General features: G+C 38.4%; 1 protein-coding gene across 3 annotated transcripts; it reads right to left on the bottom strand.

The window, feature by feature from the left end:
* Positions 1–46376: 46376 nt before the first annotated feature.
* Positions 46377–140213, bottom strand: LOC139731555 (pleckstrin homology domain-containing family A member 1-like). 3 transcript variants are annotated; one of them, XM_071642442.1, is made up of 13 exons: positions 140116–140213; positions 123991–124223; positions 108365–108424; positions 100604–100649; positions 97003–97100; positions 93424–93546; positions 65147–65317; positions 63092–63160; positions 61879–61943; positions 60188–60251; positions 56649–56732; positions 50720–50762; positions 46377–48942 (listed from the first exon to the last, which is right to left on the bottom strand). In XM_071642442.1, the coding sequence occupies exons 2-12, from the start codon at positions 124129–124131 to the stop codon at positions 50760–50762; spliced, it is 924 nt and encodes a 307-aa protein (XP_071498543.1). In that variant the 5' UTR covers positions 124132–124223; positions 140116–140213; the 3' UTR covers positions 46377–48942; positions 50720–50759. The 3 variants fall into 3 exon arrangements, with proteins under 3 accessions (XP_071498543.1, XP_071498542.1, XP_071498544.1); XM_071642441.1 differs by lacking the exon at positions 50720–50762; XM_071642443.1 differs by lacking the exon at positions 46377–48942 and having other exon boundaries at positions 50592–50762.
* Between the last annotated feature and the right edge of the window lie 3966 nt (positions 140214–144179).

The raw sequence follows: 144179 nt of genomic DNA, 5'->3' as shown, positions 1-144179 counted from the left end.
TTCCCATCATAATTGCTTCCGTGTTAAGTAGCTCTTGACCTAGCAACCCGATTACACCTCTCGATGCGCGTGATTTGTGAAGGAAACCAAACTAACAAAAATAATGAGGCTAGATGAAACAGGAGGGGAGGAGAAAAGATGAAAATGAATGGGTGAGTCAAGCAATTTCTTTTTTCGGGGGGGGGGGGGGCTCTTTTTATGTGTTTCGGACGACGTGAAATATGAGAAAGATAAATTTGGCAAACTGCAAATGATGATAAAGAGACTCAACGTTGAGTAAAAAACCTGCAATATGTAAAAATAGGGAAAAACAAATAAGGAGGATATTCAAAATAAGAAATGATTCAATTTCATCTGAACCTCTTTGTAAACAAAGAGGCGAGAAGGAGACAGGGAAAAGCATATGAATAGAACATAATGACGCTGATGTGATATTAGTAATGATAGTGGTACAGCAATGATTAGCCACATAATTGCTGTGATCGTAATCATGTTAACAAGGCCAATCATATATGGTTAGTGTGAATGCACTAATGGTAGCACTAAAAGTGGAAACCAATAAGGATAACTCTGACTTTCAAGGCAGTTTCGAGCACACACTGATATCATTCCATTGAAAGTGATGGTACATACACAGCAGGCAATTTTGCACACACATGCTGACAGAACATTCACATATCTCTCTCTTATCACATTCCGCATTTCATGAAGAATATACCGATCGTGTGTCCACAGATCTGACAACATTGCTAACACACCTCGTCTCCCAGAGTCTTCCAAAATTTCGCCAAACGACTGTCATTCAATAAATTAGGCCCCAAATTGCTGCTTTTTAACGTCCAATCAATGTCCCGCGCTCTCGATTTTGTTGTCATGGCAACATCACTGTGTAGACATAATGTGAGCGACACAAAGAGTATCGTCAAACACTTTTTTGGACATTAAAATGAAGCTCAAAAATTAAACGCTGATGGACTCCTTGTATATGGGATTGGCACCTGTAATCACTAAGCATTTACTGTAGTATCAAAGGAAAACAGACGAGTTTTTTTTTTCTCTCTCTTTCAAAGAAAATGATGAGTTAATGACCCATGTAAAGGTCATTCAAACTGAAGAGATGTTGATGGTAAGTGAGAACCATGGTAATAATCCGTGCTGTCATGAAACAACGGAGTTTTCTAGGTGATGTGCCCATGTTTTCGTTTTCAGTGTCTTTCTTCTTCTTCTCCTGCTATTTTACCAAATTTCATTTTTGTTGACCATGATCCTTCTGATTAAAAAAACAGATATTGATACAAATTGTTACTAATATTAGTTAACAATCAGTGCGTATACTCTGTAGTGATTCATCAAAGGTTTTGGGGAAAGAAGTGCAAATCATGAGCTGTTAAGAGGACTTCTGTTCAAGTACATTATCTTGTCAGTTATAAAAAGATTGAAAAAGTGGCTAATTTCATTAAAGTTAAGAGTAAGAGGATAAGAAGGTAAGTTTCGATTTGTCAGTCTTGAGGATTTCCGTTGTTTGCACGTTGGTGCCTGGCATTGTTCTGCCGCCAATATAGGCTGGCTAAATCACCGGCTGGATTACCGAACAGCGATGGTGACGAAACAAACTGCATATACCTAACAGAATATCTACATACTTTCAAAACACCTGAAATAAAATTCAGTTCAATGATTCTCTGTCCATATAAACAACAATAATTACACCGATCAACAGGCAAAGAGACTACTAATCAGCAGAATAATGATCATATGTTATGGATTTCCTCGTGTCCGGCCTATTCACGTCATTTTCAAATCTTACGTCAAAATGCATGCAGTACCTTTGGCTTTGCCACAGCGGTTGCGCCAGATGGCTATAAAATAACGCCCGCCCTAGGCTTGCTTGACATAGCAACAAGCAGTATGTAAATTGGGTTCCTTGCAAGTTGGAAAAGGTCATGATATAGAAAAATCCTCTGGATAAGAGTTTCGTAGCGCATTTCACAGATGGATATTCCAGGTGATATGGGTAATTCTCTTACCTGATCAGTAACGGCTGTAAATGTTTTGTTGTTGTCGTTGTTGTTGTTGTTTTTTTCCTGAACTTACGTCCTCAGGTTGTACAGCTACAATAATTATGACTGCCTACAGTCCCTTATTCTACCAAAGGGCATGCAAGCATATCAATGTGCAAGCTTAGTCAGCTACGGAACTTTCGCCGCGTGTAATTTACATGCTCGCCAGACGCTGTGTACAACATTCATCCACAGACAAACATTCGTACTGGGAAAAGAATCGATTGTCCCGTTATTTCAGTGCGTGCGTGGAATGCTGACTTTAGCGTATCTAGTCATTACAAGCCACTCAGACAGTTGAATTTGTTTGCTTTGTTTAGTTTTTTTTTTCTTTCTTTCTTATTTTTTGAAGGTCACGTGGCAGCCAGTGGAATGCGATAATGTACCGTTTGGCACGTTAGAGGAATATGCCATAAAACGTGCAAACCCGTGTAACAAACGTGCTGGTAGTTTTATTTGGATGGATAATCGACCGTAGCCAAGCAGCTTCAAGGCTCCCACAACTCATCAAGTCTTGTGATTGAGGGGTTCAAAATATCAAAGCCATATTGCCGAATGTTTTCTTAAAACAGTTCTCCTTGCCTAAAATGAATGCAAACCAAATTTCTGTTCCACGTGCAATTCAAAGATTATGTGTGCAGATAAACAGTCCTGTCAGACTAATTTCATGTCACCCATTTAATTTGATTTAGTAAATACATCAATACTAAACACATCAATACTAAACACAATGGTATGTTTTCACATGCATATTTACGTACGTCGTTTATTCAGATCCAACTTAAAGACCCAATCATTTTTTCCCTTTTTAATCAAGCCGCAAAAGTGCATCATAAGATACACAGAGGTTATCACACATCACTCGCTTTCTCCAAATTCGAGTGGAGTTTTATCATTTTTGTTTTTGTTTTGTTGTTTTGTTTTGTTTTGTTAATTTATTTTTGTTTTGTTTTGTTTTGTTGTGTTTAGTTTAGTTTTGTTTAGTTTTGTTGTTGTTTTTTGCTTTGCTTTGCTTTGCTTTCTCAGTGTGGACCACAGTGGATGTTCTCACTATATAGTCTTTTCTTTCCTTCCAGAACTCTCAACATGTGCATTATTTCTCATGAAGATGGCACTTCTCGTACGGGAACCATTCCACGTTATCTTCATTTTATATTCATCGTAATAATCATTATGTCTTATATTGATAGTCGTATCCATAAAACATATATTTCCTCATTTTCATTTGTTCTCTATATCAAGACTCTCTTATACCCCGAAGACGCAACAAAAAATCAAATAATGATAGAAAGAGTGTAGTTGTTTGGGTTGTTTTCTGGAGTAACATTAGTGAAATTCTTATCGATTCGTGAAATTTCCAGCGTTTATTTGAGAAAAAAAAAAAGGTTAGGAAGAGTCATTATTTTTTTTTTCTGGTGCAACATAAGTGAACTGCCTATAGATTCGTGAAATTTCCAACAAAAGAGATTGGACAAATTAGAAAGATAGCAGAGGTCGAACGACCCGTTCCAGTGGTAAATATAATGTTACATACATTTCGACTGTTTTAAGGGGATATTACAAAATTTACCAACAGTTACCATGGCGTTTCATTCATGTGTACTCGAATGACTACTTTTGAACATTTGAACATTACCCAAATTTTTACTTGTAAATTGTTGTCACGTCTTTTTACCATTGACCTCCCCCCCTCTTGCACTCGATAACATGGGGTCCTCTATACCCACCCCTCCCCTCCCCCCCCCCCAAAAAAAAGGATCGTATCACCGACTTCCAAGCAACAGGCTGATGAGCAGAGAAGAAGGCAGGAAACATCGATGAAAATGGCCTGGAAGCAGATTCTAAGATAACCCCTATTTTCTGCCATAGTCTTCCGTCGTCCGACGCGCAGAGGAATTTTCAGACTTATCATAAAACATGACTGTCATTATTTTGTCATCACATCGATACAAGTGTGTATAACTTTGCATTGACTAACAATGAAACGGCCATTGGAATATACTCTTCAAAGTGCGTATTTTGTTCTTTATACATGACACTATGTCAACAGAAAAAAAAACAGCAATACTTTTTTCTTTCTACTTAATTTAACTTAGCTATCCTGCTCTTTCAAAAGATGGGGGAAAGGCATCTATGCGACTTGTTTGGTATTTGAAGACATAACGATAGGTGTAAGATGTTCAACCCCTGTCTACCGACAATGCGTCTACGATATTTTGATCTACCAGTTATCGTACGCCTTATCCAGACAACATCATGTTAAGTTATGTATCACCAGATCCTAGAAGAACTCATCGCGCTAAATCCTCCGTCAAGGTCATATACACCAAAGAAGAGTCTATGCATCTCTTGAAAAAAGATCCAGAATCCGAATGACGATCCGGATTACCACCATAAACTAAACGACTGTTCCTTTTACAACAGCTGCCCATCCTAAAAGTTTGAATTCGTTCAAACATTTTCGAGTAGTAAGAAAGAAACACGAACGCCGGTAAAAAAAAAAAAGACATCTCATTGCATTGGTGGAGATGATGAGCGAAGCAGGACCGGTTTACCGTTTTGAAATGAATACGAAGGCGTAACCCAATTGTGTGTCGGAACAGACTGTACTGCCTCCTCGACTTTGGTTATAGATCATAGGAGCTACAAATGCTCCATGGCTAGATGGATGATCTTCACACTCTAAAAGGTGTTAAAAGGCACACTACGGTGATTTCACAGCTGGGTGGAGGTAAAAGATCTCTTTGTCTCTCATGGGGTACGAAATGACACACTGTTTAGCCCTCTCCCGGTCTTCGGGGAGTTAGAGTGTCACAGATACCTAACTGCATTGTTTCGCTCGCCCTACCATGTTTCCATCATTTTGGATGCAAAAATGACACTTGCTATAAATTAGAACAGCTCGTCTTGTTGGAAAACGAACTGTTGACATGTCTTTTTTTATAACCTCTTCGATTCTTCTTCGATTTCGTCAATTACAAGATGAAATACTAAGAAACTGATGCCATACACTATTTCCTGTTACAATGGACCAACTACTGTTCTAAATCATCTATATGTGATGACCATGTTTTTAACTTTCCCCTTTTCGTCAATCACTCACAAATCATTGCTTTGCCATAACGGACGTTTTGCTCTTGAATACTTGGATGTACGACCAGTGTATTAATAGAAATTGTGTTAAGTAATTGTTATGATTATTATTGATATAAACTTAATTTTACTTAAAGGCTAATGAGAGCTAAAGAGATGCGTACTTAAAGGACAAGTTCACCTTCACAGACATGTGGGTTGAGTGAATGCAGCAATATTAGTAGAACACGTCAGTGAGAGTTTGAGCAAAATCGGACAATCCGTTAAAAAGTTATGAATTTTTGAAGTTTCTGTAAAGTCACGGCTGGATGAAAAGACTACTATACCTTGTGATGTCACATAAGTACAACGATATAAAGAAATAACAAAGAAAATTCAACATATTTCCATTTTTCTCGCATAACAAAAGAACACTCGACTTCTCTCTTTCAGAAGGCAGGGGGAATAATATTACCCTTAACATACGTCAGTAGCAAGTCGAAGAAATGTGCACTTTATTCAAATAGTAAAGTTTTGTGAAATTCTCTTTTTATTTTCCTTATATAGTTGTACGCATGTGACATCATACACTGTAGAAGTCTTCTCTTCCAGCAGTGACTGCGCAGATACTTAAAATATTTGTAACTTTTGAACGGATTGTCAAATTTTCCTCAAACTTTCACTGATGTGTTCTACTAATGTTGCTGCATTCTCTCAATCCTTATGTACCTGGTATGAAGGTGGACTTGTCCTTTAAGAAGTTAAATAGAATGGACAATCGTATGATGGAGTATGATCTCTCCACTTCATTCACACTGCTCCGTATCTTTTAGTTTTCTGCCATTTTGTATATCCTAGATCAACCTGTTGTGTTTTTGGCGTCTATTATGCTTTATGCATTTACGTGTCCCTTGTGTGTGTGTGTGTGTGTGTGCCTAGGTAATTACACATGTAGATATATGAATACTTATTGATGTACTAATTTGTGCGTGGAGATGATTTTTGTAATGTATTTATGATAAAATCCGCACACACAGCCAGCCCTTGGTTTATTCTGTATGACATAATGTTTTACTTGTTGTACCAGTTCAATCTAGGGGCATAGCGTTTGCTTCCATCGAGCAATATTGTGTTATGTAGGCTTAAAGTTATGGTAAATGATCCACAAAGAAAATATAGATGTGTGTATGCTTCTGTGTGAAGTCTACGAATGACAAGTTCCGACAGGACATTTTCGGAAAGTAAACGGAAACTATATCAATCATCACAATCTTGTTTTGGTGACGGCTGATCCAATCTGGGCTGATCCAGTTCAAACGGGAACGAAAATTCCAAGAAAAATGATAGTTTGTGCTATTTTACTGGCTTTATGAATCTTTGCATTTTCCGAGACTTTGAAGTCAGCACGTGACCTTGATAAGGATTATAATTGCGGTGATTACAGCTGCAGTAATGTTACCCTCATTAAACAATCAAGGCCCTAAGCACACATATCCGACGCGACAGAGAGAGGTATAACATAAAACGGCATCCAACACACCTCCACTTTCAAAGAAAATAAAAACATAGAAATATGGAATCGAAAAGATATTCCCGCATCACTTACTGTGTGTCCACGAAACTTGATCACCATCCCAGAGGTTGCATTGAGCATCACAATTGATTATCCCACGTGTTTAATTGATCCCGTGTTAGCTGAATCTGTGACGTGTGCTTCACCACAAAAATCATCGACAAGTGTTGCTTGTCTTTCGAGCTGGCGCGCGCCTTTCTCACCCGAAGAGTTTCCTCAGCGCGTATCGGTGCAGTCAACACTCTTCATAACCTTGGCTGAATTACGCGACACTGAATATCTATTCATAGGTCATTTTCTACAATGTTTCTGTTTCTAAATCAATAGAGTGGCAAGGCCTTTTCAAATGTCAATATTCTGGCAGCTCAACAAGCAGCGAATGAAAAATTCCTCAAGATCCAAAGAGTGCGTGCAGTCCAGCAAGACGACATTCCAACGGAGAAAGACTCCGTCGACGCCGCCGCCCGAAGCTCCGCGTCCGATAATTGGCGGGAAAGTGAAAGCACGGAGCGGCGTGCTGCGTACCAGCATGGATCGCCCCGCGTGGCTCATAGAGGAAAGGCTCAAATAACGTCACTTCGGAGGCCACTGCAGATGCCTGGAGACGGAGGGAGAGAGAGAAGAAGAGGGGGAGAGACAAGAGGAGAGGGAGAGAAGAGAGAGTGGGAGAGAGCAAGTCGCTATGAGTTACCTCGGTGTATTTACGTGCGTGTCAACATCGTCGGCGATGAAGTAACGCACGATAGTGCGACACGCTCGAGAGCGCACGCCATCTCTCGTCCTTTTCAAAGCCGTCTTTCTTTCCTTCATTCTTTCCTCTCTCCAATTTCTCTGTATCAGTATCTCTGCATTTTTTCGCTGCTTTTCTGCCTATCCCTCCATCTCCCTCTCACTTTCCCCTTCCTCCGTTTCTGTATTTCGCTCTATCTTTCTGTCACTCATTATGACTGAGTGCGAGACGCGCAATTCATCAACGAATCGTTGCTTTCGGCGAGTGCCACGACAAATTGGCCATGTTTGTGTGGTCCATTCCAGTCAGAACCCGTTATGTCTCATCGCCGTTTCGATGATCGCTCGCTCATCACTAATCGCGGTGGTCGAACTCGTGTACCCGAACTCTCTCCCCACCCCCCCCCCATCCCCTGCTTGTTGGAGTCGGCAATTATCACATTCTTTGTTGGTTTGTAAGATTAATTCAGCATTGTGAATCATTGCCCCATATTTCACGAGAAACGTGCAATTTTCCAGGAACAACTTTCGAGAACAATAATAGGCGGTAAAACTGGAAGTAGAATCGATGATTATCAATGTTTCACTATGCTATCATGTCTTCTCACAGTCAATGCAAAACTTCAATTGGCCAGCTTCTTTTCCTTTTCCTTATTTTGCCCATGTTTTCTGTGAGACAGTTTGTGTGTGTGTGTGTGGGGGGGGGGGGGGGGTGGGATGCCGACAGCGTTGATGTCAATAGTTCGAATGAGCTCTTTGATATAATTGGACGTAAATGGGGGATATCAATATACATAAATTAACACAGATATTTGAATACATTACTTTTAGAACATAAAGAAATTTGCTCACGTTAAAAAATGAAGCTACAGATTTTTTTATAAAATGTCCTCAATTCTTGCAGTGAAGCAAAAAACGATCACAGAAATACATGAGAAACAGCCATAAGGTTATCACAACAACATACACAGTACAGACACACAATACAGAGATTCAACCAGATTTGACTATCATTCCCAATTCTTGTAACCAATGTGGCTTACTCTATAAAACACTGCTGCTGAGCGTGTGGCTATCGTTGTAACATTGACACTGAGCATTTACATATTGTTTGTTTCCTTCCTGCGGCTATATATGGAAAGGAATAGGAATGAAAGCAGTCGTGGATGCCAAACAAAGCGAACGGTCACTCCCGATCTACGGTAGCGAGCGTTGAGCGATCGTACCAGGTGAGGGTTATACGCGCCCGTCTTGACTCAATAAATGTCTCTGATCTCCCACGAGAGGGCTCTCTCGACTTTTGTCAAGTGTGGAGTGCTATCGTTTGGTGCGTCTCTCCCTCTCTCAACCAATCGTCTTTGCATACCTCATACCTCCGTCTCATCTCTCTCTCTCTCTCTTCCACTTTCTCTCTCTCTCTCTTTCTCTTCCCCTTTCTCTCCCACTGTCTCTCCACTATTTTTTGGCTTCCCTTTTCTCTATATTTATCGCTTTTTGTGTAATATCTTTCTTTGTTTCTCACACACACACATACACACACACACACTATAAGTTTTGTTCTTGATAAACTTTTTTATCTTCCTATTTCTATCAAACCCATCTATCTGCTTTTTCCTTGTTCATTAACTGATTTTCACTGACAGTCCTTGTTCTCTCTCTCTCCCTCTGTTTGTCTTTCACAACATAATATCTCTCCATCTTCCCAAGACTGATTGAATCTTGATAATAAACTCACTTGGAATTTACATATTTATTCCATTTGTAGCAGTATCTCTCAAAACATAAAGGCATTATAAATAAAGTCGAATTTGTTATCCTACAAAAGATCTTTTGATGTTATAGTCAACTCTGTAGTCAACTTTACTAAAACTTTTTCATACTCTCCTTGGAAACACATCATTCTCATATCAAGAAAGTCTATTTCCAAGACAGAAAAGCAGTATTTCGTGCTATGTGCAATGAATCATGTGGATGCCATTCTGATGTTTTATTTCACGAATATAACATAAGATAAAATATCTTAAACTTTAATGATTTTGCACCGTTTGCACTTAGTACAATTTATCTATAAACAATCCAAGCATTCCCTTCTTTTGTTTGATTCCATTCTCCTTAAAAACAACACTATTCACTCATATTTTTGCCAAATCTATTTTATCCTTTTCTGGCCCAGAATTTTGGAATTCACTTTATAACATTATGAAAGAAGCTTTAAGTTAAAATACGTCCACTTGCCTGAAGAATTTTCGTTGAAGTTCTTAAATAGCAGATTAAGTTATACCTTTGAAAGCCTTATAATTCTTTTTTTTTTCTGAACAAACTTGTTTATCGCCTCAAAAATCAACATTCTTTCTAAACATCTCGATGAGTCCGTATACACTGCAAAAAGTCGGGTGTTGAATATGAAACACCGAGCTGGTGTTACATTTTCGTTGCTCAATTGTGGTGCTAAATTAACACCTCCGGGTGTCACTTCAAAAAAAAAATAAAACTTATTTTTCAGATAGGTAATTAGTTACTGTTCTTCTTGTTGATATTGAACTTCAACAAGACGAACAAGAACTTTCCTATAAAGTACTTGATTTTAAAAAAAAAAAGTTGTAACACATTTACACCCCAGTAACACCAGTTGGTGTGATCTCCTATTGACCCTGGGTTAATGTTATACCATTGACATTAATGCACAAGCAATATCAATTCAACACCATGAAGTGTCATTGCTGAATTAACACCAGCGCAGTGTCAAAAATATCACCAGCTATCAGACAGTGTCAAATTAACACCACAATGTGCCAGGTGAACATTTTTCAACACCATCACAACATACTTTCTACACCTGTCGGTGTGGTTCTCAATTGACACTTGATCGGTGTTAGATTTGACACCCGTGGTGAACACCGATCTCTTTGCAGTGTAGATCGTGCTCCTCGCGTGTGTTGGTTTAGTCCATTCAACTCATCTTCCTTCACCATTTATATCCCGGTCCTCTTCAACCTATAATTTTCTGTTGCTCCTTTCTCTTTACCTGAGTTTGTTTGTTTGTTTGTTTGCTTGCTTGCTTGCTTGCTTGCTGAGTGTTGAATAAAAGAGCTGTCTCGTGTTCCTTTGTGCGCTTGTGTGTTGTATGTGTGTAATTAGTTGCTTTTGGTCTCTTCCTTTTTTAGGCAGTTTGTCTCGTTTGTTAGTTCAGTAATAGTTATTGTTCATGAGGTGTATACAAAATACAAGCTCTGCTTTTAGCAGCCTCCTCCATTTCCGATAGTTTTAACTGTATTGTATAATAAAAGTTATATTTATGACTGAGTTGAGTTGAGTTGAATTCATTAACAACATATTTTTACGTAAATACATAAAATATGATAACATGATTTGTATAGGATACAATGACATGCAATATAGTTACAGCTATGCATGCATTTTTTTCATTATCATATTCAGCTTATGTAAGAATAGCAATATTAATTGCCGTGTAATCTAATTCAATTTCATAATGAAATGCTGATAATATCGGGAAAAAAATGAAACGTGAATAAGTATTATAAAGATATATAAATGGAAAAAATGTTTTGAAAGACAGAAGAGAATGTTGATAAAAGGAGAAACCAAAAGTTAGCACAAGTGCTGGTCGAGAATGGTTCTCCCATCATACCTACATTCCTATTATGCTCATTGCAAGGTCTAATACCCTTCTAAAGTAACTATTTTTTAAATGTGGATTAAATACACTAAACATAAGTATTCTTCATCAATAAACATTATGTAACCAGTAATTTTGTAGATTTCTTCGAAATGGAAATCTTGTTCGTTCTCTTCGAATGTTTGGGGGCAAACTATTCCAGAACTTTGTACCAACGAAAGGAATAGAAAATGTTCCATGTGTCGTTTTACATTTCGGGAGTCTAATCATGGAATGTTCTTTGCCTCTAGTCCTGTATGCATAATTTATCATCTCATAATACTGCGTTAGAAAATGTGGTAAATGTCCCTTGTGTTAATCATATACATACCAAAGGTTGATACTGCAAGTTCTGGACTAAAATATACAATTTAGGTTTCTTTTGTAGCTACTTCCCCAAACTTCAATTCTTTGAAGTACATATGCATGTATAAAGAACATGTAATTTATATAAAAGCTTGAGAACATGCCTTGGAACATAATATCTTAAATTAAAAAGCAAGCCAATTTTTATGCCTAATGCATTTATTAATACATTGAAGTTGGTCCTTCCACATCACGGTTTCATCAATGCAAAATCCTACAAAAGATGCCACATGTACTCTTTCTATAACCCTTTCAGAGACTGTTAAGACACCTTCAATTGCAGTGGGCTGTTTTGGTCCTTTAATGATTTGTTTTCTTCAAATTTAGAGTTGATTTATTTAGAATACACCATTTTTGTACCGCCTTCAATTTTCCGTTTACCTCTTTCATATCAATTTCTCTTGTATCTTGGGGGAAAGTATGAAAATCGTCAGCGAATAGTCTAATCTGAAAATAGTCACTTGAGCTATGTCAATCATTACCATGGTAATGTATAATAGAAACAGTGTGGTACTCAGTACTGATCCTTGTGCGACACCACATGGAATCATTCACTAGTACTGAATATTTCATTCTTGATTGTGATCGGTTTTAAAGGTAATTTTTGAACAAATGCAACACAATGCCTCTTACGCCATAATACTCTAATTCCACTCAAAAGGATGCGATGATTGATTGTGTCAAGCGACTTTTTGAAATCTATGAAATATACTAAGGGCTATTTTACCATGACTGTGATGGCGAATTAACTAAATTGATTAATGACAATTGCACTTCAGCTCATTGTATTTTCTATCATTACAATGTAAAATTGATTAATGACAATTGCACTTCAGCTCATTGTATTTTCTATCATTACAATGTAAAATTGATTTTGTGTAATTATGTATTTGAATGACTTGCTGTAATTGTGTTTTGTTTGTTGGAAATGAAACAAATGAAATGAAATGAAATGCACGGTGAATTATTTAGACATGCATGCATCATGGATGCGCTGTACGCTGCTCGTAATGTACGCTGGCGTATATTCGAGCACATTCAGTAGGGAAGGGTTGCTGTATCATCACCACAATATTAGCATTAATCACGCCAACACGGATGCATTTTCAGAATGAAATCACAAGCTATATTGTTGTAAAATTCTGTTTTATTGTGTATTTTGGTCTGTTTATACTCGAAGAACAACATTTTCATTGTGAAAAAAGAAGAAAAATAACATTATTTTTCTCCTTTAACTATAAAGAACTGAGGGAAAGAAAGCGAAATAAAATACTTTTTACGTAGGGTATGCAGGAGCATGATGTAAGCTTGATCTCTTTAAAACATGATTCCATGACATTTGCTCCTGTGACAATTGCTCCCATGAAATATCTGCACGCTAAGCCACACATAAAGTCTATACCCACAAACATAAACCCTAACTCATTCTAATGCCATTGAATGTTCACATCAAACTAAACCTGAAAACCCTATTACATCCCTAACCCTTTAAAATCCTTTGAAAAATAAAACCAGAGCAATAATGTTGTTGAAGAAGCAAATGTCGTGTCACCTCAAAACATTCACAAACATCCACGCATATATACACGCATTATATTATACAAATATTTAATGTTCATGAGCGCGATGGGTCCGAATAATTCATTGCATTAGCGTGCAAGTCTAACCGTTCTATTCAACGACGCGAAACGGAGTTGTAGAACGTTTAAACTTGCACCGAATGTATTCGAACTTCGCATGCACAAACGATAAAGCATTGACTATTTGTTTTATACAAGACACGATTGGTCTAGACCAAAATTGATCTATCTGGGAGTAGGACTAACAGTAAGGCCTAGATCTACATCAGGATCTAGGTCTTGAAACGGGTGCGCGTATGCATCAATGCTTTAAGATACACAAGTTTAGTGTGTCCTATAGGATCTATTGCACTGCTGGCTCGCTTGATTTACCGTTCAATAGACGTCTATTGTACTGCCATTAAGAGTGAGCGTGAGATAACTGATTCTTCTAAATGTCATGTGACCCGCATTCATCCAAACAGATGGTAAGGATCTACTAGTATACATGTGTTGTATAAATTGTGATTTATATTTGTATATATATCAACTGCCTATGTGTTTTTTGTAGAAGGCCCTGATAGAAGTTGGAGAGGGAAATTCGTTGCAAAGTGAAATTCTAAAGACTTGAACTCAAATATTCATTTATTTTTTGATATTACATAGACTTAAAGCAGCAACAATTATATCGGCTATAAAAGAAACGATGTAACCTTCACATAATCAGAAGTGTAACGTATTTTCAAGACGATGAAAAATTAAAGTAAAGTAAACTACAAAAAAAAAACCACACATGCAAGTTCATCATTTCACCTGCGCAAGCCACTGAAGATAATCATGTATTCTGCTTCTATTTATAGTTGAAGCTTCCACTTTATCCGTTTTAATCACTTTGATAGTACTGTTTTCGGCTTTAAAAAAAATGGAAATGAACGATGCTTTCCGGGTTGCGCTGAGAGCGAAAGAAATCGAGTTATGATCCTATCTTTTTTATCTCCTATTCTGTTTTAAATATACGTTTGTACCCTCATAAGACCATTGAGAAAGACGCTGGTGTTCCGAAATACAAATGTTATTAACTTTCTTTCTTCTTTTTTTCACCAAACAGTATGATTTCTTGATAAAACCGAATATTATCATGCTGTTTTTTTCATTTAAACTATTCATTATATATGTATACTTATCAATGATACATTTCACGGAATTATAGAGATTTTGCTAAGAACTCATAGAATAGAAATATGATCTCATGAAGTTTTCATAGATAACCAAACATCAACCAGTAAATTCAAGCTTTGAGGCCGATGGCATCATTAGAACAGATTACAGTATGTCTTCTGTGGTTTGGACCTCCTGAAAACTTAGAAGTTCCACATGACGCATACCTCTCTTAGGACATGTCCGATCAACACTAGTGTTGTTCTGTTGGTTCATCCTTATTATCAGTTCATCGAATTCGATTTAAACTTGGCGTGGTACTATTTTGTAAGAACCTGTGAGCTGGAAAGAGACGGGCCTTCTGATGTTTGCACGCGACACGTGATATGCAAATATATAGGAATCGTGTTTTCGTCTCTGTCGTGAGCTGCTTGGTCTTGCGTGGGTGTGACTGTCCAATTAGTTCTATCATGTATGCACCCTGCATGTTATCTGAATTACATGGGCTGGCAAGCACATTGTATTTACTATCATGACTTTAAAAAAAAAGAAATTAATGGTCCATATGTACTTATATAATATTATGTATACTTCGTATCACTTCATTGTTTTATTCCACACTATATAGGATACATTGAAGTGCATAACATGATAATGGCATTACCAGATGATACTGCTCAGATATAAACCATCCCTCTTCCGCTATAGCCACTTTTTTTTTCTCTTCTTCTTCTTTTCTTCTTTCTGGTTCCGTGAATCCGCATATTTTGTCCCTAGGGAAAGCAATAAAAACCCGAATCCCCCTTCAATCTATCTAATGGGTATAGATTTTTACAGCGAGCTAGGATTCTCAGATTAGTTGTTTTCTCAGTAAAGTAACTAAAGAATACGAGAAAGTGTATAATCACTCACATGTGTATGGATCAGTGCATTTTTGTGTGTGTGTGTGTTTGTGTGTGTGTGTGTGTGTGTGTGTGTGCACTTGGTTTAAGTATGTCCTGGGAAATGTAATATCTCGTTGCCACCTTTTCAGGTAAGAATCTCGTGTTTCTCCATCGTCAACGCCACGTGACGGGAAATCTCGATGGAGTTATTGAATGAATAAGAATCACACTTGAGGAGCCGTATGAGTGTCCTCGAAATTTATATTTATGTGTGTAGATGTGTGTGTGTGTGTGTGTGTGTGTTCGTTTGTATTGAAATCTACACATACACACACGCACACACATTATATGTATATATATATATATATATATATATATATATATATATATATATACATATGTGTGAAGAGTTTGTTCGCAAAAACCAATAAGTCCATTTTTGCCAAATGGAGATATTTGCGATTAAAGAGAACAAAAGAATTTTTTTTTTGCTTCTTTTGACCATAACTTCAAAACTGTACCTTTATATGTAGTGACCAATATATCATTTAAAAGGTATTGTTTTTGTACTTTATGACAGAGACCGTACTTCAAAATCTTCAAAAATGGACTTATCGGTTTTTGCGAACAAACTCTTCATATATATATGTATATATATATATATATGTGTGTGTGTGTGTGTGTGTGTGTGCGTGCGTGTGTGTTGGTGTATTTGTGTGGGTGTGTGTGTGTGTGTACATATACACATAACATATGACTGTATATATATATATATATATATATATATATATATATACGTGTATGTATGTATATAGATATATAGTATAGATATAGATATATATAAACATACAACGCTTCACTTGTTTGAAGTTTAACTCTCAAAGGAGAAATTGACATCCTGTAAGATGTTTAGCTTCGCGTCTTGTCAAAAGCTGATTAATAGTGCATATTATGTCAGAGATTAAGCAATGTGGTATATGATAATATACAGAAAGTCTTAGAGTTCTGAACTGAATCATCCATTTCATTTCGTTTATTTGTCACTTTTATGAAATACATTACTGAAAAAAAACAAAAACAAACAAAGACTAAGTACAAACAAATAAGCCTACATTAAGATATCAGAAATCATGCAATGTATGATAGGTGTGCAACATAAATGTTTTAATGAAAGTGGTGTCGATAGAAAGGCAACCGTGATCAACTAATGAAACGAATCAAACCACCACAATCACTCATATGCTTACTCAATCTGAGTGCGTTTGTGTTTGTTTAATGATGCACTGTTCCTGCGATATCATGACAAATGGGCACCTGACCACGCTGCTCGTATAGGGGTCTTAATGGCTGCAGGACTCCGGGGAAGAGTGGTAATGATGCTGACAAGGCTATTATATACTGTGGAATACATCACGAGTATCATTATTGAAATCACATCTTCATCATTATTCTTTCATTAGGAGTATCGCTATGATGGTTTTTGTAAAGTGAGTTTCCTGTGCATATCGTTTACTGTTTAAAGATATCGATACGGATAAAAAATGTTTCGTTTCTGTCGGGATTGAATTTATTGCATGAAACAACGAGAAATATACATTTTCTCTTTCAAATCAAACACATTAATGGCTATTAAGTATCAATCAATTTAACTCAATGATTGGAACAAAGCGTTTTATTTCAGTGGACTTTCTGTTGTTGTTGTTGTTTTTTCGTATTTTTTCGAAGTTATCTCTTAAATTAGTATGAATTTAAGTTTAAACGTAGAATATTCATGAATGCAATTATTGACACCAAAGCTACTGAGGTGAAATCGTAAGTAAAAATATAGTCGACGCATAAAAAACCCCAGACAGATCTGTTATAAACACAATTACAATGTGTCAAAAAAATGCATCAACTAAGCGCAAACTAATGCACATATGCAAAAAATCAACTAAATAAGAATTTAAAAAGAAATCACCACACGCTTACACATCCAGTCCAGAGCTCACTTTCATGAATATCAGAACATTTTAAGCGGCGCAATTGGTAGACATGTTTTATCAGAAGTAAGGCAAGAAGATAATGGAAAACTAAAAAGTTACTGCTTTCCATAACAATATGTCCCAGCAGCCTGACATCACCAATTAGAACCAGCCCTCGGAGTATGGGTCCCACTTCTATAATCACCGACCTCGTCATGCTCCGTCTCGGGCTTTAGTTAAAGGTATTATTTACCTTTCGCAGATTTAAAAAACCCCAGCTGTAGTGCTTCAAAACAGTTCCAAAATGTGAGTTAGGAATAGAAACAACCAATGCAAAAATGTTAAGCAGTATAATCAATGTTAAGTATTGTTAAGTATGCAAAATGTGAACAGTAGTTAAAATGAAATTGTTTCTAGAATAAACCGTCTACAGTTATGGTTTATTGAGAAAAACAGTGATATCTCCTTATATTTTAGGCTTTATTGTGAAATCTTTATATCGCAGATGTTTGTAGATTACAAATCTAAATTGCAAAATTTTTATATGGTAGATGTTTTGTGATACAACTGACCCACACATATGCATCAAATGTGATATACCTCAAACATTTTTGAGATCACAGCTCCCAATGGTAAACAGTACCTTTATTCGGTTCTCAGTGTTTAAATCTAAATTTTTCACTATTTGGATGAGCAAAAAAAAGAAAGAAAAAAAAGTCAAGTTTGCAAAATCACGTTGACGATCGTGCACGCGCGCCAAAGTCGGATTTACACTTGAATGTGTATGATAATCATTAATGACTTATTGACTAGAACTACGTTCGGGTGTAAAGAGTACATTTTCGTCAAACGGGTATTAATACTGCCCGTGTAACTCTGCACTCAATATTGTGATTGTGACGATCAAGTTTTTATTGACTGTGGCATGTTCTAAAGAAGGTCCCCGGATTCAGTTAAACTCACAATAAAACAGTGAGTCTGACAATTTCACGCAGACATGCAGATCATTAGCAGACTTTTGTTTTTTGGTTCTGTTTTCATGAATTGTGAAATATTTACAGGTTTCCTCTCTTTTGTAGTATACCGACTGCCCGTTGATGAAGTTTACTTACTCATATACTTGCGTTAACATGCATGTAAATAATGTGTTGATACTTGTATGAGTTTCTGTGTGTGCTTGTTGATCTATATAGGGTCTGTCCCATGCCATGTTGCGCTGAAGAGTAAATTCGATTTAATACAATCAATCAATGCAATATGGAGAGACGCGTTTGTCTGCAAAAATATATATGCGTATGGCTATGTATGCAGTATGTTCTCTATTTAGTGTCATGAGGCGATATATCATTATTTTCTACCACCACTGAACGTCTCGTTCGAGGGATAGAAGAGTCTTACATTTTGCGAATTAGCTGTCCATTCTTGAAAACGTCAAATTAGGGGCACTAGAGGTGCACCACGGGAGATCGCAGAGAGCGGACTCGCACATATATAGATATACCCGTTATCGTCGACAAAACAACGACGTTGCTTTCAGTTCGTCACCTTCTCACTATCATACAGCCAAATGATTCGACGGGTCGATGCGTGGGCAACTCTTTACCCTCATTCGTGTCAAAATCTTCACTCGGAACACCAACTACTCGCCAAGAGTATCCAGGTTTCCTATTTCTCTCGAGAAGTTTCTTCACATCCCAAGGGCAATTAAGAAAATTATCATCCACGGTACCATCTACGGGTTTTTATATGTCAAAAACATCCCTGCATTTGACTGTGCTGCTATTGCTGCAATTTCGTCGAGCGTCAGCTATTATATGTTCTAAAAATAGGCGGGAGACGTAAAATAATTGCGTGTCTATTCTAAAGGGAATTTCTACTTTGATATTAAGTTCCTTCGTTTGAAAAAAAAAAGATCACAGAATGCAAGCAGTGGAATTTTGGGGAAGAAAATCGGACAATGAATTGTTACAAATTTATATAAGATGTAAGACAAATTGGCAACTCCGTGTGATAAAGGTACTGAACAGCTCTCCGTTTGTTTGTACGCAAATTTTCACACACTTAAATTTTTAATAAAATATTTGACACATATGGAACTTGGTCGTTGAGGACGAAATGCAAAAACATATTACCCTTCCCCTGCATCAAGAAAAGGTCTGAAGAATTTTTCTCAGGAGAAATATAAAAATGTGTGAATTTTTGTGTACAAACCGAACATTTACAGATCATAATTTGTATTCCTCCCCCCCAAAGTTTTCACTGACCAACTTCTTTCTGATTATCTGTTTTGATATGAATAAACATAATGTCAGGAAGGAATTTTACCTTTAAGTCCTCACTGTGAGACACGTGCAAGAAAATCCATTTTGTTGTTGTTGTTTTTTAACGCATCCTTTCCATACAAAACTTTTTGGACCTGTTCCACCGCTTTAATGCGTATGTTATCAGCGATGAAACATAAACGATGACACATTAATGGATATGAACTGACTGTAAGCAAAAGGGCATTTTCTCCTCGGGAAAGATTTATAATTGCAGCCCCCAACCCCACCCTCGTCCCTCAAACTCAAACACAGACAATGCTATAGCATGCACACACGCACACACATCCACACACAATACTTGCCGTACTCGTTTATATCTTTAATTTAAGACCAAAAAAAAAAAAATGGCATTAAGCCTTACACTTCCCTCAAATTTACTTCGCTCTATTTTCAACGGTTCTTCTTAGTTTATCCTTCCATTCCAAACTCTTCCCTCAGGATTAATCATTGACAACAAAAACACCTGACTGCTCGAAATCATTTTGCCGCCAAACCAGGGCAAAGGAAAGGCGCAAAACCACGCTGAACTAAATAGGGCGAGCTATATGACGAGTTTCGTCCCCATCGCTACTTGTCACATCCCGACGGGGCGCTGGCCGGGGAGACTATTGGCAGCCACGTGCTTCCCCACCGCAGGGGCTTTTTTGGAAGGTGCATTAACTAAATAGACACGTCTATATCTAATTTCTCCTTCACAGCCTGCAAGAGTTTAAAATTACGCGGTAAACTTTACCCCGGATAACTTGTGAAAACAAAATCCGAAAATTGCAATTACCGCCGATCGCTACAACTCATCGCTACGTGGCCCAAGGGCAGAGCTGGGCTCACAATCAGAGCGAGATGGATATTGTTGGCAAATAAAAAGATGAGCGAAAGCGAGTTGCGCGGGAGGAGAGGAGAGATATGAAATTGTACCGAATAATCTGTTTCACCCGCAAACCCACCGAGAGTTTATACGTAGGCATGTTTGTTTTCATCATAACTCCCTGCGTTTGTCTGGCAGCTAATAATATGAGGTGGTTGTAGTTTTTGGAGCTCCAGTGCGGTATGTGACACGGGCCGTAATGAAGCGAAAATAGCGAGGCGCCATTTTGTTTCGCTCCTGTTCAACTCGCGATTGCACGAAGAGAGTGTGGGACAGGAGCGTGGGAGGATTCCGCGTTATGAAGCAGTCTAATGTACAGAAATGCGATTTATACGTGATGAGTTTGATATTCATTTGATAAAACTCTAGATCAATCAGTCAGCCATTGTATTATGTCTTCCTTAAAATATACTTATACACATAAGAATCATGATGTTATCTTGCCATACAGAGTAGTTGAAATAGTAATGCACTTATGTATACTATTAGGTACAGAAACTGGGGGTGGTATTCAGCCCACCTTATGTTTTCAAAGTCGTCAAATCAATGATGTTAGAGAAAAGATGGTACAATCATTGCCGCAAGGAATGCAACAATAATCCTTTAACATGTTTGGGGTAATACTGTGATCATTCTCATTATACTAAGAACTCTTGCACAACCTGCCATTTCTATAGAATGTATGTGAGTCACTCATGTGAACTCATGTACGAAGTTCCCCTTCGTCACTCTGATATAGGCATACCTTTACACATCCAAGTCGGTATTTCCTGTAAGATTTGTTATGGTGTATGATGTAGTATGCAATGCGGATTCGTACGTGTGTGTGTGTGTATCTTGTCGATGATTTTTTTTTATCACTCCAAAAGAATAACAATCAAGTTCCGTCATTATTATCACGCAGTCACAATATAATAGCTGATTATTTCAGGGTATCTTCAAACTTTCCAAATTTTAAACCCTCAAATTCTGTAAATAAAACGCACACAAAATAAAACGCACACAAAACAAAACGAACATTTCTTAAAACAGTCAAAGCAAAAATGTGCTATAGGCAAAATTTCTTCTTTTTTTATACTTTTTTTCCACCAGTCTTCCTTTCAAATCTGGCGAAGCAGGTAATAGTGACTGGATGCTAAGGGAATGAAATGTGTGGAGGTATCCTTTAACGGACGAGATGGTGAAGTTTGTTTACACTTTAGGGGAATTACAACGGTTGGAATGCCTATTTATATCACCGAGCGCACGTATTACGTTCAGCTGCATGTAGGCTTTTGACGGTATCGGAACGCCAAATCTGGTCAACCTGCTGAACTTCGAACGGGCGCCGCTTGCAGCTATATTATCATGTTTGCCCCGCGGGTCGACGAGTATCGATGACAGCCGAGAGTGGTATCGATCCCGCGCAGTTGGCGAGAAACGATACATCATCGGATCGTCTGTTTTTTACACGTTGGTAGGTGGAAGATAGAGAAAGAGAGAAAGAGAGGGAGAGAGAAGAGGCTCGAAACAATACAGCTATACAGAGCCCGGTTCACAGCGGGGTGGGACACAGCAAAGAAGAATACTATCAGGGAATCGATACAGTGTTTGCCTCTTATTTCATCGCGGAAGAACAGTAGAATGAAAAAAGAAGAAGAAAAAGCGGAATGATTCTATAAAAGCAGTGGACGATTACGGTCTACCATTATTTGCGTGTATTCTATTGATGAGTTTTAAGGACAAATTCTTGTTGTTGCTGTTGTTGTTGTTGTTGCTTTTTTAAGTAGGCCTACGCACGAGCACGATATAGTGCACGGACAAATTACGTCTGTGTAAGTGTATGTGTAAATCAATGGCTATTCATTTTTGAAATTCTTCATAAGCAAATAATAATACATGTATATATATATATATATATATGTATATATATCGAGGAAATACAAATGATAGTTACTTTGACTCTGCCAATGTAAAACGATAATTATGGCTGCATGACCGTGCTTCTGTCCTCATATAAATGCCACCCAATCAAATTATATTATTCTATCAATTTTATACCAGAAATAAATGAGATATTGTACATTGGGTACAGAATTTGACATGCAAAGAGGAGACTTTACACAAATACACACGACCCTTTACAACCGCACACATACACACACCCTTACACACAACCACACGCACACACACACACACACACACACACACACACAGACAAATAAAAAGGGTCAAAAGTTGAGTACTTGCTTGGGTAGACTCAGGTAGCATCTTAAAGATCTTTATCCCTTTGTTTTCCAGTTGTTTTCTTCCGTAGGTCATCGTCGGAATCTTTCTTGGAAACAAAAAACACGACGTAATTGGTCAAGAAGAAAAATAGAAACAAACAAACTACAAGTTCGTTTGTGCACGAGCAGTACGTAAACGAGTTGCCGTGATATCCCGGTCTTCTATTTTTGTCTTCATTTCAGCTGGATAGATACGCGCCTCTTTTCTAGACCGAAGTCAAGATGTTTACTGTGAATTTGTACGATTGAATTGTTCAAAAGGTTGCGTGTGCTCGCATGTTTACTCGTTGAACTGCGATTGCCTGATTCAGTCTCACTCCTTGGGCAAATTTGGAGTAATGATGCAAAAACCATAATCCCCAAGTGTTTACTGTGAGCACGGACAAACATGATTATTAGTAGACAAAAAAAGAACAAAGAATCTTAGCACAAGGAATTTATTGTGTGTATCAGATCTTATGCAAGCCCTGGACATGCTGGAAGGAGGATTAAGCGGATAAGCAAAGGTGATTTTATAAGATTGACTTATGTAGTCAAAACAGATCCTTTTGCTTGCTGTTGTTATCTTTGCTGATTTGCGTTAATATAATTACGTCAGATGGTTTTTGGACAAAGAGGAGAATACTGAACTATCCAAAGGATTAGAAAGTTTGCGACAAATGTACAATATTCAATTCAATTCAATTCAATTCAATTTATTTTCAATCAATTTTAATATAAGCATGTAAAACATATAGCGGTCAATCATCGTACGTTTGGTTCTATGTATAACGCTAAAGAAATATGATGGAACCTACTTAAAAGCGAGCTTGTTAAGCACAGGTCCCAAATTCTGAACAGAGTGTAAAGATGAGGAGCACCGATGCAACGTAGGACCAAAATAAAGAGAAACAAAAATGAAAGGCAAAATACCTGGGGCACTAACAGAATCTTCTCAATACATTAATAGTGATATACAGACAACCACATTCTGCAGATGTAAGAACAGTTGATTTAACAATGTTGACAATAATGTAATAATGTGATTTGAATAATGGGGAAAAGTTAACAACTCGACATGCGAGTCCTCGGAGGAAATACGGGAAACCTAAAGATTGATCTGACCACCGCACGAACTGTGTCGTGATGCGTGTTACTGATCTGGTTGCCATAGTGAGGGTGATGTTTATATTGCTGGTAAGGATAGACGTAAATGTAAACGTACTTCAGGCAGTATTCCTAAATGAAGATAAAATTATCCTTTTGTAGATTATAAAAATGACTGCTTCTCCCGTAGCTGTTACACAAGATGTACTCCTTGCCGCTCATTTGACACCTTTTTTTTTTCACAAGCAGCATCGCTTAAAAGTTGTAAAATTTCTTGAGACATAGTGCTGATATACGGGTGTAATTACAGCAAAGAGAGTGAAAATGGTAACATATAAACAACAACGACTAGAATAAAACTCTGAAGACAGAAGACGAACAAGCTAGGGGTAGTAGTAATAATGATGTTGATGGCATTAACGATTTGATCATCACGGTAATTAGACGTGATCTCTTTTGTCAGTTCCAGTTTTGCCCTTTTTAATGTGTAACGTAGAATAATTATTATCGGCACACGAGACGCCCACCTGTACCATAATTCTTAGTGTGTGCCCAAAGATATGCCATTAGGAACTTCTATACCCCTAATGAAGATGATATTTAATAGTCAGTGATACGTTCCCTCCTTTCTCATCTTCTCGGTAATCACGCAAGCCATTCCCGCCAAAATGTCGATACAAAATTATTAACTGGGGGCGCAGACGATAGGTACACCACGCTCCTCGCCCTGGGACACACAAGCGGTATCAACTCGTGTCGACATCAAGAAACTAGTAATTCATTTACACATAGACTGCTCTCCTTGCGCGCGTGACCACTCCGATGCGGTAATCATACAATGACCGTGGGGCATATAAATGGCTGGTTCTTCATATTTTATCTTATCCTTTTTTAACGTTGCTATCTTTGAAGTCGTTTGCTGAATTAGTTTCTGGCAATCGCAAAGGAGGACGAACCAGTTCTCACTCTATTTTTCTTTTTCTTTTCTTTTTTAGTTGTCATTGGTAGTTTCCTGGTTGGACCCCCCCCCCCAAAAAAAAAAAAAAAAAAAAAAAAAAAAAAACTGTTCCCGGGAAGTTTACAACCGAGTAAGTACACGCTCGGGAGATATTTTGAGACAAAAGTTGGTCACAGAAAATTAAGAATGTCATTACTAGTACTGAACAATTAGAAAGATTGTCTCAAATATCCAGGCCATCGTTTCTATTGAATCAGTGAATATGACTTGAAAAAGGTAATCCGTTAGGTGACGGATTTAATTGACCGTGTTGAAGGTTTCGTGATTCCGAAAATAAAATGAGTTTCGTAATTCCGAAGATTTGTTGATAAGTTCCGTTCTTTAATTTTTTGATTAACGAACTTTTTTTAAAAATTTCATTCATATATCTATTTTCAACAAATTGAATCAGTGTACAAATATAAAGTATAAAAAAAGCAATATGCATATTCTACATATATAGCGAAATATGACATAAGCGCAATAATATATTGAGAAGGCTACATAGATACATGTTACTTATTTAATGATGTTAAAAATGTCGAAAAAAAATCATTTCCGGACTGTCGAACCTTTGGAATAACGAGCCTGATTTTATTTCCGGATAAACGAACCTTTGGAATAACGAATCTTATTTCACTCTCGGACTATCGAACCTTTGGGGGTGACGAACCTTCTTAGTAACGCCACAAAAAGTTAGGATTAGCGAATCTTATATCTTGCTTAACTCCACACACACACAAAACAAAACAAAAACAAAACAAAACAAAACTGAGTTCTACAGATCTAACACCCGACGTGGAGGGATCTTTCATCAAAGTATGTCTTGAGGGCTTCCATACTATGTCACATTTCGAGGCATCAATATACCATCAAAATATTTTACATGTTTCGTCTACTTAAATTGAAATAGATTTTGTATTATACTTTAGAACTTATTACAAATTGCTAAACAATACATTGTCATATCTATACTTTGTATTATGTATTACATTTTGTTTGATGGAAATAAAGTGTAAGTGAATTGAAAAATAGACAAAGAGTATATATCTCACAGTCTTGGAGAGGTGCAAGGGTTTAACACATTGGTTACGGCACCCTATTTGCTTCTTTTCAGAGAATAAGGATTTACATCTCTCTCAGAGAGAAAGCATGGTTTAACTGGGGTCAGCTCACAAGACCGACACCCACGAGTCATACAACCCAAGAGTCATACAGCCCATGAGTAATTCGACAATATATAGGTTAAAAAATCCAGCCTGTACGAGTTCGACATTACAACACGAGGGCTTAATGTGTCTGTCTCATGGGCTGTATAACTCGTGGGCTGTACAACTCGTGGGCTGTATGACTCGTTGGCTGTATAAAATTATTCGTGGGTGTCGAATTCGTGATATGTACCCGATTTAGCTCATGTTTGTTAGACTGAGAGGGTTGTTTGAAATGGGATCCAGGTACGTAAACACACCAAACTGCGTGGAATTGAACATACTTTTGTGGAGTACGTGTTGTGCTGTGGTTATTGCAACTTCCAGGACTGTAACTTTTTCTCTCTTTTCCATTTTACTGCCAAAATAGACTTTAATAAACCATTCATTCATTCATTCATTCATTCATTCATTCATTCATTCATTCATTCATTCATTCATTCATTCATTCATTCATTCATTTACTCACTCACTCATTTCTTTTTCCATTTTCTCTTGGAAAGTCTTAAAACTCAGTTTCCATGAACCTAGAGCTCCATAATTCTTATCTGTTGTACCAGTCTACCTCTCGTTAGGGAAAGCCCGTCGTCTCTTAAGCTCTCTTCCAGATTAGGATCGCTTAAACCTGTTCTGAATCTTTCTTTAATTCTTCACATGAATTATCTCCTCTTTTTTCTCTTTCTTGCTACTCTCCTCTCGCCGTCTATTTGTTTTGTCTCTTCTCACGCCTACAAAAGACAAGTCTAATTCTGGAATTACATTTCTGTGTATACATCGAATTAGATTCGTTTTTGGCTTGATTCGCTGGCTTCGATTTATCAAAAAGTGTCACCCCTGCTGTTTCTTGTTAGCTTCGTACTCGGAAGACACCTGAGTGGGCATTTCTTTATTTTATTTCCGTCGGTTACTTACCCCAGATAAAATTCGAAGCCTGTTTACTGCATGGACTTGGTTGTAAACATACTTTCTTTTTTTCAGCTACCGAAAGGCGAGAAGCTCTCCCGAGTCTCAAACCGTTAGAAATCTGCTTCCCTGTGTGCGCACTCCTCATCAAAAAACGCGTCGGAATCTTCAGATTAGTGGAATCACAGACGATGAAATTCTTTCTAATAACCCGTTGCCAAGGCAACCGCTCTACGCGCAATCATTGAAAATTGGATTATGATCTTGTCAAGTCGGTGATGCCATTATCGTCGCCCATGCGCGGGAAATCACTCCTTTCACAATCAGGTATTGACTTTTCGATGTGTGCCATATGCTTCTGACTTGCTATCCTTTCTCCCAACTCTGGAGAGTTCGTTCGAGATACATTTCATAAAATGATCAAGCAAAATATATAAGCGAATATAAGCTTATCAGTTACCCTACCTAGCGAACAGGAATGTGTTTGTAGGAAACTCCAACGCTCTGATTCGATAATGATATATTTATTTTGCAATTTGAACAAAAAAGTAAGTAAGGGCGAGGCTGGCCAAGAAGACCACAAGGGCTTCGTGGAAGATGGTAATTACAGTTGTATTACGACGGTCATGACTTTGCATGTCTTTTCATGTCGTCTTATTTTTCTCTTTCGCCCACCTGTTGATCGTTTGTCTCCAACTCTCCACACCAAACACATTTCCAACGATCTTGAATTCTCCCTTTATCAGTGATAAACGTTTGTGTCGTACTGCATCAACTGTATGGAAAATAACGGTATCTCTAAGTTGAAGGAGTAAGAGGTGTATATGATAGGCCGAAATAAATCAGAATGTAACACGGATGATGGGGAGACGTGCTGGGGGAAGTGAGGATGAACATTATGCATCCTTTGATGCTGGAACGGTATGTGAGCTCTCGTGGAGGGGGGGGGGGGGGAGGACGGGGCACCTAGGATAGGAATTGAATAGCAGGGATTACGGAGAGAACGTGTGAGACATGAGGTTAGAAGGGAATCCAGCAAGAGTTAATTGTGGGGGACAACGAGGGTGGGACAGATAGAAAGAAATCCAAGAGAAATAGAAAGGGAGATGGAAGAACTGCAGTGAGGAAGATGGGGGAAAAGATGTCTGGTATAGCGACGGTCGGAGCAAGGGGGTGAGAAGTATCACGAGAAGAAACAGCTTTTAACCGAGCGAGTCCGAAGGCAACCTCGAACACGTCGAAGAACAGAGCGAAAGATTCACATCCCTTGTAAGTATTTCTTGCTGTCATGAAAAGTTTGGTTTTATGTCACTGGGAAACAAAACCAGAATGTTGTGACGTCAAATCCTTCTGAATGGGAGTTTTATTCGGTTGCTTGCCTGTCTCCTTTATGGCCGAGATCACCAGGTTTTGCACGACGCATCGCAAGTCCAGTCAAGTCGCTTAAATAATCCCTGCCCATTAAGTTCTTGGCTGTCTTAGACAAAACAATAGGAAAACACGAGTTTTAACAGTGAAACAAGACGTAAAGTTCCATGCTGGTCACACTTATTTAATACATGCGACCAGACACTTTAATGTCAGTCATGTCTAACCTCGAACTTAGAGCTGGTCGTCCATTTGCGATATAAAGTAGAGAGCAGCTCCATTTCTCCTTCTGGAGATTCCCTTTATGATATAGACCGGATGCAGGTGACCACTTTACCTGTTGTCGTCCACTTTTTACCTAATTTCTTTCTTTCTTTTTTCGGCCGACCTTAAATCCGCGGCGATTGTCTGGCATGTCTACATACGAAAGTAGGGCACAAGACAGCGTCGCGTGCAGTAAACTTGCCTCCTTGCATTATACTTTTCTGGAGAAAGTCGTTTAAATGTAAATTCGGCACAATTTCCCACTGGCGGCACAGATTGGGAAGGCTCGTAACGCGTTTAGGTATCCACGAAACTACTCTCATGTACAGGTTTCAAAGATCAATCATATATCTGATTACTTGCAGTCTATTTCTTCTTCAGTTTAGCGTTAACTAACCCTTCTATATTGGGGCAAGCCAGATGAATGTCTTTAAAGTCATTCTAATGAGGGTTTCGCAAACTTTGGAATCTCGGTCACTATTAAAGCGTCAGCCTGCTTGTTCTGTTAAGCACCTGCCGACAGTAAATCTTAAGCATGCAAGAGAAAATGACGTGTATTTGAGAAAATCAGACTTGTATTAACCTAAAATCCTACGCCGCTGTACAAAATAAAGTTGAAATACAGTGTGAGAGGGGAATCTCATAAGATGTATGGGAGACTACACTTTAAATCAACGAAAGAGCTTCACGCACTGAGCAAAGAAAGCAAAGATGGATGTGTGTGCAGACATTGTGGCAAATACATTAAGTGAATTAGTTTGAAGAATAAGGGAAAAAAGCAAGAAGGTACGAAGTGCAATCTTTTATAGGGTCATGATGAAAGCACCGAAAACAAAGGAATTCCTTTCACGTGCATCATAAACTCAGAGGTTATACGTCTTCCACTGCTCTCAACAGAAGCACTGCCGGATGACGAATTTGGGGCTTGGTCAGGACTGGTTACCCATATGCATAGTTATTGCATATAACTAGAACGCCAAACCTTTGCTTCCTGCGCTCAGCCTTTGATGTATCACAGCTGTCACGGCGTTCTTCCTCTTGTTTTCTCGTTTACATCTTTCTGATGTGGATGAAACGAGGGTGTTTCACTTTTAACATGTAACGAGTTTCAGAAGTCTGGAGTAGGACAGATTTCTAACCTGGTACAGTTTGGGATTACGGACAAGTGAAATTAATCATTATCATGTTGAGTAATAAGCTATAGGGCCTTTGCTCTCATTGCAGGGTATACCTAATCATTGTGTACATTGAATGTGAGAACCAGGGTGAGAGAAACCAGATCTTAAAAGGAAATGTCTTTTTATATGTGTTTTCATGAGCGCGTGTATGTACTCGTCTGTCTGTCCGTCTGTCATCCAGTTGTCTGTGCCTGTGAGCGTGAGTGCTGGTTTGCATATTTTTTTTTCAGCGTCTGCTTTCAAAACTCAATCGAAATGAGATGCCCGAAGATATATAATGTATATTCATTGTTTATACGTATTTTCTTATCTGATTTGGCTATGCATAACATGCATAAGATTACCATGTATTCCGGTTCTCTGAAACAAAGTTCTTGGCTGTGGAAAAACAGTTACGGATGATTCGAGTGACGCGGTGGTAGCTAGGGTCATGTACTAAAAAAGCGTCACGATTTGGTTGTTGTTTGTAATTATCTACATGACAGCCCTCTCGATTGATGCACAGTTTACCATCTTCCATCTATGGTGATGGTGATCATCTCCAAACCATGTACCAGTGGCCCGTTGCATAAAACTTACCGTTGAATTTCAATGGTAACTACCGTCAAAATTAGGCGTCACAACCAATCAGCATCAAGGATTTTAAGCTTTACCGCTAATTTGAAAACTTACCGCTAGAAAGGAGCGGTAAGTCCAGCGGTAAGGATTTTATGCAGACAGATTTAAATTTGTCCGATACCCTTGACGAGACGACAGCAGCTCGAATGTGAACAACCATGCTTTCAGATGGTGACGTTCGCAAGTAAACCTGTCTGAGATGCGAATACACCTCCTAACCGTAATACTAATGAAAGAAGATAAGGAGTTTTACCGTAGCTATAAGTTCTGGACTCTGGATAAAGCGTTTTAGAGGTAATATTTTACGATTAATCTCTCCCCCGCTCTCACACACACATACACACACACACACACACACACACACACACACAAACACTTCTCTTTCTCTCTTTTTCTCTCTCATACTAACCCCCTCCTATTAACTTTTCCTACTCTCCGGAATTGCTGTTCTCAGGCCATGCTTTAGGACGCAATTGACCAATCAAGCCACGGCCTGCGATCAATCAACCATAAATCATACCCTTTAGGTCAGTGAGAATACGAAATAGATGGAGGGAGCCAGGCAGATAGAGAAAGACAGACAGACGGAGAGACAGACAGACAGACAGACAAGCAGATACAGAGACAGTGAATAAAGTACAAATAGGGTCAATTCTTTGCAGGACGTGATGACAGAACTCCTAGTCTTACACTATGGCAACGGGAAAGTCGCGCTGCCATTTCTTAGAAAAGTAGCAGAAAGACATCTTTTGACAAAGAGGAAATTCCATATAATCATCTATATAGCAACAACAACAACAACATCAAAAAGAAACAATCGTTGAATGGGCGGAGACTTACAGGTATGGATCAAACGTAAAATGGGGCTTACTTACTCTAGAGTCACTGGTAATATGCACAAGAATGATTGGGAACGTATATGGCCTGTTGGTTTTGCCTTTGAGAGCAGTTTATACTCATCAATACGCTCATCATTCCGTAACAATGCGATTGCTGAAATATGGTATGATACATACACTTATATACAAATACACTTTGTAATGTATGGTTGTCGCTTCAGATAGGAAGCATACTTATTTTGCCAATTAGAAGATTTAATATTATTACATTTTGAGGAGCGCTTTTTGTGACTGTCATGAGAGTCTGAGCGACGAATTTACTTTGGCAGTTATTTCAAAAACTACCGCGCTGAGAATGAATCATCCGAATACTAACTATTGAAATTTGATTGATTCACTTCTTGCGTGTCGATATCGACTAGGCTAGCCTCCACCTTGACTCACTCGTCATGCTCGTTGCGTCTAGACATTGAAAAGACTTCTTCCTACCTTGGCTCATTCGTTGCGTCTAGTCGTTGACTAGGCCAGGCTGCCTCCTGCTATATAACTGATTCAATTGCTGCGTCTATTCGTTGACTAGACTACTTCCTACCTTGACTCACTCGTTGTGTCTATTCGTTGACTAGACTACTTCCTACCTTGACTCACTCGTTGTGTCTATTCGTTGACTAGACTACTTCCTACCTTGACTCCTCGTTGTGTCTATTCGTTGACTAGACTACTTCCTACCTTGACTCACTCTTTGTGTCTAGTCGTTGACTAGACTACTTCCTACTTTGACTCACTCGTGTCTAGTCGTTGACCAGGCTACTTCCTACCTTGACTCACTCGTTGTGTCTAGTCGTTGACTAGCTAGCTACTTCCTACCTTGACTCACTCGTGTCTAGTCGTTGACTAGGCTACTTCCTACCTTGACTCACTCGTTGTGTCTAGTCGTTGACTAGACTACTTCCTACTTTGACTCATTCGTTGTGTCTAGTCGTTGACTAGCTAGCTACTTCCTACCTTGACTCACTCATTGTGTATAGTCGATGACTATAGGCTACTTCCTACCTTGACTCACTCGTTGTGTATAGTCGTTGACTAGGCTACCCCATACATTGACTCACTCGTTTCGTCTAGTCGTTAAAGAGACTACCCTCTACCTTGACCACTGACTCATTCGTTGAGTCTTCCTGTCATCCTACCGGATGTCTCAACTTACTTCTTGCGTCTTGGTGTCGACTTGACTAACTACTCGCTTTAACGCACTACCTATTCAGCTATTTAGCCTATATCCAATGAATTGTTAACGGGATAGTATAATACTGGTTGAGATGAGGATTCAACTTTTAACTTTTTGCGAAATACTTAAAAACCACTGTATGAAAACTTAAAGAGCATACGATACTATATAAGAAGAATGCGACGTTTATTTGATGAAAATTGGTTTTGAAATGGCTGAAATATCCCAAAACGAAGTACTGTAAAACACAGCGGTCGCAATAAGAGGTGGGTCCCATCTTTTACTAGGATCGCTTTGTTTTAGATATCTCTGCCATTAAGTTCCTCTTAGAGTTATAATTATGGTCTGTCACATTTCATAAGATGTTTCTCATTATCACACACACACACACACACACACACACACACACACACACACACACATACACACAGACACACAGTTAGAAACCCGAAGCCCCATCTCAACCAAAACTACGCCATCCCTTTAACATATGTCTAAAATAAAATGATACTGTGTTCATGAAAATGGCTGTCTGAAGTACTGTTACTCCCAGTTCTTTTTTTTTAATGAATCATGATTATTACAGCACAAACTTGACAGACTGCAGCTCCAGTCACTTGTGAATTTTGTATCATCTTGAATAGAAGTGTTGTAATAAATTGGTGTTGTATTATATAAGATGTTTTAAGAATTTAATGGACTATCATTATCGTCATCATCATCACACTCAAAAGTGAGAGTGATTTAGTTCTAATCTGCTCACATCAAAATACGTATACAGATTTGCCATTTTAATGGACACATATAGCGAAATTATTCTATGTGATTTAACAGTACATATACGGAAAAATTGTAGCATTAATGTTTTTTTTGTATCATTTTCCATCTGAAAAGATGGCTGCATGGCCCTTATTCGGCTGGACTATAGCTGGTCTTCCATGGGGTCCAGTTGGATGTGATGAGGACCACTTCATTGGGTTATGCACTCTGCTTTTCAGCGATAAATGGATAAAGTGGGATCTTTTACGTGTTGGAGTTGTGACTTTCTCACACACGGGACCTCTATTTTGTGTCATATCCAACAATCTTGTGAAGAATGCGTTACTACCCATTAAGTGTTGGTCGAGTCGCCAACAATCTGAGTAATAAAAAGAAAGTGTAATCACAGACAGGGCGTTCATGAATCTGCCAAACTTCGTGTTTGACCATTTGTGTATGTGTCTGTTTATTTGTTTCTTCATTTTCTTCTGCCCGGAAAATCGGCGTGGTGCTCAGTTTCCTATCTATCTACCGTAGATGAAGACATACTCTACACTGGGTGGACTAATGACAGGGCGACAGTCCAGGCTGCCCTCCCAAGACTGCGCACACAAAAATAGTATTGTGCATTATACGAACAGGTCAGATGAGTGACCAGAGGAATAGTAGTAGGACATAAAGAGAAAAGAAGATAAAAAGATAAAAAAATCATGACTAAGGAAACAAAAGGGCACCTAGAGATGTTCAAGAGAAATACGGAGCTAGATAAAGATGCGATGATGTGAAGTATGTAGGGAAATCGAGCAAGTTCGTAAGTGAATACGGGCAGACCTATCACCTACTTTGAGGCTGTGCATATCCGCACCTTGCGGCTAGTAAGGCGCGGTAAAACTTTATCCCTCGGTATGATGGGATAAGTTACCTGATCACCTCTACATTTTTCTCGTCTGGCCGCATTTTCATCTCTTACTGTTTTATTATCTTTTTTCTTTGTGCTAAACTTCATTCGCATGGCACAAGTCTTATAATTTGCTGAGAATGTGCTAGAGGAACATTTCCATGATTATTTTCCCCTGCAGCTACAGTGAGTATATAATATCATGCTGAACAGCACTGTTCCCTTTCTCCAGATATACATTGAGCTGAAACATCTACATGATCTGTACTTGGTAGTTCACAGTGGTGGTAAAGAGCTTCTGTTGATACACTTAATTGCTGTTGAAACCTTTTAAGCGATAAATTAGCTTCCAACATGAACGGCTCTTTCTTCAGGCCGCAGATATTATAGTAACACTATTCGGGTTTTTTTTTTTCAGGACCATTAGAATTCCTTCAGCTTTGGTGGCTGCCAATTCGTTCTCTTACTTTCAGGATTTTCATTACTGGCAGTAGGTAAAGATGGTATTAGGTGGCTCAAGATTTTATCCCAATGTATGCAAAGCCAACTTTAGCCCGTCGGGTGAAGGGATTCAATTGCGCGCAATATTCCAGGGATTAATCTGTATGTTCTATCATCCTCCAACTCTCCCCTCTATCTCTGTCTTTCTACCTCCCCTTCAGTCTATCTCTTCCTCTCCCTACCCTCCCCCCTCTTTCTCTCTCTGACAATCTGTACATTTTCCTTGCTGTGTACATTACAAATTAACTATGGTGGTTTAGAACCGCCATAAACCGCCGTGGTGTGAAAGGGCCTGGAAAATCAAACAAAAGACAACGTAGAGAAGAAAAACGAACGAACAAGGAAACAAAAGCTGCCAACGCGCATTACTTACGCGCATTATTTTGTCTGTTCAGTATATTCTCTATTATGATAGATACCGTCCTCTACAGTTTACCGTCATTGCTAATTACACGTAACTGAATAACAAAGTAAAACGATTTCTCTCCTTCGTTTACCCTTGATATTTTCATGATTAACTTCCAGTTGAGTTTCGTGTCATGAAGCCCCCTTGGTGCATGCATCGATGTGAATGTACATGATTTGGAAATCACAGGAATAACAACTAACTAGTATTGTTGATCTTTGTCGTCGAAGAATAATACAAAACAGCTCTCTTTACTGATACAAAAGAAAAAAAAACCGTCCTTGGAGAGTCGGGACCAAGACTGCGCCTCATCGGGATCGAGCGACGCAAGATGGCCTTGTCCAGTCCCATTTCCCCGTTTTCTTCGTCTTTTTTCCAAGTCTTCCCTCTTTGCATCTTTTTTTTTCTTCTTTTTTTCAGGGTGGGGGGTGTAATGCCCGTAGATTATTGAATACTCTGGGAAGTTTTATGCCACTATACGCTTAATTCTCACGTCAATGCATTCGCTTCGCGCCCTCTGCATAAATGGCGCGAAAAGCAACGTGCCAGGGACCTGGAATTTCCGGCTGTGATAGCGCCCTGCTTACAGTGTGCCGTGCAACTTTATTGACACCGTTACCATAAAATCAAGAGATTGGCAGGTTTTAAAGACAATTTAATCTAGGCTGCAACTTTGCTCTCTGGTTGTCACGCACTGGTTTAAATTCTAGTTAAGCATAATGTAAAACCACACTCGGGTGCGTCGACCCTGGATTATGATAATTGATTCACTTCATTTAACACTATATATACCTATATAGTATTCTTATTTTGTTGGGGTTTGATTGTGTAACGTGATAAAATTACGAGGAAATTTCAGGTTGTTCAGATTGCCGGTGAACATAGCCTTTAAACAAAAAGAAACACATATTCCCTGAATCATGACATATCAATGATCATATTAAATTCACACGTTATGCAACACTGAATGAAAGCACAGGGCAAGACAAGCTCACATAATGCCACAATCACTGCTAGTTGTGTTTGCAACAGTATATTCGACGATCAGGTCTTCCTATGTTTATACTCTGATGGTGCTCCCTTCCTGTACTTTAATAACTTTCCATTAATCCCCTAAACAAAAGATTACTATAAACAATGAAGCTAAACTGGGAAATACATCCACGGGTGAAATACACCGATAAGGTATGGATGTATATAGGCCGGCTACACATCACGGTTCACTATTGAATACACATGTGACAAATGAATATCAGTTTGATATAAAACTCCCTGTTATTTACATTATGATTTACAGTATGACATCATATGAAGAGCTTGCTTCCAAAATGCGCTAAATCCATCATTTTTTTCAATGGATTTAGCGCCTTTTGGAAGCAAGCTCTTCATATAACAAACGTGGATGGAAAATACAGAATAATTTACGATAGGTAAATGGCCATTGATGTGGCGTGTAAGGACGGATAGATCAAAAATAATGTACATTGTACTTAATTACTCGCTGTTATACTAACCAGTACTAGCCGTTAACCTAGTTTCTGATTGGTCTACTTTTTCTTATGGCATGCTGCATAATTATCATTGCTTATTAGATGTGTGATATAAGACTTCACTTAACCGTTATTTTTCCTCAAGTGAAATAATATCTAAGGAAATTTTGTCTCGAGGGGAAAATGTAACTCCCAAGAGAGTGTTGAGCGCTCTATGAAGAGTTTCATTGCAGAACGCAACAGCCGCCTGATCCAAAATTTCTGAGTTACAATAACTACACAAAAGCTCTTCGATAGCCCCCTTTGAATCTGAATCAGTTTAAAAAAAAAAAAGAGATTGAAAACTTCCGTTATTCATTTTCGGGGTAACGAACCTTTGGAATAACGAACTGTAATCCATTTTTGCGCGAATATATTTTTGTGTGTATTATCAGATTCTAAAGTCTATGGAAAACAACATTTGGGAGTTGCTTAAGTTTGATTGCATTTGACCTATGGAGTAAAGTAGAATAAATTGAAACTTGGTCATACACAAAGAGAATGGACGTCGTTTAACCCCTTTAGGGCCAACAAGTCGAGCTGTCATTGATATTACACACAGAAAGGTTGCCCATGGTACTGAAAGTGTTAAAGATCAAAAGAAACAAAGTTCAAATTTCACATTGCTCTCTTCCTATTTTCCCTACGGAAGTTATCAGATTAAGTGCCATTTGAAGACAGAATTCGAGGGCAGAAATCGTCATGCAGCGAAACAAAGTGCAACTACAGGAATGTATCGACCAGAAAACTGGAGGAAACTCGATCTATCATTCCACACATTTCGTGCTATGACTGAAGGGCACTCGGGCAATTTTTATCAATGAGAGAAATTACCAATCACATAAGTCATACCTTGTCCCCAAAGTGCGTTTTCCTCCACCCTCCCCCCCCCCGCACTCTCTTTCTTATTCTTTTTTTATTCCCTCTAGCATTCACACGAATATTTTTCAAACCTTTTGTCCCGTTAGGCGACGAGTGTTCTGCAGGTTGTCTGCGCGATGTGCGTGTCTTGTAACTCCACGATTTTATCGATTTTATCGGGACAAATAGCGTGCAAAATATGCTGCTTACAGCCAAATCTAAACTTAGAACAGGTCTGCGAGGCGACGATGTAAAAGAACGGCACAAGAATGAGAGGAAACGGCTCTCGGGGAAGCAAAGTTTAATATCTCTGAAAGGATGTGTTCCGTCAGTAAAATGCTCGCGTAATTTGATCTGGAGCCCTTTAGGACGAAGGCCCCCCGAGTTCCCTGCCCGTCGCCAGTGGCTTGGGGTGGAGGTTATGCTCGCTATAGCATGTTTCCTCCAGCAAAACCGAATGTCTCACGTCAAAAAATCTGTGAAGGCAGGGGAATTTTTTTGTGTGAGGAAAAGATGACGGGATAGATGCAAAGTGAAAGAGAGGGAGAGAGGGATGGAGAGAGGGGAGGTGTTACGTAAGAAGTCTATTACCATGCCAGTGTGTGGAATCATTCGTCCCTCTGATGTGTGTGTAATAAGGCATGCTGCATTTTGGCAAAGATTGGAAACGGATTGGAAATGAATTTATGTACACACACACACACACACACACACACACAAACAAACATATATATATATATATATATATATATATATAATCATATAGTTGGATGATTAATTATAACACTTGTGACAAACTGGTCAAACACCTTATTAAGGTTCAAGAGTATATCAATCCAAAACGAGGGAGTTTTTTTTCTATTTTTTTCAGGAAAATGGAAATGTAAGCATCTGTTTTACTTTATCTACAAATTACTACTATTACCATGTAGATTGCAGTCAAGAGTACCTTCCAGTAGGCCTTTATCAAACTTAAGTTCTATCAACATTATCGTCAATGTTCACTTTCACAAGCCCACATGCCCAGCATTGCCCAGTGACACGAAGCGATTATTACTCTGTGAGAAGTGTACGTATTCAGCACTTTATAGCACTAAATCAAAACAGCATAGTAATAATACTGATAAAATTATAATGATACTAACAACACAATAGCCTTTAAAATAAATGAATGCCATCTTCGCAGCTTTTACGCAGACTGCCAACTTGTTTAGATATCCAATTCCTAAATGCAGAATTGATTATACCATTTCGTTATCAAATGGGGCGCATTTTCTGCGATTTTCGCTTGTCTATTGTGTCTGTAGGCTTGTTTTATCTTCCTCTTCGCGCCTCGTTATTCGCTCCTCCAGTTCTTTCTTCTTCTTTTTATTACAACCCTATAATCTTGTTCACTATCATAGAATCCCACACACTTCGATATGACTACTCTAACCATACAGTCCCCGCTAATTCATGTCCTCTCCCCGTTTTTATCCGATTACTTCGTGAGACATGGATCTCCATTTCCTTTCCTGTCTTGGCAATTCTGCTATTCCTACTTCACTCCATCACTCAAATCGATGTCTCTCCCATATCAATCTCTATTTCTCTTTCCATTTAATGCTTCCACTGCATATATCTACCTCCTCTCCTCTCGGACGCCCTTTTTTCAATGATGATCAAGCAGTTGTTCCTTCTCTCTCGTCACTAAAAGTTTTTAAAGGGAACCATTATATAGTTATAATAATAATACACGTGTAAAATGATGCAATAATAATACGATGTCAATTGGGTACCGACGAAAATATTAACCTAAAAGGTTCGTCGAAAGTACTACAGTATCAGAGCATTATTCCCTTTTTTTTTAAATAATTGATTATCGATACAGTTTATCCAACCTGAAATCGCGCCACAGCAGTGTCCACCGATCTTTATGCTACAGCGAATTTCACGCAGCTTGTTGGAAAATACGATTGCACGCGCAAGATCGGTCATCGCGTAACGTTCTATACACTTCCCACTGTACTGAATGGGAAGGGCGCTTCAGGAATAAAAGTGACATTCATTACGATCGAAATATTCTAAACATTCAGTCTCAAAATGTACCCCAAAAACAACTAATTTTCCTGGCAAATCGCGTCAGCCAGAGAGGTTTCTTGGTAGACCATTTGGATGTATTGTGAGCCAATTCAAAATGGTGGAAGATGGATTCTGAACCTAGGGGAAACTATACATTCTGGCTGTAACTCTTCCCTTTATTCCTCATCCGTTCCTGCCTCATTTATTTTTTACCCCTTCTCTTCTCTCATCTGTCCACACGATTTGCCTACGTCTTTGACTACATGTTATTTGAGTTCAGAAATCGATTTCCTTCTTCCTCCCTTCCTATTACATCTTTTATTAATCTAATCTTTAAGATTGTAAGATTTTTATTAAACTCTATCAACCCCCGATCGCGAGTAAGAGAGTCCCAATAAGAACATAATATCTACAATAATGAATGTGTATAAAATAAGCATATTTACAATAATGAATACATGTATAAAAATAAACATATTTACCATAATGAATACAAATATTTGCATTGTGAATTCATTATTTAAAAAAAAAACACTATAAAGTAATAGGCCCCATATTGTTGTGTTTATAGCACAATGAATGACATTGGAAAACGAACTGCTTGTTTAACCACCCTGCCATTTCTAGTAGTTACATTCACTCTGGTAACTGATCAATCTCACCTTTTCTTTCCTGTTCTCTTCTTATCCTTCATTTATATCTTTGTCCACATCAATCTTTGCCCTTCCTCTCTTTACGGCTAACCCACTGTCTCCGAGACATTGCATTTTGTTTATGACTAATCTATGGCTTGTCTGGTTCCAGGAAGCGAACGGTTAACCTTTAATTCCTTATATAGGCCTACCAATAACTCCATTCCTTCAATTTCATTTTCTAATATGAATTCCCTCTGTGTATTTATGTTTGTAATTCCGCAGGTCCTTTCCTCAATCGTCACAACATGCTCAAAAACACATTCCACGATACACTCTACAGCACGAGTTCAAAGTGAATAATAGTATAACAATGATAATAATAATGATAATAGTAATGATAATAATAATAATAATAATAATAATAATAATAATAATGATATTAATAATAATAATAATAATAATAATAATAATAATAATAACAACAACAATAATAATAATAATAATAATAATAATAATAATAATAATAATAATAATAATAATAATAATAATAATAATAATACAAAAATAATACTTGTAAATTGATATTGCGCAGTTTCCATGTATTCCCATCCATGTATTATCATACACGGCCTATACTCAACTGCGCAAAACGACATATTCAAAATGAGGAAGAAGCCGATTATAACATAATAATCTCAACTGGAAATCTGACAATATGGTGGGAATAGGGAATCAAAGTGTATGGTAGAAAGGGTTAATCTATCATTTCGCCATACCATCGACATACGATACTGGGTACGGTACGGTGCGGTACTTTGACGACATCCAAGCAATTGAAAACTAAAAGACAGCCCTTGATTTATGATCTTGTATTTGTTTATTACAACGCTGAAAATGTTATAGGTGTACACCACGTTCAACATAAATGATACACTTGAATTCAGGTATTAACATCTGTTTATAATTAGGCAGTCCTCAATAATTAAATGAGCCAAGAAATTGAAGCAAACGTAGATACCACATGAAAAATCCATCTCCGACAATTATTATTGAATATCGAATGGTTCTATAAAAATTGTGTACACTAAAATTCATATCGATGGAATTGTTCCTTCTTAACATGACAAAATCAACAAACATAGGCTGCTTCTTACTGGCTTTAACACACGACAAGACATTAAATTTCATTAAGGTTGGGCAAAAGCGATAAATAGAAAAGCACTGATCACATGCAATGTTTAGCACACAACTCCGTCGACTGTGTGCATGAGCGGCGTTCTCATCCGAGATTGGCAAATTTTCGTATGGATAAACGACGTGAGGATGTTTGACGTCCGCAAGCGGAAAATATACATAACACTAAATAAACTCAACGGAGTTCGGATAAAGGAGGTATGGGTACCAGTTACATAGCGTGTAGTCATGTGACGTATCGTGTCTGAATGGCCTCCTACTAGTGCGTCCTACACAAGTAACTTAGTAGGGCATGCTCATACTATCCATACATAGTATATGAATACTTTGCGTGTCGAAAGAGTCTGTGGTAAAAGACATTCGACACAACCGTTAATGGTGCCCACTAACTTATACCATTCTCTCTCTCCGTACTCCGTATCTCTCTTTGGCTTGTTAGTATCCACCACAGCAAAGTAGGCAGCACAAATTTTTTACCACCTAAAAAAAAAAAAAGTTTCAATAACCCCCCCCCCCCCGACAAATGATTCAATAGGTATGCATGGGGGAAGGTTCAACCGACACATCTGAATATCCGATGATCTCAGTCGCCAATTCACTAAAGGCGTTTGTCTACATGTCCGCAAATTATTAAGTAGCCTGAGCCCTGTTAACAATGAGCTGTTGAAGTCATGAACAAACCATCCTGACACCATGTCCTGTGTGAACAGTGCTTAAAGAAACCAATAACATAAACAACAAAAAAATACAAGAAGCGTAAACATAAAACAGCAAGACCAGCCTGCGCAATACAATATCAGTTATCATAATCTTCTATTTGAAAATACGAGTTTTGTACGAAACAATACTAATGTGGCCTGCGGCAAGTCTCTCATTATGGCGTCACCGCAGTTAGCCGACAATTTCGTAAACGAAATGGCAAGTGCAATGATTTGTGAATTTCCAAGGATTTGTGTGCACGCCCTCACCCTAGCAGGATCAAAGGTATACAGTGCAACACAGAGGGCGTCCTACAGGATATAAAATTATTTTGAGAAGAAAAACAAAACTGATATATTCTATGCGTGGTGACACCACATGGTTACTGATATAGGTACGTCTGAGCTTTAACTCTTAAGACTATTAAAGCACAGAACACTAGCGCAAACGGATCCTATACATTGAGTCAGAAAATTAATGTTTGGAGTCAATATTCATATTAATTCCGTAGTCCAGCCATGAGCAAATTCTGCAGACAGCTGCCCACTGGATTTTTTTTAATCACTTGGAGGATTACATGATTCGACCCATTCGAAAGGTCAGTCGTGGTCATCTCAATCTGTATCATGTATAAACAGGACTGTGGAGGCGTGTTAAACCTATACGGCCAGTACAGTCTGACTGCCTTTGATATCATTAAACGTAACTGACACATTACAGTCGCAAAAGCAACGGAAATTTGAAGAAAAAAAAAACCGCTACAAAAATGCAATGTATTAACCGTCTAAACGAAATCTAGTTTACCGCGCTTTGGACATTCCAAGCAAATTTATACGGCAGCGTTCAATTTCTTATGAGGCTCTGAAAAAAAAAAGACAAACAAAAATCAAGCATTAAATGCCTTTGGATAATCTCCAAAAGCTTCCATGAATGAAATAAGCATGAGCAAAAAAACAAACAAAAAAAAAAAAAACCTAGCAAAACAGAAACACACACACACACACACACACATACGTACTTCGACCGATAACGATTGAAGTTGCACAATGAGCTCTGGCTCAAGGGAAGTACGACGTACGTTCCTATATAAGCCAGTTCACAGTTAGCACTATAGTCTGCAATAACATCTGCAACCACAGACTTTACAAAAACATGAAATAATCTTTTCGAAGAGCAGCTGAAAACAGCCGAGCAGAAAGTGGCACAAATTTACGTGTTAACTGCTGCATGAATGTCTTTTGTTAATTCACTAAGAATACACATTGACCTCCTATACATGAATATTTGTAGTTTTTATGAAGACCCACAATCAGTCAAATACGTGTACCTTAGTTACAGGTCAATTTGAAGAGAATTCAGGTCTGCCATGACCTTTATCTGCATACGCTCAGATTGTAACTGTGAACTGGCTTACTGGAATCTTTTCCACCTTGTATATTTTACTTCATCTCAACGAAGGCGCAAAACAAAGCGGATAGTTCACACCGAATACTGTACAGTGCTATTCAGCTTGCTATGTACATGATGATGATGACGATCTTTCTTAATTGCCAATACTATTAAGTGGGAAGCAACCGGTGTAAGTTCTATTATTGCTCCAACAACATATACACACTTAATACTTGTTCATATGATAGGAAGTGTTTCAATGAATGCGGTGATCAAACCTTACGAGAATTGTCGTGCTATGATATACCCATTGCGATTCTTCATTTCATCAGGCATCAAAATATAAATATATATAATTTTATTTACTCTCAATTCTTTCTTTCTTCTTTTTTTCGGACAGCCTGCTGCCATTGCAATTCAATCGCTGTTGAAATTTGCGTTCAAACATGGAAACGCACTAATCTACTTACGCAGTTTTGGATCTGTGCACGAAAACGCTCAAACAATAAGTCGAACAATGACATCTATTTTCATCTACATAAAAAAAAAGAAAATGTCTAAAGCCTGTCTCAGTCTCTCTTAATGTTGTGTCGGTGAATTTCGAGTAAAATTGAGTGTCGTGAAATAACGCATTGTAAGTTGATATGAAAGTATAACGGCATGAAAGGAAGCTGCAAATGTATCGAAATCGGGAATTTCACCCAAAAAGCGTTTAATTGAGGAAAATTATCGATATTGGAATGCTTTTCAAGCCCCCGCGCCTTGACATACCCCAAAATAATTGCAGAATGCCAAAATGAAAGACCACAACGGAGAAAATGGAATTGATTCAATCGCGAAAAAAAAAGAAATAATGATTGCACGTAAGTTTATTTTTTCTGACCATCGGTAAACGTTGACGGGTATTAAGGTAAGAACTTTTCGGTGTCCAGTAGGAGTTCATCTGAACTTTGCGCGGCGTGGAATGAAGGAAAAAAACACGGACAAAATTAGCATTCACGAGGAAATCTGTGTTGACTTTGCCAAATTGTTCGACAAAGTAGCCAACCTGGCGGAAATGCTGCGGAGAAAGCCGGCGCGTGAAATACGGACCGCTGCCTCATTACCCGCCCCGCTAACACTTCCATCACGGCTCGATCGGCAGCTGTTTTGTGGAGTTCTCTTGCATGTAAAGTTCTACGTCTACTTATATCTGCATTCCTTTCACACTAATGTCCCTGGGAAACCTACTCCATTTCTTTCAGCAACATCAATTCACAAATCCCCCTGATGACCAAGTCGCCGTTATTCACTACTGAAACACGTTTGTAGACGTAGGAAACCTATACGCTTTGCGGATGCGTTACTGATCCGACCAATGACATGAATAGCAGCATTGTTGAAAGTAAAATTAATGAGTTACTCTTTTTAAAACGAACCGGATCTGTGATAACAGTGGTATGCCCTAACACAATTATTTCCACGAAAGAGACGGACTGACGGATTGACTAACTGATTGACTGACCTATAAATTAATTAAGCTGTTCCATACTGAATTTTGCAATCCCAATACACAGGCCACCAGGTTCCTGTACCGAACGGGATAATTATTGCTGAATTGATACAATCGCATCAGTGTCGCAACCCAGGGACACAAAGTATAGCCAAGGAGGTTCAAGAGAATGGAGTCACAACCGTCTTATTTCCTTTGCTAGATGTTCGATGCCGTCGCACAAAAATATTTAGAGCATGTGCCAAACAAGATCTGCCACGCAGACAGAAAGACAATTGACTCGTGTCTCTTTGCATAATCACTGCCCACTTTCTAAAGGCCCAGTCACACTGCCAAAAACTCGCGTAAACGCATGAATCACATAGAAATTCGAGCCTTACGCGATAAATGCGCGATTTGCGCATTTCATGAGTTTGTCTGACGTGGAACCTTCGTAGTTGTCCGCCGATGTGCGTCGGGATCGACGCTTTACGCGATTCCATGTTTTGAGCAGTTCAAAACTCGGCTTCGCGTAAAAGTTTACGTAGTATTGCGCTGTTTTACGTAATTTTTGTGTAGTTTGCGTAGTTCTTACGCGAACAATGCGAAATATGAGTGGAATATCAGTGATCGTTCGCGAAAAAGTTGCCGCTATCGCGTTCATGCGCAGTTCATAGTGATAATGCGCAGATTATGCGTGGTTTTCCGTGGACCTCAGTCGTCGCGCACAACCACGAATTCGCCCTATTTGGGGCCTTTGCGTGCCTATGCGCTGAAAGTGCGTGGTTTGTTAGGGATTTTTGCGTGATCATTCCGTAGTTCTTGCGCAATTCATAGGTGATTTCCATCGCGTAGATCAGCGAAAATTCTCGACGGACAAGCACGCACAATCAAATTTCTTGCGTGATTCATGCGTTTACGCGACTTTTGGGCAGTGTGACCGGGCCTTAAGAGAGATATATCTTTATAATGATAAGTACTTTTCGCTATCCCTTCTTATAAAAGGTAGGTGGTACAGACACGAGGATGCGTGAACAGAAATTGCACCAAAAAATGCTGAAATTAAGATGAAAATTACTCGACTGGGCATACCTGGGCACTAATCTGATAGATATTGAAGATTATTCCATATTAGTTTTATTTGTGGAAATTTAGTGGAAAAGTGATAAAACCGGCTTTCCAGGATGGTACAATTTTAAACATTTTCACATGATACAGCTCTGATTTGCACTTTTGCACAAATTTCTGGATGGGATTGACTTTTGTTTTACATGCTTAATCATTAACTGAAATTTCATTTCATTTAATAAATAAACAAGCAAAATATGGCCAACATTATGTTAACGTTCAAAATGAATCTTCAGATTGCTCAGCAAGACGGCGGCGTCGAACATCGATCATCAAGGGCATGAATGCACCTGTGGAATTCATTTGTACATCAATAGAAATCTGACAACTGTTTGAATAATTACAGCCAGTTGGAACTCCAACTCTTAAACCTCCTTGGTACAGCCCCTTCACACCATCCCATGAAATGTCATTCTTCACCTTATCCGGCAGGACACTAAAATCCTTTCACGGCAGTCGTAACAATAGTTGCCATCAGACTTCACAAATGAGACATTCTGTAGGGCATTAATAACCTCAAAACACATCACACCACCAAAATCTGACCGAATTACTGATGGAACTTGCAATCACATACAAACACAGACGAGCAACATGTCATACATTATTGCTCTTCCTTGTATGAAACTACATGTATATAACTTTTGGCTTGTTTGCTGGTCTTCTTTTTTTTTTGGTCTGAAAAGAATGACAGCTGTAATACAGGAATGTCCCTTAACACGAATATTCCATGCCACAAAATATTCACGAAAACAAAGGAAAACAGTCTTTGCAGTTCCAAGAATCAGTACTCCTTGCGGAAATTACACAAGATGAATGTGGCTTTACTCTCCCCCCCCCCCCCCATCTCTCTAACAACTCAGAATATATTGTCAGTTTGCCATCTGACACATTCTGTGACCAAATATATATTTCTTTCCCGACAACAACTGTAATCACAATGTAACTCTGAAGACAGATCAGAATATTCCTGATGGATTCACAGATTGGAAACCAACATCACATCGTCGAGTTGGGAGAAAGGGAATTCCAATGTGACACTCAGGTCTGTCTTAAATCACAATCATGATTACTGATACAATAAAAGAATAACAAATCCCTTTTACTGAAGGCCAAATCATTTTCAGCTATTTCCTCCTCGCATAAATCCACAAAATTACAAGACATCATAGCATACATACATCTATGATAATATTAATGCAATGACAAAAAAGAACAAGAAAAAAAGAAGAGAGACATAAAACACAATGAGATTTCACTCAAAATATTCCCAAGAGTTTTTCAAAAACGGAAATGAGCACTGGTGCATCATACTATATGAAAGAGCCTTGATAAACTCGCTTAATATACTCTTTACACATACAATTCATATACAATATTCTTCTATATACATAATTCTGGTAAGAAAATATCGTACAAAAGGAAAAAAAGCACTGCCATTGGTAAGAAGCTATTGCAATTTTAATTGCTTCACTCAAAATGTTTCGAATATCAAGGCCCAGCATTAGGTCCAAACTGTCCACAAGTTTACATGACCCACGTGTGATTTTCTGACATGTTTTTCATTAAAAAAAAAAGAGTATGTTTCTAGATGAAAACAAGAGTGGAAAAGATAACATACAAAACTTGTCCACAAGATTCAAGATGTCAATCAAATAAATAGATTATGAAAAAAAGAAGAAATGATAGTGATATGAACATTATTCCTGCTTGAACTGTCAGTGTGCTTTTAATTTCATGGGAACATCGTGAAAATATATGTCCTAGGCTCTAGATAATAAAAAACAGATTTTCCCCTGTTTTGATGAATTTGTGTCTGGATAACATTGATATACATGTATTTTATATTTTGTATCTTTTGGAAGTATTCTTTTCTTTTCTGTGCTCCCCCTCCCCTACAAATTAATATGAGATTATGAACACCCAAACAGATCTATTCTACAATGTCTATGTTTACACTTAAACAACAGCTCAATATCCATGTTTGTATATACATACACAGATACATGAAAAAATGACTCTTTTTTTCAAAGGAATGATGTTGCTTTGGGTGAGAAAGAAAATACACGTTTGTCATACCAAGAGCAGAAATAACTTTTTAATTCTCAGCCGTACAAAATATTGTTTTCTCGTAGTAACTGTTTTTGTCCTCAGAGCAGTGCAAAAGCCATGGCATGGTGGTAAAAACAATCAAGACATGAAACTGGCAGAATATAAGAGGTTCAACTGAAATACGATCTTATTCAAATTACTCTCTGATTACAGGGGTCTTTAATGCTACAATGTGGACTTAGATAATGAGTTCCAAGTAAATGAAGAGTCATTTAGTGAACACATTAAATTGTTCTGTTGTAAAGGAACATGATGTTTCTTTGAAAAAAAAATCATTTCAAGATTTGCATCAAATTTTTTTTTCACTTGAGCAAATAACTTGTAGATTGCCAAAAGAAAAGAATTAAGTAGTTTATCATTCACAACAAATTGCCCACGTTAGAATCGAGGTTTTCATCTCCTTCCGACCAAAATGACCATCACATGTGTAAAATGAAAAGTGATGTAAAAACACTTCGCCAAGATCAAAGTCTTAAGCACAGCTATAATTTTAGATTCAGATTTGCTTGATTTTACACTTTTTGAAAGAACAATGAAGAGTTTACAGGAAAAGCTTACACTGCTAAACCCTTGTCAGTCATCACTAAAGTTACATGTAGCCATGTCCAGGTTCATTTCTTTTTTCTTTTCTGTTTTTTTGGTCATTCATTATCTGATAAAGACATACGGATCAGAGAGAGAGAGAGTCAGATCTGATCTTCAGTGAATATGATATCACAGGACATCCCGTACAGAAACTTTGGGAGACAGACCTAGGGGGGAAGAATTAAACTCACACAGGTCGGACTTTCAAGTCACCAACTTTGAACACTTTTGGAGGAAAACTTCATTTTATTTCCTTTGATTTTCTAACATTACGACAACTAATGTTCTCCGTCTGAACGAGGGGACACTGTACGGTGGATGTGATCCTCGCATCCACGGCAGATGATATGGAAAGGTTGGGTTTTGATGCCCTCCAGCTGGTAGTCATGACGACACAGAGAAGACGACGCTGGAAGTTGATGAGAGATGGCTCTGGGAGCGGGGAAGCTGGTCACAGTCACTTAGGAGACTTCTCCGGCATTGTGCTCCTTCTCACAAGAAGGTGTCCCTCTCTTCTTTATTCACAAACATCTGGAGATTCGGGGGGGGGGGGGGGGGGGGGGAGGGGGGGGGAAGGGGTAATTATATGAAAAAGTTTTATGAATAAGCACTAGCCACTGCATGTAACGAAATTTGAATAATAAGAAAATTGCCAAATCAAGGTATATATAACAGTGGCGGATCCAGGCGGTGGTGCACAGGGTGCATGCCCCCCTTAACTTTTTGTTAAAACAAAAGAATTAAAAAGAAAAAATGGGGTGTGTGAGCCCCCTTTAATTCTGTAAAGGCACCCCCACCCCCTCTTTACAAAATTTCTGGATCCCCCCTGCATAATCTGACCATGCTTCAACAGTGTCAAAATATTGGCCTGTCTGTGGTATAACAGAGAGGTCAAATAGTAACACCCTCTCAAGTCTATAACTAGAAATATCAACATGGCACTTGAACTTCAACTTCAACATTTCTTCTCATGTCCAGGAATGTAAATTCCTTGGAACCTACAGTACATCTGTATTGATGATCACATTTGGTATTATCATACCTTTCCCTTGATTGGCTCTTTGTCAAGCAATGTGTCTCCACATCTTTGCTGTGGTCATGTACAGGAACCTGTTATTTTTTGGTTTACTTTCTTCGTATTTCATGTACACGCCAATACAAAGTTTAGAATATACAATATTTACATCTACCTAGCTCATATTTTACATGAGAGCGTCAAGTTGAACTTGACCAGTCATCAAATAATTTCCTTTTGTCCTAAGAGGATTTTAGTTAGTGAATCACACAAATAGCAAACAAGATTTTTAGGAAGAATAGTTTGTCTTCCATTTTTTTTTCAGATTTGATTTGCATATTTCCTGGAAAATGTCCCTCAACGATACCTCACTCAACAGATACGGGAGAGTTATGTGTAAATGTAAACAAGGTAAAATACTCTTCAAAATATCAACATATCAACACCTTTTTGATGGCAGGATGCAAAAACATAATTTTCATTCCAAATGGTGAACTTGATTTGACTGAGAGAGTGAAATGTCATCAAATAATATAATGCATATAGTGCTGGACAAATATTTAAAAAAGCTCATCTGCATGGTAACATTACATGCACAATCTCATATAAATAAAACATAAAATCAGCTTTTATTGGCAGCAATCATGCATGAAAAAAAAATAATGCTTTCAATTCTCTAAATCACTTGGCTAATCTCATTTTGATGGTATGAGAAAAAAGTGTAATCTCATAACAGGTGTGTTTTGAAATATCTCTAGAGTATTCATCCTGGATATTTGGCGCCTGTCTGCTGCAGAATGCGACAAGAAATCAAATCAATTCCACACAGGGGAAATTTTCAGCCGAGGCATTGCCTCTTCTAATCACATTTCAAATGACAAAATCCACATATCAGTATTGGGTTAAACAAAACAAAGACATGCCCAGCAACACATTTGCAAATAAACAACAAACAAACAAAACAAGCAAACAATTGGCATTGACTGCTTGAAAATCATTGAATGTAATCTGCAACCAATAAGAACAAGACATTCAAAAATAATGTATCAAATTTTCAAGTCTTTTTTATTCTTTTTCCAATGGCAGCATAGTCAGATTATCTACAGACTAAAAATGTGTTTGACCCAGAAGGCCCCTTTGAAGAAATAATATTTGCAAATGCAGAAAAGGATTAGACAATGCTTTGAAGCTCAATCTATGGGGTTCACTCTCATTTCATCAATTGGCAAGGGGTAGTGAAAGTGTCATTACATTCAGGTCATCCCAGAGGTCATGGGGTCAAGGCGCACTCACCTACAAAATCTGTACAGGACAAACTGGTCCACTTTTCTCATCACTGTAGTTGTTGGGTGTTTGTTATTTTTTTCAGGTGTCACGCAGGTGAAGTGGCAGGTGTGCAGGTGTGAAAAAAACAAACCAGACATGCAAGATGGGATGAGGAAGAATATGCAGAGTGGAAAAGAAATAGAAAACAAAATGACTTAGTGGACTGGAATGAAAAATTTGTGAGTACAAGTAATAGCTATGACCAACAGATTGGACTCTTGTTGGACACGTGAACAAAACATAAATAGGCACTTCTAAATTTCGTCCCTACTCCACTCTGGAGCCATGGACGGTGCAACATGTTGTGGAGAGACGGCAACATCAGAATGTTCGGCACCAGTGATTACAATCTAATGTTGCAAACTCCATTACTGGTTCTCGGGCAATTACCCCCTGAACAATTACCCCAGAACCTTCCCCTGACCCTAACCCATATCATAATCCTGAACCTAATCCTAACCCTAACCCAAACTCTAACCCCAAACTGAACCCTAACCCTAATCCTTACTTTAAACTTATCACTAACCAGTATTTAGCCGAGGGGGGGGGGGGGGGGGAGGGAGGGTAGGGGGGAATTGTCCTTGGGGGGTAATTGCCCTGATATACCATTACTATTAAATCTACTCTTCTTGTTTAGTAAAAACTGAATGATAGGACATTTGGTAATAGAGTAACACTATCACATCATATCAGATCACCTATTAAAGAGGTAATCTGCTGGTAGTCATAATCCAACAAGAGTGGCTCATGAAACCCCAACCCCCCCCCCCCCCCCCCCCCTCCAAAATCAATCTGTAGAGAAAAGTACGCTTTGTCCAAACATCAGCAAGAGGTATCACTTATATCTTGTGTTCACCTGTCTGGGTGACCACTTTCACTGGTAACCCTTGATTGCCCCCCTCCCCCTCCCCCCCCCCCCCCACACACACACACACACCAACAGGTGCAACAGGTGCAACTAGTGTCAGAAACATGGAGGAGAGATGGCAGATCATGGATTTTCAATTTCATCCTTAGCAAGTTTAAACATTCATCATAATTGCAATTCTAGTGGCCTAAGTGCAGTCATTGAGGGGAACAAAAAGAGTGAGGAGTAAATCATATTGCTGGATAGCAATCCACGTTTGATCAATGCTAGCCTGATGAAAGTCAGGGCTAATTGAAACCACACTAACATTGGCAAGTGTAAAGTTCTTTTCAACGTACCTAGGTGTATGTTGAGAGTTCTTTGACTCTCAACATAGCCAGGTGTATGTTTATTAGCACGAGGTGTCATGTTCTGTTCATCCTTTTTTTTTGTGTGTAATCACTGTTTTTGTTGACATCTATGCCTACTGCCTTTCGTAGATTGTATTGTAAGCGGGATCAATTCCATTGTCATAGATAATCCCACAATATCCCGTTGTTGTTTTTGTTGTTGTTCCTCTTTTCCTGTTGAGGAGTCTTTCAGTGGGGTCAATGGACTAAAAACACATCATATGCTGGATGACCAGTACCTCGGCACTGGCTGGAAACCACAATGGGTGTATGAAGGGCTAAGCATAATCTCTCTGTTGTTACACAGTAGGGAGAAGGGGTGCATTCTATTCCTCCTGTACATGCAGAGAATTCTTTCTCCGAACATTGGTGTACATTAGGTGCCTAGGCATCTATTCCTCCTGTGTACACAATCATTGCTGCCAAAAAGAACTTGCACGAATAAAACTCTAACATACAAATCTCACAGTAGTTCAGCGAAATGATAATAATACAACCTCATTCAAAAAGGGAACTTTACTCTATACAAAGTCTAACAAGCTAAGATCTTTCTGCCTCCCCCCCCCATAAAAAAAAAATAAGAGTATTGTATGAAAAAAAAAAATTTCCCCCACATGAAACTGACAGTGATGACAAAATAACAATATATCTAAAAACAATGTACAGTCACTACAAATAATGATAATCACTGATTGCTGGAACAAAATGTAAGAATAAGGTGAAGATTGGTATTAGTTACAACAAAGGCTCTTTGAATCAACTATGCTTATGAAAAATAAGTTCCTTTCTAAAGTTTCTGTGAATTGTGAGACCAACAGCCTAGTAAGGAAGAAGATGAACAAAGTCAAGGAGCAATTCTGTAGATCATTGGACAGCGCAAAAATATTGAATCAGGCATGTCAGAGGAAACAACAACATACCGCAGAAACTGACATGGGCACTTGAGAACAAGGCTTCAGTCTTCACAGATAACTCTGGCAGGCCGATAGCAGAATATTCAACAGTCACAAACTGACAGACATGGCACTGTGATGACCAACTACAGCCTGCTCAATGGATGCACTCGATATCACTATTGATGGGGTATCTTTTGCCCATGTGGCACCGCATGCCTGGTTGATACCATTTGCTGACTTCTGCTACATCACCTGGGATGAACAAAGAGGGTCTGATCTAGATCGTGGAAGTGACAGAAAACTCCTTCATCAGGTGCGATCCTCCTCCACAGTCAGCTGGCAGGCCACCGTGAGACCTCAGTTAGAATCCCGGAAGGCTGTTCGCTCTCACTGATCCTCCACAATCTCTTCCTGGAGAACACCATGACAGAAGAAATCATGGGCGTACATACTCGAGCAGGATTCAAACCTACGACCTTCTGATCGCCGGACAGGCGTCATCTCCACTAGACCACTGAGCTTCCTCCTGACAGCAAGTGTTGGTTCTACTTCTTATAGCATGCAGCAGGTACTGCGTAATTATTCAAATTCATGAAATTCTTCCATCGAGATGTTTAATTCAGTGCATATTTACGTCGATGTAGGGCAATTTGTCAATCAGTTGCAACGAAAACATCTCGACGGAAGAATTTCACGAATTTGAACCATGACACAAGTACTTTACAGCTACCACACTGACATCAACTTGAACTCTTCAGGAGACACAGATCTGTTGGGAGGCGCAACAAGGAACTCCAAAGTGTGGCAAACAGCCTTGCATGAATAGGGTGGGTGCATATGGGATGGAAGATAGTACCGACTATAAATGTAGAGTCATAGTCGGCAGTGTAAACAACGCTACGGCAAAGTTTCACATGGGTGGAAAACAGCTGGAGTGAGTAGATGCCTTCAAGAATCTTACTATCACCCTCACCAAAGACAGGTACTCAATGTCTGAGATATCTGAACCAGGCTTCTTCACTGCAACATCATCCCTGGCAAAACACGGTAAGACCTTGATGGACGAGCAGTGACATCAGCTTTCCACTTACGAAGATCGAAGCGTTAGTTTTGCTGATTGATTCCATTCTGCCACATGGTTGCACAATTTCGAACGACAACAGCCAAGACCTCCAAGAAAAATCTTGATGGCTGAGATAAAGTGCTTCAGGCAGCTTTCTCGGAATCTGCTCAAAAATGACTGGAAGACAAAAGGATTGTGCGTGAAGCCCAGTCACATGACCGACAGGGTTCCCAGGAATCCCTCGTCCAGTGAAGGGGAGGAAGCAATCAGGGTTCAGTCGTGTCATACTCCACAACGATCTTCCTAAGATTGGATAAAAGTTCATTTTGCCACAATCAGTTGTACTTTACTTGTTTGATGAGACTTTCGCCTACTGGATCTGTAGGCTTCTTCAGATTGATCGCTACTGTGAGAGAGTGGTTTTCCCACTAGCCAACGTAGCTGGCACACGCCGATCTGAGAGAATCGGACTGTAGATTGAAGAAAGCAAGTATTGCCCCAGGTCTCGGTTGAAAGTTCTTCCTTGTTGCTTGTGAATGTGGATGACTTCCCTTATCCATCGAAACAACTCTCTCACAGTAGCAATCGATCTGAAGAAGCCTACAGGTCCAGTAGGCGAAAGTCTCATCAAACAGGTAAATTACAGCTGATTGTGGCAAAATGAACTTTTATCCAGTTGACATTCCAATGAGATGAATCTTTTCAGCGATTCTTCCAACTATTGTTGGCAGTCAAACCAAGTGTTGGATGGACAGCGGTAAAGGATGGACAAGCCTCAACAACCCATCACTGACATGGAAAACCATTGGACAATGCCAGACGGTGGTGACACCAGGCTGTTCGATGGACCCTTGTGCCTACTTTATGAAGGAGACTAAGGTGATGTGAGGTGAAGTGCTAATCAAGTGCTACATATTCTCAGGGTTCACATCAATCGCATAAAACAACCAACCCGAGAAAATTCTAAACATTTTCTCTTACAACATACTTTCATTTTGTTGATATCTGCTATATATGACTGTGTGAGTCAGGAGATTCAGTAGGGAGAAGAGCCAATCAAATGCAACACTATCTGGAAGTTCTCTTTTTATTTCATAGACATCCATCCAAGCAAACTCTGTTGTGCTTTTGTTTTCAGAAACTTTGCTGTGGCTTTGAAGGGCTGGCACTGAGCTAATTTCCAAGTATGCAACTTGCACAAACCCTTGTCATGCTATCACTTACAAATCAATCAACAACGAAAAATGCACTATTGTGATATGCAATGTTATTGACACTATGCTGTGAGAGGAGCTTGTCAAAAGCTACCAGGTATGTGAAAATACTTGTCAGTCATTCTAATGTAAAAAAATGACAAATCAAATAAATGAAGGCAGTGGAATATGTAAGAATAAAGAAAAAAAATGCACATCTAAGCCTACAGCATGTTGTTACCATAAGAATCTTCCCACCTCTCTGGCTTTTCTGTTTGTTTTATTTTAAAGATATTCTTCCTCCTGACTCAAAAGAGCTGAGAACTGAAATGGAACCAAAACATTAAGGGTTGTAAAAATGTGCACTTTCAGGTATAGAGTCAACAGCAGGCTTTGGTTGAAATATTGACACAAACTCTTGTCATTATATCTTATGACTTCCATGCAAAAGAGAACAATATTTTTTTCTAGCGATTGTTCATACTCTTTTTGCTCTCAGTCACATCGCAGATATTTCTTGAATTCTCTGCTCTTTTAAGAAAAAGAAGCATCGGGTAGAATAATCTCAAACAGAAAGAATCATATTCCTCATTTATTATATTCCTTCATTTATATTATATTCAATTATTTATATTATATTCAATTATATATATTATTTATATATATATTATATTCCCATATTCCTAACTATATATCATATATATTCCTAACTTTCCTAACTGCAAAAAGATCTGCAAAACATACATTTGCAAAGCTGCATCTAAGATAATCAGCATGATGTTTCAAAGTTAAAGACATGAAGCATTTCTAAACATAGCTCCAGATACCCATCAACTTGCATACATACTGTATATATGTACTCTTTCGTACAATAAGTATTAGCAGAATCACATCAATAAACATGACCAGGAAACAACAGTGAATGGTTTTTCAATTTGACCAAACTATGAAATCTATTCATCATTATATAGCATCTTACTCCAGAAATATGTGATGAGATATGATTTTAAACTGCAAATTGCTTGAAGCTTGCTAGCTGTTGTTTCATTAGGCGTTTTCACATCAGCCCGATAAAAATCCAAGCTCGAGATATTTTTTTAATTTCCCAAGTCAGAAAATAGCGCGCTATTTCGAAACATCGGGCTGATGTGAAAACGCCTATTAGGACCCTGTAACTCTACATCCAATAATCCACTACAAAAGCTGTAAAAAAGTAATGATTTATCTTTTGTTTTCATTACTTTTTTTTTCTTGTCCACCTCAGTCATCTTGAACAAGTAACAACCATTTGCTTCATATGAAGTATTCCTCCACGAATACTATAACAAACAGCAATTATCTTGGCAATTGTTGCTGTTATTTTGCTTTTGTTTTTGCTTTGTTCTGGGTGTCATCTACCAATTTGCATGTTACATTAAAAAAAAAAATCAAAGCAAAGGCGACAAATCTTGATGATGCCAAAATTGCGATGAGGGCACCGAACTTACGCTTTGCTCTAAGCTTCTCTTTTTGGCAGCAACAGCATTGTTGATGGCTTGAACCCATGACTCCATCTCGTCCGGTGAATATGCCTATGGGAAGAAGCATCATTCTTATTCATCAGTTACAGCAATGTTGCAGAGATAATGCACGACTAGATGGCTCATACTCCTACTAAAACCCATCAGGCCCTTGTGTAATTTTCCTGTGGAAATTATCAGCTTTGTCTTCATCAAATTGGCAAACATGATTTTTTACTGCATGTCCTGCATTGGAAAAATATTAGGTGGAGTTGGTTAGAGCCGCTTAATCTGCACTAACTTTACAAGGGAGTTTTCAAAAATGTGCCAATTTGACAGAGAAATAAGAAATATGATCTTCTTAAACATGTTGCCAATTTAAGAATTATTCATACGTTTACCACATAAGAAGCGTTAGAAAATCCTGCACTCAAGCTAGAGCAAAATATTTGTTTGTTGATGTTGTTTTTATTGACTCTTTCGTATGAAAGAGTTATTATGAAAAGAAAATAACAAAATTTAAAGAAACAGCACCAAACCATAAAAAATGGGTTTCTGGAGCTGAATCATCATATCATGACAATTCTATTACATATTCTCCCCATTTCCTAAAGGTAGCAAATTATTTCTAAAGATATCAAATCATATTACTCTCCTGCAATACTTTGCCAACATGTTGTCAAAAGAGATGTCAAGAAAAATGCACAGTTAGGACATCTGGACTTGATAAATTTTCAAGATGATGACTTCATCTTTCTCTCAGACTTCTGGTACTATGCATCTCCGAACATCTTTTTCCAGTGATGGAGCAGATAAATTTGTACATCTGTGTCACAGCTCCCCCAGGAGTGGCAGGCAAAAAAATAAAAATAAATAAAGATCTACACTGCTCATTTTCCCCCAAACAGATAAGCACAATATATTAGTTGCTTGGCAACAGGCATTAAAAACAGAGGAATCATCAGAACTGGAAAGTTTCAGAGTACAAAAGGGCTTCAAAACTTTGGATCGCTTTGTCATTTCCTTGACTAAAGAATTCACTCTAATCATCTGCACTTGATTTCCTTCAGGCTACATTGGGGTATCTGTTAGTACTTGGTTGGCTCTTTCATTGTGATACACTGTGTTTGTTCTGGGGACATCTTTTCTTTTACTTTAACACAAGTAAATATTTATAACAGTAATCTCTGCAACCAGCAATCTCTTATCATCTTCAAAAAACAGCTAAAAACTCACTTGTTTCATTAATGATCCAATAGCAAAGCGCATTTGAACATATTGGTAAACAGAAAATGTGCTACATAAATGTATTAATACAATATAATGTAATGAAATGTAATGGATACACACACACTTACGCCAAATGCATTCTCATTGCAAAAACTAAATATATAATATATACACATAATATACACCTTTATAAACTTATCTACCAATACAACTATATCTTCAGCTAATCATTATCTATCAATTAATACATAAACAGATAAAAATTCACATAAATAATCAATTCCTACCTAGTAAAGGGGCAAAACTGGTTTGCTAACCAGTGTTTTAATCAGCACAAGTTAGACTATAGAGTGATCATGAACATGTTAATTTCATCTAAAAATACATATTTTTCTGAGTAACAAATAAAAAGTTTATTGCCACTTGGTCTAATATCAGATCGTCTCATTCCCACTTTGTCTAACACCACTACAGCTAAACTCATTTGGTCTACTATCAATTTCGTCTAATGCCCGTTTGGTCTAATCCTCACTTGGTCTAATGTCCAGTTTGGCTAATTATCATTTCATCTAATGACCAGATGGTCTAATTGCAATTTTGACTCCTTGGATTTTTTTTTCTCCATTTTGTCTAATAAACTGTGGGTATTAGACGAAATGGGCATAGCCCATCTGGGAGTAGATGAACTGGTAATGAGGCTAAGTGGCAATTGGACTAAATGGTTGTTAGACTTACTGGTTGTAGGCAAAATGGGATTAGACCACGTGGGTTGAGACTAAAGGGCTATTAGACGAAGTGCGAGTAGACCAAGTGATATATCATCCAAATACAAGAGACCCGCGGGTCTAGCGCTCACCTGAGTATCGCAAGTTCACCTTTCACGCAGTCACTAATCTAAATTATTCACAGCTCTACCAAAATTTGACGAGGCATTCTCAAGTGGAAGATGAAAATGTACAATAAGGGCCCAATTTTTTCAAGATTCCTTAATTTGGGGGAATTGGGGCCCCCTGGGGCCCTCTGGGTGGGGCATGGTGCCCAGTTTGATAAATTGAGATCCTGACCACCTAGGGATGCTACCTGCCAAGTTTGACAAAAAATCCATCATGAGGTTTTCAGGAAGAAGATGAAAATGTACAATTCAGGCCCCCATTTGGACCCTTCCAACCACCCCCCTCCCCCCTACCCCCAAGAGGGGCACCCCTGGATCTCCTATGAACAAACTTGAAACTACAGTCATTAATGTACTCACTCATAGTATTATCTCAGCTCTATAACTTCTGATTCTAGAGAAGATTTTTAAAGATTCCTTCATTTGGGGGGTTTGGGCCCCCTGGGGGCCCCCTGGGCGGGGCATGGTGCCCATTTTAACAAATTGAGATCCTAACCCCCTAGGAATGCTACCTGCCAAGTTTGGTGAAAATGGGTCATGGGGTTCTCAAGAAGAAGATAAAAATGTACAATTTAGGCCCCATTAGGACCCCTCCTCACCCCCCCCCCCCCCCCCCCTCCCTGGGTCCCAAGGGGGGCACCCCTGATTCTGCCATGAACAAACTTGAAACTACAGTCATCAATGTGCTAACTCATAGTATTAACCTAGCTCTATCACTTCTGGTTCTAGAGAAGAAGGTTTTTGCGGATTCTTTAATTTTGGGGGGTTTGGGCCCCCTGGGGGCCCCCTGGGTGGGTCATGGTGCCCATTTTAACAAATGGAGTTCCTAACCCCCTAGGGATGCTACCTGCCAAGTTTGGTGAATATGGGTCATGGAGTTCTCAAGAAGAAGATGAAAATGTACAATTTAGGCCCCATTAGAACCCTTTCCCACCCCCCTCCCCTGGGTCCCAAGGGGGGCACCCCTGATTCTGCCATGAACAAACTTGAAACTACAGTCATCAATGTACTAACTCATAGTATTAACTTCGCTCTATCACTTCTGGTTCTAGAGAAGAAGATTTTTACAGATTCCTTAATTTTTGGGGGTTTGGGCCCCCCTGGGGGCCCCCTGGGTGGGGCATGGTGCCCATTTTAACAAATTGAGTTCCTAACCCCCTAGGGATGCTACCTGCCAAGTTTGATGAAAATCGGTCATGGGGTTTTCAAGAAGAAGATGAAAATGTAAAAAGTTTACGCACGACGGACGACGGACGACGGACGACGGACGACGGACGACGCACGACGCACGACGGACGCCGGACGAAGGGCGATCGCAATAGCTCACTTGAGCCTTTGGCTCAGGTGAGCTAAAAACAGTCGTCTTGTATTTGTCTTATCAATCTTATATCCGATTTCTAAATACCTGTACATAGAACGTCCGTAACGCACTGACAATCTCAAACAGGTTGTCCCTCTGAATGCTGGGTCTGAATGAGAGAGAAAATCAAGAGGGAGGAAAAGGGTCAGAGGTCAGAGGTCAAAGGTCAGAGGTCAGAGTGATGTGCCACTCCATGGTCACTCCACATAGAAGTATTATTGAAAGATCAGGCATTGTACAAAACAGTTTTTTATTTATTCATTTATTTCGGTTTTATTTCCACAGGGTAGTCTCATCAAGACCAGCAGATCCTGCTCTTCCAGAGAGCCCTGCCCATGATAAAAAATACACAGCTGTGGGAATTCTGAATAATTGGTTACATTCACAATAATATCAGATGAAGTGATGATGTCATCACCCTCAGATGTTTCCCACTGACAAACAAAATCTTCATTAAATTCCATCTTTTTTAAAGGGATGGTACAGTTTCGGTTGAGATGGTGCTTCTGGTTTTCAATGTTTTTTGATGATGATTTTTCAAGATAATGAGAAATCTTTTACGAAATATGAAAGACCATATAATTCTACGAGGAATTCAAAATTTATTTGATGGAAATTGGTTTTAAAATGGCTGAGATATCCAAAACAAAGTGATGCTAACAAAAGGTGGGACCCACCTTTTATTAAGATCACTTTGTTTTTCTTTCTTTTTGGATAACTCGGCCATTACCAGTCAAAGATCGCATTATCTTTAAGATTTTACTTCTGACTTTTCATTGCATTCAGGGCGCTGCTCCTCAGTATAACATTGACTTACTCCATAATTACATCCCTGCTAGATCTCTACGCTCATCCAACTCCGGTTCTCTTATAATTCCAAGATTCACTACAATATGGGGCACACGTGCCTTTGGCCATGCTGCTCCCACCTTATGGAATAACTTACCTTCAGCCATAAAAAATTGTTCTTCATCAGACTCCTTTAAAAGTAGTCTAAAAACTCACCTGTTTAAGGCCTCCATTTGATTACTCATTACATGTATTTGATATTTGTATGTCCTTTATCTCCTTCACTTTCTCTTCCTTCCGCGCCTAGAGCGCTCTGGAGAGTGGATTTGGCGTCATATAAATCTTATCAATTATTATTATTATTATTCAAAAACCAATTTTCATCAACTAAACTTTGAATTCCTCTTAAAATTTTTTACTCTTCAGCATTACACAGTATTATCTAAGTATCTTACAAAAAGTTAAAAGGGAAATCCTCACCTCAACCAATACTTTACCATTCCTTTAATATAAGTGAAATAAATGTGACTCTGTAAATCCTAGTCATACATGTCAACATGATTCCTTTGTGAGCTGTCATGATGTAATGAAGACTATAAAGTTCACATTTACATACTTGCTTAAGCCTTTCTCATGTTCAGATTCCATAAAAAGTTTTTGCTATGCGTTAGCTGACAGACAGCAGTAGGTGGTGATGATAAAAGATATGTGTATCCGTCTGTATTTCTGGGTTACTTGTATTACATTGCCTTATCAAGTGGCTGCCCCATTTCACCACAGCACAGATTCAGTTTCGAGCTCTGTGGTGACGTACGGGTCACATTACAGGCACCGGGGGACGACATGGAATACACTGTGTGGGACTGGGGGACGGCGTGGGCCCACGGCATTTACGTCAGTACAGCGTCTGCCTCCCAGAACTTGTCTTTCACTGCCTCCAGACTTACCCATGTTCTGATATTCTACAAGAAGAGATCTCCTTCAGTGGAATGCTTCGGATGTGTATCTTCTCCTGCAGAGTAAAACAACAAAAAACATAAATTTCAAAAAAGAAAGAAAGAAATATGTATTCACAAGTCATAAAGCCATGCTTGACATTCAGCTGCGAAGCTACTTTCCATAGATTATTAGCTTTGTGCAGTAAGTGGCACTGCAGTCAGTGTGACCCAAGCCCTTAAATGAGCAACATTTGGTTTGGTATAGAAGGTACTGATACAGATTAAAAGTATTTGTTTGTTTGTTTGTTTGTTTTTTGTTTGTTCATTTTCCATCTGAGAAGATGGCTGGATAGCCCATATTCAGCTACTAGTATACTAAGCTGGTCTTCCATGGGGTCCAGTTGGATTTGAGGTGGGAGCACTTCACCGGGTTAAACACCCTGCTCTTTACGATGAATGAATGAAGCGGGATCTTTTACGTGCATGAGTTGTTACTCTCTCACACACGGGACCTCCATATTGTCCTATCCGAGGGACAGAGTGTTCTGCCTCGTGCTAGAGGGGATGGTATGCTTACACACAACATTGCTCAGTCCAGACTTGGGTCAGTCCAAACAATTTACATCAAAACAAAACACACTCCTTGTTGAAATTTACCAAGTCATCAAGACGACTTCCTGTTTAAAGCAAGGTGCTCGGCAAGTTCTGAATAGTCATCATCTTACCCTGAACAAGGCACCTTCAGGGTACAAGATTTTTAGCAAATTGCCCAGGTGAGTTGTAGCAGAGTTACCCTTCTCACCCTTAAAGAGTCACCTTCTCTCTCTCGTCACGAAAAAGGCACTGATGAGTTTGGGTCTTTTAACCTTGATCAAGGTGGCAAAGTGAATTTTTTGGCAAGTTGTTTTCTCGCCTCTCATGTCCTGAACAAGGCACCTCGGTTAGTTTTGACAAGTCACCTTCTCATTCTCTTGTCCTGCTCAGAGTGCTTTGGCAAGTTTCAACCACTTTCTTCTTGCCTTCTCATCTTAAACAAGGCATCTGTTTTTAGGCAAATGTAGACAGGTTGCTTGTCACCCTCACTTTCCTTAAAATGCACCTATATGAGTTTTGAACACTTGCCTCTCACTGCTTGTCCAAGGTTGAGTAAAATACGACATAGGCACTGTAAGGCCAAGGGCACTCAAATCTGGATGTCACTTTGCATATTTACATCACTTACTTGATCTGACTTGTAATAAGAGATTCCTTGATCATCGAGGATGAAGTACCTTCTTTTCCAGCTTTTTCTCTGAAAACCAGACAGACAACATCACAGATATTTAGCTGATGTATTCACTTGAAAACTTTGTGATCCTAATAAATCACTTTGCAAAGGAAAATTATGGTTTTGGTATATTTTCTTTGATAATGTGGACTCTGATTAAAAAAACAACAACAACCAATACAAATACCAATCAAAAATTTGATCCTGAATTTACCATGACTTTTAATGCTGTTGGAAGAATATTTTACCCAGGAATTGAATTACTCCTCATGACCGAATGTTTATAACCAAATGGAGCGCCTTGAGCACCTTTGAGAGGATATGTTGCATGTTATGTCTGTCTATATTATTACTATTATTATTACTCCTTTTAGGAATGATATTCTGCCAACTAAGATTTTGAATTCTAACATAAAGATGCACTTATCTACCAGACATGATAAAATGCATCTCTACACCTTTTGAGTATGAGATCATGATCTCTTTATCAAAGTGCTGAACAGCCTGCTGTTCATCATTTCATGTCGTTTTGATACAGAAGTATTCAATATGTATACAATGTGATGGAAATCTGGAACAGGCTGACAACTTGACAACCCCCCCCCCCCTCCCCCCCAATCTGATTCGAACCCTCTCCCTCCCCTCTGTGACTCCTCCCATTCTTTATCCCTCCATTTAGAATACGGACCTGTCTGCATCTCTGGTACCGTCAGGAAAGAACCTCTTTATTCGAGAAACAGAAATCTTTTTGTGGCCGACTGTCTACAATTCTTTTGAGTGTCCCTCAGCTGCAGGGACAATCGAAATTTGCTTGGCGCTGAAGAGGAGCGCCCTGCCATTTGAGAACAGAGATCGTGCATGCACACATTTGATGAATTCAATTGGGCGCTATCAATTTCAAGCCCAAGGTCGCTCTCCTCTCCAAATTTTGTCTCTGAAGAGAACAATAACAGAATTCCCCTTGACCATCAAAACTATGTTTTGGGGTGGGGGTAGGGGTGGGGGGGGGGGGTGGGATTTCTACAACACGTGACCTAGCCTGAATGCAGGGTCTGTCTCTCCCCCTTCCCTTCCCACCAATCCCTTCTTCTCTATCTCTCCCCCTCCCTTCCCCTCCCCTCCTCTTTCCCTCCCTTCCATCTCCCTTCCCTGTCTCTTCTCTCTCCACTCCCATCCTTCTCACCTTCCCCTCTCCTCCTTTCTCCCTCCCCTCCCATTCCCTCTCCCCTCCCATTCCCTCGCTCTCCCCTCCCATCCTCTCTTCTTCCCTACCCCCAGTCCTCTCCCCTCAACTCCCCCACCCTGGAGCGCTTACATTGCCTCATTTACTTCAATTCAGACCAGGGGGGTGTTTCGTAAAGTTGTTCGTAAGGTTACGAACGACTTACGAGCAACTGGTGATCAGTGCTTGTGCTGACTTATGGAAATTCTGATAAGTATAGCACATCAGAACTGATCACCAGTTGCTCGTAAGTTGTTTGTAACTTTATGAACAGCTTTATGAAACACCCCCCCCCCCCCCCAGGGCAATTTTTGAATGGGTGACTGGAACTTCCAGATTGACAAACAATGACATTAGATTTATAACGAGAATACAGTCTTCCCTACAGTTCTAACTTCAAACCTAGAAAATTAAAAAAAAATAAACTTTGTTAGTTGTCAACCAAACAGCCCTAACTCTATGACTATTGTGCAGTGTTCTAAACTAACAACCTGCCAGAAACTCAAGAGTAAGAATTTCACTTAACAGATCCAAACTGCATCACTCTAAGGAGCAACAAAGGATGGGAAAATTGATCAAGTCACCTCAAGCCAGGTTTGGCTAGGGAAAATGGATAAGACTAGCAGGCAAAAAAAAAAAAAAAATCTTGAGAGCACTACTTGAGTTAAATAGCAAAAACTTAGTCATGCTTTCTTCCAATTCTCTTGTCTACCCTGATTTCCCCATCCTCCCCCTCCCCCATCCCCCCATATGCACATGCACATTATGAATTTTCCACCTCTCCTTACCACAGCTCCCTGTTTCACACACCAGCCAGACTGCAGGATGTTCCGTCCCGGAAACAACTTGCCCACGGACTTGTCAATGGACCCTGCACCGTGCTCCGGCGACCTTGACAGAGAAGGATTCCGCATGCCGACGTCGTCATCGCTGTCACTCTCGCTAAACTGGGGCCCAGGCTGCAAAAGGGGAGGCCATAACGTCAGATTATACATTCTACACATTTGGAAGTATTTCAAACAAGAAGCAGCCATGAGTGTGCCCTAATTACATTCAGTTGATTTCTTTTCCCTACCAAAACTCACAAGCACTCTTTGAAGGACAGAAGGAAGGACTTTGTTACATTTTTTACAGTTCTAAAATACATAAAGTTTTTCCCATGGTCATTTCGCTTTATTATACAAAAACATGTTCATATAGTATGTTGATTTGATATGCCCAACGTGAAAATTGTTTCTGTAGTGAAACATAACCTCACAGCGATTAGGATATCATTCTCAGACATATCAATACGAAATTGGACAGCATTCCAACAAGTAGTTTTTGGTGTATGTGTGTGTGTATGTGTGTGTGTGTGTGTATTTTTTTCCAAATCATTCTAAACCTGCTCAATTGTGAGCATAACAACTTCACAAAATGTAAATCGTATTTGACATCCAGAAAAAACTCTTTATTGCACATACACGCAACGAAGGACAATAATGGCACCTATAAAGATTGCAGGTACAAATTGAAAATACAGAAGAGAGTGATCCCATGCTCCCATGCATGCTTAAATTGGCAACAATGATCAACAGGCATCCATGGCAACAGAAATAGGGACATACCACAATACATGTAGTGCACACAAGGTGCCTCATTCTGCAGGTGTGCATAACATGCGATCACCACAATACCACATGCATGTAACTTATTTCACTGTGACACCATACAGATACTGCCGCTCATTTCAGCACATAATAATGATGATGATGATATATATGGTAATAATTTAGTAACAATAAATATTGACAAAAACTTTAAGGACTGACAACTACTATATGTGTCATCAGATGTTCCTAAAACTTTCACTGAAGATTTTACTACCTTCGCTACATTCACTGAATCTACAATATGTTTGAGGAAAATTGAGTCAATACCACAGGTGACCATCAGGCTTGTGAAGTCAATTGTATTTTGAAGTAGTGGTAATAAGGAGGTTAAACTGATGCAAGAATGGCATACTACCCCACCTACAAAGGCACAGTCCTGGTGTATGCAAAATGATTGTCTATCATACTACATGCCACGGTACGAGAATTTAAAAAAAAAAGTTTTAACATTAAACACAAAATTGGCATCATATTACCCCCCCCCCCCTTCCCCCGCAAGAACACCATCAACTGAAAAAGTGGACTTTTCTGTGGTTTTCTTTTTTCAATTTTCTTGAAGTCTGGATGACAAAATTACCAGTCATCAAAGCATAGTAAGTGTGGCTAAGAATGACAAATCTGGCATCCAAAAATTCACATTCACGCTGATGACTTTAGTCCCTGAAAAACACATTCTGTGATCTGACGTCCAATGTTTCAAAAAATTTCTTCAAGTTCTGAAGACAGATTGTGGAAGCTTGCAACAATATTATTACAAACTATAGACCTAATTTCACCTTATGCTGGAGGTACTGTAACTACAACAACAGTCCTAATTTTGTCTCTACCATATAATTCCATGGCCTCCTTTTCAATATCGATAAAAGGTTGCTTTTTGTGGAAGCTGCAGAGAGAAAAAAATGGAACGATGGCCAAATATTTTAGAAATGCTCTGCTATGATTCCATTCAGTTATGTCCCCCTCTGCTAGGAGAAAAAGAATTGTACCCTCTTACATCTAAACAACAATTCCTGTCTAACGTAAAAAGCCACTGCACACTTTGAGTTAGAATCTTGACCAAATCTAACATTAAAGTCAGAGGGAGGTAGTATTTGAAAGTTTCACATGTTTTTCCCAAAACAGTCAAATTAGTCACTTACAGTAGAATTGGTGACATTTCTTGGGGGAAGGAAGGGACAGCATAATTGCTAAATTATCAACTGAACACCATGCTGCTGTAATATAGTTGTGTCCAAACCGTGGCAAGTGGTGTCACACAATGATATCATTACCTCATCTGCTATGAATATTTACTAATGACCATTATCAGTTTCCTCTAATCCACATAAAACTTTAATAGTCTATAAACTTCTTATACTAAATCCGGTTCAAAGAGTAAATCTACCCCATAGCATTCTTTTGTTTTACCTTACTCCATTGGTCAATCTAAACCTGAGAGGAGTTTCATCTTAAAATGCGGCTGCCACGTGGCTACATAAACATCTTTATGCTCAATAGAAAGTAAAATGTTGATGCAAGTCATTTTTTATGTTGCAATAAATGTCGAGAATGTGAAAGAATGAAACTGGCCCCATGCATAAGAAATAGTCAGGTTTTTGCAATCCTGTCATCATAGATAAACTTTAATTAGGTTCACAAGTTTCTAATATTCACAAATTTACATTTTGATGATTAGCTTGTAGTTTTAAACTCAAGTGCATCCACATGACACCTCATTCTGAAGATTAGACTTTCGAGGGAGAGTCCTGCTTGATGATTAAAACACAAAACCTGAAGAAATACATACATGCAGCTCTGGCGATAAACCTGTTTAGGTACATGACGATACAATAGTGTACAACATAACTGGAGGTTGACCTAGAAGCAAAGGGGGCATAGGGTCCATAGAGAGGTAATGCTAACTTTCAAGTTTGTTTATTATTGTGTCCATATGATGTTAAACTATGAATGCGAACCCTGCAGCTCGTGGATAGGGCAAAACCCCTTAGAAATTTTGTGATTCATCTAGTCATTGAATATTCTTTAAGATTGCGAACTTTTGAGTCCATCTACATGGGACTGAACTAGAAGCAAATCATCATTCAAGTTTAAAACTTCAACCTGTAATAATAGTGTATGTATGAGTTGGGGTGCATTTCTTCAATATTTACAAGTTCATTCTCACATTGGTCCCCTCTCCTTACCATAAATATCATTAAAATAATGTTTTTGGTCACTGATTTTGCAGCTGCATCTCCTGCCATTCTGTTAGTCTGAATCTACTCTTATTCATTAAAGCTAGCTTGAAAATTGTGTGGAAAATCTGCACTTCAAAATTGAGGCATTCACAAGGAAAGATAGTCAGTTTGGGAATATGATTGCAGTCACTTTTCTTGTATCTATGATACAAAGGAAAATGTCTAAGCTGTTATTTTCGCATACAGATATTTTTGGAAATGAAAAGGTCATGGACGTTTTTGCGAGATGGTGTTTTCGTGATTTTAACATCAAGGCTATCATCAGTGTACTAATGCCTGTAAGTTTGAGATATTTTTGCGTGTTGTTCAATTCGCGGTCCAACAGTGATTCACAAAATTCATGAAAATTAAGCCCTTGCAAAAATAACAGCTTACACAGGACAAAGTATCATGTACCAGGTATCTCCTTTGGATATGCACAATGTTTGATCTTTTTTATGCTATACTGCTACAGGAAATTCAATTCTGTGTTTTGTACTAGATAACACACAAAGATCAAACTTTGCTTTGGAAAATTCATACTTCCACTGAAAGCGCCAATTTGGAACGATTCTTGGCCCTTTTGTTGTTTCTTTACAAACGAAAAAACTTTGATATGTTATCTGCCACTCATGCCAGTGATGAATAAAAACATTCGCCTGGATTGATATCAGAATGAACCTGTCCTACATTGTAAACTGCCTGGTACCGTGTATATGCAATAGACATTGGAGGAGCCTGGAACAAATCCAAGAATCCAATACATAATAGCCCCTCGGTTACATTCATTACGGGTACTTTTACATTAACTGCCACGTCATAGGGTTATTGCACATAACATTTGAATTGCTCAATCATCTAGTACCTAGTTAGGATTAAAATGCATGGAGGACTAAGATTTAAAGGGATAGTATAGTAATGGCTGAGGAGAGGATTCAGTTTTTAATATTTTGTGAGATATTTAGAAACCACTCTATGAAATTTTAAAGAGTATACAATTCTAAGGGGAATTGAAAGTTTATTTGATGAAAATCAGTTTTCAAATGACTGAGATGTCCAAAAACAAGGTAAAACAAAATCCTAAATACAATTGTATGTAAAAGCATTTTAGTTTGCCTAAAATGAAGTCCTACATCCAGTTCATGGACACTGAGATAGTGCTGGAGGATTGCAGAGGTTTCGCCTGGTCAACATAATAGCTTCCTTCTGGCATTAAAGGGACTGTACAGTTTTGGTATAGGTGAGGATTTAGCTTTTAACGTTTTGCGAGATATTCAAAAACCACTCTATGAGATGTCAAAGAGCATGCAATTCTAAGGGGTATCAAAAGTTTATTTGATTAAAATAGTTTTTGAAATGGCTGAGATATCCAAAAACAAGGTGAAACAAAGAGATCCTAATGAAAGGCATGGCTTGTCGCCTTTTATAATTATCACTCTTTTTTTATATCTCAGCCATTTGAAAACCAATTTTCATCAAATAAACATTGAATCCTTCTTAAAATCACATGCTCTTTCATATTTCATACAAGGTTTCTCATTATCTCACTTAGGAATGTTATAAACCTGAATCCCCACCTCAACCAGTACTGTACAGTCCCTTTAAACACAGTGCTTCAAGCAGCTCTAGAATAAGTGGGCCAATTCATCATTGAGACATCCTAGGCAATTTATGGTTGGTCATTACTCTCATGCAAATAGCAGATCTTTTTTTTTTCTCTGGATTAGATTTTTAAAGATAATATAAAAATTTGGTACCTCAAAAGTCTCCCTGAGTTTCCTTGTCTTAGTTTGTGTTTCAGGTTAAAGAACCTTTCATATAACTAACACTGTGAGACTTGCTCGCCCCAAAGTGCTCTCATGTCTTAGTAATCATGCAATAATGGTTTCGTACAATACGTGTATATTGATTCTCGCGGTACCGCGTCGAGTCAAACCAATGGCTCGTTCGAATTTTTCAGAGCCCGCTCTGCTCTGGTACGAAACCATTATTGCATGATTACTAAGACATGAGAGCACTTTGGGGCGAATAAGTCTCACAGTGTTAGTTATATGAAAGGTACTCTAACCTGAAACACAAACTAAGACAAGGAAACTCAGGGAAACTTTTGAGGTACCAAAACCTTATATTACCTTTAAATTAGATTTCCTAGAAACTGCCTGGCTCATACAAGACAGTAGGCCTACAATAGTTGGCCCAGCTACAGTGACTTCGGACATAACATAGCAGACGTGCAAAAACTGGTGATGCAGCAGAAGTAGAAGCAGCAGTACACAAAGACAAAATTACAGCTTGATATTTCAAATACATCTCACTACAGGGAAGACTAGTTTAAAATAACTGTAAACTTATTTAAATTTACCATTGTATTACCATTGTAAGCAATGAGTAGCCAGTGAACACAAAATGCTGTATACTGGGATCCACCCCCTCCTTGTATTTCTTCTTTTTTTTTTACATTTCAATTTGATTCTGCTAAATGGTCACCTGGAAATGAGTTCAAAGCTACTCCAAAAATCATCATCTTAAGGTCCAATTATTTTGTCAAATAAATATTGATGTGCAATTTGCACAAGAATGAACAAGTCACTTATTCATTCATTCATTTATTCATTCATTCATTCATTCATTCATTCATTCATTCATTCATTCATTCATTCATTCATTCATTCATTCATTCATTCATTCATTCATTCATTCATTCATTCATTCATTCATTCATTCATTCATTCATTCATTCATTCATTCATTCATTCATTCATTCATTCATTCATTCATTCATTCATTCATTCATTTATTTGGACAGGAAATTTGTCCTGTCAGTCAAAATGCTCTGGAAAAAAAAAAACTCAATCAGGCTGAAGAAAAGGCTGAATACAAAGTTGACAATGTCCTAATTTTTGCATGGTTTCAATGTTTCTAAAAAGGAAAAAAAAATCACTATGGGGGGGGGGGGATGTTTCTTTTAAACTTCTTGAAATTTGTCAATCTCAATTTGAAGATTATTTTGTAGAAGTGGAACCCGCATTGCAGTTCCTAACTTCAGATTTCACTGAAGAAGAAGAAGAAGAAGAAAAGTCACATTGGGTTTAGATGGCTTCTCGACTTAAACTCCAAGATCATTCCCTGATCAAGCAAAAGGTCACCACAGCCCAGACTCCAAAGATTAACATCTTTCTCAAAAACTGATTTAGGGATATCACCCCATTTTTCCAACAACTGCTGGTCTTAGCAGAGCTCATCTCTTTCATTTTCCACAGAAAAAGCTGATCACAAAAGTATGTTTCCACCCATGTAAACACTTATATACTGTACCTTTCTCCTCTCAAAGGATGTTTTGAATAATTATGTCATAAACTGAACATTTTCTTCTCTCATCACTGGCTTCATTATCCTTGGAACGACTCTTTGCGGGCTAGATTTTTATTTTTGTTCCTTTGGAGAACAAATCAATCTCTATCTTTTTAGTGACATGCTCTTTCCTTTGTCATTCTTTTTTTTTTTAATGTAGTGAGTGTTATTCCCCTCACGTCTTGGAAGACCTCAATGGCATTTCTGCTCAGCAATAGTTCCATGTCATTCTGTGGACAGGAAGTTCTACAAAACAGGGCAATGTCCTGTTGCTGCTATATGTTAACCCGTTCAATATTGAATTCTGAAATCTTCATAGACTTAATACACAAGCCACCAGGTTCCCGTATGGAACGGGTGAAGTGCCCGTCTCTGAGTGTGTGTGTGTGTGTGGGGGGGGGGGGGGGGGGGTTGGGAGGGGGTGAAAAACATGTGTTTTTAAGACTACAACATTTCAAGAATAGCGCAATGAAGGAGGGCGTGAGTCTAAAATCTAAAGAATTCCTTCCACGTGAGACATCTTTATCACGTTTATCTCTCACACCCACATCCTATCCAGACAAGAAATATTTGTCGTACGTGGAAACTAAGATTAAAAAGAAGGCAATTAAAGTTGTAGCCCGGTGCAGAACTTCCGAGGGCTTTCCCCAACTCTTAATGCGGCAAGATTTGATGTTCTTCTCACACAACAGAGAATGTTTACCTGCAGTATATCAACCACATCCTACTTAGAGAGGTTCTGCCGCCTCCAAAAGCATGATGTTCTCCATAACAAGAGTGTGCAAAACAGGACACTGGGGCATTGATATTGACATTGACATGTCGGATGCGACTCGTCAATCAAAGGGGCACGAGTTAGGGGTGGGTCATCTTCAAAATGAAATACAATGCAGGGCCGCATTTTACTACACGGAATAAAATGAATCTCACACTGAGCAGCGAGGGCATTAACAAATGAGGCTTCTAGAAAACTAAAACTACCTAGATGTCATGTGTCCATTGCTCAAGAACCATCACAGTTAATACTAAACTATCAGTCCTTGGAGATCTAGGTGGTTATATCTTAGAATTGTTGAATTACTGTGCACTTGTGTCTTACACAAGATGGCCCGTCCACAATAAATGTGAATAAAAATATCATATCATCTCAAAAAATCTTTTAAACACTCCTTGATACAAGAGAGTCATCACTTATCTCCAAGCCAGTCCACCTAAAATAGGAAGACAACACTTACACAGTGTACTTGATCTGAGTACAGATTTTTGTTGTTGTGGGGGGGGGGGGGGTATAATAATGTCATACAAAACAAAAATTCTCTTGTTTAAATTTCCTGTATCAGCAATGTCATTTAATGCATACTTAAATTGGCAATTCATGATTTTCAAACTACATAATTGGTGACCAAGAAAGTTTGCCACACCAGTCTTTTTGAACTCCTTCAAGAAAACAAAATAAGTGGCAGTCTCTTTTTCTTTACAAAAGGGCTCAATTCCAAATTTGGAAAGAAAGGGCTGAAAAAAAATTCGTATGACATCAGGAGTTCATGTCATTGCAACTTTGTTTTTTAAAAGTCATCAAAAGTATTTAACACCTTTAAAATGACTGTAAAATAGGAAAGACAAATAATATCTGACAACATGAAAGGTTTCCAATGCTTACATATTTCCCATTGAACCCACTGCCCCACTGTGATAAAAAGCAAGAATATATAAAGCATACAAACACTGAACAATGCCAAGATGCACATGCAAAACGTATCACAACTCATCTCAGACAAACCACGAGAAAAAAAACCCAAAGACAACAGAATCACGTCACATTCATATATATAGACATCAACCAGAACTGCAACCTTGAGCTAATCCTTCCTTCTCTTTGAATAGCAAGAATGATTATAAACCAGTGCTGATAATTCTTAAAAGTCCCAATACAGGCCCACGTGTTACAGTCGGACATGCACACCACAAGACTAATCGATTCGAGTATCAACTATGTGAGGGCTACTTGTATATATCGAAATATTTGTCTCTCCTATGTGAATCCCTTGGTTATTTCCATGTGTAGAAAGATGTGAACACAACAGTGTATGGGCATTAAACAGGCTATGATACTCATTATTGAGTTGTCAATGCAGAGGAGTACTAATATGGTGGAGTGCATCTAGCAATACAACCATTGCCCTTTGAGGGGTAGGATAATATTTTTTTTTTTTTTTTTTTTTTTTTTTTTGCTGTGATGATAACTCTCAATCCTCCCACTCCTGTTTATGGGGACAACCCTCTCAAACAAAAGAATACACAAAGCTGGGAAATAGTCATGCTATGTGAAAGCCATCAATATGACTAAACCATACTAACTGGAGAAATATGCAAATCAATTTTGTGCACTAGTCGATCACAAGAACGGGGAGTAAGAAGTGCCCTCTTGTGGTCAAATGCATACATCTTTCTGCAATTCCCTGAATTGAACCATGCAGGTAAAATCCCCAGTGGAAAAACAAAAAAGAAGAAAACTTGGATACAAATCAGGCGATGGTTCGTGTGATTGTGAAATCAATAATTTGTGAAATTTGCCTTAGAATGCTATCATTTAACAAAGTTGCTAGAAACTGAATCCCTCACACAAATTGCTATATTTTGTCTTCTTTTTTATTTACCTTTTCAACAGTATGTAAATATCCACATGATATGGTTTAATTGCCTGCATTTTGTATTATTAAGTTCACAAATAGCTTCAGCTTTGCACACGCTAAGTACATACGAAAGTGTATTCTGCTATGTATTCATATGCTCACCTCAACAAGGTTGTGTTCCTTTTTAATTATACATACGGTGGGGAAAGTTTTGATTAAACTTATGTATCAAGAATGAACATCAGTTGTTTTTATATATATATTACCAAGACAAATGGTCCAGGAACAGCACCACACTGAAATGATATTTGTACATGAATGGTAAAATTCCATGCAATAAGGTAGAAAAATGCAGAGGCCCCATGGTCATTGAGTAGTATCAAGGTTGATTCCATTCTCACTCTACTAAATGCATTAAGGTAAAATACTGACCAGTGCACGTATACTAGCATCAACAACACAAAATTCCTCCCACAAAAAGGCCACTGTGTCCACAGACTGATAACTTACCTTTAATTTACCATCTACATTTTTAAGGATACTTCGATCATCCCACTTGAGGCAAAGAAAATGAAGGAGAGAGCAACATGGCGCATAAGATAATTTATTGAATAATGATTTTGGCATATTTATTACAAAAGACTTTGTGTAGGCAAAACTATCCAAGTATATGCACGCTCTACATCTTCATATATGCATAGCATGTACTACATACCCACAAAGCCATATGTTCATTCCGGGCTACAAATAACTTCATACGACAGTTATTAAAGACAGAGCCCTAGACAATTAATTGCATATTGACTAGACAATTAATTGCATATTGACTAGACAATTAATTGCATATTGACTATACAATTGTATTATGTATGAGTAAGTGGTACTGACCTTCATTTGATATGCACTGCATAAATGGCAGATTTGTGGGGTCGTTTTTCACCCATGAGATATACTTGGGGAAAACGCTAATTTCACTATTTTCAGCATTGTAAACTGATTTGGCATGTTCTTGTGGAAACAGAGTTTGTGCCTTTAAACTCTTTAATACTGCAAGAAGCCATATATCCATTCCCCTACAGGAAGACGTTGATACAAGGAGAATGTTGAAACATGAAATACAGACAAAGTGAATGGTTAACAAATTTCTGTCAAATCACTGCACATATTTTACATTGTGTGTGTACCTGTGTGTGTTTGTGTGTATCAGTAGAAGATATTGAAGTAGAACAATTTTTTTTTTCATCTGAAAATTCCCTCTAAGGAAATGAATGAAACAGGTATGAATGACTGGAAACAGAAAACTGAAAACTTTGCTTTTAGATGAAAAATTCTAAAATATAACATAATATTATCATAAAATGTGGAAATGAAGGATAATAAGGCAGTGACATGAACACAAAGGGAAACTCAATGCCTTCCTACAGATAATCATATCCCTCATCAGGCTTATAAAAATCTTTTAAAGCTTCCAGTGGTATCATATCAACACATTCTTCTGCTGTCTACAACATTCTCTTCCTATTTTACAATAAATGAACAGGATGGCGAATTTGAAAATTGATAGCCACTGACTGCAAATTTACTAGCAATGGCATATTTTGGAATTTTTTTCAAAAAACAAAACAAACCAAACAAATAAGCAAATAAACTCTTATGATTAACCATGGAATGATTGAGTTAATAGCCTTTCTAAAGACATATACCTTTATCTCATTTTCCCTAAGAAGGCAGTTAAGTGCTAAGCTTGGAGTAGTCAGCAACAGACACGATAACTGGGTCTGACCTGTACTGGAAAGGTTATATGCCACTAAGGACCACTTTCCTTCTAATCCACAAACTTGTTTTCCAACGTCAAGAATTCAAAATCCCCCTTTTTCGAAGGAACACAAATCACGGCATCCACATGGCATCTCCCAACAACCACAAATTTTGTTTCAAAACCTCATTGCCGCATGGGGAATATGGCACTAGGAAACTTTTAGGCATGAAATTGCTATTTAACCCTTTGCGTGCTTTAAGTGCTGATTGGTACAGAAAACCCCATAGCCTTGTACACATTGTCCAAAGTCCCTGGCATAGAAAGGGTTAACATTCAAATCATTTACAGAAATAAACCAAGCTAATGATAATGGGACAGAGAATAAATTTATGCAAAAGATACATATTATCTACTGTACAATATGTTTATTTTGAGTTATGATCTATCATGATCTTCTGATATGTCTATCAGTTAGGCCTACCCGGGTCTGATATGTACTTTGCACTACTATACATTCAAGTTCGTACTGCATATAGCTTCTGAAAACATCCAAAAAGTCTGCAGCTGTGAAAAGAATTCTAGTGTTTCAGTACATCTGCATGGATGTTTTGTGGACAGTTCACTGCTTTTGAGTTAATAATAATAGTGTATACTTCCATAGCGCAACAATCTATCAAAAAGATGCTCATGGCACTTTCGGCTTTAAGGTTAGGAAAAGGAAGAAGAAAAAGAAATACTCTATATGACATCTTCACTTTTTTTCTACAACATATTTAACAGATATGTTTTTAAAGATGTTTTAAATGATTCCACTGAAGTTGCCCTGCATTAGAGGGTAACCGTCACACATGAGCCTACCAACAGTCCTGAATTTACTGTCAATACTAGGGGATAACAGTCGTACTATTTTCTCAAAATGTCCAATTTCACTATGAACTTCTACAGTCTGAATATATCAACATCATTGGATGGGAAGGCTACAACAGCTTGTGGTTTTACGGTAGTGAATGATTTACGGAAAGTACACGGCACTAAAAGTCCACTGAAGAGACAAGCATCCCATTGAGATAATGCCTACAATGGCTCGATGGCAGGATTGAATTTGGGCTCCTCGACTAAAAGGGTACAATATCTACAAGCTGATATGTGATGCATTACCACAAAAGCCATACAATGTCATGAAAATATTTTTTGTTGCTGTTTTGACAGATATGAATCTGCAAGATGCTAAGCTTTAACTTGATATATGATTTGTCGTACTTCATTACAACAAAAATACTTTTAAAAGGAATTAAAAAGTACAAAACTGCAAAGCTTATATTGCCAAAGTCAGTTTACACACATTTTTCTTCCTTTTATGATCTCCAACTTTATATGGGTAATGTGATGATGCACCACATATATATATCTTAACCACTGAGTACTATTTCCTGTTATTGGGTACATGACAAGATATGGCAGTCCCACTTCAGTTCTCATTCCCATTGGAAGCAATTGCACCATCAACAATTTCCCCCAAAACTTGGCATACCTATCGAAGTGCCCCTGAAAACATCTTCCTCAAATGGTTTAGGAAGAACACCAGTGAAAGAATATCTTCAAAATTGGCATCCTATGTACTCAGTCTCTGATGGTCATTTCCCTACATACATATTATCTGATCCAACAGGGCCACATGGAATACTAAATACTGGCACTACGATTGATTGAAGGCTCTTAGAAACATCCTAGGTCCTACTATTCCTTGCATGATCTTTGAGAGACATCTTCAGCTAGAAAGAACTTGAGCTACCACAACAAGGTAGTAACAACCATTCAGTTTAATAGACGCATTGCAATTTCCGGCAAGGTAGTAGTTCTCATTCAAATTAGTTGAATGTATAGAATTCCTTGATGAATGAAAAGACCTAAAACAAACAAACAAACAAACAAACACATCATAGAATCCACCATCGATGCTTGCTACAACTGCAGCTGCCATTATAGGAATGACACAAAATAAAAGGATAAAAGTAACTAAGCTGCTGCAGGAAAGTCTCTGTAAATTGTATAGAATCTCCTGATAAAACTAATGTCCCACTAATACCATACCACAAAATACCATAAAACCTTCTCTTAAGCAAACTTCATCTCCATGATTTCAATATACTATGGCCATTTCCAGGACTATAGACGAGAAGACTTCCATACTGTGCTGGATCATATTCTAAAAACAATTATATCAAAGACTTAAATAAAAAGAATAATCATATTTTGTTTTCTCAAGGCTTGAATATGACAGGAAAATTCTGCAGAGAAATAAAACATACATGTATGAGTGAAATTCACATGTATAATGCATTAAGAGCTTGACAGCATTCTTCTTCTCCCCCTTTATTATATTAATATATATCTCTCTCTCTTCCACTCTCTGGAACTTTTCAGTGAGGAGGCATGTCATATTGAATCCATCGCAGCACCAGAATTTTGGAAGATGCAACAGTTTGAAAGATCAAAATCAAACAAAAGACAAATTGATTAATTGGGCTAAATCAAGATTGCATTGTGTTAATATTCCTTGCATAAATATATCTTTGGGTTCTTTGCAATTTTTTTATAAAGCTGCTATTTAGAAAAATTATGACACAGAGCAAAAAAAAAAAAAAAAAAAAAATCATATCACGATGCACAAGATGCATACCATAGACAACCAACACTGACTGCCAGTCACCAATCAAGCCCTGCATCAGGACATGAAATACAAAATTAAAGACAAACGTTTCTCCAACCAGGCATTTCTTTTAAAAACACTTTAATCACATAAAGAATCTGATAGCTCATTATTCGTGATGTTACATGAAACCAACAGTAAATGGTGAATTCAGTGTCTTTCAGGTGTGAGTCCCACCGGTTCCTTTTTCCGACACGTTTGTTAATTTACAGATCAGCAGTTGTGATTTTAACAAATTTAATTTGTGGAAGGAGACAAATTGAAGAAACTCACACCTGAACCTTCACCCCTCTGAATAGTATCTTTCTTTCATTCAGCATCTTTGTTCCATCTTAAAGGATTTGCAATAAAAGATTGGGCAAGGCCTGAAAAAAAAAGAAAGCCCATTTTTTAGTCATATCATGATAGCTTTGCCAATGAGGATTTAGAGTTATATACTACATAATAACATACATTTCCCTATACAGGTCTTTAATGACAAAAGGCCTGCAATTCTGACTATGAGAATCAAAATAAAAAAGAAGACTGAACAGGTAGTAACTGCAAAATAAAACCCTTCTTTATTGGCTTTAATGTCTTCAACCTGGAGCTGCTGCAGTTTTGAATTTTCACTGTCACTACCAGTGCACAGATTATATGCAAAGTCCAAATATTCAAATCTGCATGTACAGAAACATGTTGGTTTATTGGACAAATTTTGAATGGCAAAACCCTGATTTAGAAATACTAACCTGACCTTATAGTTCTAAATAAATATCTCATAAAATACCTACATTCTGCACCATCCAATTTATGTAAATTTATGCCTCCCCCCCCCCAAAAAAAAAAAAAAAAATGGTGGAGGTATGTTTTACAAATCAAGAAAAAAAGCAAAGTCAGTACTCATTTTCCCTTATCAAATTGGCAACATTTAAAACACACCTCAAAACAGCCCTAATCATGCAGCCCTGCTGTAAGCAAGGCATTGATGTGACTGGCACCCAAGTGTTTTGATCACCGAGCAAAGTTTCCTGCCTTCTCTATCTCTCTATCCTTGTTCTTATTCTTGCGGCCATTCACTCCGACCACTACATGGCAGGGGCTCACGACTTTGCGGAATTCCACGTAGAAACGCCAGGGAAAGTGGAATTTCCAGCGAAACGGCGTCTGCGGTATGCGCATGACCTGAGCTCTACTGAGGCTTTGCTGAAAAATCAAGAAGGAGTGGAAAAAAAATCGGTAAAAAGAAATACTGCTAGAAGCCACTGACATTGAAAGATTTGTCCCACAGATACTGTTAATAAATGAAAATGTCTCCAGGGCTGAACTCAAAGTGTAAAACTGGTATCCATACTGCTTTTGGCCTTCAAAGTCAACACTTAACTGTGCTGTAGAGACAAAGAAGAACTCATCCACTATCTCCCCCTCCCCCCCCCAACTCTTTCCCTTTCCTCATCACTCACACAGGATATGTGTCACTTCACACTCCTCAGGGGCAAAACCTCTCCACCACTATCGATTCAATTTTCCTCCCGTCAAATGACGTAAGAGAACATGATGGCACACGAACTGCATCTGCATCGTTTCAACACAAAAGGTGACAGTTAGCTGAAAAGTCGCCGAGGAGGGGATCAAATGCAAAACTTGTCTGCACCCTTGAATGTTTTTAAACAGATACATTGTATACGGTATCATCATCATCATCATCATCATCATCATCATCATCATCATCATCATCATTATCATCATCATCATCATTTTACATACCTTGCCATGAATCCATCCTCCAATAAACCCACAACCCACACTCCCACCCCCCTCCCCCAAAAATACCCTGCTTTATTCTGATGATGCATCACTGAAATAAGATTTGTTCTTAATGTTAATCAGTTGGACATGCCAGTGGAAAGCAATTGGACCCTCATGGACCACTGAAAATGACTGAAAAACTACTTATTCCCCATGGGTTTTCATAAATTGCATGAGAAGAATGACTGTGGTACAAATATCAACACATCACTGTCTAGTCTCTTGACCTAACAGAAGTTACAAGTCCATCACCTGCATCGTCCACTATCATCTAAAAGGATACTTTGCAAAAATACCGTTCCCACTGATAATGATATCATCCATGAGTACTGGAGGAGGTCATGAGATCATCATATTGGTTTGTCTGTTTGCAAAATTACTCAAGAAGGTGTTCCATGGATTTGAATGAAACTTGCAAGAAAAGTTGATAATGACACAAGAAACCAATGATTTAATTATGATAGTGATCCAGGAATTTTTATGGATTTTTGAAGGACAACATTTGTGCGATTTTCTGCCAAGTTGATGCTCTGTAGCGATACATCACTTCAATAATCTAATTGATGTAACATAGAGCACTTTAAAGTTTATAGCACCTCCATGAACACAGTCACACCAAGGAGGTATGAGTACCTCCTTGGTCATCCTTGGTCACACCCTCCTCATGTACATGCATGATCATATAGCAAGTCTATACCTACTGCTCGTGCATGCATGCCGCTGATGCTAATACCATGGACCTAATAATTGAGAATCATACAATGTATCATTTTCCATGGATGTAATCTAAACACTCAATATAATGTTACTGATAAATTAGTGCCATTATTTTATTATTTCTTGGTTTACTCTTCACAAGGGTCACAGCCATGCTACAGATATTTCATTGGCATATGTTTCTAAAACTAAAACCTCCCTTAGTCTGGCGGTCTCCTTTAACACCATCGTTACATGGCAAAATTTCTGCAAAACTTGGCCACAGCCTCATCGATATGGCAGTCCTTCTGCACACACCTCATGTTAGTCCCAGACTCGGGCAATCATCAAGCACAAAATGTAGGGCAACATTCCTTATCAAAAGGTGGGGTATGACGTAAGCCATTTATACACACATACACATGTCTGATTTGTAAAGCTGCGATCTATTTATACCAATAGAGAGCTTTAGATTTTCTCGGCATGGACGTTCAAAGGGGAAACAAAATGTTTTGCGCACGCGCAAATTTGCATTAAGTAAAAATCAACCTCATATCATCTGAGTCTGCACGGTCTGTTCTGAACCATTTCTGCATCCTCTCAACTCACAATGCAGAGAGCTACTTGATGCAATGATCATATGGGGGCACCATTTTACTTTGTATAGGCTGCGTCCTCACATAATCTATCTAGCTATTTTGCAACACGATGCAGGAAGAGAGGAGAACCGCCAATGCAATCGTTGTCTTAACACTCGCATTGCAAATCTAAAGCTCCCTAATAACCGAAAAAGGGAAACCCTTTTAAGCCTCTGGAGGATCTCACATATTCATGCTATACAGTCTACCATGATATTCATTCTATTTTTTGTCTTATGTTTGCACTTTGTTTCACTACCATTTATACCAACAACAGTGAAAGGGCAGACAACCCAACACAATCTATGGAGGTTTTCCCATGTCCATGCTACATTAGTGACCAGTACAAATTGGGTTATTGATAGGCAACACAGACAAATTTGCAAGACTGACCAGTGCGCACAGTATATAGGTTACTTAAAAGAAAGGGTTGATGAGAATGATGGATCTACCAACAGTCTTTTTTTCTCTTTGAGGGGGAATTTTTTTTCGGTGGACACTATAAGGGCAGATGGATGCATGAAGACAGGTGCATGTCAGACACCGGGATCAGTGGTATTAGGTCTCTTCAACAGTCACATCCAGGGTTATGAAGATGACACACCGGGTCACTGTGGTTGTAGCGAGAAAAGTGATGACAGTCATGATTACCTGCCTCAATGGGATGAATCGGTCAAATATGACACTCATATGCCCCCATGTGACATTAAAGGTGCATGGTCCCCGTGTTTTAGTCAAATGCGTACGCGAGCGCACAGCGCAAGTTTCCTATAAAGACCTACGCTATCAACTTCTCTTTGGCGCTTACGCTTTGGCCCACTTTCCCGAGTCCGAAGAAGTCCGATTCACTTTAGTCAGTGGTCCGATCACAGTTCGGCGCATGATTCGGCTGAGGGGGATGACAGCTTTAGCAAACTTCTTTTGTGATGTCATAATAACAAGCACATATGCACGCACCCTGGCATTACTACAGACTGCGCGATGCGCAAAGAAGACAGCAAAGGCAACGTTACTTAGCAACACCTACGCACTTTACTCTTGATGACAGCTCAACTTCGGTAATCTTCGTATCAATGCTAATGGTGATCGGCAGCATCATCAACAGTGCCATCTACACTACCGGGACTATGCCCCTTTAAGCTCTAGCAGGCAATATTAATGCATATAGGCCTACACGTAATCATCAAGTAAAACAGAAAAGATGAATTACATAGGGAGCCCCCGACAGCACATCAGTCCAGAAACCAAAGAATGACTCATTGTTGACCTTAAGAAAGACTCCTAATATTGGGTTCCCAGTGTCTTGCAATCTGCTAGGCAGGCCATGACTGGCCATTGGTAGTTGATCATGGAATTCTCGTTAATGTCCATCACAATCTGCACCCCTGTTGAAATCATGGTCTGAATCATGGAGTAATCACAGTGATTGTAACAGATCTGGATTTTAGTCATCGCAATCATGATGATCATGGAAAAGTGTTGGACAGTTCAAAGATTGTGTACCATCAAAACGATTGCCACAACTGCCCTCAATATCTGATGAGATTGGATAAGATCTGATATGATCGCCACGATTACTCAACGATTCAGACCGCGATTGCTTAGCTTCACAGAGGTAGGGGAAAGCCCTGTACAAGAGTCACTGCTAAAAGTAATTCTCACCCATCACCATGGGTTGCCATGGAAACCTGATAACATTGCCACTCATCAATATCAGAGCATTGAATTTCTTCCAGATACACAACTTTATAATGGTGTGCAATTGCATGCATTTGTTTACATTAATCCCAAAATTTTATCACAGATATAACAAGTAGTAAGAAGGCCAACCACCAGGCAATACAGTTCTGAGAAAAATTGCCTTTGAAGTTTTGATGGGATTTGTAAACATGCTGGGGATTAGGCATTTTATCACTGAGAAAGGTTACAAGGGGCGAGTCCAGAAATCAAACCTGGAGCGTCTCTCAGTTCTAAACATCACTATTTCTTTCTTCATTATGACACAAAGGATTTTAACATCAAAACCTTAGACTTTGAAATCAAAAACTGAAAAGTTCAGCTGTAAAACTTTCAATTGCAGGAAGTTTATTGTAAATCAACTACCTTATTTTTGTTGTTTTCTAGGCTTCAATGTCTGCAAGTTTATTACAGTACCATCATAACACATCACAACTGTTCTCAACAACAAAGCAGAATAAGACCTATCCCCCCCCCCCCCCCACACACACAAGACACTTGATAGCTCTTTCAGTCCAAGGTGGATCCTAATTTTTTTACCCGCTTAAAAACTTCTTTTGTTCCTTTGTCTAGAGCCAACTTGGCTCATACAGGATGTGCTCGCAAAGCCCGTTAAGTGGCGAGCAGTCGTTGCCAGGTAACGACAACGATCCACCGCGTCTGACGAATTAGTCACTCTCTAAACGTGATGCGCGCAGTCCTAATTAAGCATCGTCCTAATCAAACGAAGGGGAACATTCCCCTTTTTATCACTCCTCACTTCTCGTGCAAAGATTTCTTTGTTGCTATAAATTGTTCCCTCTCTGAAATTTGTTTGGCAACTGTGTGGATCAGACAAGAAGAGAGTTTACAATGGCTGATATAAACTCTGTTCACCGCGCATAACAGTTGTTGCCCACAGGTGATAGCCTGTCTGAATAATTATCCGCTATCTACTAATGTGGGATAACTATATTGATGCAATTTGATTTCATTTTGTTCATTTCACTTCGATAACAGTTTCTAATCTGCATGATAAGATGACAGCATATTCAATACATCAATCATAGCAGGTTAGTACAGCAAGAAATGATTCATAAACATGGAGAAAATGCAGCAAAACTATATTGCAAAAATGCCTCTTGCACCACTTCGTGGCGGAGGCATAAAAATTAAAATCAGTGTATAAATGATGAAAATAATCAAAGTGGCTGAAACTTTACAGTACATTTTGGAAGACGTTTAACTTGATACCAGAGTTGTTGCTTTAAAAAATATGATAAAACTGATAAAGATTCTCAATGCACCGATGCCTTACATGAAAAATTATTCCTTGGAGGACCAATGTGTCAGACTGCTATTGAAACTGTGAAACAGTTGCCTATGATGATAATGAGAGGGTTAATTTGATGCAGGACTCAGAATGATAAACTCATATACATGATGATTGCAGAAAGATATCTGAACAATCATAAATTTTGACTTGCACTTCTTACGGTTCGGAGTACAGACCACCATGTGGTATATAATCGTACCCGTACTGATTGACTGGTCTGGTGCATTTTCCTGCATGTGTTTGAGATGACCTAATTCACTGGCTGGTGCACCCTGCTCTTCAGCAATGAATGAATGAAGCTGGACCTCTTACATGTGTGTGGGGGTTGTGACTCTCTCACACACGGGACCTCCATTTTATGTCCTATCTAAGCTCCAAGGGACACAGAGTTCTTACCTAATACTAGAAGGGACGACATGATAACACACAACATTGCTCAGCAAGACTCGCTGAGCATTTTGAAGTGATTTAACATAGAGACTGACCAGCCACAACAGCTACAAACTAATATTTGCTTACTCAGCTTACAGAAGGACGAAACTTAACTTAGAGGAAAATTCCATCATAAAAGTCATTTTCTAGATATGGTGTCGGTAATGCTCCAACAAAAGGGTAAAACAAGAGGGTACAACATTAACCCATTGTTTATGGCCAGCCATCAGAGCTTGATGACAGACCAAACAGTATTGATGATTGTCTGCTCCTCTCTGCACTTTATCTCTAGCTCTTCCTTGACATTTTGTCAGAGGAAGCAGCCAGGACCGTGATCCACACTAGATCCAGCCACAAGAAGCAAAACACACGCTTGGACCAGTAGTACATGCATTAATGCACTCGGGAATATTTTTTTTTTTTTTTGGTTCCTTTACAGCATTTCATTTTTCTTCAAAGTGAAAGAATGTATTGCTAATGTCCTTTTCAATTAACTGCATGTTAGTTGCATATGACGCACCAAGCACCAAGACCCCGTTTACAGTGCTAGGCTCGGCCCAGCCCCGCTTCAGTGTAAACGCGCAAAAGGCCAAATGCAAGGCCAAAATTGGCCTTGCATTTGGCCTCGCTCTGGAGGTGGTCTCGGCCGCGGCCGCGGCTCGGCCGAGCCCGGCCTTTTCTCAGTGTAAACGTAAACTGGGCCAAATGCGCGGCCAATTTTAGTCTGGCTTCCAAACCCTCTGCCTGTACTATTTCGCTGTTCAGGATATTAACCCCCTCAACGTCGAAAACTAGTATAGTTTAAGGTGGTTTTGTCCTGCAAAGGATTTTTTCCTTCGGCAAAGGCCTTTGCCTGAACGGCGACTTCGTCGCTACGGAATTCATTACACAAAGGGTCTGAAAACCAGACAATACCAAATTGCATTTGTTTACAAGCAGAGCGCCACTATGACAACATATTGAAAGGTTTGAATCAAAAGTGCGGCTGAGCCCAGCAGTGTAAACGGACAAAATTGCGGGGCCTGGCCTCGCAATTGAGGCTGTGCTTGGCCCAGCCCCGCACTGTAAACGGGGTCATAGACAAAGCTAAGAGCTTAAGTTTGGGTATTCCCCTTTTACTCAAGGAAGACAGCGGCACTTTGTGGGTAAAAAACAATAAACTTGATGGTACCTCTACTTGACCTCAAACCCACAACTTATAAATAAAGACATGTGCCTAGCCACAAGACATATTCTAGAGAAAAAGCGCACTTGAACAGCCACATAAGAACTGTCTATAAATACATGTGCAGGAGCCAAAAAAGTTCCCTTTCAAAATCATAAAATCAGTAGCAGTGGTCATGTGTATTGCTGACTGACACTTTTACACAATGGATCCAACTTAACAACACCTGCACAGCTTTAAAAAGAAATGGAACAAAGTAACTTGCTGTACCACTGAATGCAGTAATTTCTGATGAAATCATGTGACCATCCAACAACATTCTATTTTTTTTTTCAGGGGGGGGGGGGCAACTATACTGCAGTAAATCATTTATGAGATAGGTCTGATGAAATTATGACAGGGGCATTACATGTAACATAATTTGTGGAAATATTTTGGTTTCTAATAAACATGCCCCATTACTTCATTCTTTCTTTCTTCTTGTAGGGCACACTGTGCCAACCAAACAAAGTTTGCCGACTATTGCAAGCCACATCGGTTGACCTGTGAGGGGTCGACATCATCTGCCCGTTTTCTGGTTTCTGGTGTTATGGGTAATATTATTACCCCTGTTTTCTGAAAAAGCTAAGTCAAGTGCTCTTTCATTATGCTAGAAAAGTGAAAATATATTGAATTTTCTTTATATCATATTCCATACATGAGGTCACAAAATGTTGTAGTCTTCTCTTCCAGCAATAGCGACACCGAAACTTTGAAAATTCTGAACCTTTCAACAGCCTGTCTGATTTTCCTCCAATTTTCACTGATGCATTATACTAATATTGCTGCATTCACTCAATCCACATGTATATTTAGATTTTATTCCCCTCTAGGGAACACTCAGCAAATTTTCGGGATCTTCAGGTGTACAAATTTTAACAGTGTCAAGGATAATTTGATTTTTTTGGTCACAGGGCTTGTACTACTGTTGGTGGTGATGGGCAAGAAGTTCACTTGTAGCTAGTGATGAGAATGCGATCCATAAATACCAGTTATGCAAGTGTGTATGTGTGTAATCCATTCATAACTTTTGAACAGGTAGACAGACAAACAGACAGACAGACAGACAGACAAACAAACAAACAAACAAACAAACAAACAAACAAACAAACAAACAAACAAACATCAGCAAAAAACCTAACCTCACTGGCAGAGTAAATGATAAAATGAGTGCAATGAAAATAGCTACTCTGGCAGGCAGCAGATCCGGAAGCCTTGAAGTCACACCTAACAAACTCCTAGGCTGTCATCAGGATGAAGAAGAGCTGCGGGGAAGATGCTGCCACTGTACGCCAATCGACAGCCGACTCGTGTGGACGACACGTTCGTCTATTTGGGAAATTCCCCGATCCCCCCTGATCAATTAACCAATCAACCAATTTCTTCCCCCTAATGAGGCAGAAAATCAACCGAGCAGATGATCTTCCTACACTCCTCTATTAAGTCCTGTCAGGTTCGAACACGAAAGGCATTGTTGCCAATTTGCAAGCTTCATCACATTTCAAGGTGGTGAGCTGTTACAAGAGCTCAGTCATTCCAAGGAGATTCAAAATTGCACAAAGGATGTCTCGCATTAGCTCAGAAATACCTTGAATCACTTACAACATATCTGTCGCAGAAAACGGCAAACAGTTTTCTAAAAAATAGCAAATCTGCCAATTTGTAATAAATGACAATAATCATCCTTCTTCTTTCAAAGGCACTGTGGTGGATCAAACTTGAAAGGAAATTTCAGACCAGTTAAAATTTAGTCTGAAAAGGAAGAGCAGAATTTTATAAGCAAAACAGTAAAAATTTGGTAAAAATCAGATAAAAATCAGGGAAGTTAAGAAATAGTGCAGCTTTGCTAATTTTTGCAGAACAGCTCTTGAATAGTTGATGTGAGTTTGAAAATGAGTGAGCTGATGATGTCACTACCTCACAATTTTCTATTGATAATGTACGAATGACTAAAAATATCAAATTGCAATATGCTATATTCCCATTCATGAACAAATATTATAACTTTAGGACTAATGATAGAATTTAAAGGGAAGCCTACCACAGCACGCACATTACTGTGCAAAGACGTCTAATATAATGGGTTTAGCAGGAACTGAAATGTCTTCTTGCCGCATCACAGAATTCACACAAATAAAATAAACTATGCCAACTTCTATCCTTATACCGAAGCATATGTCCATCACCAGATAAAAGACCTAAGCGATCCTGGGCTCTTTTTAAAGATAGTTTTCGAAAGAACCTGAGCCTTCCTGGACCGACAATATGACAGGAACTCTGATCGTGCAGGAAACCCTCAATTTCAGACAGCGAGACGAGAGAGTGCTGGCAAGAGATAAGGATGATAGACTTCACAGACCCCGAAAATAGATTCTTCCATCTCATTCCGAAAATTCTTCGATGCACGAGAGAAAAGAGCACATGTCCCTCTCCGTAAATATCTACTATTCTTGTTTTGTTTTTTGGTTTGTTTACTTGCCGGGGATTAGGCCGCAGGACGTTCGGCAATGTAGTGACTGTCCTGATTGTAGGATTTTTTGATGGCTAGGATTCACTCCTTTGCTGGGGCAAAGAGGAAATGCTCGTCAGATATTCCACGATTTGTGACAGGCCTCCAAGAGAGACACGTCCTGCCGTCTGATCCAGACTCCCCTTGGTACGATGACAGGGGCACTTCTTACCGGACGTGTGACGTTCCTATCACGCCGGGGTCAGCGACGAAGAGCGAACAGGATATTGAATCCTCCCTTGCTTCTGCAACCAGCAATAATGACTTAAACTGCCCTTTGACTTGGTAACACTTTGGCTGTCGGAACCTGGCATGTCACATGGAAACTCCACAGGGATTCAGTGAATCTCATACGGATGGGTTAAAGTATACCAATACCCTGGAAATCAAATTTGTGTACAGCTAAAATACAGAAGAAACAGCCATAATTCACCTGTGATAGCCCCTGAAAGCATGAGCATATTTTGATAAATCAGATCATATCTCTATTAAAACAATTTGGCACGTTTAAGTTGTGCTCCGTAAGCGCTGGTACTGATGAATGCGTGTTCTAGCTAGACCCATATGTTTTTTACGAATAATATCAAGACTCCATGTCGATCGGTTAGTTGATAGTGCCAAGGCATTGCATATCACTGTCATTCAAGATGTATTTGGAAAATATATCGATAGCACGATTGTTCGATTGAAAGAATCGGTTGATTGACTAGTCTATTTCAAGTCATTTTTGTTTGTGTATACTCTTTCAAATTTACATTGAAACTCCAATAAATAAAAATTAGAGTGACAAAAAATTATAATAATTTGCAGACGGCATGTCTCAAGTATATTCTACAAATATAGCAAACATAATATTCAGGGTATTGGTACACTTTAAGTTTGATTCTTGGCATGTAAGAAATAAAATCTGTACAATTACACATGATGTGCTCCTCATTCTTTGCCCTACAAAATCACAAACACTATCTATACAACTGGGCTGTACGGTACATAAAACATTTTGCAGTGCAGAAATCTATGTGATTTTTGCTCAAGAATGAACAGTTGACTTTGGGAAGGTATCAAGTATTGCATAACACTACCTTCATCTGCAAAATCATAAACAAGAGAAGTTCTCTGAAATTGGCCTGTCGAGAAAAAGTTTGTACTCATACAGGATTAGTAAGTCATAAGTTTGTCATTGCCATTAAAAAGAAGCACTTTGTACTGTACGTGAAATATCTGGATATCTGAATAGCTGAATTTTCTTTCTTTTTCTATCTATTATAAGATCAGCCAAAAAATAAAACAAAAACAAATCTTTTTGCATTGAAATAATGAAGTCCAGTAGCTCTCCCTGCATCTCACACCCATATGTACACAGGTTTCCGTGACAGAAATTCTCGAATTTTCCAGTTCTCAAATTTCTTGTTTGACAGACTCTCTGCTCTCTGCATTTCGCTCATCCCAATTCTCTTTCACCTATCATCTGATTCCCATCATTTTGCCAGTTTACTGTTTTCTACCTGCTGTTTTACCCATTTTTTCCTCCTCTATACCCTCCTCAGTCTTATCTCTAAGCTGATGCAATTTTTCCTCACTGTGTCACCCATCTGTTCCTCATACCATTTCCTTTCCTCTGTTTAATCCCTTTTCTCCTATTTTACCTCATTCATATATCTAACTCCTCTTTATTTTCCTCTGATTCATCCTTTTGTTTCTCCCTCTTTCTACCTCATTCCTGTTTGTCCTCTGCTTTTACCCTCTATTTTCCTCTTTCACTCATTTCCTTGTCTCTAGCTTACCCTTTTCTTCTTTCTCTCACACCTTCACGACAATTCTTCCTAGGTCATCAAGGAAATGGCCTACCCTGGGTCCTTGCCTTTCAGGGACACGCACAAAATTCAATCTATTCAAAGCGAACTGTGTCCTCTGTACAGGCATCTACGACCAACTACTTGCTCTACCATACAATGCTACACAGTAGTGGGTAGATGGGCTACCAGTGTCATTTCACAACCAAGGACAGATTTCCTGTGTCTGTGGCAAAAAATAAAAAAGAATAAAATAACCAAGGAAAAAAAAAAGACTAGACTTCACACTTGGCAATGCCTTGTTTGTCAAGATCTGACCTTGTCTCATGGACTAGAACTGTACATATTTTGGCTTATAAACTGAATGCAGTGTTTTTCACTTTTAATGGCAGGACATTATCTTAAAATCAGAATTAATTCATTATTTTTAAGCTCAAAACTTATGCATTCTGAGGCAGCTGTAACATACTTTCCATTGTATTGATATAGCGTTGACATTTGTATTGATATAACACGGCCAAAAAAACTGAATTGAAATGAACTGAATTGAAAAGAGTTGGTGTGAGCTGGTTTAAAATTTAAAAAAGAAAAGAAAAGAAGAAGAAACAAACACTGTCAGCCATGCTAAGCACTTTGATGGATCTGCCAAACAGGGCAGGCCTTACCATGTATCATCTAGGACCCCAGTAATTCACACTGTCATCCAGTACTTCACTCTTACCCTACACTGCAGCAAAAACTCACACAAGTCTGCTGCGCAGAGGAATACAACATATCGTCTGGTGAGGGCATCGTATTCTCTTCGCCATGTGCTCTTTCATGAAATTATGATTCCTTTTTCCTTAAATTATGATTCTTTTTTCATTCTTTTTTTTTTTCCTCGGGGGGGGGGGGGGGGGGGGGGGGGAGGGTAACCCAAAATTGTTGCTGATTAGTGTTTCCTTTGTGAATATTGATGTGAAAGAGACATTGCAGCCAGTCAGAAGTACCACTAAACACAAACTTCACCTAAATCTTGTCAGCACTATCACATACGCTCCGTAAAAGATTGGAATATACTCATTTTTTTTCCACAGTGAAAGATTAATAGTTGATGAAGGATGAGTGTTCAAACAGGACGACTTTAGATTGCTGGTTGATCTCAGTGCTACACGATTGAATGTGGCACGCTATGAAAGCGAAAGTTGAAAATTAGCAGTCATATCACGGCAATATCTCATTGTCCCAAAGTAGAAGACCTACATAAAGCAGGTGAGTCTTCACAGATTGTGATAGGCAAAACAATTACAAAAATTGGTTGTAATCATCTACAGCAACAAATCATAATGACATGGTGCTCACGTTTCTTCACAAAATGCTGCTTTTCAAAGGTCTTTGTACCATTTCACTAAGCCTTTACCTTTCACAGGTGCCATCAAATGAAACAGCTTTATACTTTCAATTAATCTTTAATCAGGCAGTCCAAGGTATATATAATGAACAAGTGCCTTATTCTATGGTGACCAATTACAATGTAACAGACCTGCTTGTGGTAAGATTGAAATTAGACAATGTCAGGTTGGAAGCTAAAGGAAATCACTGACACTTTTTACACGATATGAGTATGCCATTTTAAAATTAATCAAGTTTCAATATGTTGTGTTGATTATACTGCTACTGATTTTGATACAAACTGTCCTTTATTGATGTCAATAAGCACTGATATCATTTAATATTATTGTTGTTCATACATAATATCATGAACTGTAGTAATTTCCATAGCCAGCAATAACAGCACAGAAAATGTACCTGTCGTAACTTTTTATTTGATTGTCAAATTGTCCTCCAACTTTGCTGGTGTGTTCAAGATTGCTGCTTACAGAAGATTGGAAATGTAAAATCATGTGACATGATCTTCACAATTTTGGACAGTCGAGATTGGGTTTTACTGAAATCAGAATATCTAAACAAATAGAAGGAGGCTGTTTCCAATAGTTGGTAGTAAAGATGAGTTAATTGAACACAGTTCTGATTGCTGATTCTCATCTGATAAACTGTACTACTTGGTATCTAAAATGTCAGAACTGTTGCAGTCCTAATGAAAGTAGGGCATAGTATTCTTTCTCTGTTTTTATAACCACTCTTGTGATGTGGAAGTGGTTCTATGAATTACTCTTGTAAAGGGAAGCGAGAAGAATTTCATGACCTTTACCACTATTGCAAAATCAAACTGGTCTCATGGATTACTCAACTATGGAAAATATTCAAGTACAAAATGTAGGTTTACCCCAAAAGGAATACTACAGAATCATAACTCTGAAATATGACTCAAACTACATTTTGAACACCTTTTTTTTTTTCTTTTTTTTACCACTGTTGGAAGGTATATCAAATATAATACCTCCTCAATACCAGATTGAATATTCTAGGCCTGTTTATACGATAGGGAGAAAATGTCATTGAAAGATTGGGGCCCTAACAAATGGATCTTGGTATTGATGAAAGAAATCTTCATACTACTGAAGGATGTGCGGGAAAAAAAAACAACAACATCTGGGAATCAGATAAAAAGAGGCAATGCGGAGAGACAAGGTAAAAAAGCATCTGCATTAGAATCGCATTCTTCATAGCCATGCAGCGGTTGGTTCCTCACCTGTACCGGTGTCCGGATGACCACTCCGCCCACTACCTCCGTCTTGTAGCTGACCGCCCTCATGTCGCCGCCGTTCTTGTCTCCGAGGGGGAGACCGCCGGGGTTTGCTATTGTTGAGGGTACCTGAGCAGAGGAGTCGCAATGTGGTATTTTAGAGAGATTTGAAAGATGCAAGCAAAGTGTATTTCACTTTCACCAGTTTATCCAAAAATGAGTTTTTTTGGTTTTTTTTGTAATCAATGGTGGATACATTTTCTTTTCGAGTATCCCTCCATTCCATGATCATGTTTTGGTGCAGAGTCTTGCAAAATTAAGTTAAAATTTGCTAAATGAGAATCAGATGAGCATGAATAAATTTTTGAAGTACCTGGTACACGCATATTGCAATACTGGATGTGATTTTTGTAAGGTCAATGACCAAAAACATGATAGTCATGATATTTTTGTGTATATAAAACACTGCCTTCTATAATGGTTAAATGACAGTTGAGGCCTAGTCATTTTCAAGTTTTTGTGTACTAGTTCTTCTGAACAGGCTGCTTCCCTGTAGAATGTGTACACAAGGGTACCACTAACAGGGTACATTGTACAACTTGCTGCACAGTCATCCTCCAGAGCTGCAGAAGACACATGGCAGAGGGCTCCTCTTACCTTGCTACATGTACATAGTTCAATACTGTATATAACATGTGCCATGCATTTCGTGAGGTTTTTATTTTCTTCTTTTCTTTTTTTTTTTTTTTTTGGGGGGGGGGGGGCAAATTTTGTGAGTTGAGTGCTATTCCCAAATTTAACAACACATGAAATTTTCTAACTCTGATCTCCAAAGAATTTAACTCTGATCTCGGCATAAATGTCACTAGCACGCATGAAATTCTCCAATCATTACTGTACTCAGCAATCGCAAATTCAACCACACACAAAATTGTCAGGAAGTCCCAATTCGAGAAAAATTACGCTCACTGAATATATGCCATATATAGCATATTATCTCCCCTTTCACATTCCGCTGTATGTGGCAAATTAGTTCCAGCAGTGAATGAGAAAAAGGAAGGACAGTTTGCATTAGGATAAATGTTCTGGAAAAGCCAGTCATACTTTTATGGTGGAGTGAATCTTCTGAAACAAAATCAGTGCAACATGGCAAAATTAGCAACTTTAAAAGCCAACTGCTTTAGTACATTCTAAGTGTGGCATTTTGGTACCTCGTTACGGATGATAAGCAGCACCCCCACCCCCCCCCCCCCCCACCCCCGAAAAAAAAGAACAGTATCAGCTCTCATGGTTATGAATACACCATTTAAAAAAAAATCCTATCTATGATTTAATTGTTGTTATTGTTTCAGAATATGTTCGCCTTTGCTGTCATTTCTGCCCGACACAGTCACGTGCCTGGTCATGCTTCCATGCCTCAAGCGTTACGTAGAATGGCGGGTATCACAGAGACAGCTGCCGCCAACGATTTTCCATGCAGACTCATCGGCACCTCTTGTTGGTTAAAACGCCTGAAATGCATTCCCATCCACCCCCTGTGGGCACCCAGTAGTTGCCCAAGTTGGACCTTCATGTTAGAGCTGTTTCATATGTCATATATCTATAACACTTCCCTAAACTGGCCACTTTGAACTAACTGACTGAGCAACCCAAGGTTTTTAACTGCTAAGGGCGAGGCCGTACTATCTGAAAAAAGGGTTGGGGGTCAAGGGGTTATAAGCAAATTTGTAAAGTTGAAGTAAAGCCAACTGGATTTACTTTAATGAATGCCAGCATTAAGACACTGAAGAAGGGTCATACCTATTGGAGATCTCAACATATTTCTTAATCAAAAACAAAGAAACAGTCAGGATAAAGAGGGATTTGATTATCATTTTAAATGAATAAACACAAATGAACAGTATCTTTACAGGGCAATCGCCAGATGCATCACTAACAAGAATCATGAACCTATGACCCTTTAAAAATAGGCTTGCAGATACATCAATAAAGTTCATATGTTGCAAGTATATTAATATTTGGAGAGATAATAAAATTTAAATAACCCATCCCCACTTTAAGATTTTGTTTTGTTCAGGGAGACCTTGGACTACACAGGAGGTTTACTTATCTATCAAGACAGCATATTTCTTGGCAAACAATATTTTATTGTCTCTTTTGGCACAGCATGCTAAGACATTATAGCAATTCACAGTTCTGAAGAGTTATTAGGATGCTGCATTTTTGCTGTTTTACCTCATATCATCACGTGTGTATATAAAGACCTTGATAACAGTTGTAGGAGATGATGTTTTTAATTACAACATTTGGGCCAAAGGAAATGAATCCTACAGTTGCTAGTGGCACTCATTTCATGTTGTTTTGTTTAAATTTGTTTTGGGTGCATTTTGCCCCCTTTGCTTGTTTTCAAATAGTTTTCCTTCCTTTGGAACAAGATACTTTGGGTCAGAGTTAATTTCATTTTCTGCTGGGCACAGCTATTTCTGGACACAGCTATTTCTGGACAGCCATTTTATTGGTCACGTAGAAATCTGAGAAACCATTAATGTTCAGCACTTTTTTTTTCCATTAGAACATCAGGCTTGCTAATATCTCTGCAGGTATAATGCCTAACTATTAAGAGAAAAAAGATTGATAATCAAATGACAGTAATAAAATTTTATTCAAAAATAGATTAAGTTGATCATAAATGCATATCCATAAATGTAATTCTAGACTCAAAGCTTTAAGTAGTGTATTTTTTCCCTCAATACCGTCAACATCTGACATACAGTGGGTGACTGCAGAACACTTCAGCGTACAGGAATTGACGTCAAATGCACAATCAGCCTTTGATCATAAATGTAGGACAGTTTCCTTCCAAAAAGATTTCAAACCGCATAGCCCTCAAGGAGTCAAATTCAGGACTGCACACTAACCCATATTTCCTACTGGTCCGACTTGTCCCTGTCAAACAGTAGATACCGGGTTTTTTCCATTTTTTACTGGTCTAAATCTAAAATTTACTGCTCCAGTCCTTTTTTTCTCAGCTTCCCTCAACATTTAATATTATCCTTTAATTATGACTATCTTTCTTTTTTCTTTCTTTTACTGGTCATGTCTGATGAGTAAATCTGACAAATTCTAAAAAGTCACTGGCTTGAGAGTGATTTTTACCGGTCTGGGATCGTCTGACTGGCGCCAGTGTTTAGCATTGTCTATAAAAAAATGTAACATCGACTCCATTGCAAGATGCCCACGTCACATGCCACCAGACACATACCAATCTCAGCCTTCCCTCCCCCCCCCCCCCATCTGTGTTTTCCTTTTCATCATGACTACAACAATGTCACTTTGGAAATGCATTTTCACAGCTTATAACTTGATATATATTTTTCTAACTTGTAACAATTGCTGATGAAATCTACGAAACTATTGTAGCTTGGAGATTGAGAAAGTGTTACTCTATGTTTTTCATGTACGATCAAATAAGAGCTCGCACTCAGCACCAGCAGAGCATTGTCAACACATTGCTATGAAAATTAACTAGCACTGTCGCCATTTGAGTTTTCATAGATACATCCAATAGGGAGAATTTACACTTACTGTTATCTTGCTCGCATTGTTAATCCTGTTCACCCAGTCGTCCATATCGCGGTGGTTGTCCGCTTGGAAGAAGAAGTCGCGCTTCGACGTTGTTACCACTGGAAGATGTCAAGAGGAAAATTTTTTAAAAAGAAAAAAAGAAGAGAATAACAAAATAGCTCTGGTACCTGCAACCATACACACCAATATAGACAGAGCATCTCATCACACAAACCTTAAAGGTGCATGGTCCCGGAGTTTTAGTCAAATGTGTAAGCGGGCACACGGCGCAAGTTTCCTATAGAGACCTATCGACTCCTCTTTGGCGCTTACGCTGTGGCCCACTTCCCTGAGTCCAAAGAAGTCCAATTCACTGTAGTCAGTGGTCCGATCACAGTTCGGCTCATGATTTGGCTAAGATGGATGACAGCTTTAGCAAACTTCTTTTGTGATGTCATAATAACAAGCACATATGCACGCACCCTGGCATTACTACAGACTACCCGATGCGCAGAGAAGACAATGAAGGCAATGTTACTTAGCAACACCTACGCACTTTACTCTTGATGACAGCTCAACTTCGGTAATCTTCGTATCAATGCTAACGGTGATCTGCAGTATCATCAACAGTGCCCTCTACACTACCGGGACCATGCACCTTTAAGTTAACATCTCATACAAACTAATTTTACCTACCTTTACTAGTCAATAGAGTACCTGACAGTTAAGTAGACCTCTGGCAACATTTCATCTGAGCCTATTCACTGACCCTTCACACACCACAACAGTAAGTACTATTGAAGAAAAAATGGTTTTTTATGTAACCATTGGGTGATGTTACAAAGTAGTGGGCTAATTTCTCTTTTCAATGAAAGTATACCTGGGGCCTGTTTCATAAAGATTGAGCATAAGTTGCAATCAATCGCAAATTGTGTTTCATAAACAACTTTGTGATTAATCACAGGTAATGCTCAATCTACTGTAAGTTACGCTTGATTTTTTTTTTTAATCAAGCGCAAGTATCTTTATGAAATATTGAACTTACACATGATTCAAAGAGTTACGCTCAATAAATCAAGTGAAAGATCAATTGCAACTCTTTATGAAAGCATACCAGGTATGAAAGTATTTACAAGTAGTCTTGATTAAAAAGCCTGCATCCGGAGACAGCACAATCACACCCACTATTAAAACTACGCAAGAGAAATTCAAATTCAAAGTGAGTCAGAACTTACTCCGGAGCATGTGACGAAATTAAAATCAAGTAAAATCGCAGCATCAGAATGACATGTATCTAGGCTTTCATAAATATGATCATGAGTAATGGATTTGATTTGATACAGTTGCTTCTGTAATGAAATTACAACAAATTTTTATCAATCTAATAAAATCTAAATCAAACTGATCAATCTTGTGACCTTTCAATCAATAGGGCAAGTTCCACTGCCTCCCATCACCCTAAATACCCACTGCATGACCAAGCAAAGACTTCAAGCAATTTTCAAAATGCTTCTCTCTCACCTACCTTATAATATACATTTGAAGAAAAAAATCTATAGAACTGTGTATTAACTTGGTGAAGGAATATACACACTGACAGTCTAAACACATTTATTTGGTGAAGGAATAACCATACTGTAAATTGAAACACAGTCACTCGCAAAGGGAACATTCACAAGTGCTGTGAATTGAAACACACTCTCTCTGTGAATAAATACCCAACTTATTGAAACCAGACGAGGCCAAGTACTTGAGCATGAATTTTTCTCACTTTTGAAGACTCTTTGTCAATTTCTACATGTTTTCTCTGTAGTAAAACTGAAACCACATAGGCCTCTGACTCATTAAAAAAAGTGACTAGCATCACCCTAAATCCTTAGTGTAACCTTTCACCCAACACCCCCACACTTAATAAATCAGTGTTGAGATAATCCCTATCATACATCAACACTGTAAGTTTGATATTCATATACAAACATCCTCAATCTCTATTGGCTCATTGGTTATTCTCACTGTATTGTAGGGGTTAATGCTCTGGAGCCTCAGTAAAGAGGTCATTTCTTCAGGTCCTGCACTGTATGGGTGCGTTCAAGCCCTCTCTTTAACCCATTTAAGACTAGTTCCTCATTTGATTGGACAGGTGTCTATGGGACATGCGTGTTGTAGCAAAATCAGCCCATCCTAAATGGGTTAAGAGTACCATACTATACCATTCCTGTGCAATATAAGCACTCGAATGCTCCCAAAATGTACCATACCGTGCCATACAGAGCCAAAATTGGACCACTTCCCAATGTACTCCAAAAGCATACTATACTATACCATACCATGCCAGAGAGCACCAACTGGTCCAAAAGCATACCATACCAGAAGTTGGCAGAAGAAGAATGTGAATAACATGCACTATGTCATAATACAGGTAGAGTTGATTCTCTTTGAAAGGGACACCTGTATGTAGCGTAGGTGTGCAAGATGAATGTCAGGGTTGCTAAAAAAAACATTTGACCCCTCCGACTTAAGTCCAAAAATAGCTCATGAGGTACACTACAACTTGTATCTCCACAAAGCCCTCGAATGCTATCAGTCTGGCATGGTACAGTAAGGTATGGTATAGTCTGGTTTAATTCATTTCACTTCTGAGTGAATGCTCAAACGCAGGGCATACACATGTGGCATACAGTCTTGGACAAAATGTTTTATCCATCACACTACTGTAAAAGTGGATATTTTCGCGTGACTAATTTTTCGCACTTGGCCGGGTCGGAAGAGTTTCGCGTGTTTTTAATTCCACGGAATCAAGACATCACGCACAGGCACATATGGCAAGCAAAAATATTCGTGTGCTTTTATTTTCGCACTTGTTTCTGGTTGCACGAAATGCGCGAAAATTTGAACACCGCGAAAATTTCCACTTTTACATTATTCCTTTTGACACTGGTGAGAATAGAGGTGCCTTAGCAAGAATACTGGGGTAAGATAACTTCAGGGTCTTGTCAAAGAATCATGTCACCTCTGAAAAGCTAACCTTGGTAAATATGACCAAATCATCAATGTTGTTATCCTCGACATTTTTTTTTTTGATAATTTGGCTGTTATTATTGTTATGATCATTATCATTATGATAACAATGATGATGATGATAATGATGACGATGATGATGGAGATGATAACAATAATGATTGTGATTATGTTTGAATTATCATCAATGTCATCATTGTTATTATGTCCATCATCATTACAAATCTCCCTCACTCCCTCACATAATGAATGGGTTCACATCTGCATGAGATTTCAGGATAATTATCACATATTTTGATTTTCTTTTTAAAGAACAACTGTATACTTGTAACTTTAGATAAGCAATAAACCGTACCCTTTTTCTAAATATCTGAGCATGTTTATTTTGATTTATTTGTATGTCTTTGCTGACAGAATGACAAAAATTGAGTTTGATGGAATGACATTATTACAATTATAAGTGTATGTGAATACCCTCTTGTCGACAGCCAGTAAAAAAAAAAAATACAGAAGCTACAAACGTGCTACACATTCTCATGTTGAATTACAAATATACACAGATGCACGACATTTAGATTATCAAACATGAAAGAGGATAACTTACCAAAGCAGTATTCTACCTTAGGTCTCTGTTTCTCAGCTACCCGTGCCTGATAAATCAGAATAAAAACAAAGGAGGGGGGATCAAATGTTAGTCACAAATAGACTGTTGTACTTGTCCAGCACAGCAAAGGGTTGAAACCACATATAAAAAGGAAAACTTAGCAGGTGTACACAATTGGAGAAACTGATATGACTGTGAGGTATGAGTTTGGAGTTAGTCAACAGTGGTAGAATTTGTTTAAACACTACAACCAAAATTGTATTACTCATTTGCTTCTACTCTTCCTAAATTGTGAGGTTGAACTATTATGATGTTACCATTCATGATGACAGTGAAAAATGAAGGCTTGCAATGCAAAAGTTGCTCAAAAACTGTGCCAATTACAAGCTACCGGTAACACTGCAAAAAAATGCCACACCAAGTTGCATTTTTCTAATGCTCCGTGAAGTTTTCCGTTGTCATCCACAAGCGGTAACCCTCAGAGAAACATCACAATTTTTGTCAGGTGACATTTCAATCTTACATTGTGATCACTCCCTGTGACTGCAGGCAAGGCTATTGTAATAACTGACCTGGAAAGCGTAGGGATCTATGATTCTTTTTTTAATGTGTGTTATGGAATGTACCGTCATGATTAGAAGACACACTTGATCCATCCTACAGCTACAGTTGCGTTAAACCTCAGTCAAACACACAGGCATGTCTATCATAGCTACTTTTGTTTCACACAACACATTATGTTTTAGTACATACACACAAGTTGATAAAAAGGATACAAAGATTACAGAGCTTTTCTCTTCTTCTCTACATTCCTTGGCTGTGCTCTACTTCTCCTTCCAAAGAAATTAAGATAAGGGGTGGGGAGCCGACAAGGCAACAGCGAGCTGAACAATCTATACCTGGGAAGATACCTGTACAACAATTCTAATATGCATGTGTCCTAGCAAGGAGCAGAAAGGGTTTTTTCATATTAAGACTGATGACTGATATAAAATCTACACTTAACAAGTTATGATTTTCATTTCTTTCGAAATAATCATACATTTTAAGAATTCAATAATCAAGTTTATACAACTATATTTAGAAGTTATCAATTTTGTATGACTTGTATAAGTATTTTTTCTCTATATCTTTACAATTTTTTATATGGATAATAAACAAACAAATAAGCAAACATGTGAGAAATGTAATGTGAATATACATTCGTAGAAGATACACAAACAAACAACCAAACATTTGTTATAAAACTAGATGCATTCAAAGAATACAAACATCCATGCAGTTAAAGTGTAAAAGCAATGCCTTAAAACTGTTGCAGCAGCCTCCACAAAAAATCCTGGATCTTCATCATAATCTACATCAGTACTGCCATCAAACACTAGTCTCCAGTTTCTTTAATCACAACAAAGCTATCCTGAGCTCCTCCAGTAAAAAACAAACAGCCAAAGAAAGAAATGCCACAAAAATATTTAAAAAAAACCCTACTTGACTGAGGTAACGTAGATGCACTAAAAGACTTTCAAACAAGTGTCAGACCAATAGAACGACACCTCCTCTACCCCAACAGACAACGACAGCTGCTCAGACAAAGAGTGCTCTTTGAGGGACACACAAAGGCTTTTAAGCTAGCAATGAAAGGTGCTTTATAGATATGGGTAAGATAAGTCTATATACGCTACATATTTACTGAGTAAATTCTTTCACAAGTCGGAACTTCCCAACAGAATGCGCAAGTGGTTAAATTCACGATTGTGGGGTATAGTAATGAAGGGAGAAATGTACGTCCCCACTTCACATTGGAGTTGGTATTACAGTTAAGATTTTCCTGTGTTTTTGAACTTGCAATTAGCACCTGACCTGTGAAATTTTTGAAAATAAAAGCCCAGATGAAATATATCATCATTGGGGTGACAAGACGTAGCATCTCAAAATTTTGGTGAAAAATCGCTTTTCAGGTTAATTATCAGATAATCAGTTAAGTGATGTCCTGTCCAAATCTTGGCAGTCCTACAGTGTACCCAAAAATATGGAAGCCACCACAGCATGTCAAAGAAAAGGCAATTCCATTTGTTATGGTGCTTTGGCTTCCATGTTTTATTTGCTCTCCTTAGCATCTGACATGTTTGAGATACAAGGTTTTGTCGCCCCAACAGCAATATGGCGTACAGTATATGTACAGGCTCACCCCCCCCCCCCCTCAAAAAAAAAAGAAGAAAAAGGAAGTGACTTATGGAAGAAAATCATGGCCTACTTGGATTCAGTGTCCTTTTATGGCTTATGTCTTGTCCCTTGAAATGTGCCCTCTACACCCCTTTACATGAATTCCTTGACAGCTGATGTGATAACATATCCACTCTGACTAGTCTACTGTAAGGGGCTTCAGAAGAGGTAGGCTTCAACAGAGGCAGTCATTCAGAAATGACAGAAAGTAGAAGGGAAAAAAAAATAAAAATCTTTCTAATTGACAGTTTCTATCATTATGAAAATACATGCATAGTCACAATTATGTGATTATGTGATTATATCAATTTTGAGATGTTATTAAAGAGAACTGTGGGAACAAACCACAGCAAAAATTCTGATTTAGCTTGATTTTCCTGTCTGTCTAATAACACCACATTATACTACATATTTAATCACATTTTTCTATTTTTTTTAACAAACGAGCATGGGCATGCATGATTAAAAAAAAAAAAACCACCTTATACGAGTGCCAACAAAAGGCTGTCAGGTGAATACAGAATGAGACAATAGCTGTTGACGTCAGATCCATTTGATCAGATTATTTAAGTTGCATTATGCATTGATAATCCCACACAAATGAAGAACATGATAAGATTGTCTAAAATGGTCATAACTGTCTTATCATATAAATGAGGTAGGGGATAATGCACAATTAAACATGACTTCTTAAAGGTCCTGTTTACCTTTGGGAGCAGTGATTTAAAAAATTTTCAAGACATCACCTTTGATGCATGTGTGTAAGTCTCTTGTATCACAAAACATCCTACCATATAAAATTTTTGCAATAAAGCCTAAAATATAAGGAGATATCACCATTTTTCTCATTAAACCATAACTGTAGACGGTTTAGTCTGGAAACATTTTCATAAACTATTGTTCACATTTTGTATACGTATTTAACAATACTTAATATTGATTATACTGGTTCAAATTTTTACATTGGTTGTTTCTATCCCTAACTCACATTTTAGAATTATTTTGTAGCACTAATGCTGGGTTTTTGTTTTGTCTGCAAAAGGTAAATTATAATAATAATAATAACAGTGGCTACTTGTATAGCGCACAGGTCCACTTTTCAGCGCTTCAAAAATGAAAAGATATCATATATTTACATGCATATACATATTCAAACATTTCAACAAATAAGAAAATGGTAAACAAAAACAAATATATACCAAATAAAGAATAATAATAAATAATAATAGTGAGACTCTTATAAAGCGCACATTTCTACCTAAAAAAGATACTCAAGGCGCTACAGAACAGAGTACAAATTATGCCTTTAATTCGCACAGATGTGGAATCTACAATGCTGCCATCACAACTGCCTTGGAGGCGCTATATGCATGAATAGAGATCATGTTGTTGATGTACTGTATGTCTGTACACTGTGAGTGCCTTCAATATTCCAAGAACAAGTATATATCAAGATCAGGAGGGCACTGCAAAAATAAGTGCAACTCCTAGAGCCTCCTCAACATGAACCTGGGACACATTCACAACAAAAGACCGATAACATTATCATAAAGTCAAGATGACATAACAAACTAAAGAGATAGAAATGAAAATCTTCTCTATGAAGACATAGCATGCTGACCAAGTACAAGGTTCATATGTGGGTAAGGCAAACAATAGATACATAAACACATACAATTACTATGTAGACACTGCAAATTAGTTTTGTGTCTGTTGCACTTGTTAACAACAGAAGCAGCTCTGTGATATGAAGTATAAGGGCAACTAATATGAATTACACGTAATCAATCAAAATTTCTTATTTCTACAGAATAAATTATGATAGTACAAACCTGACAAAAAACCCCTCTTCATAGGATATGTACATGAGCACAGGAAACTGTCTGCAGATCACAATCCAACAATCCAACAGGGAGAGCATGCAGAAACTGCTGATAGCACTAACCAAAGTGAACTCCGAAAAACGGAGGAGAGTTGTCGTGTGAGCCTCTCCAATAAAAAATAAAAAAACCCCAAAGACTAGAAGAGAGACGAGAGCTGAGGGGGACACACACTGGGCGAGACAGGGGCACGAAACAGCACTCGACTAACTCCTCCAACTGGAGGGGGAAAGAGTGACAGCAGGCTTGGCAGATGCAAGATTGGATCGGGGGACGTGCGTACCTCGACGGCTTGACCCACTTAAGGGCTGCGGGGGAAAGAGTTCCCGGCGTATGAATCATGCGATCACGTGTGATTCACAGGCTTAGTGTGTTGTCATCACGTATTAACCAGACCCTCGGAGGAACACTACCCCTTTCCCTTCTACCCCCTTTTCATTTTCCTACCTCTTTCTCCCCCTACCCCCCCCCTTCCTTCTATTCCCCAAGTAGAGGGCATTCCTCAAGATCTTCAAATTGTACCTTACCACTTGCATCACTCCTTCATTTTTCCCAACAATAAGGGTATCCACAAGATTTGGGCATCCCACCCTCATTCTATCTGCCAATTTGATGTAATGATTTGATGATTTTACTCTCTGCTTTTCCTCCCCACCCCTCCCCACTTTTCGTCCCTCGCGTATCTCCTTGACGATGAAGAGTTGTCCTCAAGAATGCCTCTCCATCCTCTGTTTGTCCTCCCCTTGCTGTGGGGATCAGGTTTTCCGCATGTCCATTGTTCAAAGATCCAGAGACGTCATTTGTGTGCAATGCGTCTGGATGTCCCTGAGGCAGTTCGGCAGTAGCACAGCATAACACTCAAACTCCCAGCTCGAGGTCATCCTGAGAGAATCGAATTGTTCTTGTGCCTCACCAGAGAAAGGCTCACAAGGCTTGAGAAACAACCAAAGCAAGGTTGAAGACTCACATATCAAATCACTATCATTTTTGTATTGCCTTATAATTGAGTTGCACTTCTAGCTCAAAACTAAAATTAGCTATAGATTGACCCAAATGGATATCTCAGTAATCATAGATAGATACATTTTAGGATCGGGGGGGAGGAGGAAGGAGTGGAGTAGAGGTAAAGGAAAAGTCACAAAAACTACAAAAATCATGCAGGAGCTCTGCAGCTTACCATGGCAGAACTGCTCTGACAGCCGAAGATGATGTTACATTCATCTGCAACACCCGGCAGGGTTTAGTATTCAACTATCTGATAAGCCGACTCAGCCTTCGCATTGGATTTTAAGGGCTCAGCAGCTAGGCTAGGGCAGTATATATACTCAATCTGCATCTAGTCTAGAATCTCAGACGCCGGCCTCCATTCTTTGTCACCACCCTGTTCTCACAGTTGCAAAGCAGGTGCATCACAGAAGATAATTCACAGGGGTATTATCCATTGAGCAGTGGCAAGATGCTTAAGACACGAATGCTCATGACATATTAGATTAGTAAGCCATCAAAACTTGTTTTGATGGGAAGTTCCAACAATTCTGTCAATTTCAAATGAAGCAACTAGTAGCAAGCTGAACAGGTGGAACATGTTACATGCCCCATGAGCAATATCATATTCCCTTTGAGGGCAAATAGGCATTACTTGGAAACCAAAACTTCTGCATACATTTACAACTGAAGTTTCTGGTCCTATGTAATATCATCCAAAATACACAAATTACATACATTTCTGCATATAACTAGTTTCTGGTCCTTGTATTATCGTCCACAATACACAAATTACTGCATATGAAATATTAGCACATATATATTTATTTTGGCCCTGGTATCATACTGCATAAAAAAGGTACATATTTTGGCAGTGCAAAATATTCTGCTTTTATAGTATCAACTTTTTATGTCAATGTCACAAATATTCACTTTACTTCAACTGGTAGTTTGATAAATAAAACTTTCCAAGGTCTCCAGTTTACCCTTTTCTTGATGCATTTAAGAATTACAAACTTTGAACTAAGTATCAAAGCTGCATGCACAATCACACTATCCTCACTCTACACACATAATAAGACTAGAAACTATCATAGTCACAAGCTGTCCTTACTCTACACATTAAGAGAAGAAACTGTCACAGTCCCACTCATAGATGAAAAATGCATGAAGTCCCAGGGAACTTCCTGCACACTCTTGTGCAGGTGAGAACTAGGGTAGGGTCAAACGGACATGAGAACATCCCCGAGGAACATACAAGCCATGGAAACAAAATGGCGATGCTGAGCTGGTGACTAAGCTATATGCATAAAGGCTTTGGTCGGTGACTGCACAAGACAGGAATACCAACAAAAGCCGACAAAAGAAACGCTCAGAGTCTCGCAAACACGAAATGGTATAAAAGAATAATAATAATGTGGTTCTGCAGAGTATATTCAATAATCACTTAATAATCCTTTTAAATACAACCAGTTGCTCAAAAATTTTCTTTAAACTGAAATCTACAGCAAGAGATTGTTCACTTTTGGCAAAGATTTGGGTCAGGCTAATGGAAAAATATTCTCCTGATATTATCCTATATATTTGAGGACAGAGAATAAGAAATGAACTTGGGAGGGAGATTACAAATAAACATACATTGGGGAAAAAAAAGAAGCTAAAAACTAAAGGTCACACCAAATGCCACATAAACACTGATATGTACCAAGGGATATTGTTTGTTGGTATCAATTCTAAAACTTTCCATGTTTCAAACATTATCCTGAGGAGGAGACCGCATTTGTAGAAATGAAATGCTTCTAATGCCAACATCTTGTACAGCAACACCATGCACCATTGGATCATCCTAAAATGTTAATTTTGATGTGCGCATCATGTCCAGATTTGTTTTGAAGTCCCTGTGCTTTTTTTTTCTCATTTCTCATCATACAGGCTAATTTTAGATTTATCTGAGAGCAATGATACAGAAAGGAGAGTAAAAGAGGAAAAAAAAAATCACAGCATGTAATATAAAGTTAGTAAGTTGCGGAAAGCTCAGAATGTCAATGTACTGACAATGGGGCATAGAAGGAAAATGTGGTTAGTGTAATGCTACTGGATATGAGAAGAATCTACTTTTAATAAAAAACGACAATGCAAATTCAACCCCACCCGCTTTCCCCTAGAAACTGTCTTTAGCTCATTTTCCCTTTTTCTTATGGAAGGGGGTGGGGGATCCTATCATTGATTTCTAAGCCTAAGGTCTACACTGCCTATTTGATTGCAGGGAAAATCTCATAACCCAACAGACTGCACATGTTCATCAAATAATCCTTACATTCGCATGCACAATCCACTTGTATTAGCAATAATGCAGTTTAATATTACTGCTACAAAATCTCACTTAAACTGAAATACATTTGGAAAAATGTCCACTACATTCAAATTCTGTGCATTAATCCTGCACTTATGTTACCACGGTGACAAAAGAGTTTGTCGAAGGTTTACCAATGCTTACAGCCATGCAACAGTAGATCTAGCTAAAACATATAACATGGACAGACACAGAATTATCAGAAGCAGAAGAAATAAACAGCTTGTCACAAGGCATTCTGGTGAGGGAAAAAAAAAGTTATACCTACGAACTTACGTAGTGAACTGATCTTTTACAATTAGATTGTTAATAACACATACTTACATTAGAAATATTTGTTAGTTGAATTTCCAGTATGGGCCTTCTTGCTGCTTCAGGTAGATTCTGAAAATGGGGGGAAAAAGATACAGGAAAAAGATTAGAAAGAGCAATGTTGTTTACAAATAATTTCATGCAAGGCTTTGAAATAATCCACACACACACAAAAACATAAAAAGATTGAATATGCCCAAGTTTTGTGCATCTACAAACTAAAAGTTCATTCAAGAGTATGACAGAAACACAAACTTCATGGAAACACACCAATTAAAGTTTCTCTCCCGCTGAAGAATGAGAACGAGAGAGATCAGTATGCAGTAATATGTCACGAATGCCAATTCTGTCACCTCCTCCTCTCCCTCGATCCTCCCCCCCCCCCCCACCATGGAAGCACAGGACACAAAGGACTGTCGACATTACGCATGTAGTGACGTGAGGGACAGCCGTGGGTTAAGGTACGCCGGGCACACGAGGGCCCTCTTCATTGCATGGCGAACATGACACACTGACAACACCAACAACAAATCATGATACTGATGTCACGCTTGACTCATGTTCCTTCTCTTGGCCAACCTCCAAATCACCGGGCCAGCTTTACCGACCTCCCCTTCTTGAACCCCTCGGCGAGTTGGGACCTCTCACGAGCACACGGCTGAGTGGATCGATGAATACAAACCTCCAAGTTTCATGCAAGAATTTCGTACCGGCAGTCCTTCCAAACAGCAATAGTGTCATTCACACAGATAGAATAGCAGGATGTAAATTGCACACCAAATACAGAGATATTTTGCCTCCATTAACATGAACAGAAAAATCCTAATTGCTGATTGCAATAATTTGTCAACCAAATTGCGAGCGCCCAAAATCTTCAGAAATGGTGACCCTTAGCTTGCCAATGTGTCCGTGCACTGCAGTGATGCCTGTTTTGAATGATGGTTCAAAAAAGATCTTGAGATTTTCTGCTCTAGCGTTCACACACGCATCCCGGTGCAAATTATCGCACCATTTCTCACGTTATTATGATTTTAACAATGAAATAATCACAAGATTTCTTGGGATTTGGATCACCATGCTGACTGCGCTATTGAGTGGGGTTTTTTTTGCCCATACAGGCAAAATTTCTAGAACTGCAATCCTGCTAATTTGCCTTAGTCTGAGTCCCACTAATGTTGATAACTGCAAGTGAGAATATTTTCATTCAGAAAACATGAGTGGCTGAAGAAACAATTCTCCTATACTGTAGTCGAAGATTTTAGAAGTGAAACTGTCATTGAAGCATACTTCTGCTACCCCTTATTGTGGTTGGGAAGTGTCATCGCTAATCTCAAACAGCAAGTAAATATTCTAACTATTAAAAGTCGCACAAATGTTCAAATGCCAAAAAGGCACACACATGCTTGCTCATATGGTACTAAGTGACCACATTTCTTTTGCAAAACATCAAATAATGTTGGCATAGGTTCTTTTAATATTTTCATTACATAAACTTTTGCTATAAAGAATAACCATGGCAAAGAAGATCAAGTTAACAAATATCCTGATGCTAAATAGACTAGTAGGCTACTCAAAGCCACCTGATAGGTGCTGACAGTTCACAAAAAGTGATGAATGATCTTTTCTATTTTGTGTTCCTTTACTACATGCATCTTTTCCTTTTTTTAAAATCTCAATGTACATTTGTTTATTTTAACAGTAAAATCATTACAGAAATTTCTGCAATATTTTCCATTTCTCATAAAAAATGCAGTCACTTACTAAAATCAAGTTGCATTCTCATTTGCTGCCAGTGAAATCAAACTCAACAAGGAAAAGTAGAAATTACGCGGTGCGTAATATATGTCCCCGCCGGAAGTAGCATTTAGTAGCAAAATGTACAATATAGGTAAAAAAATCAAGGTCAAAGGTCAAAGAAGTCAAAGGTCAAAATTCTATGTAGAAGTTTTGAAGCCCTCACCTAGTGCCATCACTTAAAGCAAACGGAATTGAAATCGGGTTACAAATGGCAAAGGAGTAGCATTTTGTAGCCAATGTACAATATAGGTAAAAAAATCAAGGTCAAAGGTCAAAGAAGTCAAAGGTCAAAATTCTGTGTAGAAGTTTTGAAGCCCTCACCTAGTGCCATCACATAAAGCAAACGGAATCAAAATCGGGTTAGAAATGGCGAAGGAGTAGCATTTTGTAGGCAATGTACAATATAGGTCAAAAATCAAGGTCAAAGGTCAAAGAAGTCAAAGGTCAAAATTCTGTGTAGAAGTTTTGAAGCCCTCACCTAGTGCCATCACTTAAAGCAAACGGAATCGAAATCGGGTTACAAATGGCAAAGGAGTAGCATTTTGTAGCCAATGTACAATATAGGTAAAAAAATCAAGGTCAAAGGTCAAAGAAGTCAAAGGTCAAAATTCTGTGTAGAAGTTTTGAAGCCCTCACCTAGTGCCATCACATAAAGCAAACGGAATCAAAATCGGGTTAGAAATGGCGAAGGAGTAGCATTTTGTAAGCAATGTACAATATAGGTCAAAAATCAAGGTCAAAGGTCAAAGAAGTCAAAGGTCAAAATTCTGTGTAGAAGTTTTGAAGCCCTCACCTAGTGCCATCACTTAAAGCAAACGGAATTGAAATCGGGTTACAAATGGCGAAGGAGTAGCATTTTGTAGCAAAATGTACAATATAGGTCAAAAATCAAGGTCAAAGGTCAAAGAAGTCAAAGGTCAAAATTCTGTGTAGAAGTTTTGAAGCCCTCACCTAGTGCCATCATATAAAGCAAACGGAATCAAAATCGGGTTAGAAATGGCGAAGGAGTAGCATTTTGAAGCAAAATGTACAATATAGTCAAAGGTCAAGGTCAAAGGTCACAATTGAAATTCTGTATAGAAGTTTCAAAGCTCCCATGTCGTGCTATCATATAAAGCAAACAGAATCAAAATCGGGTTAGAAATGGCGAAGGAGTAGCATTTTGAACATTTTGATCACACACGGACGCACACACGGACGGACACACGGACGCACGGACGCACGGACGCACGGACGCACGGACGGACACACACACGTACGGAGCCCGTTTCATAGTCCCCTGCTCGAACTCGTTCGGCGGGGACAATTAGTTTATTCTCTTCATCTTTACTTTACATATGGTACTTTCTCTCCAATCCTGTCCCACTTAGGCTAGAACTTTGAGCATAAAAAATAAACTTGAAAATTACTTTAAGAAAAAAAGAAGATAATACACTACCTACAATACACACAGTGTACAGGAAAATGTGTCATGCACATATCAAACTAGCTTGCCGTTAGGGAAGATTATAACTGAAATATAGTTTTGAATGCTAAAGGACAAGGACACTCAAGCTGTATATGAGTGAGCAGAGCAACTTTTGGTTCCTGCATCCACCGCACATTACTTTCATCATGCCCTGGATCCATCAACGAACAACAATGAGAGCATCATATTGCCAGAGAGAAGATTCTCAATGAGATCACACATCGATGTTCTAGTTTCAGTTTGATGATAAAAGTGGTTATCATACATGATTAAAGCGAAACATCACTCCGTCTTTGAGTTGACTTTACAGAGTATATCTCCCACTCCCATCAAAAAAAAAAAAAAAAAATACTACCAAGAGAACAGTTAGTTTGTTTGAGTGTTGCAATCTGCATGCTCAGAATCAATTATTATAAATAAATTATAATTAACAGCCAATTGCTGTCCAAACTTGAAAACTACACGGCAATGGCAGAGAAGAACAAGGAAAGAAGGTCTTTGCATTTCATGGACAAGGAATAGAGTTTTATAGAGTTTTATAGCACTGGCATCACTGGTATTTTATCAAAGTGGCTATAGTGCTTGACAAATACTTATTCTCTTTATGGTCATTAATATTCACATCATCAATATTCATCATATTACCTTCATTACTATCAAATACAGCATACATGAGCAAAGTATTTTTTACCTATCATGTAAATGTGTATGCTCACTGTTTTAATCACATGAATTTATTACAATCATTTTGACAAGACCTTGGTTATCCAAGTTCATGTACAGTATGAGGAAAGTTCAATTGTTCATATTTACTGTTGTTATATTTGTTTCTTAAAATCAATAAAAACATTTGAAAAAAAAAATTAGTTTTAGCCACCATCATCAGGGTAGCTTTGTAATCATGAAAAGAAAATTCCTCTATACACTATCGAGAAAGAAAAATATGAACACACACAAAAAAAAGCTGCAGCAGGTTGCAATGGCTATGCATTCAATTCACCCTTTGTGCACCCAGAAAGTTGGAAGGTTAATGCCAAGGTTATTTTTCCTCTAGTGCCAGGTGTATTGTCTCGAGAGAGAAGGGGGAGGGGGAGGACAAGAAGACATTACTTTGCAATCACAAGCATGCTAAGATCCCATCATTGTCATTCTGCCACAGAAAGATATGGAATGTATTTATGTGTGTGTAGGTGTGTGTGCATGTGTGAGAGAGAAAGAAAGAAGAGGAGGGAGACAGAGATTTATCTGACCAGGGAGGTGTTACAGAGATGGAGTGGCAACTCTTCTTAATTCATGCAAACACATGTTTGGGTTCAAGGCGTTACAATGGGGTGTCTAGCATTCCACTATGCTTTGAAGTCATGCTCAGCACCGCTCTATAGTTGCAAGACAAAGTTCGGAGACGAAGAACACATCTCTTCTTTCGTTGAATTACAAGCTTTATTTCACCGTAAAATTTTAAACGAAATACTTGAATTGATTTAGAATAGTTTAGGAAAGAATTCAATATCATAAACATGTATTTCTAGTTTCTTCGTAATGCGCAAATCGATATGAAATGAAAATTAGGCCCTCTTAAAAACCTAATATTTTTCTATAATGCGCACATTTCTGCATGTTAGTTTTCTATCTTTCAATCTGGTATATTTTGATCTTTCAAATAAAGTACTCCGCTAAAGCATGTTCCAGCGTGCTTTTAAACTATTTGCTATTGAAATTGTCAGTTTTACACTGCATTTTGATTCGCTGCTCTAATTCAAGGTACACAAACTCATTGTTGCCATCACATTGAAAGAGAGAGCCAATTGCAGTAGGGGCAAGTATTTCTAGATGTGAGAGCGCTAGTCCCGATTATTGATGCTCTCTTTTGTCAAAGCACATGGGTAACACCTGTAGTTGAACGCATAACTTCTCGGCAGTGCCGCGCATGACTTCAAAGGAGAGCAGTAGTTGTCTCTCCTTCTCTAGCACCTCCCTGGTCTGACTACAGTGGAGGCCCATATTACGTGCATGTGTAAGGTTAACCACTGAGTACAATGGGTGTTTATAATCCCTTGACAATTGCCTTTACCAGTACCTGTACCTGCACCATTAAAAGTACCTAGTATTTGACATTCTGGCATTCACAATAATAGATACAAATTTGGCTCTATTCATCTAGCAATTCATGATCATGCACAGGGGTAAGAATGAAGAAAACTTCACTAGTTTGTAAAAAATTCAAAGTTTATTATTACTATTATTTGACAAATGCAATATTGTTATTGTTATTTTTCATCAAATATTAGACATTTTCTAATGATTGTTCTGGAACTTGCAGATAGCACAGACTTGATTACTTTTAGTGTGAAGATTTTGAAAGAGATCAAAAACATCAAACTGTATGCAGGCAATCTTTTGAATTTAATCACTTCAAAACAAGTCACTCTTTTAACAAGAAAAATACAAATTCTTTTGGTTTATCACACAACTTTTGTGCAGTTTGTGGTGTCTCTATGTTCAAGAATTTTGCGAGTCAACTGTCAGTTGAGACATGGAAACCTTGCTAGAATATTGCCTCAAGTAATGCTAATGCAATACATATCAATTCAACATAGAGAATGGCCACTACTGCTTCTTGAAAAGGCACAATACTTCTTTTCTAATTCAATTGAAGTGCTTCTCCATTTCAAATTTCACCACCACTCTCAAAATTGATAAGTACCTATCAACTTTTTAAATGCAATCAAGAAATACATCATGTTAAACAGTCATCGACTGAAGAGCAAAGGCAGTCATTTTGCACCCATGCCGTGCTTAAATTCTCTCTTGCTGTTAACAATTGAATCATTGCTTTGCACTGAGGGTCTACAGCTACACGTACTATACGGGCGGAGGAGGCATGTATCGAGGCTCGTCAATGCAGGCTACTTCCTTTAAGGAAACATCGGTGGGGAAAGTCACACAAGAGAGTGGTCATGACTCAATGCAAACACACTGACTTGCATGTGAGACAGAGAGCAAAGTTCTGCTACTATAAACGGTACATGCCAAACTTGTCACAGTGGTTTTGAAGTTTTGCAAAATTTGTGAGTCGACAAACATTTACGAAATTAACGACAAGCCAGTGGAGTACTTCTAATAATGCAAATTTAATCTATACGTTGTCTCCAGAGTGAAAAATCACTCATATATTGCTCTTGAAAATGAATATTACTTAACATATCTCATTCTGATGTTGTGTTTCTCTACTGTCAATATGATCACTCATGAAATTATCTCACAAGTCCAAAATATCATGCTTGCTCAATATGTAGCATACTGGTACAGTACTCTACACTGAGCACTTTGAACATTAATCTAGGTACTACTATACCACAATAATTCTCCATGCAAACACTGTAAAGCTAACACTCTGAAGCATAATGCCTCCGGCAACACTTCGTGGCGGAGGCATAATAAAAAAGATATTTTCTTGCATACTGCAAAAGCACGTATTTTCACATTAGTAATTTTTGGCACTTAGCAGGGTAAGATGAATTTCATGTGTTTTTTTATTCCATGAAATCAGGACATAAATTACTGAAATATATGGCATGCAAGCATATCTGCATGCTTTTATTTTCAGCTTCTGGTTGCGTGAAATGCACAGAAATTTCAACTTTTACAGCAATGATAAAGAACAAATTCAGGGACAGGGAATCTGCAGTCATGAACTTTCTGTCTCCCTCACTCTCTGAATTTCATTACTTTATCTATTCAAAGAATACAATCATAAATAAACCACTGCAAAGGGACAGAGTTCCTCAATATCCAAATTTTCACAAATTTTGCGAATCAATGCTGACCCGTGAAATTAACAACACTAAAAACATGTCATCACCTATTAATCTTGACTGTATAAAGTGGCAGAGTGATTTGAAAAGCATTATCGAGTGCATTACTGTATAGTGCACTCGAAAGTCTCGGTGTCAAATCATGAAACTAACATCTTGTGAAAATGTCTGTGATCTCCTCATTTGCAAAAAATATCAGTACACAAAAATAACAGTTTTCTCAGTATAATAACCAAAACCAATTTCAATCAATGAAGATTACTTCATCTTCTTCTCATCAGATGAAGCCATGCGCATGACTAAAATATCATGTTTATCTGTGCAGTCCGATCTGCACCTTTAATTCCTAAGAATGGCAACATGCAGTTTTAAAGCATTCCTCACATTGCTATTTACGTGTTGTCCCAAAAGGCGTTTTCACATCAGCCCGATAAAAATCCAAGCTCGAGATATTTCTTAATTTCCCAAGTCAGAAAATAGCGCGCTATTTCGAAACATCGGGCTGATGTGAAAACGCCTAAATATTCACTGCTGCAGCTTGTTACATTCCAGAATGCCAAGACAGCAAATACGTTTCTATCTATTTTTGACAGCCAGATGTCTTTTAACCCGTTGAGGATGAGTCCCGAGTATACTCGGGTTAGCGTCTATGGGAAATGCATGTTGTAGCAAAATCAAACCGTCCTCAACGGGTTAAGAGTTATGTCAATGTTATGAAGACCATGCAGCAACATCATTGCAGTCACACCACTACATTACAATCTGGGAACACAGGATGTAGGTAGAGACCAAGACCCGTTTACAGTGCGAGGCTCAATCGCGGCTCGGCCACGGCCGAGTCCACCTTCATTTCAGTGTAAACGCGCAAAAGGCCAAATGCGAGGCCAAAATTGGCCTCGCATTTGGCCACGCTCTGGAGGTGGTCTCGGCCGCGGCCGAGCTGCGGCCGAGCCCGGCCTTTTCTCAGTGTAAACGCAAACTGGGCCAAATGCGCAGCCAATTTTAGTCTGGTTTCCAAACCCTCTGCCTGTACTATTTCGCTGTTCAGGATATTAACTCCCTCAACATCGAAAACGAGTATAGTTTAAGGTGGTTTTGTCCTGCAAAGGATTTTTTCCTTCGGCAAAGGCTGTGGCTCGGCCGTGGCTCGGCCCAGCCCCGCACTGTAAACGGGGTCTAACTTATTCCCATATTTTTTAAGTCAATGAGCCAGCACTGACTCCAGAAAAAATGTTCAAAAATAAGGCCCTAATGAACAACAGCTCATTCAGTTATTCCTTTCCCCCTTCCTTGGTGGAATTCTACAGAGGCTACAGCGCAGTACTAAACAAGAATTGGGCCTATGAAAAGATGTCACTGTGAATAAAAGCAGAGAGTTGAAGAAAGGCTTGACTGTAGAAATTGCAGGACTGCCAACATTCACAAATCAAAATCATCATGGTTCTGGAGAGTATCAGGAAAATACTTGGTGTTATATACTGTACATTTTAATCTACAGGAGTCCATTTACACCAAAGCTTCAGCCTCAGCCAAAGCCCAACATGATTTTTGCAGTGTAAATGGTCACAGGAGTACACTGCCTCTCACTCCGGCCATTTCGTCCATGAAAAGATCTAGAAGGTGCTCACTCATGAGCCTTTGGAATTATGAACTTTATATCATTTTTGGATAAATGATTCTTCCGAACAAAAAAAAAAGCCAACTTTTTGTTCATGTTTGGATTATAGCGCCTTCAGAACAAACTTTTGGAATACAGCAAACCTTCAAAATATAACGCACTTCTGGATATTTAACAAACTTTATTTCATTAATAAACCTACAGAATAGGAATTTTCTGAATAACAAACTGTGACAGTCAAAAAAAAAAAAAATTCTTGAATGGAAATCCCAGTCATTCAATCTTCTAAAAGACATGCAGTTCATATGCTCATCTGAAAATATTCTGCTCTGTTTTGGTACAAACTTAATAGTGACATTTGGCAGGATATTCTCTATATAAATGCCATATCACAAGAATAATACAGTAAGGGCATATCGAGCAACATCATGAGCGATATGACTCACAATGAAGAACCACTGTGAAGAAATTGGAAAAGAGAGTTCTATATCTTTTTAAAAGGTAAACTTAGGTATTCCCATGTTATAGATGATAAAATGCAATGTGCATTGCACTTGTGTTGTGGAGGCAAGATTTTTGGTGTGCTCTTCTTTTTGCGCCTATTACATCAGTCAATGCCCAAAATTTGCAAGACTAAAACTCAAACAAATTTTTCGGCATATATGGTATACTGTTCAGTGCTAAGTACTAGTATTTGGTGCTACTAACAGAGAAGTATGTCAATCAAACCAAACTTTTTAACATTGTTTAGAAAATTTGTGTATTTTCAAACGTTTTACTAGGAACCAGCCCATAACCCTGTGTACTTTCATTATCTTGACTGCTTACTCACAATCTAAATTTTGCATGAACCAAAGATTTAATTACTATAGAAGTTTTTTGAAAAATTTTCTTCCATTTTTTTTTTGAAAGGCAATCTGAAAGTTTCTTTCTTTTCAAGATAGGAAGATGGTCGACATAATCCTGTCATCCTATTTTGCTAAATAATTAAAGCAGTTAAGCTAATGTACTCAGATTACCTGATGATGTATGAAATCAGGAGTATGTGCACGCATGCACGTAAGCTTTTCCTGGACATAGTCCCATCTGTGCAGATATCTGCTGGATTTCATGACATAAGTCCTGAAATCTCATGACTTGCACATGCCTGTGTGCCTGGATTAAACACACGTGAAAGAGATTTTTTTTTTTAAAAATACATTGAAACCAAAACTGCCGTCACTTGATCACAGTGCGCAACACCTGATGCTCTTTGAAACCCAAAATTCCAAATTTATCCAGGCAACCATGGACCCTGGTCATGTTTCGACTGAGCTTACTTCTACATGAACAGCGGAAACAAATAATGGCAAATTTACGGGCAGCCCAGATGGGGCTCTCAATCAGGGAAATCACTTTGAAAGGCTTAAATCCAATACATCGTCTAAACAGACTTTTGCTGAAATATACATTCACGGCACAGAGTTTTGTGTACTTCCAGCATTACAATGTATATCACAGTGCCACAAAAAGATGGAGGAATGTAGATGACGTAGAGACAACGAAATCTTTGATGACAATATTCTGATGTCACACTTTAAAAACAAACAAAACAACCCACCTGTTATATCAAGTGAACCTAGATCCATGATATGCATGCCTAATAAGTTCAAAAGTTTTGTGATTTCATTAAGCGTTTTCACATCAGCCCGATGTTGAAATAGCGCGCTAGTTCTGACTAGCGAAAAATATCTCGAGCTTGTGGTTGTCATTGGGTTTTTTTCCTCCAGTTTAATTTCTGCAAAGTTAATTCCTTCCAGAGGAACTTCATGGTTCTACATGATACCAGTGCCTCTGATCCTGGTATGTAAAGAAAAAAGAAGAAATAAAAGAAAAGAAAAGCACTCAGAGAGTGCAGACCTCCGCCAAGCAGCTCATTTCCACCTATTGTACATGCATTGCTGAAAATTTCCCAATTTCTCAATATACAAGCCTTTTGTTTACGTCATCAGCTTCCAGTTGTGTGACGCCTTGCCCATGTAATGCACGCACTTTATGTGTGCATATGGCATATGCAAACCTCAAATATGTGCAGCTTAAACTCACAAGTTCATTGACCCTATCTGCCAAAAGATCAAAAAGACTTCAAAAATTCATAAAAATTCCCAGATCACTACCAAACTTTAATCATCTGTTCTTTGTGCCATCAACTTTTCCCGCAAGTTTCATTCAAATCGGTTCACAACTTTTTGACTTATTTTGCACACAGATAAACAAACAAATGCTGATGAAAAGATGACCTCCTTCCTTGGTGGAGGTATAATAAGCTTGGATTACCATTAAAAAAAAAAAATGATGGTTATCTGCAGATACTCCACCACAAAACATCAATTAAACAGAAGATTTCCCCGCCTGGACCCCCAGCAAACTAGTCACTCTATGATCACGTAAACATGTGCATAAATTATTATGTGCACATTTTGCCGCAAATCACAAGGATGAAGTGTGACGTCCCTTGCAGGGAGTCAAGGGCCCATTTAAGGGGCCTGAAAGCTGTAGGGTCACAGATGCTTTCTGAGGGTGCTATCTTAGCCATATTTTTTGTACATAAATAATGACAAAACTAAAGGTTGGCAGCATAAAGCTAAATCTAGCTAAAACTAGGAAAAAATACATCATCAGCGCGAGACACACAGCAAGAGTGGGAAAAATTTGAGCTCAAGTGGGAGAGCGGGAGAGTTTTTCAGAAAATGCATGGACGCAAATTGAGAGATCTCCTGCTGAAAATGGGAGAGGTGGAATCTGTGTTAGCTGGTCCATAAATAGTGGAAGTCTACTGGTGATCAGAAGACTGAATTTGTGTCAGTGACAATAAAAAAAACCACAACCATACCATGTCTATCTATTTAAAGGCTGACACATTTACATTGTCTAACCATGATGTTTGTAGTTTCAACTCAATGCTATCAGGTTAATCAGACAGATCGGGACAAGCATAAGGTTACAATAGCACAAGTACGCATTATAAAATAAACATTACATGAATGTGGGGCTATTCTTAGATCATGCTCAAGTACCCACTTGGCTAAGGACTGCAATTTAAAGGTGTTGTTAGCCAAAGTGAATGAATCCTCCTCTCAACGCATCAGGAAGCATTCTTTTTTTTTTTCTTTTTTTTTTACAGCAAGCACTAGATCAACTAGATATCACTGTCCTTTACGATAACAAATTCAATCTGTTCATACTATCTGAAATATTTCTGGATGAAATCCGTGCCTACTGCATCATTAGATTTGTTTGTTTGGGGTTTTTTTTTCACAGGATATACATATCAAAGACAATTCCAGAGGTATAAGTAATTTTGTTAACAGTGACAAACATCACCAACCTCATCATCTAGACCCATCTGTTGCAGACATTGACATACATGTACATGTACACTGTCCTCCCTTATCGTCCATACTCCTTAGTTAAAAAACTGCCATTGAGCTCTATATTATTAGGTACAATTGTCAGATCTTAGATATCATGGTTGTCGATGATGCTAAAACCTGCTTTACCTGTCAACAGATGTTTTTGAAGACCACAACGCAAATTGCTGGTATTTGATGCTGTGAGTGCACAAACATGAAAGAATTTAGCATGGAAGGCAAATGCAGATTTTTCATAATTTCATAATGTATTTCTTGGTTTCTCCCTTACAACATGTCCATCATAATAAACTGAGCATGAACAGTCTGAAGTAAATTCATGCATTTGTCTCTTGATGTCTTCTTTACACACTGAAATGTCGAAAAGCATGACAGCTTCTAAACGTAATGATGAATATCTTGAGAACAAAGGGTCCGACATGAACAGACCCACGTCAATGGGAAGAGTACAATTCATGTCAAAGTTTAAACATGTATGAATTAGGTTCAAGGAGTTAAGAGTTTTTTAACGAGATGTAAAAATCAGAAAGTTTAGCCAAATTTTGGCAGGTGTCAATAGACCCCCATTTCAAGCGTCCTTCTCCCGCGTATTACTCCATTGAAATGTGGAGGCCAAGCTACAACAAGCTTTTGTCACTTCAGAGGGTACCTTTAATGTGACTCCATGTTATGCCACACCCATTCCATGTGAGCATGAGTCATAGGCTAGCTGCCCATACCTTGCCAAACTGGTACGATGCAGCCTTCTCTTTCCCTCGTTGAGTGATGAGCATCATGCAGGTATACTGACAAAAATTCACACCCATCCCCATCCCCCCCCCCCCTCCAAACAATCTGGTATTTCAAGGCAAATTTCACTCCATGTACAACTTGGCTTGTATTTGACAAACTGACTGAACATGAAAGTTTTACAACACTTGGACAAAACAAAATGAAAATGTGCTGGAATGTTTCAGCTCATCACATGTTTTTTTTTTTGTGTGTGAATCAGTGGTATTACTCATCAAATAATATGCAAATCAGATGATGTAATAATGTGATTGCTTCAAATCTTTCCTATTGGTTTGAAAGTAAAGGAATTCAAATAAATTCCCTTTCTGTTATTTTCAAAGGAAGTTTTGTGAAAATTTCTGTGCAATTTTGAGGCATATTTGTGAAGCAGTGATATCACTGCCTCATTCAAACCAAGTATGTGTTTATGGAAGATCGCACCAAATTGCAGTGCCACATTGTGAAACCAGACAGAAAAATAACATATTCCTTTTTTTCCAATCAAATTTTGATCAACCTGGTAGTTCCATTTGTTGATGTTGTTTGTCTGCGTTTACACTTAAACATGGAGTGTAGGGCTCCTATAAGTCAGAAGAATTAAATTTGACACTTGTCCCAGCCTGCATCGTAGCATGGATCTGCTTTCCAATGCACAATCTACAGGTTATGTACCTGGTAGAGCATTTAATAGCAATCTGGGCATAAATCTAAAATCTACATTGGAAATCTAAGCTCTCCCTCTCAGTAAAAGTTTGTACAATGTAAAGTTGCTGGTAGAAGAGTTAGGATATGTTGTGACAGAAAGGATATGTTGTGACAGAATAGAAACCTGCTTATTTCGGTGACACGACATTTGCTCCTGCAACAATTGCTCCAGTTTTATTTTCTGTAAGGACTTAGGGTTAATGTTAGAGTTTTGATAGGTTTTTTTCAGTTTAGTTTGATTTGAGGATTACGATTAGGGTTATGATTATGTTTATTGGTAGAATTTATGTTTGGCTTAATGTGCAGATATTTCATGGCAGCAAATTGTCGCAGGAGCAAATGTCATGGAACCCCTTTTTTCATGATAGAAATTCAAACTGTATGAGATAAAAATGAAGTGAAAGCAAGAGTTTAGCTCTGTGGCGAATTATCCAAATCCCATTTTCATACTGTAAGAGAAATTTTCAGTCTGGAAAAAAAAAAAAACAGAATTGAGATTCTGGAGAAGGTCATGTCATCCACTGCTGACAACTGTATGAACTCAATCTGTGCATGAATCTTAGATACCCCTTTAAGAGTTCCCTCTAGAATAAGAAATATATGTAAATACACATAGTTCATCAGAAGTTCGAACAAAATATTGTAGGGGCAGCCCCAACTGTCTGCTCACACACTGACACAATGGCTGGGGCTGCCCCAGCAGAGAGGGCGGAACCACTCCATCAGGTATCGCACAAAGGGTGGGGCTGCCCCCTACTCCCCGGAATGCAGCGCTCAGTTAGTGCACAAAAGGTGGGGCTGCGCCCTTACTCAATAAACACACACACAAACACATACACAAAGTAGAACTCTCCCCATTCACTGGGTTCTTTCACAGAGGTAGAACATCAAAAGAATGCAGTATTCATCAACCAAACCCATTGGCCAAATTTTGTTTTCACATCATGTTGCCCAGTCAGAGTTGTAATCACAACTTCTACATAATTACAGGGTATTGTAGCTGACCACAATTTTTTCCCCATCTTTCTATGTTTCTTTCTTTTTGTATAAGTCGTATAAGTCTTTATAAGTTGTATAAGTCTTTATATCTCTTGCTCTCCTCGCCGCAATTCTCCTATGCCAAGAGCAATGAGTTGAGATGTGCTAAGCACAAGTCATTGCCTTCCTGTCCAATGGAGCTCAAGGACAGTTGAAGTGCTTCCATAGAGGTCACAGTCATTGCCAACAATGAGAGCAAGTTAACCTTTTGCATTATTATACAATACTTATAAAGAATGTTGCTATCCAATTGGTCAATTGCTTATCAAATGACATGCAGTTAAAAGTACCACTTCACGCTGTTGCTGTCAGCCCTGCAATATTGTTTGAGCGAAAATGGATAGCACAAGGCTGATGCCACCAATGTCCACTGGTTAACGTATTAAACTCATGATCAACTCATAGTTTTTGTTCCACTGCATGGCTCTGATATCACAATAAACAAACATTTGCCTCGCGCACTCAAAAGTTACAGGCACGCATTCAGTCACTCATTCTAATGTCAGCAACTTCAACCGATCTGTTTCTTGTGTGACTGATTGTGACTGTGCTATTCATTTGCCTTTCATACAAAAATGGTTAGCATTTCTGAACTCAATTCAAGAATCTGTGTGGACCACATATCCCTTGATGTCAGCGGTGTTGTTCAAAACAGATAATGAATTGTCTTTACTTGTGCAATGGAACAAGATTTCATACTCTGAAAAGATGAGATGAACTATTCAACTCAGCTTTGCCTCATTGAATAGAGCGCCTCTATCTTCCACCTCACGCGAAATCTCGTACAGTTGTACCATCCCACGCGTGACCACAGACTATTTGTATTAATGCAGCTCACAGACTTTCCTCCTCAGATCTATGATAGATTCCCTGTAATACATGGACCATCTCCCTAATTTTCCTTCCAAAAAAAAACTTGAGTAGCATCTCCCCCCCCCCCCCACCACCACCACCCCTTCCTATCCCATATGACCTTCTACCCCCAAAACATCCGCATTTCCTCCCGTCTCCCTTACCATGGGGTTGTCCATGTAGCACAGTATGGCCCCGTCCTCCGGCGAGATGACAAAGTAGCGGCGGAAGAAGCGTCCACTCTCCTCATCCTGCTCAAAGTTCATGAAGCCGCAGGTCCTGCCCTGAACGTCCAGGTACGGCATGGTGGCCTCCCTCTGCCTCTACCCTCACCGGACTTTGCTCCCCGTCCTCCCTGCTTGGTTTGGACGACACTACTCGGTGGGTAATCCTAAACCTGACAGAAAAGAGAAGGGAATAGGGAGAAACAAAAAAAAAAAAATAATAATAATAATAAGTACTTTAAAACACATTTTTGTAGATGGATGTAACATACTGTCTTGATTTCATGTCAACTTTCATTGTAAAAAATTGAAAACTACATAAAGTATACAACAAATTAGACAAATACATGAAGAATATTGCACTGAGGTTAGAATACCACAAATCTCCTGCAAAAAAAAAAAAAAAAAGGATGGACTATCACACAAATAATGTGTTGCATGTCTCAGGGCTGCCAGGAATTACTTACAAAGTCAAAATTAGGATAGCTCTATAGAGTGCTCAGAAAGAGACTGTCATTTCAAATGCATCTACTAAATGTCCTTAAAAAAAATTACAACCGAACTTACTGCAAAAATAACTTTAAAAATAGTGAATCAATCAAAATGTAATTTCAGGGTATGGAACTATGTCTTATAACTGAATTGTTACAGAAAACCGCATCCAATTTGCTTCAGTGGTCACAGAGAAATAGGGATCCTTGTCGAGCATGTCAGGAATCCCTTTCCTCCAAGTTAAATCCACTGTGTTTTATCCGATGAATCATACTAAAAGAGCATCCACATGCTTAACTTGGAAGAAGGGGACCCAAGACATGCTACTGTCAGTACAAGAAAAAATATTGGCGAGCTTAAGATCTGCGACACGAATGCTAATTAGGCAAAAAATGGTGTTCTACACATGCACGAGACACCTGTTTCCATTGTCTAACCCAGGAGGCTGCCTAGTCTTTATAATAGCAGGGAGGTGCTAGAGAAGGAGAGACAACTACTGCTCTCCTTTGAAGTCATGCGCGGCACCACCGAGAAGTTACAATTGTATGTGTTCAACTACAGGTGTTACCCATGTGCTTTGACAAAAGAGAGCATCAATAATCGGGACTAATGCTCTCGCATCTAGAAATACTTGCTCCTACTGCAATTCGCTCTCTCTTTCAATGTGATGGCAACAATGAATTTGTGTACCTTGAATTGGAGCAGCGAATCAAAATGCAGTGTAAAACTGACAATTTTAACAGCAAATAGTTTAAAAGCATGCTGGAACACACTTTAGTGGAGTACTTTATTTGAAAGATCAAAATATCCCAGATTAAAAGATAGAAAACTAACATGCGGAAATGTGCGCATTATAGAAAAATATTAAGTTTTTAAGAGGGCCCAATTTTCATTTCATTTCGATTTGTGCGTTACGAAGAAACTAGAAATACATGTTTATAATATTGAATTCTTTCCTACACTATTCTAAATCAATTCGAGTATTTCATTCAAAGTTTCACGGTGAAATAAAGCTTGTAATTCAACGAAAGGTGAAATGTGTTCTTCGTCTCCGAACTTCGTCTTGCAGCTACAGCGGTGCTGAGCATGACTTAAAAGTGTAGTGGAATGCTAGACATCCCATTGTAACGCCTTGAACCCAAACATGTGCTTGCATGAATTACAAAGAGTTGCCACTCCAATTCTGTAACACCTCCCTGATAATAGCGTGCACGTCACAGATCTAAAACTCGCTATCTAAGTTTTCAGGAAGATTCCTGCAGAATCGGGGCATACTGTAGCTACGCTACTTCACATTCATGTATATTGGTCAGTGGAAAACACACTCCAGCATGATAGTCCAATCAAGCAATTACTAGGGTCTAACAGGAACAGAGAGTTACCCCCCCCCCCCCAAAAAAAAAAAGTGCAGCTCAACTGCTGCAAAACAAGGAATGTTTGCGTGCATTTTAATTTCACAAATTTTGCGAGCGCCAAGATTCGCGAAATTAAAATGCACGCGAAAGTTCTTGTCTACACTATGTGCATTGAATGCCAGTGGCAGTCCGTGAAAATTTCATGCCCCCCAAAAAGGCCGTCAGCTCCAATTCGCGAAAAATTCATGCCGCGAATATATCATGTTTTACAGTATAATAATACTAGAGGAGCATATCTGAAGCAGTATACCTGTAACTTCCCAGGGGCCTTCAATAATCTGACCATAGAGCCACGCACTCATGAATTTTAACATACATTTATGCTTGCTATCTTAAGACAGTCATTCTTTACTAGCAGAGGCAGGAAATAATGTGAAGTTTCAAAAAGGTTAGAAACATTGATCTTAGTGTCACTTTCACTTTTTATATATTTCTTAATTCTATGCATTGGTAGCTATCAGGGACCGCAGAACATATATATATCATATATTTTTCTTTCTATTTTTTTCTAACAGACCCCAAAAGTATGTGTGGGAATAGAAATGAAGAACATGCATTGTTGTTTGAGAGCATAAGGATGAGAACCATAGTAACAAAGGCGTCAGAGAATTTGTCGAGTTGTGGATGCTTGTCAGAGATGACTACAACTTTTCTGGCCTTGTTTAATATGCACAAACTTTTCTTACCTGCTTTAAGAACAATTAATCCATTGTACACTTTCAGAGTAACATTCAATGAATTTGTAAGCATCTGCAGTTACTTCAGATACTGTATGCATGTACATCATATTGGGCAAGTTTGAGCAAGGCGTGTGCTTTAGGCAAAAAAAATGCACTGCCCTGATATTGGACCTGTCATTAGTCTGACATAGGTGGGGTAGTAGCTGTACAAGGAATCAGAGCAAGCAGATGAGAAACAGCCTGGCATAGGTTGAATTCCTCTTTGGTAAACAGAAGACAGGTGAATTATTATGTACAGTACAAGACACACCTATGCATTAGGACACAAACAATTCAACATTTCTTTCACCCTCGGGGAAACTATGACATGATTACTGTCATCATTACCAAGTCTTTTTGCAAGAGAAGAGATGGGCAAATACTCATGAAGAAACAAATTCTAATATTTAAAATCCTCACAGATAAACTCGTAACGATGACATATTCTGATGCTTGCAAACAAATATGATTGTGACTATTTGTTCAAATTTCTTTATACCTCAAGAAATTCCTCCATGTACTTCCCTTGATGTCTCTTGTATGATCATTCTTGCACTTTATACTTGAACTGGCCTTCCCTACTGCAAACAGATTTCATCTAATATTATTACAATGTATCTGTGAGGAGTTGCATGCATTCATATCATTGTTTTGATCTCAACTGAAATGAAAGTATCTATGGAACTTCCTGTTAATTTCTTTGAATGCTCAATGCACCTTTCAGTTAGGTAAAACAACACAGTCTGATATGCCTCTTGTGTCATACAACCATATAGCATCCATTATACACGAGTACACAAAGCTGAAACTGAGCTAAAGTACACAAGAATTAGATCCATTTCTTTTTTTCTTTGATTCTATCATCACGACTTGCCTCAAAGAATCACTTTAATGCTGTCTACAACTTTCAAGCATTTCTAACCAAAACAAAATTATTACTTTTTTTTTTTTGGTCAGAATCACACCATACAAGACCGATGGTGTATGCCATGCAAATTTCATCAATAGTGGAAATTTTTTGTGAAGAGTCAATCTTCTTGTGTACTGGAGCAAACCTTGCTGTGATTATTCACTGACCTGTGACTACCATATTACTCACACTACAATACATCGCATAATAAGGGTAACAAAGGATGGGGGATGGGTGCACCAGATTGGTACACCAAGCGATAGATACCATCTCTGTACAATGATTTCACCTGTGGTAAACAACTCACAAACACACACACACACAAAACAAAACAAACAAACACCAATATTTGTTTACGTGTGTTCTGCTTGTAAATAATTATGTGATTTCCATTTCATCTACTAGTGCCTATACAGTATTTTCTTCATCTGCTCTGATGTACCCATGCCACATGAATTACAGTGACAAAATTTCAAACTTCTTCTAGGGTATGCTTAGTAACAGGGTGTTACAAGCCATACATGCCAAATAGCCAAGTTAAACCACAACTTGCCATCCCGAGCGTGTAAACTGTGTCTGTCCCAAAAAGCATGGTACTTTCACTTGTTTTCCATACAGCACCATGCTAACAAAACAGCTTGAATTTGTAGATGCTGCCCAACAATGATTACTGGCTGTGCACTTGAAAAGCAAAGCAAAAGGAAGTACATAGTGTAGTTGATGCATGAATCTGTTTAATCTTTATGAGGCATTTTTGTCATAACTCATACCAAAAGAATATGCACTTGTTACACTATACATGCAATAAAGTCCCCAACACTGACTTACTTTCGGTGAGGTTATTCACAGGAAACTGCCCAAATTTAGGTTGTTACTCCTTCAATTTTTGCCCTTCTGAAAAGGCTAAATCCACAGGTCAGGGTCAACCCAATATATCTAATCTTCAGAACAAGTGTCACACGTGTCCAAACTTGAAGAAAAAAATGAGAAAGAATTTAGAGATTTAGTACTAGATGTATCTTCATCTTATTAAAACTAGCATACATGACAGTGAGTATCATAACTAATTAAGATTTGCACTGGCCAATTTTAAAGACATACCATCCCTTTTTTTTTCGAAAAATTTCTGAGAACACTTAGGTAGGTATTGAAAAAAACACTATTTAGAAACCTCCTGTAAATTTTGAACTCAAGAGGGTCTTTATTTGTTGAGTTAAATTGACCGTTAAGATTTTTTCGTAGTACGAAAAAATTACAAATCTAAACTACTAGTCTAGTTTTACAGACCTGTGTGAAGCACTTATGTAGTTCATGTAAATGGTGTGTTGTTATTTGCCATAGATAACAAAGTAAAAGAAGCTAGTGAATTCTTCCTTTCTGACAGCTTTAACATGTATATCTTTTGTTCGAAGTATAAGTATCATATCAAAACCACAGGAGAATTAGTATATGCAGCTGTGCCTCGTACACAGAATATGTTACGGTGAGCATTTGGTGATTTATTTGAATTTTAACGGCTAACAACGTTCAAATATCACAGAAATGTTATAGCTTTACAATCGTCTTGTCATTCTGGTGGAATATATCATGTTCTGTGCTATTTGGGAAGGAATGCAAAAGGGATGGCCCATCTTTAACGTTTCTTTATTCTATTTTGAGATTCTGTATAAATGACCAGACTTCACTTCCATAATCAAAAAACCTGAAATCAAGCAATTTATCTAGAACTAAAGAAGACGGTGCATTTTTGTCATTCTTGACAAAAACTATATACCCCCTTCAAACTTCGTTTGGCAGGGATATAATCATGACTATGAAAAGGGGGTAGAATTCCCATAAAGATGTCTCCACACTTTTTTTTTATGCGCGTGAGTGTGTGTGTGTGTGTGTGTGTGTTTAACAAATCTCTGAGAATCAGGGTATTAAGCAGTAGTATAACACAAAATCAGAATCTATCAAAAGTTAATATTTATTAAATAATGGCTAGTTCACTAAATACTGAACAATAAGTGTAACGGCAGACCTTTTTGCAATTTCAAAAGTGTATAATATACTAGGCAAACATTGATAAAGAGCTGAGCAGAAAGAAGGTGATGCTTGCTACATCCCAGGTATAGTACAAAACTTTCACAACAAATTGTTAAAATTTCTCCCGACAAAATTTGATAGCAAGCAGATAAGTGTAAAGATACAGGTATGCACTGGGAAATCTAGACTTGACTGTCATGAATATGTTCTGGTTTAATGCTTGGTTACTGTTGTTGTTGTTGTTGTTGTTGTGTTTTTCTTTTTTAGGGAAAGGGGGGGGGGGGGGTTAATCTGTGATAGAACTATTAAATCTTTGCTCTGAAGTTCATTTTGTTCTTAACCCAGATTTTCCTACTTAGGTAGTCTTCTGTAATAGCACATTAGAGCAAAATTTGAACATACTATGTGAATACACATATGTATATTGCAGAAGACTTCCAAGTGGACATATGCCCTAAAACAGTTTTATTTGATTTATATATTGCATGGGTACCATTTTCTCTCCCCAGAAGAGTACTTGTTTCCATCTGCCATACATCCTAACGTATATTCTAACTATTTCAGACACCAGGGGCACCAATCTAGCTTCTGGCTAAAGCGGGAGTCACACTATACCAGTATTGTTTTGATTTCCTTTATTTCCAGATCCAAATGATACAAAAAGAACTGCATCAAGTTTTACAATAAGGAAACAGGGCAATGTAGCGTCAGTCAGCCTCAGGAGCATAAAAATGATGTTTCCCTTTGATTTCCCTTTGATTCCTTTTATCAGCAGAGGCAACATTGTGTGGAAAGTGACTGCAGACGACAAGCCAGCGAGAAGTTTTACCGAGGAAGACGCAAAAACAGTCTATCTTTAGTCCAGGAGCAGGAAGTGGTTTTTCTTGTCACACTTCAAGTGGTCTCCCCTTTTGTTGTGGTGTCCCGCTCTCCTATCAAATCCTCCTATAGTCGCTGGCCAACTCAGAGACCGGGAAGTAATTTCAATACATTCCAGTAGCCGAGTTGGTGTTTTTAATTCTTCTATTATCGCAAGTTGTTGTTGTTGTTGTTGTTGTTTGGAAAAGCAGCGAAACCGACAAGCGACAGATTGGTGAACATCGCGGTGTAGAGGAACATATCATTAAAACATTGGCCAGCGCCCTTTGATTGTCGGTGGGTCTGCTGGATACAGGGCATCCAGTAATGGACTATGCAGTAATGACCAAGGCAGTCCTGATCATGTGACTATCGTGTTTAGTGTGAAGTACTCCTATTCATATACACAAAGCAGGTGTCTCTTGAATTTTTGTGCCGTGAAAATACTTTTGTCTTACAGTACATTGTATCTCAGCGATATTACAATATATCATAATTATGATAATCACATTCAGACAACACATGTGCACTGTAAACTTGAAGAAAATTGAATTGCAAAAAAAAAAAAAAAAAAAATGAGACAATTCAACTTTTAAAAAGGATTGAGACGCAAAACATATGAGCCATGAATGCTATCAAAAGGTTCAAGCAGGATGTCGAATCATGTGTCATTTATCCCATTAGATTACAGGAACTGTTATTCCATGTAATAAACCAAGATGAGAACAACATATCTCTCAGATACAACATTGGTTAAAGTAAGTCATGATCAAAGACTGACAGATTTTCTCTTCCACCATGTTTAGTGTCATGTAAGCTTTTATCCACATGGTGCTGTTAGAGATCATCTTGTTGAGGTGATTTCAACTTGGAAACATCAGGCTGCTTCTAAATAAAATCACACTCAGTTGGGTTTTTATACTTTTGTGTATGTATCACACAAGACATCTTTGATGGCTCAAAATCCTAGAAAGCCTTGTTTTCTGAACAAATCATATTAAGTATCAAATTAGTAGTTCGTGCTGCCCACTACTGTGCAAGTAGGCCTATTTTCTTTGAGTTTGAAACTGACAATATTCCAAATACTAACCTAAGAATCATGCCACACATATATATGCACTGTACACACAACTACAAATATCACATCATCAAAATATAAGTGATGAACAAGCACTCTTTGCATGAACAACTCTTGAAATTACACCACATTACAGGGAATAATTTTCCTTCTCGAAATTGAATAGCAATTTTTGTCTATGGACATACATTTTCAACAAAATGGTATACAAGTCTATGTAATGAAACTGCTATACAAATTACATTTTGTATAGCAGTCATACCAAAATGCATTGCAAATTGCTATGCGATACCAGGAAAATTATTCCCTGCATTATGTGTTATTTCATTGACAGTCATGTTGAATTCACGTATATGTGCACTTCCCAGCTTGAACTTACGAAAGTGAAATGAAAACAGACTTCATAGTCCAGGCGCAGCGACCCAGAAAAAATGACTTTGTTCAACCCACCCCGCAGAAAAGGTTTGACTGCATGGGGTGGTCGGTTGGACCCTCTGGAACACCCCTAGGGTAGTATGTGATATCAAATTGTGGTATCAATAAAATTTTACAGGCCATTTTAGTTGCGACATGACCATATTCTTCGAGGAAGCGTCTGCGCACACTAAGACTACTACACGTACCACTAGCACTGCTACAGGCGCCAATGCCAGTGGTGCGTGTTATAGTCTTAGCGTACAAAGACTTTTTCCGCGACAAACATCCGTTTTTGCCTGCAAACTAACTTTTCACGCTAAGCTGGGGTCGGTGTAGTGTAGTTTCCAGACGTTTTTATTTCGTCTTTATTTCTCTGAGTTGAAGCAAGCCAAGTGAGAGTGCATACCCAGCGATTGTGACGCCCGAACCGTTTTTTGTGGCAATCATTGAGCATGCACCCTCACTCGGCTTAGCGCAATACAGCAGGCTTCTGCACAATACACAAGCTGTAACTCAGAGAAATAAAGGCGAAATAAAAAGAGCTAGAAATTAAGACTAGGGTCGGTAACGCTTGTCGCTATTGGGGCACTGAAAATGACAAAATTATCACAGTTTTTGCATTTATTTCACGAAGGATTCATCGAAACGCCTTAAAACTATATATGTGCATGTTGCTAGAGATGTCAGCAATACAATGGGATACATTGTAAGGTATAATATTGTGCATGGTTACCATGGTAACTGGATGCCTACAGGTGATTGGTAACTCCCAAAAATATCTGGAATTTTACAGGTTTGTTTCTTTTGCCTTTCGTGCACATCACTCATTGTAGATGAGCTCTACACTGTAAAATTAGTCTGGATAAAAAGGGAAAAGACGCCCAAGATTTTTCCCTCATTCTCTCCTCAGCATTAATTCATTACTGCACATTTTGAATAAAATTTACATATCATGATATTTCATTTTATTCTATATATATATATATTTTTTTATATATTTTTTTTACAATAGTTAACGAACACAAAAGTACGCTTAATTCTTTGATGGATAATCCAGCGCACGTGTATATTCCTTCTTTAGAAAGAAATTTATCGGTATTCTCGAATAAACTTCCTTTAAGAACATAAACAATCAATTGCTTTCCTCTGCTCTTTTCCAGGATTGTTTTGAATAACCATCGCTCTGTAAATACTCGAAAGAGCTACTATAGAATATTGGCTTTGCTTTCTGTATTCATCTTATTTTTAAGGGAAATTTGTGTCCATACATTATTAAAAACTATACACATTTGCCTATGCTTTGAAGTCAAATTTGTGTTGAAAGTACGACGGATGCAACTTTTTCATGCATTTTACTATTCGAAAATGATATCTTTCTTTCAATGGCCGTTTATTATGCCTTTGCTTACAAATTTTGCTGTAACTTGAGAATGCTTCAAAATATTCTTCACATATCCCTGATGTCGTACACTTTATGCAGAAGGAAGGACATGCTTATCGAGCTTTTTGAAATTATGGGCTTTAGTTTTCGAGTTACTGACAACTAAATTCTGGTTGCCATGGCAACAGGGAAAACTTTTTTAACGAAAATCAATAAAAAATTGCGTGGTTTTTTTTTATTGCATCTATAAGATAAAAAAAAACAATGTTTGCAGCAGCAGGAGGCATTTTGGGGGTTACCAGTCACCTTTAGGCATCCGGTTACCATGGTAACCATGCACAATATTATAACTTACAATAAATCCCAGTGTATGGATGACATCTCTAGCAACATATACTTATAGCGTTCTAAAAGTGATATATTTTTTGACATCATTAGAAAGAGCATCTTCTGCAGAAGACCATGATACCAAAATCATTAAATTTGGTTGCGCACTTTTTATTCTACGCCAATTTCTGTAAATGCAGTCATTTTCAATTTTTTGCGACTTATGAGATAATAATTTGGGCGCGACTCGCGTTCCATACGGTGAATTGTGTTAGCTCGTTGATCCATGTCAACAAAAGATAACGCTTTCATATTGGGAGCGCACACACACACACACACACACACACACTATTTTTTTTTCCCTGGCCCGTGTCCAATGTGAAAGCTGTATCTTTTGTTGACATGGATCACCGAGCTTACACAATATTCACTGTATGGATCGCGTGTCGCGCTCAAATTATTATCTCATAAGTCGCAAAAATCTGGCGAAATTTGACAATCACTGCATTTTCAGAAATTGGTGTAGAATAAAAAGTACTGAACCAAATTAAATGATTTTGGTATCATAGTATTCTTAGTTTTATGCAGTTTTGATGAATTCTTCATGAAATAAATGCAAAAACTGTGTGAGTTTGTCGTTTTCAGTGCCCCAAATAGCGACAAGCGTTTACCGACCCTAGTCTTAATTTCTATCCGTTTTTTCGTCTTCATTTCTCTGAGTTGCAGCTTGTGTATTATGCAGAAGCCCGCTGTATATATTGCGCTAAGTGGAGTGAGAGCAGACACCCAGTGATTGCGATTCGGTCGTCACAATCACCGGGTATGCGCTCTCACTCGGCTTGCTTGAACTCTTGAAATAAAGACGAAATAAAAACGGCTAGAAACTACACTACACCAAACCCAGCTTGGCGTGAAAAGTTAGTTTGCAGGCAAAACCCTTGTTTATCGAAGAAAAAGTATACGCGCTAAGACTAGTACACGCTGCACTGGCACTGGCGCCTGTAGCAGTGCTAGTGGTGCGTGTAATAGTCTTGGCTTGCGCAGACTCTTTTACGTTTGTTCCAACAAATCATGATGAAAAGTGGCCAGTAAAATTCTACTGACACCACAATTTGGAACCACATACTACCTGGGGATGTTCATAGAGGTCCCATCTACCACCTTGTCTGGTCAAACCTTTTCTGCGGGGTGGGTTGAACGAACTCCTTGATTAAGCCTCTTACAGGAATTAGCGCCTTGACTATCAGAAGATGGTTCTGGTATACTTTTCATAACAAGCACACACACACACACACACACACAAATAGAACGCTGGGTATTCCACAATTACTACCATAAAGTTACATGATATATATCTTTAGAATACTATTAGTCTCTTGTTTGAAAAACAAAAATCACTTTAAAAAAAGGATTCTTGCCTATAAGAGAGTAAGCCCCTAGAACTTACTGCAAAATGATGTGACATTAGAATTGAGGGGGAAAAGTGATAAGGTGACATAAAAATTAAAAAAAGAAGATGCTTGAACTTTCCATATACAGTGCAATATAAAATTGAAAACTTAACATATATCACAAGATTCTGTTCTCATGCACATCAGCTGAAGAATCTGTTACATGCAACTTTAATAAGACAGACATCACAATTTTTCTGCAGCAACTGTTCTCTTTATTAAATGTTGCACAGACCCTAAACAAAGTTTGACAAATAACCTTCCAGTTTTTTATTTTGCTGGTGACGTTTCAGGAAGCAATTGGCATAGTTAATGTCACATTTTCCCCCATTTTAAGGACTATTTACTGACAGTGTGAAAGGCCTTAGAGTGTCTTATAATGTGCCCTTAAAGCCTATTGGAAAATATATAATAGTCTATGTAGTGTTTCTTGCGGGAATTTTCCCATAACTGAGTATGTGTGTATTTCAGTCATTCAATTTTTAATCTGAAAAGTCTACAAGCTCTTAGACATTTCTTTTGTCAATTTCTTTGGTCATCGATAGCACAGACATAAGAAAAGCTGTGCTGCGCACTTGTGGAAGTGATAAGGGCACACATTGGAAGATTGGTGCTTAAACAGAAAGTGAAAAAAGACTACTATGTACTTCTCTTTCTATTTATAGCACAAGCCAATCTGGGCTATAGGATGTTCAAATATTCTATGTCTATGCTACAGTTTGCTCGTATGAGCTGTAATTTGTTCTATCGCTCTATCAATTTCTCTTTACGAGTTTATAATTTGGCTGCTCTGGGGGGTAAAAAAATGACAACCTTGGCTTTCAGTTTCCTTTCCACCACCATGTCATTACATTTACCATTATTTTTTTTTTTTCACAGATTTTCAAAAGCCCTAAAAAAGAACAGCACTTCATCCGCTTAATGGGGCTATCCTGCACAAAGATTGCAATATGAAAACAAAACACATAATTTTATCATTATCGGGCAACATGATGCTCCTCGTTTTCCTGATTGATAAGACTTAAATGCTATTAAAGTTTGAAGAAAAACAAAAGGGATTAAAGCAGTCAATGGAAAGTGAGGGGACTTTATGAAACCATTTCCCTTTCTAGAGCAGGAAGAAATTTGATTTAAAGGGAGTTGGTTGTCAGATATTAAGGGTCTTTGGTAAAATCAATCTTTGTTCACTGACCATGCTATTGTGGTACATTTGAAAGCGACGACTAGTGCAGGCCTGCTAGGATAGAATTGCCTGTTAGCAAATAAGTGCATCACAGCATCTACTGCCCACCTTTGAAAGCCAACTTTGTTTCCCTGACCAGGACTACTCATTCTCAATTATATATTGTATATAACCCTCTACCCGCTGCACTGCTCAACTGGGTCCTACTCTAGGTGGGAAGCTCTAGAGGCAATTATTGTGGCTACATTGAAATGCACATCATGGACCAAGGATTCAGCAGGGCACTAATTGCACAGACCCACGTTTCACATCTGCCACGTTCCGAACGTCAAAATAAAACTGAGTTTCACGTGGGTACGTCAAAAATGGTTGAGTAATAATGTCAATCTCAGTTCGCTTCTTGATTTGGCCAATGTTCCTGGCTGGTTCCACCTTCTACATACGGATCGGACATAGAAGAGAAAGTTTACTTGCTAGCTAGCGGCAGAAACATGCACGTTAAATGATGATCTCCTCTGATTGACAATTAACTAGCTTAACCTCTCGAAGCTACCTGGAGTGTTTCCATATGGAAAGTGCAGACCCGATGTGGATCTATCATCAGTGAGCATGTAAAGTCGTTGTAGGACATTTGCAGTCCGACACGGAAGAGTCCACAGGTTACAATGTGTAGATTTTTTAACCTCACAACTAAAACTATAAAAAAAAATAATAATAATAATTTGCTCTCTATTAATTTATGGATTGCTTCTTTTGTTACATTTATAAGAATTAATCAATGCAATCTTTGAATTACAGATCCAGTACTACTGAAACACAGCAACCAGCTCCTGGACAAGGAGGTTCTGTGGAGATTTAATGTCCCGATGCCTGGTTTGTTTAAAGGGATAGTACAGTATTGGTGGAGATGAGAATTGGGCTTTTAAGTTTTTGCAAGATACCAAGAAAGCACTTAATGAAATAGTACAGAGCATACCATTTTAAGAGGAATTCAAAGTTTATTTGATGAAAATCGGGTTTGGAATGACTGAAACATCCAAAAACAATGTAAATCAAAGCGATCGTAATAAAGTGTGGGTCCCACACTTTATTAGATTCGCTCTTTTTTGGATATCTCAGCTATTTCAAAACCAATTTTCATCAAATAAATGTTGAATTTCTCATGGAATCACATGCTCTTTCATATTTCATAAGAGGTTTCTTTATTATCTCACCAAAAAATGTTAGAAACCTGAAATTATGTCTCAACCAAAACTAGACAATCCCTTTAAGGCTGGTAGCGGTGCCAATGAGGAGGAGAAGGAGGGGGTGAAGAAGGAACCAGACATGATGGCTAAAACCCAAAGTTGGCAAAGAATTCTTAATTTTGCATTATTTCCTCATATTGTCCACCTATCTAAATGGTTCTTGGAAAGTAATCCCGATTGTCCTGGTAAGTGGCAGTGGCAGGCCTGATAATGGAATGCTCTCCAAGAAATGGAGTGAGTGCACTTTTGGTTTGGGTTTAACTCCAGTGACAGGGGTAATTGTATGTTGCATAAACCACTTTGAGTAGTACATGGTGATAGAAGGGGGTGGGGGAGAGATAACAATGAAATGAAATAAATGCTGTTTTTGCACTACCTGGGCCCTGTTTTATGAAGAGTTATAACTGATTATATACAACTGTAGTTGATTTCTATCATAAGTCTATGGTAGCCTGTGTGGTAAGAAAATTTATAAATAAATCGATTATATCTTTTGATGAAATGGGGCCCAGGTATCTTTTATTCAAAATGGTTGAAACCTCCACTAATCCAGAATAAAAAAAAAAAAACAAATACAAGAAGCACTTTATAGTTCTGCCATTAGGCCTAATGGAAAAAGAAAATAAACTAATCACCTGACAAATATTACTCCGGGTAGATATGACACAAAGCCCTTCATATTACTCAGAGAAATGAGGAGACAAGACAACAGCAGTAAATTTCAATGACTTTTGCTCGCTCTGGCAAGTGGCGTAGGCCCTGAATATGAATTTAAGCACTGACAACACAGTATACAGGGATACCAGCACAAATCTAATCTAATCGCTTTTCAGCACACTGTCATCATCAATGCCAGGGATGAATGTCAAATGCCCTGTAATTCAAATTAAGCATATAAACAATAATACACAGCTTTATTTCATGGTTGTTTATACTATTTGATGACCATCTACAGGATTACTACTTCGAGATTTAATTGACGAAAATGTCATGTATTGTTTTGAGTTGAAATGACATAGTGAAGTGGGCTTTGAGGGGAGCTTGGATTTATGAGAACTAAGAATATCAATACATCATGCTTGAAAACACACAACAATAAGATCACCAGCTCAAATGTGCCATCTGACAGAGCCTTGCCAAGAGTGCTCTAAACTGGTATGAACATACGAGGTGGGTAGACAGAAAGATCCATTTGTCCTCCGGAGTCTTTTACTTTTTTTTTTTTTTCTCTGACGTTATTGCTCTCCTCCAGAGGGGATCCGTGAAGCCAGACGCTGTCTCGGCGGAACATATATCCCAGAGACTCCAACCCCAAGCACCTTCTGATCTGGAGATTCTCCCACCTGAAACCCCTAGCAAACGGGAGACTCCAACTTGCGCATATCACGAGCGCGAAGTCTCTTGCAGTCTAGGGTTCTAGATGCTCTCTCTTTCTATCTAAGGCTTATTTTTCAACATACAATTAAATCAAGTAAGAAATCACTTCAAGCGGGAGAAATTAAATCTCAAGCGGGAGAACGGGAGATTCTGCAAAAAATGGGCTTTCGGCGGGAAATCTCCCGTCAAAAGCGGGAGAGTTGGAGTCTCTGATATCCCCGACACGACGACCAGATACAGACCGATCTTACAGTCAAGGAGGTGGGAAGAGTAAGCTCTCTTCCCACTTCCCTGGTATAAACAGACTTGCATCCCAGAGCATTTTAGAGTGCTCCACAAGCATTCCTGAAGCAAATAGTACATGCTATAAGCGCATGCAGCACTAGATTTTGATTAAATAATGTTAATCATTATGACCACTGCAATAATAAATACGCATGTTTATGGAGGGGCCAGTTCTGCAAGTTCTTACATAATCGTAGACTCTAGACTAGTTCCTAATTGATCATTTACTGGTAACTTACCTTGAACACCAGCACAAAACTTCTAATCTATTCTTTCAACAGGAATAATTCCAGAATCAGATATTACCCTCTGATTTTACCCTCTGATCAAGGAAATGACATCTACAAGTACAACCATGACAACCACAATAATACTATAACACCGACAGCAATCTATTCATAGCATACATAGTACACACAATACATAAATTACAGCTTGATGCATCAAATAGCAACCTATAGTAGGCCTAGCACTAGCAGCAGAACAGCAAGGATTATATTCCAGGGGCAGGGCCGGGCCAGGGTACCAACTGCCAAGTTCCAACCGGTAATTATCAAGTAAATTTAATCTAGATCTCGATCTAAATTTACCCTGCTTTAAGGCACCATGTCATGAGGTGTAAATAGCATCAAGTATGAGTGGACCTTTTTAAATCGTTTCCTTGTGAGGCACGTAACAATCAATTACCCCTATCACATGCACATGGAACATAGCATTTGGCTGTCAAGACTGCAGTGACCATGGCATGGTGTGAGTATCAGTGCTTACGGCATTCTTCTTGAATCGTGCAAAAGAATATCAATACATCTCAAAGTGCATAATCACATGTACGATGTAGAATGACGAAATGAAAACCTCACTCTTAGCACTTAAATCCATTGCAATTCCCTAGATTACCTCAATCACTAGTACAGATCCACTCGCGTTCTACAAAGCTCCGAATACATCCAGCAAAATTTCCACGCTTCAGAGGAAGGAATGACCAGGAAATCGAGAATAAGTCAGTTTTAGCAACACACTAACTACACCAGCACGCGCAGCTTAGCATGAAGGCTGGTGGGCGCTTTCTCTGTAGTTTGTCCGCCTGATACTTCCGGGTTCGTATTCCCTCGATGTGACGGGGCACAGCCGATTGCTCTCTTGTGTGTAAACACACAAGACACATGTGTGAGGGACTGAGGATGGCGGCTCACGGGGTCACCGCATAGTCTGCCTACAAGCCGCGGCGGGGCGTCCTCGGTGGGGGAAGCCTGATAATGCGCGTACTGGAAAAGGGAGTTTCCCTTACTACTGCGAGTACAGTATAACAATGTGAAAGAATTTCTTTGTATACGCGCTGCGGCCTTCTCTTCAGTAGATAGGAGGAGGCGTTTACCTTGGGTGATACTGTACCTTCTCGGTTTCAACGTTTGTTCCTTGAATAAGTGTGTGTGGCCGTGTGTGTGTATATTTTATGTGCGGGGAGGAATATGGCAGAAAGATATAAGGGAGTATATCGGACAACTGGTTTTAGTCAAAATAGGAATAGCGAAAAGTATAATTGTGCTTATTGGTCAATTAATCACAATTATTTCAGTTTCATATTTTCTTAATCTTGGGGATACTAAAGGGGATATTCTTATCTGTTAAATGAAATCATTGCATTTTAGATACAGCCCGTCATATACGTCTAATAGAAAATATCTGTCTACTTTATTCTTTTGATTACACATATACAGCATTTCGAAAATGTTTTATTTCATGTTCAGAAATCCATTGTGGCCTTTGAGGGGAACTACCGAAAATGTTCACGTGCATGGTTTCAGAGAATAATGGAATGCTAGGCTGTACATGTTGGTGAAGTTTGAGGAAAATCAGACAAGCGGCGTTGTCCTATAGGCCTATATGGGGCCTACTGCAACCAAAATCACGAATTGCCGGAGTCTCTTTATCCAGGGATGACATTACATAGATTTCAATCAAAACTTTTAAACGTCTCGGATCGTGCTATTTTCCTCAAACTTCACTGATGAATACTACTAATATTTCTGAATTCGCAAAACGTGTAAGGCCTGCTAGTATATTGGGATATCCTGTCCACCTTTAATGCTCATAAAATCGGACACTAAGAACAGTTGGGTCAGCGTACATTTTTTTGCTATGTAACGTGTGATTCCATTCACTAATAAACACAATTATCTATACATAGAGAGTGTAGGTTGTTGGTTGTTGGTTTTTAATTTTTAATTTTTTACCTCACTTTCCTTAACTGAAAGAATCCACATATTGTTATTAGAGAGTAATTCCACACCGTGTTCAAGTTGGGCTTGATAAATGAAGGTTGGTGTTTCTACAAAATTGGACCTGAAATAAGAAACTTTGGGAATTAAAGGCATTATTTACCATTTGCAGATGAGAAACAAAAACCCCGCTTTCAATGCTTCAAAATAGTTCTAAATGTGACTTAGGGATAGAAACAACCAGTGTAAAATGTTAATCAGTATAATCATTGTAAAGTATCTTGTGAAAAAATTGTTGAGAATTGTTTTTAGAATAAACCGCCTAACAGTTATGGTTTATTGACAAACATAGTAATATCTCCTTATATTTTTAGGCTTTATTGAGAAATTTTTATATGGTAGGATGTTTTGTGATACAACTGACCTAAACCAGGGCTCGACACTAACGGTGGCCCGGTGGCCCGGGGCCACCAAAAACGAAAGTCGGGCCACCAAATTTCAAAAAGGGCAAATTTGGTGGCCCGCCTCGGGCCACCAAAATTTTTTGAAAAGTGTCATTTATTTATGTTAAGATGTTGCAACCCATGTGCCTGTCAATGAATATTTATACTTAGTCTTACCATTCAGTAGTTAAATTTGTTTAAAGGATGGATGAAAAGGACTGACTAAGTGCCTGAGAGTGAGTGTTGCGAGTTTGTTGAGGTTTATTTATGAGTTGATATGCGGTCCAGCTTCCAATTCTTTCTATGATAAAACTTAAATATTTGACTCATCAACAAAAAAAAGCAGGAATTTTAATGTTTTTTTATTATTTCTTTGGGGGGGGGGCACCAAAAATGTGAAATTGATGATTTTGGTGGCCCCATCGGGCCACCAAATAAAAAAGTTAGTGTGGAGCCCTGCCTAAACACATTATGCATCAAATGCGATAACTCGAACATTTTTTTTTAAATTCAAATCACTGCTCCCAGTTGTAAATAATACCTTTAAAGTTTCGTGTCTCGCGAAGCACGCGGTGGCGTCGTCATCATCTCCTAAGTTTCCCATTACCTGTATATGAATCTTCTCTAAATTTGTGTTGTTGTTTTTATTTTCTGGACATGAAACCAATATGAACATGATGCATCACATTTTAGGTGGAATCTATGGTACCACAAACACGATGTACCCGATACCATGTATCATTTTTTTGCGTGCGAACCAGTAAAAACTTGCGTGATGGGAATGGCATCATCGCCTCTTTCGGACTCCTTTATTATAGCGTGTGTGTGTGTGAGCGGTTTGTGACTGATTTATCACTGTTTTGAAAACACGGGGAAGTTTAAAATACCATAACTGTTTATATTTTGGATCCCGCTTTCGATGTTTTAACATCTACCACTCTGTTCGTCTAGTATTACTCCATATGTAATTGTGGGATAAGAGAACTTTTAAAACGTGGTTTTCGGGGTTCCTTTTCACCCCAAGCTTCGTTGTAACATACATGCATGGCTGATGCAGTTTTATGGATGTGACGAGGAAATGTTTTTGTTATAGCACAGAACACGGAATGTACTTGACAGTTTGCAATCATTCGTTTATACCGACTTCAGAGCCTAAAGTGTGTGTGTGTGTGCGCGCGCGCGTGTGTGTGTCTATAAACCAATGGATGGGTAGTAGAGGTGGTGCCATTTTTATCTATGTGATCATCATAGTTAATTTTGTATAGAAATAATTATGATTATCATCGACATCTTTTTTCGTCGTTAAGGCAGAGTATCAATACGTAAACCCTTTTTTATGTCATTTCCAATTTCAAAGAAATCTTGCAGGGATTGCTTGTTTCATTTTTCTACGTTTATTAAAGTCACCTCTTTGAACAACGTGTGTGCACGTGACATTCTATTATTTTAATGAAGCTCATAAGGCTGCGCGTATACATGCGTCTTCAGAAAATCTGACAATAAGGTCTTTAAATCCTTGTTGCCAAATTTGGCTGTTCTGTGGCTCTCCACGCTCAACAAAGCTCAGATTAAAACCTTGTAGAAGGTAAAAAACCACAACAATTCACAGGGACTTCCAACAGGTCATCTAGGCCTACTGAACACAAGTCACTGAACCACAAGGACCACTTATAGAAATCTCAGGGAAAGGCAAAGCGCCAGCGGGAATTTTGAGTTTTTGATCCGAGTCCGGCTCTCCTGTATTATTCCACACCTAAGGGAAACAATACCAAGCTTTAGATCTGCGACGCGAACTCTAAAGACGACAATATTAGAAAAGAAGAGAAAAGAAAAGAAAAACAAAACAAAACAACAAACACAATAACAAACAACAACAACAACAACATAAAGAACAACAAACACAACAATAGAGCACATGCGCGAGACAACTGTTTCCGTTGTCCAACCCGGGAGGAGACGTCGTCTTGGCGTTCCATGCAGTAGCGTTCGCGTCGCCCATCTAAAGCTCATTACTCATGAAGTACAGCTCTGCTTGAAAGAACGTCCTCTTGTGCGACAAAAGCACGCAACACGAGCAAGTGCCTTTAAAAAAAAAAAAAAAAAAATTATTATTACATTTTTTAGAAGAATCTGACATGTTTTGATATCAGTTTGCGTCTGAACTACGAAAATGAATCCATCAGGATTGGATTATGAAATCAAAGACCCCCCCCCCCCCCTATCAGTTGACCTATAGAGTGTGAAGGTACAGGTATACCGTTTGAAAAGAAATTGGTTTGCTACTACGTGTATTTTCCAC

This window comes from Diadema antillarum, unplaced genomic scaffold (assembly GCF_040938485.1).
Source record: "Diadema antillarum isolate AM-2024a unplaced genomic scaffold, OU_Dant_1.0 seq00000378_RagTag, whole genome shotgun sequence".
Lineage (NCBI taxonomy): Eukaryota > Metazoa > Echinodermata > Echinoidea > Diadematoida > Diadematidae > Diadema > Diadema antillarum.
Note: the sequence above shows the minus strand (reverse complement) of the source record. Positions and strands in the feature narration are given on the sequence as shown.

Coding starts and splice junctions, on each gene's coding strand:
- LOC139731555 (XM_071642441.1), bottom strand. CDS start 124,131: ATGCCGTACCTGGACGTTCAGGGCAGGACCTGCGGCTTCATGAACTTT. Junction 65,318..93,423: donor TCATCCGGACACCGGTACAG/GTGAGGAACCAA, acceptor CCCCTTTTGCAG/CCTGGGCCCCAGTTTAGCGA. Junction 60,252..61,878: donor TGTAGAATATCAGAACATGG/GTAAGTCTGGAG, acceptor TCTCTCATTCAG/ACCCAGCATTCAGAGGGACA.